Genomic DNA, 137,408 nt, shown 5'->3' with positions numbered 1-137,408 from the left:
AGGGGAGCCAGCTTGGGGAGGCAGCCCTTCCTCCTGCCGCACCCCCTCAGGGCCCCCTCCGCCAGGCAGGCGCCCCTGGGCAGGGTGGGAACTGCCCAGCGACCTCCAGCTGCCCTGGACGGGAGCTTGGGGGATGAGCCAGACTCAGCCATGGTGACACGCGGAGAACTGGGGCCACCCGGTCCCCCGTGACATAGTGGCTGCAGAGGGCCCCACCCGGTAAATTGGGAGGCTCCTGAGACTTAACAGGTGGCGAGTGCTTGTCCTCACACATAGCGAGGGCTCAGGAAAGCACCGTTCCCATCGAACGCCTGCTCCACCGAATGGACCGAGTGCCCCAAAGCAGGCGGCCGGGCTATTTACAAACATCTTGCCTCTGTTTTATCCAGCCTGGCAAATATTTTGGTGCCATGTTTTTTGTCTGGTCCGGTTTTATGTTTATTATTATTTTTTTAATTTTGTGAATGTTTATTTTCGAGAGACGGGGGGGGCGGGGAGGGGCGGAGAGAGAGGGAGACACAGAATCTGAAACACGCTCCAGGTTCTGAGCTGTCGGCACAGAGCTCGACGCGGGGCTCAAACCCACGGACTGCGAGATCATGACCGGAGCCGAACTCGGGTGCTTAACCGACGGGGCCCCCCAGTCGCCCCGTGGTCTGGTTTTGTGTTTAATAGTGCACATGAAGAGGAGGGGCAAAGCCGGTGCTGCCCGTCCCCCCCACGCTGTAGGTGGGGAGGCCAAGGTTCAGAGGGGGGACCCTCTTTCTCACGACGAGCCCTCCAGTGGCCTCCTTGGAGACAGAAGGCCGTGCCTCCCTCTCTGCCGTGTCTCTAAGTCCTCAGGCAGGAAGGCAGGTGGACACGGTGACCAGGAAGTGCGCTGGGCCCGCTCTGCCCTCTCTGCCCAGGGCTGGGCCTTGAGAAAGGGAGAAGGGGCAGCCACGTGCTGGCCCAGGCCCTACAACCAGCCTTGGCAGGTGCCCTGTGAGGCCACCTCGAGGGCGGGCGCCTTGCGAGGAGCTGAGCAGTGGCTCTATGCTTTGATTTTTTTTTTTTAATTTTTCAAGTTTATTCACTGTGAGAGAGGCAGAGCGAGCGGGGGAGGGGCAGAGAGGGAGGGGAAGAGAGAATCCCAAGCGGGCTCCGTGCTGTCGGCGTGGAGCCCGACGCGGGGCTCGAACGCCTGAAATGCGAGATCGTGACCTGAGCCGAAACCGAGAGTCGGACGCTTTTCCGACCGAGCGACGCAGGCGCCCCTGGTTTAATTTTAACAAGGGCTCTATTTAACTCTCCAGAGCGGGTTTCAGCACCCTACGGGACACCCGGCCTTTCCTCACCCTGACCTGCCCCCCCCGGTCCTCGAGGGTCCGGGGTCAGGGCTGAAGACCACCCTCCCCGCCGCCAACCCCATGCCCAGGGTCCCCAGCCTCCCAGCCTCCCCCCCCCACTGTGGGACAAAGTGGAGATCAGCCCAGACGACACGTTGGAGATCTCTTTGTGGTCCGAGAACCAAAGTCCTAAATGAGCCATCCCGCTGGGCCAGCAAAGAGCAAGGAGGTGTCAAACCTGAGAGGGGTCTCTCTCCCTCCTTGCACAAACCCTCCCCTGCAGTGAGGGCCCCCTCAGGGGCTCCCAGATACACGATTTGTGCCTCATGCTCTGCCCACATTGCGTCTTCTTCCAGGGATGTCCTTACTCCTCCTAATCCTTAATAGTTCTTCAAGATCTGGCCAGGGTCTCCCCTCCTCCAGGAGGCCTTCAGGGATTGCTCTCCCTTCTCCAAACACCTACCGTCATTTCAGTTGCTGCTATTCTTTTCCAATCCCGGTGGCCTCCTGCCTGAGCTGGAGAACGTGAGCCCTGGAGGCTGGGATTAGCCTCGATACAGTTTCAAGCATCTCACCGTGGCGGGAGTCATGAAACATTCCCCTTTCCCACTGATCTACCTGGCAAACTCCTACTCATTGCTCAGAGCCCAATGTTGAATGTCCCCAACCCTGGAAGACCCTTTCCTGACTCTTCTGGAGCAGAGCTGAACACATTCTTCTGGGCTTCCAGTGCGTTTGCCCATAATTAATTCACAGGAACGTACCGAGTGCCGACTGAATGGCAGACGCCTGGCCAGGCACCAGGAACACTGCACTGAACGAGACACAATCAGGCCTCACCTCGAGGGTCCTATATCCCACCTGGGGTGGCAAGCGCCACCCAGTTTCACAACGATTTCACGAAGTCACCAAGAGGCACCGAGCACTTGCTATGTTAAGGGGACTCGTTCAATCCTGCGAGAGTCAGTGCTGTCTCCTTGACTCCTCCCCACCCCTGTGCTCCTTGTGCTAGAAAGGGGGGGGGGCGTTAAGATCACACACATCCCCCCCCCCCCCCCCGGGGCGCCTGGGTGGCTCAGTCGGTTGGGCGTCCGACTTCAGCTCAGGTCACATTCTTGCAGTTCGTGAGTTTGAGCCCCGCGTCGGGCTCTGTGCTGACAGCTCGGAGCCTGGAGCCTGCTTTGGACTCTGTGTCTCCCTCTCCCTCTGTCCCTCCCCTGCTCACGCTCTGTCTCTCTCTCTCAAAAATAAATAAACGTTAAAAAAAAATTTTAAAAAATAAGATTATACCCTCCTGCCCCCGGTCTCTCTCTCCTGGTCCCCTTCCTGCCTTACTTCTCTCCTTGGCACCTGTTGTCCTTATCTCTCACTTACTCTCTCACTACGTCGCGATCTCCCCGAAGCAGAGAACCGCTGTCTATATGCCCACAGCCTAGAAGAGTGCCCGGTAAACAGGGGTGACCGAACAACAGGTGTTGAAAGAACCGCATCCCTCTAACACTCTGTCTTTTCCAGATGAGATCGCTGGTGCTCAGAGATGTCAAACAAGTCGCCTGAAGTCACACAGCTGGTGAGCAGCAGAGTCTGAATGCAAACCCAGACCCCCGGCTCCAAGGTGCACGCTTCCCGCTCTCTGCTGTGCTGTCCTATCCCTTCGTACCGCCAGCACACATCACCCGACCGCCTCCCCCACTCGACCACGTCCCCCCCGAGGGTGGGAGCCGCTGTCTCCGTGTTGAACCCACAGGACCGCACACAGTGCCTGACCCAGCAGAGCAGTTTCTACTAAATGTTTACTGAACGAGTAAATGACCGCACGAATGCCTAATTATATCTTATAAACGCTTGGTTGTTGATGGTTGAGAACACAACGCTCAGTTTCGAGCCCTTGGGAGTCTCAAAGTGGGGGCTGTCCTCTTTGGTGGGCCAAAGCGTGTCACAATCCCCCTGCGCGTTTTTTACAGCGCCCTCCGCCTCTTGGCTCACAGACCAGGGGCCGTGAGCGAGGGCGGGGAGCTCATCTGCCCACCTCCCGACCTTGGCACACGTGCGTGCCGGCCCGCCCGAGTCTGGGGGCCGCCCGTCCCCTCCCGGCCTCCCCGCCCCGGGCACTTACGCGGGGCTTCTCGGCCAGCCTGGTGTGTAGCGCCCGTCTCCAGATATTCTTGGCAGAACTGGCTTCGCGGACAAGCAGCAGGAAGGACAGAGCCCAGATGACCTTCCTCCCGCCGCTGCCCATCCCGCGGCCGGGAGAAGGCATTTCCTCCCACACGGGCAGAGAAGAGGGGCCCCTCTTGCCAGGAGGGGGGGGGGGCTGCAAGTGGGGGACAGAAGCGTGCACGGTCCGCCGGGCTCTCAGCTCCACTCGGCCGGGCCCCTCGGATCATGTGTCGGCGCCCAGCACATGCCCCCACCCCTACCCCCACCCCTGCCGGTGGCCGGCCCGCCCTATTTTTAGCTTTGCCCTATAACATCTGGCCGCAGAGTCGCCACATAGATGTCTGCAGCCCAGGCAGCTGAGACGGTGGAGGCAGGAGGAGGGGGGCACGGGCTCGCCAGAGACGTGGCCGGGACACATTGGGATAATGAGCATTTGCGTGCAGGCTCGGTCCCCTCCCGGAGGAGGTGTGCTGGCTCCCGGGGCGGGGGGAGGACCCTGGGCCGGTGGGGGTGGGGGTGGGGGTGGGGCGGCTCACAGCTGCCACCTCACCCAAGTTTTGAGCTGAGCCGATAGGCTCTGCCCATGGAAGCTTCTTCGGAACATGGTGCTGAGTGGGGACCGGCCGAGCCCGGCTGCGGAAACCTCGGCGTCCTCGCCTCGCGCGCGGCCGAGCGGACAGCTGCGTCGTGGGGTCCTTGGGGAGGGGTCGGCGAAGCTTTGCACGCGTCGTGAGTGTGCCTGCCGGGGCCGGCCCGCATGTGTTCGGGCCGCGCACGGAAAAGCGCCGGGCTCAGCGCTTCACCAACGTTCTGTCGCCGGCTGCGCACAAGCAGCCCCTCTGGTGACGCCCGTTTCGCAGGGGAGGAAACACAGGCGCAAGACCGCCCGCGGTCCGGCGGCCAGCGGCAGAGCTGGGGCTCGACCCCAGGCCCCTGTGACCCCACGACATACCACAGAAGGGCCCCCCAGCCCCAGACTTAGGGACGCACCCGGGTGGCGAACCAGCTCGGCCCGTGTCCGCGTGCTGCTGGGAAAGCCTGCGCCCCGCGTCCCAGTTCTTTCCCCTGTGACACTGACTTTGTCGTCTTGGCGACAGTGGCAGGAGGGGCTCAGAGACCCCCGAGGCGGACGCCAGCTCCAGAAGGTCAAGCCTCCGTGCCTCTCTTATTTGCCTGCACAGGGCCTGGCCTGCGTCGGTGCACGGAACAAATGTAGCCGTCACGACGACCCTGCGAGGAAGGGGGCCTCGTCTGCAGATAAGAGAGGCAAGACAAAAGTCAGGCGCATCTCCTAGCCCCCAGGACACGGCGTGGGGCTGGCACACAACAGGCACTCGATAAAGGCTCTTGAGCTGAGGAGTCACCCCCGCGGCAGCATTCGGATCCCAGGGACCCAGGGCCGAGCTGGGACCCATCGGGTAATTTCTTGCAAAGATTAACTTCTAAAAGGGACCCTCCGAAGTCCTGAGGACAGGAGGGGTGACGGCCCAGGGACACGTGAACTACAGGTCTTAATGCGGCAGGAGAAAGGCTCTGGGAAGAGAAGTAAACACGGAACAAATCTGCCTGGGAAACCAGCCGCTTTCCTTTGATCAGAATCGAGGCAGGAGCCCGGCCCGACAGCCAGGCCGGACGGCCCAGCGGGCGCCGGGGCGGGGGAGGCCAGCCGGGGCCCGGGGCCCAGCCGGGATCGCGGGGCCGGCAAAGCCGCCCGGGTCTCTGCCAAGCCTCAGAACTTGATGTTCCGAGCGGCAGAGGTCTTTCTGGTGTATCCGAGCTCCGGAGATCTGGATCGGATCCCAAGCTTTGTGGGCCGTCCGTCTGGGACTCACCAGCCCCTGACTGTGACTTCCTGCGGATCCGGGGGCGAGGTTTCCTCTGGGAAAGCCTTGGGGCTGGCATGGCCTTTCAGGTCCTCTGCGCCGAGCGAGGGGCCCGCTGGGCGCCTGCCAAGGCCTCTCTCCCTCTGCAAAGACAGGAAACGGTCTCCTTTAAAACTATAAAGGGCACAAGTGCTCAGGGCTCTCACTCTGAAGAGCAGAGGACAAGGTCGCAGTTACAGGGTCCAGGAAGAAATCGCCCTGCAGCCCTGATCGGACACCCCGACCTTGACCAGATCAAGCAAGTAAACGCTCCACGAAAGGGGTCAGGGTGACATCAGTCCACGCGTCACACGGACACGCAAGAGACTTAGAGGAGCCCTGGGAGGGCGCCCCGGGGAAGTGACCGCACACCTGAGCGCTGAAGGATGCGGAGGGACAGACAGACGGGCTTAGAGTGCGCTGCTGTGGGCCCGCGGGGATTGTGCCTTCCTGGGCCCGTGCTCTGTGCAAAAACAAGGATGACAAGGATCCTACCACAAGTGCCTTGATGAAAAGACAAATAGAACTCAAGCTGGAATGCTTTCTTTTTTCGGTTCTGGCTTGAAGAGAAACCGAGTCACTTTCCTGAACTCCTCAAAGTCTCGTGGGCCCTAGGCAGTGTGCCTGGAGATGGCCCCGGGGTCCCAAGAGCGCTGTGTGACCTGGGGCAAGCCTCTGCCCTCTCTGAGCCAGGAAGCTGGGAGGATTAAATGGATAGTGTGGGTGAGCCCACTGGGTGCACGGGAAGCGCCCTTTGTCATCATGTCCTCTGTACGAGCAGGGTGGCCCCAAGGGGAAAAGGCCCTCAGGTTGGCCGTCGGCCTCAGGAACCGCCCCGCCCAGCTCTGCTCCGGGCTGTGAATGAAAACAGATGTCCCCTGGGCTGTTTGTTCTTGGACAGCCTGACCCTGAACTCAGTTCACTCCACTGCCCTGTTACTGACCTCCACTCACTGTCCACCTCCCCCTTCCCCCTCAGCTGATGCCCTCCCATTTAGGGAGCTCTCAGCTTCTCTCTCCAGCAAGGCTCCTCGCCTCCTCCCCCTGCCCCCAGAGTGACCGGTGGCCCCAGGGCCAGACCTCCTAGGAACTGACCCCTTGGCCCTGGCCAGGGGACCTCCCTTACTTCCTTCCCATTCAGCGTTGCTGCAGGAGAAAGCGTCCCCTTTCCAGCAGGAGGAAGCCACAAAGCCCGGGCACGCTGGTCGAAAGGTCAGGTTTGAGGGCTAGGCCGGCTCTTTGCAGCCGTGATCCCCAGCCAAGGCGCTGGTCCTATCGGCCCCTCTCTAGCTACCGGGCCCGGCTCTCAGCTGACCTCTCTTGCTTCTCTTCCATGCGACGTGACCACTTGCTTTTCGTTTCTCCGTCAAAAGCAGATCTGGTTTTGGGGCGCCTGGGGGGCTCAGTCGGTGAAGCATCTGACCTCGGCTCAGGTCACGATCTCACGGTTCGTGGGTTCGAGCCCCGCGTCGGGCTCTGTGCTGACCGCTCGGAGCCTGGAGCCTGCTTCGGATTCTGTGTCTCCCTTTCTCTCTGCCCCTCCCCTGCTTGTGCCTTCTCTCCCTCTCCCTGTCCCTCCCCCCCTCACTCTCTTTCAAAAATAAATAAACATTAAAAAAAAAAAAAAAGCAAATCTGATTGTGAAACCCCTCCATATCCCGCCTCCTAGGCCAAAAACCTAGCCCTGGCCCTGTTAGGACAGGGACAAAAATGCGCAACCCACAGCCTCTGCCGGTCTGACCTAGACTCTCTCCACCTGGGTGTTAGCATCCCCTGCGGGAGGGGGTTTTAATAAGCCCACACCCAGGTCCAGCCTGGACCAAAGAAGTCAGAACCCGGATCAGTGAGATCGAACTGGGCGTTTCCAGAGGTCCCTGGCTGATTCCGATGAACAGCCAGGGCCAGGAGCCCTGACACACCGCAGGCCTCTCCCCGAAGGGCCCCCAGCGCCCCTCCACGCACCCTCCCTTCTCCTGATGCAGCAACCTGCCCTCCCCCACACATGCACACCACCCGCCTCTTTGCTCCAAGGCCTCTGTATACGCTTGTCCCTCTCCCCGACACCCTTCCCTGTTTTCTGTGCTGGGGAAACCGGTTCAAGCTTCCTCTCATCTCCACTCTCGGCAAAACACGGGGCTGCTTCCTCCCAGAAAAGTTCTCTGATCTCCAGGCCAGCTGGGTTCCCCCGAGAACGGGCTTTCTGGGCCTGCGTGCCTCTGCTGGATAGGACCCAGGCGACAGGACGGTGGAAATGACGTTTCTTGTGACAATGCCTGACTCTCCCAATACGCGGGAAGTGCTCTAAGGGCAGGGACTGTCTCGTCATTGGCTTGGGTGTTTCCGTTCTCACCTACTATGCGCGTAGCACATAGTAGGAGCTCAGCAGACATTCACCAAGTGGCTGCAGGGATGTGTCTGCTCCCCCGCCAGGGCCCCCGCCCAGACGACTTTGCTGGGACTTCCTAAGGTCAACCGGCCACCGCCTGTGCCAGACCCTGTCCTAGGAGCTGGGAACACAACTGCCCCTCCCCGCCAGCTGTGCATCCTCGACGTCTGGGGCTGGACCGCCCTCTGACGCGGGGCCTGCCCTGTGCACTGGGGGACGCTTAGCCTCTACCCACTAGACGTCAGCAACGTTCTCCCGCCACCCCCCACCAGGGGTGACGGCCAAAGATGTCTCCAGACGGTACCGAACGGCCCCTAGTCTGGGACAAAGTCCCTCCCGGTAGAGGTCATCGCCGGAGGTGACCACAGTAAAACAGAGCGGAGTCAGGATGCTGGTTTATGGGTGTTGCCGAACTGCCCGCATATGTTTCCCGTGCTTTTCCATAGGTTTAAGTCACATACACACACATTTAAAAGAAAAAAGAACGGGGCCCCTGGGCGGCTGGGGCGGCGGCTATGCGTCCAACTCGATCTCGGCTCAGGTCACGATCTCACGGTTTCGTGAGCTTGAGCCCCACATCGGGCTCTGCACCGACAATACGGAGTCTGCTTCGGAGTCTGTCTCCCTCTCTCTCTCAAAATAAATACACGTCAAAAAAAAATTATTAAAAAAAAACCAACGTCACCGTAATAAACTCTGGCAGGAAGCGTGAGCCAAGGTGAAGGGCTCTCCGGTCCACCTTGCGCTCCGCTCCCGCGGCGCCTGGGGACCGCTGCGCTCTGTCTCCCCCAGGCCCCCGCGCCTCGTGCACAAGCCGCCCCTCGCCCCTCGACGGGGTCACTGAGCTGACAGAGGGCACAGGCGGGGCTTCCTTACCACCGCCGCCCCTGGCCCTCCTCCGAGATCCGGTTCTGAACGAGTTCTGCTTGTCCAGACCTGCCTGCCATTCGAGCAGAGCCCGCGACGATGCTCACGGGGCCACGCGCCAGCCGTCGGCGGATTCAGGGTGAAGAGCACGCACACGCCTCTTGTAGTTTCTCGCGCTTCCTCGCAGCTTGAGGGACACCCGAACAGAGAGGTCTACGAAAGTAAAAGGGCAGAGTATTTCAAAGAAGTCTCGCCCCTGCAACAGGCAGACAAACGACCCCGTGTGACAAGCGGTCAACGGACTCGGGGAGACGTTCATTTCCCCGAGGAACGCACGCAAGGTGCCAACGGGGACGTGGAGAGATGCTCAATGCCATTGGCCATCAGAGGAAGGCAAAGCAAAGCCACGTGAGAGGTCCCCTCCCGCCCACCGGGACGGCTGGCTTTTCACGCGCGCACGCACCCAGACGTGCCCTCGCGCACACGCGCAGGAAGCTGGCAAGTCTTGGCGAGGACGGGGAAGAACGGAGCCCTGTCCGCGGACGGCGACAACAGCAAGGGAATGTCCTCTGGGCAAACGTTCGGTGGCGCCCCTGAGAGCTGAGCACAGAATTACTCGAGACCCAACAATTCCACGCCTAGGGAGCTACTCGACGTAACTGAGAACGGGGACTCAAACAAACACTTGTTTTTTAAATGATTTTTTTTTTAACGTTTACTTCTTTTTGAGACAGAGAGAGACAGAGCATGAACGGGGGAGGGGCAGAGAGAGAGGGAGACACAGAATCCGAAACAGGCTCCAGGCTCCGAGCTGTCAGCACAGAGCCCGACGCGGGGCTCGAACCCACGAACCGTGAGATCCCGACCTGAGCTGAAGTTGGACGCTGAATGGACTGAGCCACCCAGGTGTCCCCAAAATGGTTATTTTTTTTTTTTAACGTGAATTGGACTTCAATAAAAGTAAAGTGGAAACAAAACTACCCAGACGAGACAAAACAGAACTGAGTTCTCCACCCCCTGCCTGCGTCGTGGCAGAAAAGCCTGCCTGCCCGTCGCCTGCCTGCACCTGCTTCTTCCGGCTGGTCTGGTTACCGAACCTTCTGCTCAGCGACCACTCCCTCCCCGCCTCCTGCCTTTGTGGCAGGGTCGGGGCTCAAGGTCGACCTCATGGGACGGCGGGGGGGGGGGGGGCAGGGGTCAAGGTCAGACAATCCATAAAACCTGAGCCGGGCAAAGCCATCCGAGGTGCCATTTGCTCAGGATGCCATTAGAAAAGCGAAACAAAACCCCCGAACACAAAAGCTGTGACTTTTGTCACAGGTGAGCTGGAGACTCCGCGGTCCTTTTCCAGAGCGAACTCTTCACTTTCCAGGGAAGCAAACGGTCCCCCTGTCCCCGCACGGCAGCCTCATGTTGTGTCTCCCTGGGACACAGAGGCCCTGGGGACAGCGCGAGAGACGGGTGAGATGGGAGAGAGATCCCCTCGGTCAGGGAGGGGACGATCCAGACCAAGAACACCGGTACATGGTGCTAAATGCTATAAGGACTCAGAAGTCTGGGGTGCCGTGTCAGATGGGGAGCCCCCTCTAGAGAGGGTGGAAAGGAGCAGCATCCGAGGGGCGACCTCTAAACCCAGAGATGAGAAGGAACCCAACAAGTTAAGGGGGGGTGTGGTAGGAAGAATCTTCCAGGCAGTGGTCACCTGCCTCTGGCCCCAAGCCCGCTGTACTGTAAACCCACGGGGGCCCCGCGGGGTAGGAGGCAGCCCTTGCCGTATCCCGAGATCAGGGGAGGACTGGGGACGGGGTGGCTGGAGCAGGACTGCAAAGGAAAGCCGTCTAGTGATGAGGGTGCTGGATTCCCCCCAGGCCTGAGCCAACCACGCATCCACGCGCCCTCTTCCCGGCGATCGGTTCAGGAAGGGGTCAGCCATCCGGTCTGGACCAATGAGGTGCGATACTTCCGGGAAAGCGGTCCTCAAAGCGGAGGGCCACGGAGGAAAAGTGATGCTTCCTCTGTGCACTTGGGCTTTATCCGGTTAGGATGCAGTGCCAGGATCTTCAGCAGCCATTCTGTCACCATGAGAGGACAATCAGGAGAATGAGGCCAACGCTGAAATGGCAGCAGGGGGGAAACCCCTGAGTCCTTGGTGACTTTGTCGAACTGTTGAGTTCGGTCGATCCTGGAGCCATCCTAGCCGGGCTTCCCGTTACATGGCACAAACTCACCTTCCGAAAGCCCACCGGGAGAGACTAGGGACTTGACTGGGTCCCCTGCGACTGTACAGACACATTGTACAGCCCATGCAGAATTGTCACAACCCATGCAGAATCCCACGTGCCCCCTTCCTTCTTCCTTCTTCCTCCCCGGGGTCAACGAGTCAGGCCACTTGGCCAGGAGTGGTCAGTGGGGACAGCAGGACACCCCGAGGTTCTTGCCACCCTTTCCAGGCAGACACCGTGCAGAACGCTTTCGCTCGGCAAGAGTGCGGAGAAAGAACAGAAAGCAAGAATCCTTGACCCTTATTATGCAGTGCCTGGTGCAAATAAATCGATCACTTGGCCAAAACAAGCCGTCCCGCCATCTATCACAGTGTGACGGGCACATAAATTCAGAAAGTGACTTCTGCCTGGCTGGGCAGGCAAGGCCCCCGTCCCGACGGGCAGAGAGGGAAGGTGACAGCCTATCCCTCAGGCCCAGGGTCCTACCTCCTCTTGGAATCAGCTGCCCACTGCTTTCCTGACTTTTATTTACTTATCTTTCATGTTACAAGGCACAGATTTTGTATCAGGGGAAAATGGAAACAGCAAAGGGTATTTAAAACAGAGGGATTCAGGGGCGCCGGGCTGGCTCCCTCTGCTCCTCTCCCTGGCTCGTACTCTCTCTCTCTCTCTCTCTCCCTCTCTCTCTCTCAAATTAAAAAAAAAAAAAAAAAAAAAAAAGAGGGATTCATGCAGGACCTTTGTTACATAGTATACAAAACAACTCAGAGACTGACAATAACAAGGAGCCACTGCCCACAGCCCCAGTGTAGGGAGGCGGGTGGGGGGTGGTATTTCTCGGGCCCAGGATCTGGGGTCACCCCGAAGCAGCTGAACCACAGCAAGGCAGGCCGGTGGTAGTAGGGCCACAGATGAGATACAGCCAATGCTTAAGGCCTCATCCCCGGCACAGGGATGGGGAAAAATACCATGGCTTCTCCCTTCCTCTGCCCTCCAGCCTCCCATCAGGGCCTCCCGCTGTGTGAGCCCAGTGACATGGGAGCAGGGGACATGCTGTCCGCAGGAGTCAGTCCCCTGGAACGTCCCCCAGAGTGGGAGAGGAGGGCGGATCCGGGGGTAAACGGGCCCAGGATCAGCACAGGTAGTCACGTCAACCCCCCCCCCCCCCCCCCCAGCCACCCAGCCACACACACAGGTGACTTCTCCATTGTCTCCCATCTCCAACTTACTCTTTTCCTTCCTCTGACTAGATCAAAAGCTAATAGAACCCAAAGCGATGGCAGAAACCTTCCACTGATCTGTTTTTCTTCGATGTTTATTTTTGAGAGAGACAGAGCGTGAGCAGGGGAGGGACAGAGGGAGAGGGAGACACAGAATCTGAGCAGGCTCCAGGCTCCGAGCTGTCAGCAAAGAGCCCGACGCGGGGCTCGAACCCACGAACCGCGAGATCCTGACCTGAGCCGAAGTCGGACGCTTCACCGACTGAGCCACCCGGGCGCCCCTCCATTGATCTGTTCGACAGCTAGCTATTCACTGAGCATCTACTGGGTGCTGGGCCATTATTCTAGGCCCTGAGATCTGCGGAGCTTACGTTCTAATGGGGGGACTGGGAAGTGACATACTATAAACAAGAAGCAAACGAATGAACAAGATAGTCCCAGAGGGGTGGGCACTACGAAGAAAATAAACCAGTGATGCGCAGTGAGAACGAGTTGGCTAGGGTGGTGGGCAGGAAGACGTCCCTGAGCAGGTGACATCCTAGTCAAGGTGCGAGTGATGAAAATAAACCACCTGCGCAGAGAGAAGGTCGAGGCATATTCCAGGTAGGGGGCGCAGCAGGTGCAAAGGCCCTGAGGGGAGCACTAAGTTGGCCTGTTGCAAGCATCATAACGGCACTGACAACGTCAAAGGGTCTCAACTTAGCGGTGCTTAAACAAGAAACAGCTTCTTCGCTCGTCTCTCTTTTTTCGACCAAAACGGCAAGCCCTTCCCAAGTACATTAACAAATGCAAACCGAGAGGGGGTAGATTTGAGGGTTGTGGTGTCAGGGGGCACCCAGCTCCACTGACCGGGACACCAAGCGGGCAGGAAGCAGGACCCAAGCCAGGATGCACAGCGGACCCCACGTATACCCTTGGATTTCCCATCAAAAATGCTCGTGGTGACGTTTTCTGGACGGTAGAACAGGGGGAGAATGGAATCGTACCAATAGTTTCTAACTTGTCTACAGCGATCAGGCATCACTAAGAGAAAGGATGGCCGCGGGTTCACATCCCAGCTCTGTCACCTTGCGGAAATGTCCCCTGAGCTCTAGGCTCACCCCCCCCTTCCCCCAGCAAATGGTGCGTGACGGCACCTGCCCCGGGACTGCCGTGCAGAATAGAACAGAAAACCCTGGCAAGTACTCCGCACAGAACACGGCCCACAGCACTTCTGTGAGGTGCCAACTGTGGTGATCTCACCACAGAGAGTCTCAACAACCGACTTCCAGGGTGCTTGTGACTCGGGGGCGCAGACTGACTCACCGAGGACACCGGAAAAATCCAAGGCTGAGGAGTGATCTCAGGCCTGCAGATCGGCCAGAAGGAACAGACATCAGGCAGGAGGGACGGACAAGCGTGTCTGGGACAGAGAGACGCGTGTGTCGACATCAGAGGTACCAGCCGGCACCCCTGACCAGAGCTCGAAGCTTTGGCACGACGAGCGGCTGAACGGAGGGTGTCGACCCCACCCCCACCCCCACCAGGGCGGCGGGTGGGGCCCCCAGAGCCTCTGGGCTGACAGAGAACCGGCGAGAAGGCCCCACCCGACCTGTGGCTGTCCCCACCTCTGGTTCCTCCGCTGCAGAAATTGGGAAATCGGCATCCACTGGGTGGGGGGGTGGGGGGGGGGGGGAACGGCACGGGGGAGCAGATTTATAACAATAATTCTGGTCATAGAAATGACAATAATCAGGGGCGCCTGGGTGGCTCAGTCGGTTGAGCGTCCGACTTCAGCTCAGGTCACGATCTCGCAGTTTGGGGGTTCGAGCCCCGCGTCGGGCTCTGGGCTGACGGCTCGGGGCCCGGAGCCTGCTTCGGGTTCTGTGTCTCCCTCTCTCTGCCCTTCCCCAGCTCGTGTGCTGTCTCTCCAAATTAACGTTAAAAAAATTAAAATAAAAGTGTAGGCTATCCTGACACAAACGAGGAATTGTCCCATACATCACTCAATTTAAAAAATAATAATAACAATGATCACACTTAGGTAGCCTTTCTCTAAGCCAAGAACTTCACACGCTCACACACCTAATCCATGTACTAGCTCTGAGAGGTAAGCACGGCTATTATGCCCACCTCACTGGTGGGGAAACTGAGGCTTGCGCAAGGTCACCCATCGGCCTAATGACCATGCTGGCTGCATTATAATCAGAACTCTGTCACCTGAGGGTTCCGTCATTTGCTGCCCCAAGAGATGAGCCCCAAGTCACCCGATGGCCCAAGACCTAGACACTCCCCCTTCCCCCCCCCCCCCCCCCAACCAACATACCTCTAATCACCTGGACCCCGGATTCCCTGAAACAAGGATTCCACTTCAACACAACTGCCCAGCCCCAGTCCCCTGGGGCCAGCCCGGCCTAACTTTCCCTCCCAGGGCCTGGCTGAGGGGCCCACACCCTGCTCTGCTCCCCGACAACCGCAAAGGCCTCTGGACCATCCCTGAGCAGCTCAGGGGTGAAGTCCCCATGCGTGTCGTGTGTCTGGTGCCCACACAGCCCAGGCACACTCACGGTAACTGGCTTTCGCTGGTGCCCTTCCCTCCTCCCGCAACGCCCTTCCCTGCTCCTCACTAAATTCTACTCCCCATCGTCAGGGCCCAGACCCTCGCAGGGTGGGGGGAAGGACGTGGCGGCTCCTGGGAGGGCACGGAGGTGAGGCCCTCGGCCCCAGGGTGAACCACGAGCCACCGCAACTTTGCAATCACCTCCAATGTCACCCGCTCGCCGAACGAGGGCCGCGCAAGGGCAAAGCACCCCCTCACACCTGCTTTCTCAGTTCCCTCCTCCTACCCCTGCGTGAAATTTGGCAGTTTTTGTAACTCTTGGGGGACAATGTTAGTAATTAAGAAAGAGCCTCATATGTATTTTTAATGTTTATTTTTGAGAGAGAGAGAGAGAGAGAGAGAGAATGAGTGGGGGAGGGAGAGAGAGGGAGACACAGAGTCCGAAGCAGGCTCCAGGCTCCGAGCCGTCACCACAAAGCCTGACGCAGGCCTTGAGCTTGTGAACTGTGAAATCGTGACCTGAGCCGAAGTCCGACGCTCAACCAACCGAGGCACCCAGGTGCCCCAGCCTCAAGCGTATTTTTAAATAGTGCTGCTTCCAGGGGCGCTTGGGTGGCTCAGTCGGTTGAGCGTCCGACTTGGGCTCAGGTCACGATCTCACGGTTCGTGGGTTCGAACCCCGCATCAAGCTCTGTGCTGATGTAGTCATCAAGCAGCAACATCTGACTGACAGCCGTCTAGGAAAACTGGTCCACGATGGGGAGAGAGGGAGAACACAACTGAATTTGAAGAGGAAGAGAAGGAAAAAGAGGAGGAGGAGAGGAAGGAGGGAGGGAGATTCATCTGAGTCGGGGTTGCCAACAATCACCGAGAAAGGTAGCGAGGCGGCCCCGGCTAATACCCAGGGGGGACTGGAACCACCGTCAATTAGCAGCTGCTAGCAGGGGTCAAGGGCGGATGCGGGGCGGGCTCACGACACCCCCTGCTGGAAGCAGCCAGCCACTGCCGAAGAAAGAAGGTGGGCATTCACTCGGACGGAAGAGCAAGGCGCCTGCTTCCAAGCTAGAGGGCCTGGTTAACTAGTTTTCTCCCTCGCTGAAACGACATCTGTCGTAACTTGGCTGGAGCCGGCCGACCTTTTATCTGTTACCTCCACCTGATCTGCTACGCATAGTCACAACAGAGACGACGCAGGACAAGCTCAGGGATGCTCATCGCTGCCGAGCATATAATGCTAAAACGTGGGGGGGGGGGGGGGGGGGAAGGGGTAGCAGGAGGGACAAATGTCCTGGTGTGAGAGAACTGCCTAAGAGAATGAGATGTATGTAGGCACTGGCGCTCCAGGCCCCTATCAAAGTGGTGCAGAACTCTACTGACTCAGGCAAGCGTTCAGAACATATTGCCTTCTACAACGGAATGTATACGATATTTCAGCTTTTGCAAAAAAAAAAAAAAGTAGTGCATTTTTATGCACGTGTGCCTGGAAAAATGCGGAAGATGTCTCTGAACAAGCGACATCCTCAAGACGGAAGTGATGAAAAAAGAATCACCCCTGCAGAGAGAAGGTCTAAGGCAGGGGGTCACAGCAGGTGCAAAGGCCCTGAGGTGAACACCGGTCTGGCTTGCCGTCATTGATACATCCAAAGGGTCTCGATTCAGTGGTGCCCTCACACCTGGTTCCATCCTCCTCCAGCTCATCACCTGCCGCTCCCCCCACCTCCTTCCCAGCCTCACTGGCTTTGCTGTCCCACAAACAACCTCAGCCACTCCTAGACCAATCGCTTTCATGCGCTATTCCCTCCACCCAGAATGTTCCTCTTCCCCTGCCAAAAAAAGTTTTTCGTGTTTGTCCCCTTATCATATTTCTAGTTTTGAGAGAGGCAGCATGAGCACAAGCAGGGGAGGGGCAGAGAGAGAGGAAGAGAGAGGATCCCAAGCAGACTCCACGCTATCAGCACAGAGCCCGATGTGGGGCTCGATCCCACGAACCGTGAGATCATGACCTGAGCCAAAATCAAGAGCTGGACGCTTAACCGACCGAGCCACCCAGGTGCCCCTGTTCCCTTATCGTTTAGGGGCTCCTGGGGGGCTTGGGCGGTTAAGTGTCCCACTTTGGCTCAGATGATGATCTTGTGGTCCGTGAGTTCAAGCCCCGCGTCGGGCTCTGTGCTGACAGCTTGGAGCCTGGCACCTGCCTCAGATCCTGTGTCTCCCTCGCTCTCTGCCCCTCCCCCACTTGCACTCAGTCTCTTGCTCCCTCTAAATAAATAAATAACCATTAAAAAAAAATTAAGAGCATTTCAACATGTGTAAATAAATAAGTAAATAAATCTCGGTTCAAATGCCACCCCCCCCCTCAGAGAGAGAATTCCTGCTCACTCTTGCAAAAGCAGCCAGCCAGTCCCTTTCAGTGCCATACTTTAATTCTCCTGCCACACCTGTCACGGACCCAGTTCCCTATTTACTTTGTGTGTTGCCTGTCTCCTGCTCAAGAAGGCCAGCTCCATGAGAGAACACCTTGTCTATCTGGCACACTGAGAGCTGGAAAAGAACTCGGAACGCAGTAGGCATCCGTACATTTGTGGATAGAAGGATGGGTGGGTGGGTGGAAGGAAGGAAGGATAGAGGGATGGATGGGTGGGAAAGTGGTGGGTGGAAGGAAAGATGGTGGGATGAGGGGACAGGACGCTGGCTGGGTAAATGGGGGGGTGAGTACAAGGACAGAAGGAGGAAGGATGTGGGGCACCCGGGTGGCTCGATCGGTTAAGCCTCCGACCTCAGCTCAGGTCACGATCTCGCGGTTCGTGGGTGTGAGCCGCACATCGGGCTCTGGGCTGACAGCTCGGAGCCTGGAGCCCGCTTCGGATCCTGTGTCTCCCTCTCTCTCTCTGCCCCTCTCCCATTCGCTGTCTCAAAAATAAAATTAAAAACATGAAAAAAAATTTTTTTAATGTTTTTTTTAAAAAAAGGAGGAGGGAAGATGTCAAATCCCAAGAGGAGGCTACCGGACTGAGCTGATATTGTTGCTGCTAAACACTTCGCATCTGTGTTTGAAGGGCTGCTCTACTCTCTCTCTCTTCCTTCCTTCCTTTCTTGGGAGAAAGCGAGAGAGCGAGAGCGAGAGCGAGAGCGAGAGAGAGAGAGAAGGAGAGAGAGATTCTCAAGCAGATTCTGCGTGCCCAGTGCAGAGCCTGACGTGGGGCTCGATCCCAAAAACCGTGAGATCATGACCTGAGCCGAAATCAAGGGTCCCAGGCGCCCGACACCCTCCTGATAGGGACTTTGGCTGCCAAGTGACCGAGGCCAGCATCCCTAAACCTCCGAATCAGACTCCACAATCATCTTAACCCATCACCAAACACCCATATTTAATGACCTCCCCACCTGATGTGTGGCCCCCCCGGCTGGCGATTTAGCGGCTTCATCGCCGGCCCTGACAATCATGCCGTTCGGAGCGCTAACTTCTCCTCCCACCGGCCGCCGGGCCCCTCTGCGCTGTGGCCTTCGCCCAAAACACATGGCTTCTCTGCTTGTGACGCCGGGGAGCCATCTGCGGCTCCCAGAGCAGGTGCAAATTCCGGGCCACTCCGAGTCCTCCGCACCCTGGGCCTCGCCTCGCTCCCCAGCCTCATTCTTCAGTTGCGTTCAGGAAGATTCCTCTCTCATTGGAGAGCACAGCCCGCTGCCCCGGACCGCCAAGCCCCTGGACGCGCTGTCCTCTCGGGCCAGCCACCGTTAGGTCTTCTCTCCATCTTGGGAGTGGCCCTCCTTCCTGGTGCTCACGCGGCACGGCAGCCCCGCCGGGCTCTCAAAGACGCCCCCTTCCCTGCAGGAGCCGCTGTCACCTCCTGCCCACGGCTGTCCTTCCGTCCTGTCCACGTCCTCGCAGGACCCACCCCCGCCCCCAGCCCAGAGACCCAGGAGGAACGCACGCCAGCCTTTCCCTCGTGCCTCTTACCCCATCCACTGCCAGTGTCAGCTGCCCCCCCTCCCGCCTCCGCCCTCCCTGCCACCACCAGGTCCCCTCCCTCTGACGCGGATGAAGGAGGGGCCCCCACGCTCACCGCCCCATCCCCCTCCTGGCTCCGTCTGCTTGGCCCCACGGCAGCCAGACAGCCAGACCTCAGCAGAGCCTTAACCTGGTCCCAGCAGGCCGCCGCTGCCCTGAGAACAAAATCCCTAAACCTCTCCTTGGCTCACAAGGCCTCTCTGGTCTACCCCTTGCAGGTGACTCCACCCCCACCAAATTCTGCCTGTTGCTACATGGGCTTCCTTTTCATCGCTTCCTCTCAGCTCCCCCGGCTTTCGCAGAGGCTCAGGACATTCTTTCGGATCATCTTGGCCTGGAAAACCCTACTCGTCGTTGATATCACACCCTCCCCTTAACCCGAATAGTAGCGACGGGAGCTAACGTCCTAGAACTTCTATGTGCCAGTCACGGCGCTAAGTGCTTTACAGGCAGAGCCTGTTGGGTCATCAGAGCAACTCTAGGAAGGAGGGACGGTTGTTATCCCCGTTTTATAGGTGAGGAAGCTGAGGCAGAGAGCTCAAGGGACTGGCTCGAGCTCTGGGCAACTGAAATTGGGACCAAAACCCAACAGACACTCTGAGGGACAGCCAGAGTCCCTCCCTCGCTCTAGAGCCACCCCAGAGGCGGTCCTACCCCCTCCGGAAATCCCTAACTACCCCAGTCCAGGCTTATTGCCTCCTCGGCTGAGCCCTCCCCACCCCCCATCCCCCCATAGCTGGTACTCGTTCTGAGCAGAGCACCTAATGTCTGCATCATAAATCCCATATGGAAGATTCCTGCAAATGTGGCCAGCGACAATCCTTCCCAACCCTGTATGCTCCTGGCACCGAGAAGTGGTCCCTTGGGGCGCCTGGGTGGCTCAGTCGGTTAAGCATCCGACGTCAGCTCAGGTCACGATCTCACGGTTTGTGAGTTCGAGCCCCGAGTGGGGCTCCGTGCTGTCGGTGAAGAGCCTGCTTCGGATCCTCTGTCTCCCTCTCTCTGTACCTCCCCTGCCTGTGTTCTATCGCTGTCAAAAACAAATAGACTCTTTAAAAATTTTTTAAAAATTAAAAAAAAAAAAAGCGGCCCCTTGGGCTGGTTTGTGACTTCGTTAACCCAACAGCATATACAGTGAAAAGGAAAAAATCAGCCGCTCTCACCTCCTCTCTCAGAGCCCGGCTGCCAAGCTGTGAGGAGGGGCCCCGCGGAGAAGAGTCCCGGAGAACAGCCACCTTGGACGTTCCAGCCCCGGCCGAGCTCTGTGCCGAGCTCCCAGCTGCGGGACTGGACTCAGGTGGGACCCACAGAACCATCCAGCTGAACTCCAGCTGGCCCCCGAACCGTGAGAAAATCACAAATTGTTTTAAGCCCCTGGCTCAGGGCATCTTTCAGAGCCTCGGTTTTCCCAACTGCGGGGGACACGGGATACCGATTCCTACCTTCGGGGAGTGTTACAAGGACTAAGCACAAGTGCCTCGCAAATGGTCATTTGCTGGCTGCCGGTTTTTAACTCTGGATCAGCCAAGAGAACAAACCTTCCGCTGGACCCCGGCCCAGGCACTTAGGTCCCCAAACCGCCCAGACGCACAACTCTCTGTTCCCTTCCCCGACTCGTCCTTCTGTGTCCTGCCTGGTGCTGGGCTCCCCTGGCCAGGCCCGTGGGGGTGGCGACAGGCATGGGGACACAGTTCTTCCACTCACCCAGAGCAGCAGGCGGGGGCCGGTGAAGGGGTCCGGAGAAATGGCTCCATCCGGAGGCACATCTCTGTCCGGGGAAAGCCGCAGCTTAGATGCAGGAGACTGGCTGGCAAACGGATCTTCACCTCCCGTCTCCATTAAAGGATGGTTTGACCCGGACCTGCTCCCATGCGGGAGAAATGAGAAACAAGCGATATTCCCACTGGAAAACACCCTCGGATCATCCGGGCCAGGCGGGTGATTGACCGAAGAACACAGACAAGTGCGGGACGCAGAAGTGAGGGGCGTAGGGTAGTGTCTGCCCGTGGCCTGTGGTTATTTCAGCGCCTTGTTCATTTCATTTTAAATCTAACCTGCATACACGCGGCAGAGTGGGTAACTCGGACCATAGAATCGTGACTGCCCGGGGCTGGGAGAGTGGGGGCAGCCGGGGAGTGACTGTTAGCAGGCACCTGTTTACTTTCCGGGGTGATGAGAAGGTTCCAGAACTGGACGGGGTGATGCTTGCCCAGCTCTGCGAACACACGAAAACCCACTCAGTTTTACACACTTGAAGTGGGTGGATTTTAGAGCGTGAGAGCTACAGCTCAACGACACTGTTCAAACAACGGGAAGGATGTAGGAGAAAAAGGCCAGAGCTCGATGAATTTTCAGCAAGTGCCTCCTGTACCCCCCCTCACTCAGATGAGAGGCAGAACCCTGCCAGCGTCCCAATGCTCCAATTCATCTTCTGCCCCCCCCCCCCCCCGACCCACTCTTTAAAGGAAACCATGATTCTGACCTCGGACAGTATCCTAGTTTTGCCCGTTCCGGTCCATCCTAGGATGGAACCATTCAGCGCGTGTATTCCTTCACGTCCGGCTTCTTTCACCCATGTTGGTTTCTGGCTGGGGACCAGTCTTCACGGCTGCGGAGGATTCCACTCTGTGAACACACAGTGAGCAATTTATCCACGCTGGTGGGCATTCGGGCACCTCTGTGTTTGAGCGACTCCCAGGAGAGCGGCCGCGGACATCCTTCCGGGCCGCACTCGCCAAACCTCAACGTACTCATCTGTAAAATGGAACCATAGTAACACCTCTGGCGTTGGAAAGCACCCCGCACAGTGCCTGGCTCCTGAGTGCCCGCTGGACGGGAGTAACGATGGGTGTTGCCAGCGCTGGTCAGGCTTTCTCACCCTGCGTCTGTCCCCTTTCACCAAAACCCATTCACACTGGGAACCCCTGACTGCTAACGATGAATGCTGGTTAGCACTGACAGCTTCTGAGAAGAACTCACAGGGCTAAGTTTTAACATCAACCCGCAGAAAGTCAGTTCCCTTTATGCCCCTCCAAACCCCGAGAGACAGTTACTTGGACGGCTGTGTTGCGTTACAAAACAGTTACATTAATCATGCACTTCTACCTTGAAACTGCTCTTTGGCCCGTGTATTCGTCGTTTCAACGTGTCATATTCTCTAATTGTCCTGAGGTCGAGTCAGCAGTCACAGTTGAGAAGTTTGTAATTTATAGCAAACGCGGAAAAATGCAAGTCTTTAATTTTATTAAAGTCGAGTTTCCATCAAAAGCAAAAACCAAAACACCAAAAACCCACAAGAAAAAGAAAGAGAAAACAAAAGAATCCGCCCGCGAGCTTGCAAAGCCCAGAGTCGTGTCCATAGCGCCCTTCTGCAGAAGGTTAATGTTTGAAATGTCTTTCTAGTTACATTTCGAAATGGCTTCATGCGCCATTAACCGCTTTGTAGAGGCATGAATTTTCCCGGGGCACCGGTTTTGCCAAGGAGGGTGATGGCCCGAGAAGGGAAACGGAAGGCTGGAGGGTGCGATGTCCCATAAAACCCAGGTTTCAGGACCATGGAGAAGATTAAGCTCCCTCATTGTGCATTTCAAGTGGTCTCTGGGGACGCCTTTTAATCTGCAGGTGAAAGCTGCTGATTCCCAGGGTGATGACAAGCAATCGGGTTCCAAATGGTCTAGAAAAGAAACCCAGCCGGCCCGATGGCTTTTTTTTTTTTTTTAATTCCCTCTCATTCGAGGCATCTGATGTGGACTTAGCATAATTAAACTGGTGACAAGGGCCACAAGATAAAACAGCTATCTGAGGGAGGGATTTTTTTCCAGCTGGGCTAAAGGATCAATTAAATCCCCGGGCTGAGATATCAAATCATTAGCACCTCCCTAATCCAAAGGCTGCTCAACTCTGCCAGGAAGTGGGGAAAAGGGGCACAAAGACCCTAGGGTTGGTGCTGACCCGGGGAGCCAGTCTGGGAGTGCAAATAGGGCAGGAGGGTCCCTGGGGTCAAGGTCCTGAGGCGTCTGGCTCTCCCCTGGTGAACTCCAAGAGCCGGGCCCACCGAACAATCTTACAGAACCAAACGTGCACTGACGCCGGATGCTGTCCCCATTTCTCTGGAGTGGTAGAGTCTGCCTGACTGCACAAACCTGAGATGGCCTCAGACCCCAAATCGCACGCCCCTGCCCTCTGACAGGGTGATTGTTAAATGCCTGCAAAACCCTCAAAGTGGGACCCGTCCCTCTGGGTCGCTGTTTCCTCATCTGTAACATGAGAGCAAACAATCCACACACACACACACACACACACACACACACACACACACACACACACGCCCTGGGAAAGCTGTGGGAAGTACGTGAGGAACAGCAAAGCCCCTGGTCTAAGGCGGAGCTCATCAGACATCACCTCTCCCCCTTAACCCTTCATCTGAGTGGTGGCTGTGTTTTATTTCTTTAAACCCACAGCAGGGGTAGAGCTTGGAGGTTAAGGGAGACTGGCTCTGTGGACCATTCCTCCGAACCTTCCCAGCATGAACAATTTCTACGTCTGTCCGCTCAGGCCAGCATGTGGCCCACGCATCCCAGAATGGCCGTACGGGAGGTGCACGTATAGAAATCTTTCCACGTCAGTTAGCAAACAGCCCATCCTCCCTCCACCCCAAGTGCCCTCCCCCACCAGCCTCCATGACGCCTCCCCTCAGATTCCCCAGGGGAACTGAGGGGCTCACCCCAGGGAGCAGGAGCCTCTGGGACCCTACGGCCCCCTGGATCCACCCTGATTGGCCAGTGCCACGCTGCTGGGCTCACCAACACACTCAGCAGGGATGCGGGCATGACTATCCCCCGTTCATCGAGGGGAAGCAACGGGGGTGCCCAGAGGGGAGGAAACCAGCTCAAGGGCAATCTTCCAGGAAGTGACAGACCCAGGACCTGAACACAGGGGCTGCTTGACTCCTGGAGGCCAGACGGGAGCAGGCGCGGCATCTGAGGGACACGATGAACGCATCCCAAGCCTTGCTCGCGGTACACCCCACCCCTCACCTGGTCGGAATCCTGCCTCCGCCATTGACAAGCTATGTCACTGCAGGCAAGTAACCTAAGCCCTTCGGCTTTAGCGTCCTTCTTTGCAACAAAACCAAACGAAACCCAGAGCTTTCTCACCTACTGGCACTCAGAGCCACGTCATTCTTGCAGCACAGCACGGTGTCATTCTGTCCTATGCATTTGTAGATGGTCCGGAGCCTCAGTCCCCTAGATATCAATAGCACACGCCCCCACCTTTGATCAGGACCATCAAAACGGACTCCAGACGTCCCCTTGGTGGCAAAATCATCCCCAGTTGACAATCCCTACCTTATTAAGGTTATTCTCAGGGTAACAGCTTACAGAGAGAGCCTGATGTCCTTACCTTGTTCATCAGTGAGGACTGGATTTGCCTGCAAGTAACAATGTCTCGAACAGGCAGCCGCTTGGCTCTCTTTCACAGGAAAGGCCAAATGTTAGCAGTTCAAGGCTGCACCGGTGGCTCTGCTCCATTCCTTCATTCCTGACCTTTGACCTCGCCCACAGGGACCAAGGTGACAGCTGAAGGCAAGAGTATGGAGAGAGAGATGAGGGAGAATGGGAAAGGCAGAGGTCACAGGTCCGCCAGCCATCCCTTCAAATAGATCCCCAGGTGGGGCGCCTGGGTGGCTCAATCAGTTGAGCGTCTGACTTGGGCTCAGGGCGCAATCTCACAGCTCGTGGGTTAGAGTCGGCGTCGGGCTTTGCTCTGACAGAGCGGAGCCTGCTTCGGATCCTCTGTCTCCCTCGCTCTCTGCCCCTCCCCAGCTTGTGCTCTCTCCCTCTCCAAAAATAAACATAAAAAATAATAGTCAAAAAAAGATTCCCCAGGTGCTGCCCCGTTGACCCTCTACTGACATCCCATTGGCCAGAACTTGGTCACATGGCCACACCTAGCTGCAAGGGAGGCTGGGAAATGTAGTCTTTATTCTGCATGGGCACATGCCAGGCTGACATTATACTGCTGTGCAAGAGAAGAGAATTGGCTACATAGGTCGTGAAATCTCCTGGGCCTGCTGCAGTCAGGAAATGGATTAAAGCCAAAGGCTGTCAGCACCACCAGGCTAGGAGGGCGATAATCCTTGGAACATCTGGCCCATTACATTTAATAAACCATGAGGCAAGAAATGTTAGCACAGCACACAGGAAATGAACACACATGCTACTCCTCTTTCAAAAGAAATCCTGAAAAATGCTGCAGAGCCTGTACCCTTTATAACCTACTCACTCCCCCTACCCCCCACCTGCCTCCATGTTCCACGTGAACTTTCAGTGACAGGGAGGGAACATGGCACACTGGCCGGGAATCTGGGGGACTGATTTCCATTCTGCCTCCCAGGGGCAGCATGACTCAGATCAGTCTCCGTGCTATCCGGGCCTCAGTTTGCTGTCCTGTAAACAGGGCCAATATTGGCCATCAAAATCAGATATATTTGTGTGCATGCATCTTGTAAATTCCTTAGCGGCACCGTCCGATAGAACCTTCTGTGATGATGGAACGTTCTAGATCTGCACTGTCCAGTATGGCAGCCACCAGCTCCCCCCGTGTGGCTACTGGTCACAGCAGCATCACTCACAACAGCCAAATGGTGAAGCAGCCCGGATGTCCAGCGACAGACGAACGGATAAACGAAATGAGGTATATACACACCATGGGGTATTATTCAGCGTTAAAAAGGAACGGAACTCTGACACCTGCTGCAACATAGATAAACCTTGAGGACAGTATGCCAAATGAAATATGCCAGTCACAAAAAGACAAATACTGTATAATTCCACTCCTGTGAAGGACCTGAAATCATCAGATTCATAGAGACAGGAAGTAAAATGGTGGCGGCAAGGGCTGGGGTGGGGGAGGGGAAGGGGGAAGTTATCATTTAATGGGAACAGAGTTTCAGTTATGCAAGTGAAAAGTTCCCGAGCCGATGGTGACGGCGGCCCAACAGGTGAATATGCTTCATGCACTTAAAAATGGTTAAAAGGGTACATTTTAGGTGATGCCTATTTTTATTTATATGGTTGGTAATATTGATACATATATTTTTATATGATTTTTTTGACAAGGACCCCAAAGGACTCTGAAACTCATCGGCACGATGAGAAAATGGTAACAGAATGAGGTGGGAGACCCCGCCTGGATCCGGGTGGGGTGAAGGCTGAAGCACAAAGAGCAAAAATCCAGATGTCTGAGGAGGATTTAGGGGCACCAGGACCACAGGATGACATCATCAACCACGCTGAGCCCAGGAGCTAAAAACAGACGAACCATTTCTAGAACAGGGACCTTTTTCGTCTCTAGAACGGGGACCTTTATCGTCTCCTCCTTGGTGCTATTAAGGCTGCAACGTGGGTCTTAATGTTAAAATAAAACAACGTGAAAATAAAAGGTCACCCAGTCCTCAAGGTGATCTTGCCTGGACAATACGGCGGCCTGGAGATGTGGCTGCTTCAGGGGCCCCAAATATGGGCTGACTCTGAATCTGATGCTCGGTTTTGTTTGGGATGGCAGGCATTTCAATTCTCTTCTTCGCGTTTAAATATGCAAAATCTTACATCAAATCTGTACTTCCAGTTCCATTGAACAAATAAGAAAATCTGTCATTGTGGAGCCTGCTCTCCCACGTGGCACCGACAAGCTGCTGTGGAACAGTGGCAACCCTGGGTGGGGGGGTGGGGGGGAGTCACCTTCCTCAGTTGACAAGCCCGAGGAACTTCCTATGGTCTCCCCAAGAACAACAGATGCTAAGAATGTCTGATATAGACAGGAAATTGACAGATAATCTCCCTAAAGCCCATTATAGAGATCGGGAAATTGGAGCCCAAAGAAAATAAACAAGTGGGGTGGCGTTCAGAGTCATGGATGAGCCGCACTGAAAGGAGAAAATCAGGTCTCTGAGATCCCATTCCTTATTCCTAGCTGTTTTCATGGACTTAAAACACACGTGTGCGCACAGCCCAGTGCCCCCGGCAACAGTAGCAGCGGTGGGATGTTTACTGATCACTTGCTACAAACCCAGGAGGTGCCCATTAGGCTTCCCCTTACAACACTACTCTCAGCCCGAGGGGATGACTGGGGACGTGGAGGCTGAGTCTACAGGTGAAGCGTCCTGCCTGAAGCCACTCAGCTGAGGTTTCTGTGTGGGTCTGTCCAATTATCCAGTGCTTAACCACAGTTGCAAATTCTACCCCATTAAGCGACAGTTAGCATCTCACCCTCTAAAAATTACATCAACCCCAGGCGTTTCATAGCGTCGAGCTGGGAAGACAATTGGACTTGATGATTCTAAGCTCAAATGGAAATCTGGCTTCCCCACGCGCACAGGATCAGAACTGTGCTGTGGGAACCCATTCAATCGCCTCCTTATAGTGTCGTTACTATCAGTTAACTCCATAACGAACAGCCCACGCTCTACCCAAAGCAACATTAAGTCTTCCTTGTAAATCCTAATAGCTTAAGCGTCCCCATCGACACCGTGGGATTTATTTTCCTTTCTAAATACATTTGCGAATGGTTGTTTCCCAGCCACAAATCAATATATCGTAAATCGGGAAAGCCAGAGCCGCGGACACCCTCACTGAACGCTTTCTGCAGGAATGAACATTTTCTTCTATTGAACTGGCCCCAGAGGAAGAGTGGACCTAAAAGTCCTAGAGGCTCTGAACTGGACTTCAGTTTCCTCTTCTGGTCTTTTGAAGCTGTGTGACCCAGTGCCTGGCACTCAACCTCTCTGGGCCTGGGCATCCTTTTCTGGCAGATCGGAGGGCTACAGCCATGTCAGAGACCCGCCCAACCGAGTAAGACGGGCGCACATCGCCCAAGTTTGTAAATTATAATGCCTTATGCAGCTGCTACTTATCTTTCGTCCCGCAGGAAGAGCATGCTGCCGGTTTTTGACAATTTCGACTCCTGGTTTTTGCTCCAGGTTTATACTGTCTCCGGTTCCAGTGCTTTCCTTAAATAATTAATTTCGCTTCATACTTTAATCTTCAAAGCCCTCGACACCTGCCGTCGGAGTAAGGCGGCGCCACTTAACGCAATTACATTCCTGCTACGGCTAAATTAAAGGCCACCCTCACAGCTTGGAAAATGGCAACTGAAGGTTTCAGGATGATTACTGACCTTCTAGAAGGGAGCTGCATCCAAATGACAGAGATGACGGGCTGGGGTGGGGTTCAACACTTAAGGAAGTGCCACTCCCCTGGCCTTTAACCTCCTCAGCCTGGGCGCACCAGCAGGCTCGGGCCCAGCAGCACCTGCGCAGGCTGGGGGCGGGGCGGGGCGCAGGGCTGGGGGCGGGGCTGGAGGAGGAGCGTGGGAGGGGCGGGGCATTCCTCGGGAGCCCGTGCCAAGGGCTCACTCCGGAAGCTTCCATTACTCCTTTGCTACTTGCCTGCTTGGCCACCAGAGAGGGTCCTGTCTGAGGGCACTGTGCGACATCATGTGTCTTTCGGTTGGGTGGGATGGGGCCGCTGAGTGCTCCAGGAGCAAAGGAGGGCCTGGAGAGAATTACTCCGCCCTGTGACTCAGAGATGGACAGCCTGGTGTGCCAGAGAGAGCAGGGTCTCTGTAAGGTGGCCCTCCTGGTCTTCCCAGCCCCAAAGGCCCACCGGTATGCTTTTTGCTGTGCTTTGTGTGTTCTCCATGGTGATCATAAAAGTCTAGTTCCAGTGCGTTCCAGAAGGCCCCTGTGGGCAGGTGGTCTCACCACTGCCACTTTCAGCCCCAAGAAAAGGAGTCAGCAGGTCCTCTGCACCAGTCAGCTGGCCCTAGGCCTCAGCTTTATTTGCAAAAAAATAAAATAAAAATTCACCGTTTAAGGCACAAAAAAATATATTTGCACGTTGATTTTACTATATTATGTTTACGAGGATGGGGCGGTACAGCAGGATTTCAAAGGGCAGGGACTCAGGTGTCAGACCCACCATCACCCCTGTGCGGCCTTGGACGAGTTGCTTAACCTCTCTGAGCTTGTTTCCTCACCTGTAAGAAGATCACGAGGAGTCCCTAGCTCAAAGTTGTTGGGAGGGCTGAGGTCGCCACGCAAGGTGGGCAGCACGCCCTCCAGCCTTCACGACGAAGTGGGTCCAAGCAGGTCCGGAGATCCGCGTGACCAGATGTTCGTGGATTCCTTATTGCACGGAGAGCGTGCCTTGGACTTTTTTACGCAACATTTGGGAAAATATGTGAAAACAACACGTGCCCGTTGTAGAACATTTAGAAAATGCGGGAAATTACTCGGAAGAAAATAAATCTCGTTTCCTGTGATGCCCCCACCATCGCTCCAGTGACGGGCCATTCATAAGTGTCCTGATCATGAGCCGGGCAAGCCCTACGTGGAATGCAGGAAAATGAACAGAACGTGTCCTCTCCTGAGCACTCTGGTCCTGGCTTCTAAGCATAGTCCCTCGGAGATGGAGGTCAAGAACCTTCCCCCACTCCATTCATTTCCTCTGCTGACCCATCCATCTAGCGTCCACCGTATGCCCATTCCGTGCCAGCCCGTGCCGGGGGCATAACCGCCCTCCGCAATATTGCTGGGTTTACGTCCACGTCTCAGACCCGCACCGTGCGGCCAGGGTCTCCGTCTTCCGTCTTGCTGGATGAGGGGACCATCGCCCTACCTCTGTGCCACTCTCTGCCTGTCCAGACTTGCTCTAAATAAACGACTGGGCATCTTTCCTTCCCTCCTGTTTACTTAGCCATGAAGGGTGTTGTTGAACGCAAAAGCCAAAATTTCTGCTGACAGCAAGGCAAGTCACCGAAACGTGTCCTTTTAGGGTAACAAATGTTTCTGTGTTCCAGCAGAGAACAAAGCTTTTGCGCTTTTTAAAAAAAAATCAGGTCAATTACTATATTGCTTTTAGCTTCTCGATCTTGACGGATTGAGTACTTACCTCAGCATATTGAGGATCCTAGGACAGCTTTCCTGGTGACCTTCTCCCTCCCTTCTAAGGAAAATCACTGCCCTAGATTTTTTGAAATCTTCGTGAAAGCAAAATGTCTGGAGCGAACAGTCCTTAAAAAGATGCGAAAGCATATTATTATAAGATTTTTCCAGCGATAAAATGGGGTTTATGCGCCCGACAAAACACACAGACGCGTACACAAAATGCTGTTGTCAGGACATTAGAAACAATTAAGCCTCTATCCTCTTTTTACTTTTAAAGGGTTCTGTGTAATTCTAAGGTTTGTTTGCTTTTATTTTTTCATCCAATTGTACAACCTTTGATCAGCTAGCTCTTTATTTTATTTTTTTTAATGTTTACTTATTTTTGAGAGAGACGGGGACAGAATGCAAACGGGTTGGGGGCAGAGAGAGAGGGGGACACGAATCCAAAGCAGGCTCCGGGCTCCGAGCTGTCAGCACAGAGCCTGACGCGGGGCTCGAACTCACGAGCCGTGAGATCACGACCTGAGCAGAAGTCGGATGCTCAACCGACGGGGCCACCCAGGTGCCCCATCAGCGGTCTCTTTAAAAAGTTATTATTGTATATAATACCACCGGGAATAATCCGTAACCTTGGCTGCTCCCTTTAAGCTGGACACAATGCTAAGTGCCCTGCCTGCCTTGTCTTGTGTCTTCCTTACAATAATCCTCACTTTGAGGTAGGTGCCGCTGGCCCATTATTAACCCCATTTTACAGACGAGGAAACTGAGTTTCGGAGAGGCGAAGTAACTCTCCCACGGTTACAGAGTTAGGAATGGAAAGAGCTGATCCTCGAACCCAAGCGCCCTGACTCTAGAGCCGGCAGACTGAATCCCCGCACGGTCGTTGAACTTTGAATAAAAAAGAAAAAAAATCACATATGCAACAACAAAATGGAATTCATGCCTACGGCTTCCGTTCAGAGATAACCACTTAGCGCCTCCGTCTTCTTCCGTTAAAAAATGTCTCTCCTACCATCATAGAATGAACAGGTGTCGGAAGCCTACTGTGCTCATCCGTGAGGGCGCCGGTGCAGTGAGAGAGCGGGTCCGAGAGGCACTGGAGGCCCTCATGCCTTATAGGCACCCAGGAATGTGGGAGAAGAGGCTGAGAAAGACCCAGAAGTGGCGAGCGTCCCGCAGGGCGGCGGAACCACGACGCCTGGCTTTCTTTGCTAACAGGTGGAAGTCACGGTCACCTGTACCAGATGCACGTTTGCAAGTGAACACGTTCCCTTGAGAATCAGGCCCTGACGAATCGTAAAAGGAGTCGAACAAAGGCACTATTCCATAGAGAATGAAACGTAAGTAACTTCCTGCCGGCCTGCTCTCCAGGCTAGTGGGACGTTGAAAGGACACATGGGCATCCATTCGCCTTAGTTCCAAGGTCTTCCTCACCTTCCCACTGAGGATCCCGGCGGCAGAGCCCTCCCCACCTTGTCCACCTGCCAGATGGACCTGGACCTTGGCACCTTCCCCCGAACATCCTGCCCCTGACAGGTGTCTCTGCCCCCTCGCCCAGAGACGTGCTCTCCACCCCTCCCGGCTCCCCAGGGCCCCGAGCACCCCCCCGCCTCCCCTTCCTTCAATTAGGCCCCTCTAGCCCCCCAGGACCCCAGGACCCTCACGCTTCTTCTCAGAGACCCGATACAGATGGATGATTCTGGAAAAAAAGCATTCAAATTATGAGAAAAAAAAAAAAAACCCACAACTGCTATTAATATGGTTAACGTATCCATTTGTTCGTTGGCCAATTTCACGGCCAAAACATTTCATTGCACTTAAAAACGCTATGTCACTGTATGCCTATCTGGAGCAGGTTACAGAGCGCGCCCGGGAGGAGCCGTGCCCACCGTAAATTAAGTGAGCTCCTTGCAGCCAACGATTTCGAAAGCACAAGAATAAGTATGTTCCCACGTCTTTGCAAAGCAAAGCGTTCGGATGTACGGTGAGGGTGCGTTTAAGAGGCCGGAGGTCACGGGAGACGAGGCCGCCAAAGGCAGGACCTCCCAGCCACGGGCTAACTTCTGTCCCCCTCCAGTGACGGAGAGCAGAGAAGGGCCCGTCCCAGGGGGGAGGCATCCAGGAAGCAAGAAGGTTGGGGGCGGGGGAAGGACAGGCTGATCCAGCCAGCCAGCCAGCCTTGGTCTGGCACATCAACTTGTTCATGGGGCTGAGCAGGTGCCTGGGCGAACCGCACTTGACCCACTTACCCCGAACGTACCCGGAACGGCATCCTTTTCCTTTGAGGCCTGTGGCCATGTGTCCAGGGGAGCCATCAGCCCACAGGCTGTGCAAGCACTGATGTTTCCTGGGCTGGGGGGGATGGAAGGAGGGGGTTGCGGAGGAGGGGACCCTCTGAGACCCTTTTCACCCCTTACAGAAAGTGATTCATGACCTGACAAGGTGCCACGACCCCTCAGCCAGGCGGCTTTTCAGAATCCCTGAAGAGGGTGACTCCCCCTCCTGGGAGGGGTGCTGAGGACCCTTCCCGTGTATCCTTCCGGCCCAGCTCTTCTCTGGGCTCTGGACGCAAACCCCCAAACATCTGCAGCGGGGTGCCCCCAACGCAGCACGTTCAAGGCTGACCTCCCCTTTCCCCCCGACCCCTCCTCCTCCTCCTCCACTGCTACCCATTTCCATTCCTGCCTCCCCTTCTGCTGCACCATGCAGACCGGAAATCTTGGGGTCACTGTCCTCCTGCTCCTTTGCGCCCTGCACCCCACCCCCCACCCAAGCAGGCTCCGCACCGTCAGGCTGCGAGATCATGACCTGAGCCAAAACCAAGAGTTGGACGCTTAACCGACTGAGCCACCCAGGGCCCCCCCGCCCCCCCCCTATGAGCATATTCTTCCTGAGTTCTTTTTTTTTTAATGTGTATTTATCTTTGAGAGCGAGAGAGGGAGACAGAGAATCCGAAGCGGGCTCCAGGCTCCGAGTTCAGGATCGTAGCAACTTGAAGGTTACTCGTGGCAGCTTCACTTTCACCCGGGCTCATCTCGCGTATCTTCCTCAGCCTCGCACCCCTTCCTGCCCCGGCCTCTGAGCTCCAGAGGCAGGGACACATCCCCGGAAAGCCAGTCTCGGTGGGATGAGAAAGGACAGTGAGCTCTGGCCGAGCAGTTTGTGGCGGAAAGACGTGGAAGCTGAGGGCAGGTTCCTTAACTCCTTCAAACAGGAACGTGCTTAAGTCCGACCATCACCCCAGAGCACCTGCTAATCACAGAAGGAAAGTGTTCCCTTGTGACAGACATGTCTGCGGTGACCACCTTAACCCGGCCATACGTCCTGGCATCAGCCAGGGAGGACAGCCAAGCGTAAGGAGCTCCCAGTGAGCCCCCGATGAAGCGTTCTTACCAAAACTATGTGTAACCTGAGTGTGATCAATGCGTTAGACCCAACTTCCAGAAATAGAGGGGAGAGGGGGCCGCTTGGGAACAAGGGGATCAATCTGGAAGGAGGAACAGTCGACAAATCAGACAACCTGATCTGATCTCTTTCCAAAGCCTGTGTCATGGGGGTAGGGGTGGGAGGTGGGGGAGGAGGTTCTGGGTGGGGACAGAGGACTGTTGGAGATTAAAAAGTAACGGAACACGGGGCTCCTGGGTGGCTCGGTCAGTTGAGCGCCCACCTCGGCTTGGGTCGTGATCTCACGGTCAGTGAATTCAAGCCCTGCATCAGGCTGTGTGCTGACAGCTCAGAGCCTGGAGCCTGCTTTGGATTCCGCCTCCCTCTCTCTCTGCCCCTCCCCTGCTCACACTCTGTTCTGTCTCTCAAAAAAAATGAATAAATGTCAAAAAAAAAATTTTTTTTAATCTTTATAAAAAAAAGTAACAACGCAATCGGCAAATGTCATATGTGACCCTTCATTGGATCTTGGTCTTTGGAGAGCTACAATACTATAAAAAGGCATTCTGGAGACGTGGGTATCAGATGAATGGGGAATCAAATGATAGTAGGGAATCGTTCTTTATTTTTAATCACATTTGGTGTGATAATGGTTTTGTGATTACACAGAAAATTATCCTTGTGTTTCTGGATGTCTATGCTGAAGAATTCAGGAGGAAATATCATGGTGTCTAGTTTATTTTGAAATGCTTTGGAAAAAACTACATTCATATATAAAGTGTATATATATATATATATATATATTCAAATATATTCATGACAAAATGCTAGTAATTATGAGCCGAGGCTTGCAATTTTTCCACTTGTTTGAAAAATGTCCGGGGCACCTGGGTGGCTCAGTCGGTTAAGCAGCTGACTTCGGCTCAGGTCACAATTTCGCGGTCTGTGAGTTCGAGCCCCGCGTCGGGCTCTGTGCTGACAGCTCAGAGCCTGGAGCCTGTTTCAGATTCTGTGTCTCCCTCTCTCTGATCCTCCCCTGTTCATGCTTTGTCTCTCTCTGTCTCAAAAATAAATAAACGTTAAAAAAAAAAAAAAGAAAGAAAAAGAAAAATGTCCTAGCCGAAAGGTACAAGCCCCTTGGCGGGGGTGGGGGGCTGAGACCCCGGCACGCGTTCCGCTCTGTAATCCTGAAATCAGAATATAATAACGTTTCGTCTCCAGCGAGGCACCCGTCCCTCCAACAGAAAGGACTCAGCTGGGAGAGCTCAGCTGCCTGGCGTGTATGTCCCTTTGTGGTGACAGTCCACAACTTCTGTGCACCGGAAAGGGCAGAGGGAGGTGGAAGGCGGTAGGGCAGACCTTCACCGCTGACTTTTCCGGATCCTCAGGACCCTAGGATTCCAGGAGGGAGGGAGGGAGGGAGGGAGGGCAGGATCGTCCAGGTAAAGACACAGAACTGGGCGTAACTGCAGGCTTTAGAGGTGACTGACCAAAAACAGAGGTTCCGGGGCTGGAGCCCCTTCAAAGCTGTTCCCGGTGACAGCCAGCTCATAACAGGGCCCCCCGGGCCGGAACCCAGCCCCTCCGTATGTCTTCCTGGGGCCTTCGGCGGTGGTTGCTCCAAACAGCTTTTTCAATCTGAACACAACACACATGCTAAGCTGCACACGTCTCTTGCACAGATTCGACACAATGTGGAATCAGCGCCCCCCCCCCCCCCCGGCCGAGAGACACAGATCGAGCGACATGACCAGCCCTCGGGACCCACTACACGCCCCCAGAGGTAATTGTGCTGGCTTTGATTAGTTCTGCCCATTTTTATTTACTTTTTTTATTTGTAAAAAACGTTTATTGGGGCGCCTGGGTGGCTCGGTCGGTTAAGCGTCCGACTTCGGCTCAGGTCATGATCTCACGGTCCGTGAGTTTGAGCCCCGCGTCGGGCTCTGTGCTGACAGCTCAGAGCCTGGGGCCTGTTTCACATTCTGTGTCTCCCTCTCTCTCTGCCCCTCCCCTGTTCATGCTCTGTCTCTCTCTGTCTCAAAAATAAAAATAAACGTTAAAAAAAAAACGTTTATTTATTTTTGAGAGAGAGAGAGAGAGAGAGAGAGAGAGACAGGGTCCGAGCGAGGGAGGGGTAGAGAGACAGAGGGAGGCACAGAATCCGAAGCGGGCTCCAGGCTCCGAGCCGTCAGCATAGAGCCCGACGCGGGGCTCAAACTCACGAAACCGTGAGATCATGACCTGAGCTGAAATCAAGAGTCAGACACGGGGCGCCTGGGTGGCTCAGTTGGTTAAGCGTCCGACTTCGGCTCAGGTCACGATCTCGCGGTCCGTGAGTTCGAGCCCCGCGTCGGGCTCTGCGCTGACTGCTCAGAGCCTGGAGCCTGTTTCAGATTCTGTGTCTCTCTCTCTCTCTCTCTCTCTGACCCTCCCCCGTTCGTGCTCTGTCTCTCTCTGTCTCAAAAATAAATAAACGAAAAAAAAAAAAAATAAAAAAAAAAAAAAAAAGAGTCGGACGCCCCACCCGCGGAGCTGCCCAGGACCCCCCCGGTTTTAAATTTTCTACCGATGGAGTCATGCTGTGTCGGCTGTTTCTGTGGCCTTCACTCCACATAACGACCGAGGTTCTTCGAGTGGCTGCCAATGGTCCTGTGTGTGCGTTCCCGTCGCGGTCTGGTATTCTCTTGTGCGAACACGCGCTGGGCTTTCTCATGGATCCCGGGCCCGCTGAAACAGCGCTGTGACCAGCCTTCCCACCCGCCGTGCCCTTCGGTGAGCGAGCATTTATGCTGCCCTCGGGGTATCCCTAGGATTGGAATTGTTGGATCATCAGACAGGCACGGGCTTTGCTCCGTGGTGCTTCATACGTTTCCGAGTTAGTTGGCAACATTTAGAATTTGAGGGATTTAGCACCAAAGTCAGGATGCGGCTCTTCTTTCAAAAATGTAAAGATACTCAACGCTGGACCTACATTTCACCTTTGTGAGTCGGGCGGGGGGGGGGGGGGCGCCCACAGCGCCCAGCCGGCCTCCCTTGTGACATCCACCTGCTCCCGGAGCCACCTTGCCTTTGGGAGTCTTGGCCGCCAAAGATCTGCGCGTGCTCGTGTGAATGAGAGTCCATGATCGAAATCCGGAGCTGCCTCGATTTCCCCGATGAGGTTATGCTGAATGGCCCCAGTGGCCCAGAGATGGTGATCAGGTCACTCCAGCGGGGTCCATGGCCTTGGCTGCTAACCAGATCTCCCTGGTGGGGTGTGGCTGCGGCTGAAACAGGGTCCCCCAGCTGCTGTTCGCCCAGCACCTTCCATATGGGTCCTCCTGTGCCTTCCGGCTACTCCACCAGCCCCACAGCCACTGCCTTATTCACGTCCGTAATGCCTTGTCCCCGGGGCTGAAATATGATCTCTTCCAGGCTGGCTTCTCCTCCCCCCTGGTACCAAGATGCCTGTTAATTTAATTTAAGACACGTTTTTTTAAATCTTCTCCCCGATCACCCCCAGCAGGAAGGCGGGCCTGACGGCACGTTGTTTCTAGCCCCCCCTTAAGACCCGTTTTGGACTCCCGGCCTCCAGAACCGCAAGATAATACGTTTGTGTTGTTTTAGGCCACGGTGCTTGTCTGTTTGGTTACAGAGGCCCTGGGGGGACTCACTCATCCACGGTCACGGAGGCCCATCGCTTATGCCCAGCAGGCCACAGTCCTTCAGACGAGAGAGGACAGGCTACCGTAGGCAGTCCTGCATCCGAGACCTGCAGGCTGCTGGAGAGGCTGGGGCCAGGCTACCTTCCCTGGTTAGCAGGGGTTGAGTGGACACAACAGAGAGGAACAGAGGGGCAGGAAGGCAGTGGTGTTAAGTTAAAAGGTGACCGGAACTTTACCGAGCCACGTGCAAATGCCCTGAGGCAGGGGCTGCTGGGCCTGGGCACCAGGCTAAAGTCAAAGTCCTCTAGCCTGGGCAGAGTAGCAGTGCTGAGAGAACGAACACACTGGGGCTGTGGGAAGAGCACTGGAGTGTGAGTCCTAAGTGAGCCCGGCTCTGCCACTGACGGGCCCGCGAGAGCTCAGACAGTCCTCCCCTTGCCCCCTCTACGACTTATCAGGGGTTCGGACTAGATCGTTCCCTTTCTGCTTTTCCTTTAAAACTCCTTTCCAACGGCAGTTAAAATTTTATCGGAACTCTTGTCCTCAAACAAAAATCTCCTCTTGTGAGTTGGACAGAAGTTGTTGAGGTAATACTTGTAATCGCGGCAAGCACTTGAACGGACTTCCTTCATGCCAGGGACTCTTGTAAGCGCCCGATCAGTGAGAACTCACTCGTGCAGGGCTCACAACCAAGCAATAGGGAGGCGTTATCATTTTCATTTCACAGGTGAGGGAACCAAAGCCAGCGCAGAGAGGTTAAGAAACTTGCTCAAGGTCACCCAGCAGGGAAGCGTTAAATCCCTGATTTGAACCCAGCACTCCGGACACAAAGGGGACCAGAGGCGGGTGGAGGAAGCTTGGGGGGCAAGTGGCCGGAGGGTAGGGTGAGATCAATAATAGAGTCAGGGGACGTGGGGAGACAGAGAGAGAAGGGGGGAAAACCAGCACTAGCTGGAAAGATCCTTTCGGGGTCTGGTTTATGAGAGGTGTTGGGGCGGCCCTGGGGTCTGAGAACTGGGGAGTCAGGGGGAGAGGGGAGAGCGTGCCCATCCCTAACAGGGGCCCTGGGGTCTCCTCCAGTGGGCTGAGTGTGAAGATGGGCCCCTGGGGCCCTGGCGTGTTGGGAGTCCCACTTACATACTGACAGTGGAGCTGTCACATTGAGGCAGGGAGTCCCATCCCTGCGTCCTACCCTTTGCCACCCTCGTTCCAGGCCCCGTGATCGCGTCTACAGAACGCTCGGGTTTCACACAGTGCGATCTAAAAGCCACGACCCTAGACCACCTCTGTCCCTCTGGCTCCTCTGCTCCTGACGGGACTTACCCCCATTACCCCCACGGCCAAGGCCACGGAGAGCACGCTGAGGCCCGAGGCTGCTGCCACCCCCCACCGGGCAGCCATGAAAGGCCCGCGCTCAGACCCTCCCCCCTCCAGAACCCTTGATCAGACCTCAAAGTCTCTGCCACGTGCAGATTCCAACCAGCAAGGTGACCTTGAGCAAACCTCTTGCCCGCACCTCCGGGCCTTGTCTGCAAAACGGAACTGAGAGTAACTCCCCTTTGGAAGCCAAGAGCCTGGGGCTGAGAACCTCTTAAGAAAATTAAGAAGAGCCAGGGGACACTGAGCACCTACAGGAGAAGACGGCTGGGCAGTCCGAGCCATCACTGCTTTGACTGCCCTCATCTGACCAGGGAGAACACGGAGGCCCAGAGAGGTGAAGAGACCGACCGAGGACACACAGCGAGGGAGCGCAGAGCCGAGGCTAGGACGCCTGGCCTGGCCCTTGTTCCTCTTCCTCTTTACCCCCGGGGAGCCAAACCGCACTGGGAGCCTCTGCTGTGGGGTGTGACCTCTCTGAGCCCCCACACCCCCATACATCTTACAAACAAGGAACGCGAGGTTCGGAGGGGCTGAGTCCCCTGCCCGAGGCCAGCCAGCCATCCACATGGGAGCTGGGGACCCAGGTGCATGTGACTCCACACTAGCCCAGCACGCAGCCGGCTTCCACCCGGCGCTCAGACGCTGGGCTTCTCTGCCCCCACCTGTCCCCGGACCCGTGATTTACCAGTAGGTTCCTCCCGCAGCCTTAACCTGCGCGCCACCCCCTCATCAGCGCCCCCACCCCCACCCCCAGGAGCCTCCAGGCTGCGGGGGCAGGTAGCTGCAGATGTCCCGGCCCCAAGTTGCCCTCTGCTCCTTTCGGGTTCTGTCCCTCCTGGGAGGGGAGGGCAGGACAGCTCTCCTCGCCTCCCAGGCAGTTGGCAGAGCTGTGGTTGCTGCTGTGTCTTCCGGCAGCCTGGTGATGGAGAGATTATTTCTAAGCCATTCCCGTCCCCCCCCCCCCCCGCCCCCGTGCCTCTTGCAGGACCACACTGGCTGTCCCCGTGGGGCTCCGAGTGCAGAGCCTGCCGTTGAAGCAGGACAGCTGGCTGGCTCCCAGCAAGAACCCCTAGGACTCTCACCTCTCACCGGGGAAGGGGCTTCTGGGTCCTTCTAGAAACCCCAGCCCACTGCCCCAGGGCCGTTCTGCAGCTGCGGGAGAGAGAGGTGCAGAATGAATGTCCCTCTGCTTCCGGGAGGAGGCAAGGGAAGAGAGGTTGGAAACTAACTCTGCCAGAGACTGCCGTGCGTGGGATTTTTCTTTTCTGCTTCATCTCCACCACAAACCTGGCTCTTCCCTGGCCATCGGGACACGGGCTCCCCTTGCCAGGTAGAGAGAGAGCAGGAAAAGGGCTCCCAGAGACAGGAAGGTGAGTTCAACTTTGGGGGAAGAAGTTAGTGTTTGCTGCAGGGGTGGGGGTGGGGGGGTGGCTCGCAGGACGTGTGACATTCTGGGCCAAAGCGCTGCTGTTTTGAACGAATACCTTTCCCTGCCCGGGACAAGAGCTGTGTGTGCCGGCTGGGGCAGGGCGTGGGGGAGTGGATTGCAAAATTGGGTCTGTGCAGTGAATGCAGACAGGGCAGGATTTTGTTTTGGGGGGGGAGGGGGTTGTCTAGAAAGACCCCCCACCCCCCCAGGCTGGGAGACAGAGTCCTGGGTTGGACTTGGATTCGCTCTGTGACCTTGGATGAGTCACTTCGGCTCTCTGGGTCTGGGGTTTTGGACTGGGAAACGGAGAGCACTTGGGAAGGACTCCCCGGATTTCAAAATCGTTCTCTCTGCAGGCTGCTCGCCTTCCTCTGGCCATACGCCGTAAAGGAAGTAATGCATACAGAGTCACAGAACGCGGGGTGGTGAGCAAGTGTGAAACGCACAGGCTGTGATTCAACTCTTCGCTGCCTGCCCGAATCCAGCTGGCGCTGAAATCGAGAGCAACTTTTGTTTCCATTCAGCCGCCGAGTTTTTGTCTTGATTGGAGTGCGTTTTGGAACGTAAGGTTGTAGAAGCTCTGGAAACTGCTCTGGCTAGAAGCGGGAGGGTGGGGAACGGTGGCAGGGCGCTGAGGCCGGGAGAGGTGGCAGAGACGGTTTTTTAAATGCACGGGTTACATCTCAAGCCCTCATTCTAAGCCAAGCGCTTCGAATAGGTCTGAGATGGAGCGCGCATTAGACATCCCTTCGCTTTGCAGAGAACAGAGAGGGGGAGTACCGGCTCAAGGTCACACAGCAAGGGTGGCTCAAGGTCACACAGCAAGGGTGGCCGAGGCAAGCACCCCGGGGAACCCGGAGGGGGGCTGTCGTTGATGGCAAAAGTCCTCCAAAGGAAGAGGCAAACGAGGCCATTGTGGCGCGGCTCCTGAGAGTCAGACGCTGGGCTTAAGCACAGTCACATTCTGTGTTACTGAACCTTTCTGGGCCTCCGTTTGCTCATCTGTAAAATGGGGAATTGTTTACCTTGTGGAATTGTTGAGATGCGTTACTATAGATAGAGGAAGCGTGTCGATTGGTGCCTGGCACCTCAGAAGCGCCTAGAAGCGTTCTGAATAAACACTTCCTGGGCATCACTGCACGGAACCCTCCCCGTGCCCAGTGAGGTGGGGGTACTCAAACTACCCCAGCTGTCCAGACGAAGCAAAGGGCTCAGAGAGGCTGAGCAATCCGCCTGCTGTGGCAGTCCGTAAGGGACCAGAACCTGGCAGTGAACTTGAGACACCCTTACACTCTGAAGCTCTATTTTACCAGCTGTGCCTCCTAAGATTGGTACAAGTCTTGTGCCTGGCATGGGTGGAGGTAGATGGGAGAGGTGAAGCCACGTGCCCAAGACCACAGAGCCTGGAAGGGGCACAGCTCTGACCTGGGAAGGGATGTCATCATCTCCTTGGGTCACTGATAGTTCCCAGGCACAGAGGAGGTGCTCAGTAAGTCCCTGTTGGAGAATTTGAAAAATGGACCATGCAGATGCAGTGGTGAAGCTGCAGCCGGGCGGTCGAGGACCCCGCCCTGAGGTTGATTTCTCCCTCTTGTCTTACCTTCCCCCTTCCCCCCCCCCCCCCCCCCCGGTGCAGGACGTCTCCAGCAATGTCCATGCCCTTCAGGGCCAGGGGCCTGCCTCCTGGACACCGCCACCGGGGCTCCTGCAGCCCCCTGGGTCAGCCGCTGCCCGGCTCCATGCAGCCGCGCTCCCTTAAGGGGCTTTACTACCGCAGGGCCCGCAAGGTGGGCGCGCTGGACGCCTCCCCCGCGGCGGACCTGGAGAAGGAGATCCTGGTCAACGTCGGGGGCCGGCGGTACGTGCTCCCCTGGAGCACGCTGGACGAGTTTCCGCTGAGCCGCCTGAGCAAACTCAAGTTCTGCCGGAGCCACGAGGAGATCGCGCAGCTCTGCGACGACTACGACGAAGCCACCCGGGAGTTCTTCTTCGACCGCAGCCCCAGCGCTTTCGGCATGATCGTGAGCTTCCTGGCGGCCGGCAGGCTGGCCCTGCTGCGGGAGACGTGCGTGCCGTCCTTCCGGGAGGAGCTGGCCTACTGGGGGATCGAGGAGGCCCACCTGCGGCCGTGCTGCCTGCTGGAGCTGCTCCGGAAGCTGGAGCAGCTGCGCGAGCTCCGCCAGCAGGAGGCGCTGCACCTGCGGCGCGAGGCGCGGCGCCCCCCCGGGGACCCGTCGCGCTGGGGGGTCTTCATGAACTGGCTGCGGGAGACGGTGGAAAACCCGCGCTCGGGGCTCCCCGGCAAGGTCTTCGCCTGTCTGTCCATCCTCTTCGTGGCCACCACGGCGGTCAGCCTGTGCGTCAGCACCATGCCCGACGTGAGGGCCGAGGAGGACAAGGTGAGTGCTCCCCGCCCCCGGCCCCCCAGGCTCCAGGCCCGAGAGGCCTGGGGCCCGTGGACCGGGCTCCCTATCTTTTTAAAACAGCAGAGAAAGATTATTGTCCAGCGCGGGGGCTGTGTGCCCGGTTAGATCAATGCCATTGGGAACGTTTGGGGATGTTTTTGGTTTTGCTTTGTTTTGGAGGAAGAGGCGCATGAAGAGCCTAAGGCCGGCAAAAGTCACGAGGTGGCTCTGCCTCTTGGCGGCCTCTGTTGACAAAGCCACCCCTGGGCTTCGTGTGTGGGTCGGGCGCGCCCAGCTTGCCTCTCCCCGCTCCGCGACCGCAGGCACGTTGGTTCCCCTCTCTGAACCTCAGCTTCCCCCTCCCGTAAAGCGAGTCGCGTCGCTGTGAGGGTTCACACGCTCCGTGCGCGGGTCATGTGTTTACTGAGCGGCTACTCTGTGCCACGAGCTGTCCCTGGCCAAAAATCCCTGCCTTCTGGAACCAGTGTCCTCGGGGGCATCCGGGCTCCACATTCAGGTGGGGAAAGAGAGGCACGGGGCGTTTAGCTTTTCTTGGAGCAAAGGCCCTCAGTTTTCCTGCTTGTTACTTGGCCCCTGAGCCTCCCAGTCAGGCTCCCTGGATGGGGAACTCCGAGCCGAGTAAACTTCCAAGTGACTCTGCCCCCCTCCTTCCTTGCCAGGGGCCAGGTAGTCTGAGAAATGAGATACGAATTCGATATTTTGTTGGAAAGTTTACTGGAGAGCTTCAAACTGAGAACTGGATTGTTTTCCTAATTTAAAATGTTGTTCCTGTTCTGCTCTTACATTCCTCCATGGCTCCCCATTACCCTAGTTATGGAACTTGCATTATGGTAGACAGGGAACTGATAAATAGAACACACGTATAAGATAATGTACCCTGTGTATCCACAACCGTTGTCCGTGTACAAAACTTCTCTTAAAGATATAGCCCAGGGCAATCTGGTAGGATCAGAGAACTTTCCAGAAAGAAAGGACTTAGATGGAGAACCAGCCCCTGCCTCACACAGAGTAGGCTCTCAAATATTTGCTGAATAAAATGTATCTTGTGCAACCGATAAATGTTTTGCCCTAAAGCAAACCAACCAAAACGTTTTGACTTTCAAATAGCTTTTTTCTCCCCCGGGAGGGGGGGGGTTGGGGGGGGGGAGGAGGACTATAGCTCCAAACAGAGACATTGTTTTATTTGTTAGCACCAAATGATGTGATTTTAGAGCCTGCTTGTTCACAGAAATATTTACACGTAGACACTGCAGTACAAAATTAGGACAAAAAAAGTGGCCTCCGTCCCCCGTCCTCACAAGGGTACTCTTGATCCCAGCTGCTGAGAAAGGACCCCTAGATTTCCATAAACTTGTTCCTCAGGGATTTCCCGGAAGCCAGGATTTAGACCCCCCGCAGAGGGACGAGGTCTTTTCAAAGCCTAACGCTTTGAAAATGACCCAGGGTGTGAACCCAGGCTTGGTTGGTTGGGGACTCAGGAGATCAAATCAGAGGTCGCTGGGAGGCCCGCAGGACCAGCAGCCCCCTCCCACCGCCCATCTGGGCCCAGGAGCCAGGCTGCTGGTTCTGCTCTTGGGGCAAGAGGGCTTGCTGCCCTCATAAAAAGGGTGTTTTTTTGTTTCTTTTATTTTTTAAATGTTTGTTTATTTTTGAGAGAGAGAGGGAGACAGAATCTGAAGCAGGCTCCAGGTTCCGAGCTGTCAGCACAGAGCCCAACGCGGGGCTCGAACTCACAAGCCACGAGATCGTGACCTGAGCTGAAGTCAGAGGCTTAACTGACTGAGCCACCCAGGCGCCCCTGTTTCTGTGTTAAGATAGTAATTTGGAGCTCGAGGAGGCTGGGGAGGCTGTCTTTGTTTTTTCGAGGCCGAGTCCTTACATTTACATAAGGAGACAATGTTCTTTTCACCACTGCCTGGGTATTTTGTATTTACCCTCGGGGACGGGACGGTTAGCTGGCCAGCTGCTTCTGGGGGCCATGCTGTCCTGGGGGACAACATCTGCTCAGATGAATTGACACCACATGAGTGGATAGGAGTGCCAGGACTGGGACCCACAGACCTCCTCCATCAGGCTCGGTGCAGGGCTGGGAGGCGGGCGGTGAGGGGGGGGAGGGGTGCAGCTTTCCTTTTGCTTTATCTTCTACCTTCTTCCAGCAAAATCTCTTAGAGTCACCTTGGCAGTTGGGGAGAGGGGTCTGCACTGGAGGTCGCAAATTAAAACGGAAGCGGGAGTGGGAAGTGCGGGGGGGGGGGGGGGAGGCAGGGTAGACAAGAAGGGCTGAGCCGAGTCCCTAAAGCAGTGGGAATGGTGCTGGTGCCTGAGAAGCGCTTAGTGGGTGTTGGTCTGAGGAGACACTTGACAGGAGATCCCAGCAACCCACCTTCCATTCCTTCCACAAGCTACCGAGGGCCCACACGCTGCGTTCTTCTAGGTGCTGGAGGCAGGAACGCAAATTTACCTTCTTGGTGCGATTACGGTCTTGTGTGGGCCCCGCGTCTATGAAGCTCCAGCACTTTTCCACCGCTCCCTCCCCAGCCCCCCCCCCCCCCCCCCCCCCCCCCCCCCAGCCCCCACCCCTCCGCTTTCCGCCTCCACGGACTCCGCCCTCTCCACACATTTCCGTGCACGTGGAGTCACGCACATGTGGCCTTTTGGGACCGGCCTGTCACTCAGCGTGGTGTTCTCAGGGTCCGTCCGCGCAGCAGCTTGTGTCTCATGCTTCTCGTGGCCCAGTAATAGTCCGCGGTCTCCGCCACCATTTGCTGACACACCCCTCCAGCCTCCCCACGGGTCCGTGGAACCCACGCCGCAGCGGCCAGTCGTCCCCTGCCCCTCTCTTGAATCCTGCCTCTGCTCCGTAAACGGCACCTCGCTCTCAGCAGCTGCTCTGTGTTCAGTGACATTCGGTGGTTGCCCCGGGGGGTTCTTCTTACCCTAGCTTCTTGGGTTTGGGGTTCATTCCCCTCCCCGCCTAGCCTCCTCTCCCTGTATCCGGGGCGGCAAGAAGTATTCCCTGTTTCCGGGGCAGGACCCACTTTTCCTGACTCACTGAAGCTGATTCCTCCTGTTTCGTCACGCTCGCCTGTCTCCATGCCCCTGGCCCCCATCTGCCCCCCTGGGCCCCCGCTTCCGGAGCCCCTGTGTCCCAGGGCTGGGGAGCAAGGCGGCTGGGATGGGGGAGGAGAGAGAGGGTCAGGAAGGGGCATCACGGAGGAGAGAGAGGGCAGAGACCGAACTGGCTCCCAGGGGAAGCGCAGAGGCCGGGAAGAAGAATGAGTCAGCAGGGCGAGGAAACAGCCCTGGACCCAAGGCCAAGGCCAGGGCACAAGTGGAGGAATTCACAGGCAGAAGGGAGAAGGCCCGAGCTGCTGTGTGGATGCGGGCCAGCACCGAGCTACCAGGAGGCAGGAGGCGGCCAATTCGGGCCATATTTCCGAGGCCCCGGGGTGTGAGCAAAGCTCCGAGGTCAAGCCCTGGGCCCCAGGTCCCTCCCGGATGGAATTTCTGGAACTGGCCGTCCCTGCACCTGCAGCATCTGCGGGGGCAGCCTGTCTTTATGGGCCCCCAGGGACAGTGGCCTTGCCCTTGGGAGGCCCTGGCCGTCCTCTGACCCCAGAGCCCCTTACAGAAGCCCCGCTCCCAAGCTTGGGGAGAGGGTTTGCGGCAAAGTTGTGGGACCCCTCAGTGGCTCGCCCAGAGGACCCGACCAGCTCCGGCTCGAGCCTGGAGCTGGTCGGGTCCTGCTTCCTTTTTTATGAAGCCATTATAGTCCACATCCCAAGATGCACCCTTTTAAAGTGCACCCACCAGCGGCTGTGCAACGGTCACTGTCCCAGAGCATGTGGATCCTCCCGCAAAGAAACCCCGTCCCTGCTTCCGGCGGCTCCCCAAGTCTCCCCCTCCCTCCCAGCCCCTGGCGACCACGAATGTCCTTCTGTCTCCCTGCGTTTGCCTTCTCTGGACGTTTCACAGAAATGGAGCCCTGCGGCGCCTGGCCTTTTGGGTGCGGCTTCTCTCACGGCGCGTGAGGCCGTGAAGGTTCACCCAGGCTGTCAGCACTTCGTTCCTTTTCGGGGCTGAGTGATAGTCCGTCGTGCGGAGAGAGCACATTTTGTGGATCCGTCCGTCAGCCGATGGGCATTTATGCTGTTTCCACTCTGGGCTGCAGAATAACGCAGTTATTTTCCGGTGCTTGCATGCTGGGTATATACCGGTGCCTTCTGATATCTGCCCACGAGCAGGATTGCAGCTCGGGTAGCAAACGTGTGTTTAATTTTGGAGGGACCACCTCCCCGTTTTCCAAGCAGCTGCACCGGAACGCTAGAGCCTGTGACATCTTCACAGCCTCGGCAGCCCTTGCTGTGTCCTGTCTTTATAACCCTCGCCTCCCCACGGAGTGTGGACTGCCATCCGACTGTGGTTTTGATGTCTGACCCTGATCTGTGCTTCGCCTTTTCGCGGTGGAAAATGCCAGGCGTTTACAAAGCAAGTGGAATAAGGCTGAGCCCCCACGTACCCATGACTCCGTTTCCACGATGAATCAGTCTTCTCTCTCCCCTCCCTGCCCACCCCGATCGCTGATTCTCGCTGGCGTTCGTCTTGGTTTTAGTCTGCAGTCTTATAGGCCCAATGGACATACGCTGAGACGGGCCTTGGCTGTGCAAGGAACGGCCAGTGCACACCCGTGTGACCCACACCCCGCTTCCCCGAGCACAGCGTCCATCTCCCCAGGGAGCTGTCCCGTGTCCCTCCACAGCCGGTCCCCACCCCACCCAGGGGTGGCCGCTCTTTCGGAGATTCTGTCCACCACCTCGAATGTCACATAGACGGAAACGCTGAGGGCGTGTTCTTCTGCGTCAGGCTTTCGTGGCCCCACATCCTGAGCGTGAACGCCCGCGGCATGGCCTGGCTCACCCTCTGGTCTCCATTAGGCCTGATTCACCCTCTTCACCTCGTGGAGGAACCAAAACGAGAGACGAGGCCCTCCAGGGGGGTGACCAGCCGTCCTGGTTTGCGCGGGACTCGGCGGGGGGCGGCAGGGGGGGGGTCCGGTGACCTGGGACTTTCTGTGCTCAAATCAGCAAAGTTCTGGGCAAACCAGGATTCGTTGTTCACCCTACCTGCAAAATACAACCAGAAGCTTCCTCCGAGAGAGAGAAGAGGTAACTTTTTCATTTCCTTCCTATTTTTCTCCGAACGTGGCTGGCCTGGGAATTACTTGCTCAGCTCAGGCCCCATAAATCCCCGCCGCGAGGGGGGCATTTCTTGGAGGCCCAGTGTGGGGAGGGTGGTTTCAGGGTTTGGGCAGAGCAGGCGTGCAAGGCAGAGTTGAGGACAGCTTGCTGCAGTGCAGGGAGGTGGCCGCAGGGAGGTGGGGGGTGCGTGCCTTGAATAGCCAAACGCCAGCACGGAGGCGGAGGGAGGGCCCACAGAGGCTTCTCCACCTCTCTGGAGTCACTTTCTTGAGCTGTTGGGTCCCCGGTCTGGAAGGGTTATTCCCAGGCTACCAGAAGTCCCTGCGCCAAGGGCAAGACGCCCAGAAGGTCAGCGACAAAAGCAGCCTCGAGACAATCCGGCCCAGAGTCTGAAACACTTCCAGGTGCCCCTGGGTCCCCCGGAGGGCTTGCCAAGGTGCAGATTCCTGGGCCGCACCCCAGGGCTTGATTTTGTGACCAGAGCCCAAGAATCTGCATTTGCGACAAGCCCTCCTGAGGGATTCCAATGCAGGGTGTGCCGAATCGGCTTTGAGAAATACGGCTGCTGTTCGGAGCTCCTTCTTGAAAACTGAAGCGCAGAGAGGGGCAGTGACCGCTGCAAGGTCACACAGCGAGTCTGCAGCTCCTGGGGAGTCAGGGTCCAAAACTCGTGAGCACTCCCAGGATTGTGAAGCAAACCCCAGGCGGCGCAGGGGGGACAACGGGTTCGCAGCCGAAGTGGAGCCACAGACGCTCTGGGCTCCGTGCCCTCAGCAGCCCCCTCCCCGCCTCCCGCCTCCACCCCTTCAGTAGGACTAGACAGAAGTCCAGGGAGAAAGCTGCCCGGGCCCGGACAGGCAAGTCGAGATGGGGACAGAGCACCCGTTTCTCTTCCTCTAGCGGCCAGACATAAAAAGCATTTCATTTCCATTCAGTATTCCAGGCCCTAGAAATAATTTCTTTTTCCACTTGAGAGCTTTTTAATCCAAAGAAAACTACAGTTGTCAACATCATGCTTTTCACTCAGGCAACTGGCTGTGGTCACTCATTCGTTCCTTCATCCATCATTGCGATGTGTGTGTGTGTGTGTGTGTGTGTGTGTGTGTGAATACTTGAAGTCAGGTTCTCAACTCTGGCTCTTCATTAGAATCATCCATGGGACTTCTGGAAAGTTCTGCTCAGGCTCCAACCTAGATCAACTACATTAGAATTTCTAACGGTGCCTCGGTGGCTCAGTCGGCTGAGTGACTTCAGCTCAGGTCACGATCTCACGGTTCAAGGGTTCGAGCCACGTCGGGCTCTGTGCTGACGGCTCGGAGCCTGGAGCCTGCTTCGGATTCTGTGTCTCCCTCTCTCTCTGCTCCTCCCCAGCTCGTGCTCTCGCTCTCTCTCTCTCAAAAATGAAGAAACATTTTTTAAAAATTAGAAAAAAAGAATTTCTGGGGTCCTGCCCCAGACATCAGGATTTTCCAAGCCACCAGGTGAGACTTGCGAGTCTTGTTGAGGTGTAAAGTCCGATTCCTTGAGGGATGGGGTGGGGCCCGAGATTCTGGGTTTCTTCCCAGCTCTCCGGGGAGGCTGATGCTTTTCGTTCAAGGACCATACTTTGAGTGGCACAGGGGCTCGTGGAACTTTCTGTCAGGAGCCAGAGGTGGGGAGCACGAACCATGCGACAGCCCCCCCCCCCCAAGCCGGAATCTCCCGAGGGAGACAGACCCTGCGTGAATAGTTGCAGTCACACATCAGAGGGCTGTACAGGGGACCCGGGAGCCCTCTCTGCCCCGCCAGCCTCTGAGCTCCCAGCAGCGACATCTGCTTCTCGATCACGCCACCCACAGAGCCTAGGAGCCCGGCACAGGGGGGAGACCTCCATGCATTTTTGTTGGATGAGAGAATGAGGGGTGGCAGGCGGGGCAGTCACCGAACAGCGTCTAGTGGCTGAGAGCGCATCTCCTCTCTGCTTGTGGGCTCGAGCAAGTCATTTCGCTGCTCGGAACCACGTCCTGGGCACAAAATGAGGTCGCGCTGCCTGCTCACGGCATCCCCGTGTGGCCCACGTGACAGAACTAGGGTGGGGCACGGTACACAACAGGGGCTTCTGTCAGTGAAGGTGAAGGTTGGCCGCTGTCACAAAGAGGCCCCAAGCAAGAACGGCTCTGGGCAAATAGGTGTTCATTCCTCCGGCAAAGAGAGAGAGGGGTGAGAGGGCAGCGCTCGTCTAGCGACCCAGGATGGTTTCCACCTCCCTGCCCTCCCCCCCCCCCCCCCCCCCCCCCAGTGCTGCCACCCACCCCCTCATGCAGCGTTCTGTCGCCTCCCCAGGGTGAGTGTTCTCAGAAATGCTACTACATTTTCGTCGTGGAGACCGTGTGCGTGGCCTGGTTTTCCCTGGAGTTCTGCCTGCGGTTCGTCCAGGCCCGGGACAAGTGCCAGTTCTTCCAAGGGCCCCTGAACATCATCGACATCCTGGCCGTCTCCCCGTACTACGTGTCGCTGGCCGTGTCCGGCGAGTCCCAGGAGGACGGCAGCTGGCCCGGCGGGGGCTCGTACCTGGAGAAGGTGGGGTTGGCGCTCCGCGTGCTGCGGGCGCTGCGCGTCCTGTACGTGATGCGGCTGGCGCGCCACTCGCTGGGGCTGCAGACGCTGGGCCTCACCGTGCGCCGCTGCACCCGCGAGTTCGGCCTCCTCCTCCTCTTCCTCTGCGTGGCCGTCACGCTCTTCTCCCCCCTGGTCTACGTGGCGGAGAACGAGTCCGGGAGGGTGCTGGAGTTCACCAGCATCCCCGCCTCCTACTGGTGGGCCATCATCTCCATGACGACCGTGGGCTACGGGGACATGGTCCCGCGCAGCGTGCCGGGTCAGATGGTGGCCCTGAGCAGCATCCTGAGCGGGATCCTCATCATGGCCTTCCCCGCCACGTCCATCTTCCACACTTTCTCGCACTCCTACCTGGAGCTCAAGAGGGAGCAGGAGGAGGTCCAGGCGCGCATCCGCCGCCTGCAAAACGCCGCCACGGCCAGCGAGCGCGAACTTCTGAGTGACGTCGACGACCTGGGCCCGGAGGGCCCCGCCTCGCCCGCTAAATACCTGTAACTCCAGGCCCTGCAGGGAAAGGGCGGCCCCGCGACCCATCGCCCTCCGCTGACCGGGCGAGAGATCGCCACGGTGGAGACCAGCTGGTGGGACGTTTCTGGAGCGCCAGGAGCGCTCCCACAGCTGGGAGGGGCGCAAGGCCACCGGGCTTGGCCTGTCGTGACGCGGGACCCCTCTGGCCACCGCGAGTCCGGCCGACCTTATCGACGCTCCTTGCTTTCTCCTCTCTCCCCGCCCCTCGCCGAGCACATCCGCTCTTTGTTAGGTCAATCAGTCATCCCCCAGTCTCCTTCCTTCCCTGTAGTGCTCCACACCCCAGGCTGCGTTCCAGATGCCCGCAGAACCGAGCCTGCAGGACTCCGTTCCTCCCCTAAGACCCGCTTTGCGGGGGCCTCCCTACCACCAGGGACTGGAGGGTCCGGTCACTGCGAACCCTTCTGATCAGATCCCCCCACCACGGCGCATCCTATCGTGGGCTCCCGCAGGGCTCAGTATGTCCCCTTTACCCCAAGATGTTCCATTTTCCCAATGCCGCTGCCTCCCCCCCCCCCCCCCCCCCAACTCTGGAAGCTCTCAGCCAAGAAGGCAGAAGCGGCCTCTGCGTTAACCCCCCGGGCCAGCTGCGCTCTGGCTGGGACGTTCTCCAGGTGGCCAGTTCTTGGCCTTGACAGAGCCTCACTCTTGCAGGACCTGCACCGCCCCTTGAGAGAACCGTTCCTGCTGCTGGATCCCCCAGCGCTGCAGAAGCCGCCCCTTCCCACCCTCAGCCGGGCCACCACGGGGGGGCGGTATAGCTCCGGTGCGGAAGTGAGGGCACCCTTCCGATCTGCCCCTTGCCGCCTCCCCAGACCGGGCCCTAGCTGCCAAAGGGTACGTTCCTCAGCTTATATGTAAATGTGTTTGTCTATTTATCCGTTCGTTCATGAACTCACAGGCCCTTTGCGTCCCAGGGAGGAAGCGGATGTAGGACCCAGCGGCTCCAGATACGGGCAGGGGGTGCCGGGGGCCAGAGCCATGAATCCCGAGCGGTCAGCCCACGCGGAACATGCATGTCAAAGTGCACGGCTTTGCAAAAGGGCGCAACAATTTTATCAGCTCTTCAAAGGAACCCATGCCTCCCTGTAAAAGGATACGAAGTTGTTAAGTAAATCAACTCTCGTATTTTAAGATGGAGAGACGAAGGCTCAGAGAGGGAAAGCCACCTGCCCAAGGCCACACAGCCAGTTTACTTCCTTAGATCTGCCCCTCCGGAGTCCCAGCGAGACACTCTCTCTAGTGTATCAAGCTTCAGTTCTTAGGCTTTTCTGAAACAGTGCCCAAGCCCTCCCAGAAAACGTTCAAGGTTAAGCGTGTGGCAAGGATGTAACTTTGCCCCGCTACCCTGAGCAGAGTAAGCAAGGTGGTCTTGGGGGTATGTCGGGCACCAGCTGTCACCCTTCCTTTGTCCTATCACAGTGGACACGCAGCTGATTTCACTGGGCCTTCCTTTTCTCACCGATGCCGTGGAGAGGTGGGACCAGACGGTGATTAAAGTCCCTCCCGGCTTGGACAGTGTGGGATTCTGGGAAGCCGAGTTCATTGCAACAATGTATGCCACAGAGGGGCAGGTTGGAGACCAGAAGAGAGAGAACACAAAAAAAGCAAGCCCTGGGCCCTGACTATCCACAGAGCTGCTCCCTTAGCAACAATCAAGTAGTTCAAGTTTGAATCGAAATTCGCTGAGATGTCCAGCTACCCTCCCGGTTCCTACCCAGCCACCTGGGCTCCTCTTCTCCACCTCCCTCCCCCTCCTGCCTGGCTCTGGGCTGTACCTACCGGCTCCAAGCCTCTCACCGGGAGCACTGAGCATCACTTACTGTATAATTACTAGTCATCAGGCAACTGATGTTTTCACATTTTATTTGGGAAACATCAAACACAAAGAAGTTGCAAGAACAGGAAGTGTGTACCTCTGAACACCTCTTTTTTTTTTTTTTAGTTTTTCATGTTCATTTTTCAGAGAAAGAGAGCGCGAGTGGGGCAGAGAGAGAGGGAAACACAGAATCTGAAACAGGCTCCAGGCTCTGAGCTGTGTCAGCCCAGAGCCCGACGCGGGGCTCAAACCCATGAACTATGAGATCCTGACCTGAGCCGAAGTCGGATGCTCGACCGACGGAGCCACCCAGGCGCCCCTATTCCTCTTTTTCTTTTTTTTTTTTTTTAACACGTGGTACCATTTGCTTTATTATTTGGAATTTTTTTATTATATACAAATGGTAGGTTTTTCTGGACCATTTGAGAGTAAGTTGGCTACAGCATGGCCCTTCGCTTCTAGAACTTTAGAATATAGTCCCTGGAAAGCCTGTCGGGAAACCATCCGTCCGAGAGGGGACTGGGAGTCTCTGGAGGTGACAACCAACAGAGCGTGTGTATGTATGTGCATTTCACAATGCCAAGTGTCCGTGATTTCTTCGGGTTCTCAAAGGAATCCATGATTCCCCCCCCCGAAAATAGGAGAGGAAGCTCCGAGGTAAACCACTGCCTTCGTTTTAAGCTGGAGAGCCAGGGAGACCCGGAATACTTTGCGGGAGAAGGGGGCGATAGCTGTTCTAAGAGTAAGAATATTTTTTTTACAAAACCACAGTACGGTTATCAACATGAGCACGTTTACCTTCAATGCAATGGTTTAATCTAATCTACCGTCTGTTCCAATTTTGTCAGTTGACCTAATAATATCCTTTATAGCTTCTCCCCCGACCAGGATGGGTCCGGCATCGGCTGGATAAGGCGTTTATGCGTCCTATCTCTTTAGCCTCCCATAATCTGGACTGTTTCCACAGCCTTCTGTGGGATTTCTGACACGAAAATTTTGGATGAATATAGCCCTTCCTTTTTTAAAAAAAATTTTGTTTAACGTTTATTTACTTTTGAGAGAGAGACAGAGACAGGTGCGAGCGGGGGAGGGGCAGAGAGAGGAGACAGAGAATCTGAAGCAGCTCCAGGCTCTGAGCTGTCAGCACAGAGCCTGATGCGGGGCTCGAACTCACAGACCGCGAGATGCTGGCATCGGAGTGGAGAGGGAGAAAGGGAAGGAGAGCCGGGGAGCCCTGGCTGGGCCCAAAGACATTCAGAGGAAACCAAAAGGAACCCTGATCATGCAGGCCAGATAGAACGTGCCAGAAGGCCAGGCCTGCACAGGCCACCTGCGCGAGGACAGTGTGTCCCCCTTGCAGATGAACTAGTCCGTGAGGCTTGGAGCTGGACTTTTCTCTTCGCCTCTGGTCCCTTCCCTCCTTCCCCGACCCTGCCAGCTGGGAGCAGCGTGCCGCACAGATTCTCAGAACCTGCCCGTTTTAGGCGTGTGGACGAGAAGCCTCGGGAAGGGGATGTAATGTGGCAATTCACACAACCTGAGCTGAAAGAACTGGGATGGCCTCAGCTCTGTGCCTCACGACCCTCGGCCAGCACCTGCCCGACCCGGCATTTGACCTCTAACCAAGGGGCCCCTCCAGGAACGTGATGTCAGCTAAAAATGAAACAAAGGGCTGTCCCCCAGAGCCCTGTGGCTCCCTGGTCATCCGAGGGGCCCCGCCTGACACTGCACTCAGCCCAGCTCTGCCTCGGCAGTGGCCTGCACCAAACAACATGTGAAAAATGTGGCGAGACTTTGATAAGTCACCTTTGCTCTCGGGGACAAAACCAAGGGCGGCAGGGAACGGAACGAATTTGGGCGCCCCAAGCTACAATTAGCCAATCTTGCTGTTCCAAAGGCTTCCACTGTACTTGGCCAATGACCAGCTTAAAATAAGATCCCCTGGGGAGCTCGGCAGTTCCAAGCTTCAGGGGTCCCCTGCCCGCCCCCCGCAACTCCAAGAGAAACATTAAACGATATTAAAAAGTGATGTTGTGGCTTCTCTGCTGTATCGGGGCAGGTCTGGTCACGGGGCCGCTGGGTGAGGGGTGGTAGGGGTCAGGGGTCATCCACCCCTGGGCCACAGCCAAGACCGATTGGGAGGGACAATAGTTGGTTTCCGGGCAGTATTGCTTAACTGTCTGCGATGTGCAGGGTGTTGTTCTAGCCCGGCAGGTGCTGGTGTGGTCCTGAGTAGAGAGGAAGCCGGGACGCAGGAAGTCAGACCGCAGATAATTCCAGAAGGAAATGAACTGGACCAGACCAGCATGGCTCGTGGTAAGTCCTAGGAAGGAAGAGCACAGTTTGAGGACGCCAGTGACGTGGGGACATGCTGGGGCCCAACGTGGACAGGCTTCTGAGGAGGTCTCACTCGGTTCTCCCAGGTCTTTGGGTTCCCCCAGAAGCAAACCCTGAGTCAAGGATATACGTGCACGTGGTTTATCCGGGACCCTGGTAAATACTGGCTGGAGAGAGAGAAGCGAGTCAGGGAAGGGAAGGCAGTACACCCAGGGTGTGGGATCAGCCCCACGGGCTGCTAGAGCTCAAGCCCGTCCGCACTCCAGTTGTCTGGGAGATGGTGTACCCAGGAAAACGCCAAAGGTTTATTGTATGAAAGTAAATTTCCTGTCATCCGGATGTGTATTCCGGTGTCCCAACAGGTACAGCTTAAACACTTTTTAGGACAGACCCAGAAATACCAGTTAGGGATGTTTCGTTTCCAAATACAGGAAACCCTATTCAGACTTCATTAAATAAGCAGGCAAACAGACAAAAGGAGACAGACTGGCTCTTATAACTGAAAATCCAGATGGAGTCAGGTAGGGCTTGTTCCAGGTGTTTGGCCAATGTCATCAATATCAAACAAGCTCAGATTCTCTGCATCTTCCCTCTGCCTCCCTCGGTGTGTCAGCTTCACCCCCAGGCTCCCCTCATGGCTACAAGATGGCTGCCCAAGCTCCAAGCCTCATAGCCCTTGTTCCATCAAGCCCACGGAAGGCAGAAGCCTTTTGTTCCCCCAGAATCCCAAGTATGTGTTTTCATTGAGTCCTACTGGCTGAGTGGTTTACTGCCACAGCCCTGAAACAATTTCTGTGGCTACACGGATGGGTTTACTTGAGTTGGGGCTCGCCCTGGAGCCGAAGATAGGCTCAATCAATCCCGCCCAAACCACATGGCTGAGAATGGGGAGGGTGAGTCTTCCTGGAGGAAAATTGGGGCACCGTTCCAAAAGAGAAGGTGCTGGGCAGGGACCACATCATTCGGGACAATCACAGCGTCTATAGGGTGCCGGCTGCCCCCACCTTCTGCCCCATCACTTCACACACATTCCTGGATTCTCATGGTACCCTCTGAGGAAGGTATGATTATCCCCATTTTACAGACAAAGCAACTGAGGCTCAGGGAAGTTGGGTGAATAGCCCGAGTCACCTGGCCAACAGTGATGGATTCTGGATTTGAACCCAGTCTGGCTGGCTCCAGACTCTATGCTTTTTTTTTTTTTTTTTTAACGTTTATTTATTTTTTTGAGACAGAGACAGAGCATGAATGGGGGAGGGTCAGAGAGAGGGAGACACAGAATCCGAAACAGGCTCCAGGCTCCCAGCCATCAGCACAGAGCCCGACGCGGGACTCGAACTCACAAAGTTGATGCCCAACCGACCGAGCCAGCCAGGCTCCCCAAGACTCTCTGCTCTTAACCTCTACTTCCTACTGCCTTCCAGAAGCCCCTGTAATATATATGTATATTCCCAATGGGCTCTCTCTCACTATAGACATGGTGCTAAGATCTAATCCTCCCTGTAAGACAGTATTCCACAGGGAGGATATTCGGTCTTTGAAAGAAGCAGGCTTCCCGGTCCAGAGGGAAGTCCTGGCCCTTGGTTCTGCTCTGGGTCTCACACACTCACCAGCTCAGCTCGGTGGGTTTCAAAGTTTATTTATTTTGTAATCTCTGCACCCAACGTGGGGCTTGAACTCACGACTCCAAGATCAAGAGTTGCACCGTCCTCCGACTGAGCCAGCCAGGTGCCCCAAGGGTGTTAAATATCTGTCAAAAAGCCCCCGGTCTCTGAGAGTCTCCCCTGTGTGAGGCCCCCGGCCAAGACTTCATGCACCTTATTTCGTCCACGAAGCGACCTCTAACAAATGAGAACATTGAGACACGGAATGGTCCCACAGATGGTAAGGGCAGAGTTGACATTGACAGCTTTGCCGGTTCCAGGGCCTGTCCCTGTGTTACCCACCAACTGGAGGCTGTCCTTTTCCCTTCCTGCTGGGGCCGGAGGCGGAGACTGCCACAGGCTTGCCAACATCCAGTCCTCTTCCACATTTCCAGTTTCCCTGCAGGTAGCAGAGCCACGGCCAAGGTTCCGGTTGGTGGAATGTGGTGGAAAGGGTGTGCGCCATTGTGGCACGGGGCTACACGGTCCTCTATGCTTTCCCTCCTGCCCTCACCCCACGAGCCCTGCAGATTCAGAGCAATACTCCAGGCCCTAAGCCAGGCGTCAGTAAACTACATCTGCCTCTCCTGTTTTTGTAAATAAAGTTTTATTGAAACACACGGCCCTTTCATTGCCTACAGTGCTTTGGGGGCTATCACCACAGAGTCAAGTCGTTGCAATAGAGACCGTAGGCCCACAAGTGGAAATATTTACTTTCTGGGTCTTTATGGAAAGTTTGCTGGCCCTGCCCTAAGTGGTGTGGCCCCAAGATGGCCATCTAATCCCCTGTGTCAATTGCACCAGCGGGAGAAGAGTTTTTCCTGAGTAAGCCATGGAAATTGCGGGGTTGTATGTCACAGCGTTTGGTCCACCCTGCATCCCGTTTCCTGTAGCAGCTTGTAAAGGCGTCCTCAGGTCAGAGGTCCACACCAAACCCTGGCCGCTGGCTCTGGCAGGGGTAAGGAGCCTCTGTCCCCAGTCACGTTGGCCGGGACCGACATCCAGACGCGTTGTCTTCTCGACCAGCACCAACTCTAGGCAATGAAATGTTTTTCTTTCCTAATGGCCCCAAGACACTTGTTCAGTCCTGTACATACATCTCAGAGCCATCAGCCTCTGTGATGGCCCATTTTTTTTAAAGTTTATTTATTTTGGTAGAGATAGAGCAAGCGGGGGAGGTGCAAAGAGAGAGAGAGGGAGACAGAATTCCAAGCAGGCTCTGTGTCGTCAGCGAGGCTCGAACTCACCAACTGTGAGATCATGACCCGGGCCACAATTAAATGGAAAATTTCAGAATCTCGTCTGACATCATACTCGAGCACGAGGTTTCTATTCTCTCTCTGGAACCAACTCCTGTAAAGAGGACATCCTATAATTCATTCATTTCCATTCAATGCTGGTTTATCAGGCATCTTCTATGTGGGAGACCCCTGCCCGGGGACACCGGGAGAAACAAACAGGGGGCCCACTCCGGGAGCTGGGAGCAAGACATGTCTGACAACAGCCGAGAGCCAGGCACGCCACCCTACTACCTTCCCAGTTCAACCACGGAGATCCCCACAGACTATGGCATCAGTGGCTGACTCACTTGCGGGGGGGCTTTCTTTGAGTCGTGCCCAGCTAGATTACATCACCTCGCGATTTAAATACGGGGGCAAAACTTCACCCCCAGGGGATCAGGCCAAGAAGACATGAACAGACTCTTCATTTCCAAAGCAGCCTTCGTCATCGTCCTCGCTGTGCGAAATGAGGACTGTCTTGGGAGGAAGGGCTCGGACAGGCAGATTTATGCCACGCGGGAACAAGTGTTCCTTACTTAGCAGAACAGAACAGAGTTAATGTCACTTTGAATAACTTGTTTACCCAGTGATTATGTGATGGATGGAAATCAAAAGCCTCATTGCATGAAAGTGCAGCGTGGGGTGGCTACTGTCGGCACCGCCGGGGTACAAGAAGTAAATCAATTTAAATTATCTCCTGGGGACAACAACGTGTAATAAACGGGCTAATTAATAGGCTTGGGTGTTTTAAAAATCCTCTCGTCCCTGAAAACAGTAACCAAGAGAAATCATTATTTCAGAGTCGGCCCCTGAGAAGTTTTCTTTTAGAGAAATGATGCCTAACGGGTAAATTACCCAGCAGTTTCCTCGGGCGAATAAGATAACCGGAGCTTACCTGGCTTTGGGGCCTCCCCCCTGCTTCAAACTTCCCGGGGCACAAGCGCATTCCTGAGCACCAGGGGCCAAGGCAGCCCCCCCCCCCCCCCCCCCCCCCCCCCCCCCCTTCCTCCTTCCCTACCCCTCCCTTTCCCTCCTTTCCTCCTCCCCTTCCCTTCCCTCCCTGCTCCTCTCCTCCCCTCCCCTTCCCTCCCTGCTCCTCTCCTCCCCTCCCCCTCCCCCCAGCAGCTTCCTGGGTGTTCTGCAATCACACCAGCTGGACCACTTTCTTTCAACTGCACCTCCCACCTCGAGACCACCACCAGGCAGCCCTCCTGATTACTTGTCTAGATGCGGTGACCCAAGTACGCTGAGGTTAAGTGGCTGGCAGAGGCCACACACACCCGGGGGCAGAGGGATGGTCCGGAGGGAGGGGACACCATGCCAGGATTTCAACATCAGCACTGGCCTGGCCCCGTTGACCCAGCTTTCCAAGGCCCACCCGGGGGAGCAGTCTGTGGTCCTGAGCCTTAAAAGGGCTGTGGGTGCAGGGAGCCTCGGGCCGCAGGGTGTGTGGGGCCAGGGAAGGGGGGGGGGGGCGGCATGATTTCAGCCATCCCTGGCCCCAGGTCTCCAGACGTCCCAGTGGCCCGTGCACCTGTTCCGTGGACACTGTCCAGGCTGGCGGGGTGCCCAGGTGTCCAGACACATGCAGGTGCGAGGATGGTCTTCCCTCCCGAGGCCCTCAGGGCACCTGAGAGCCCCCCCTCCGCGGGCTCCCTGCAGCCCCCTGGAGGGAAAGCGAGGAAAAACGCCCACCAGGCCCTGCTAGGCCCGCAGGCCCATGCAATCCCTCCATTCACCCAGGCGGAACAGCTGGGGCAGCACCGAAGGAGCCCTGCTCTGCACGACCCCCTCCGTCAGCTCCCCAGGGCTGCCATAACAAGTACCCCACCCTCGGTGACTTAGACAGTTATTCCCTCCCGGCTCTGGAGGCCGGAAGTCGGAGGTCAAGATGCCGGCAGGGGCTGGTTCCTTCCGGAAACTCTGGGGACAAAACCAGCCCGCGCCTCCCTCCCGGTTCTGGTAGCGGCTGGCCATCCTCGGCGTTCCTTGGCTTGTGGTCCCAGCGCTGGCGTCTCATCGTCCGTGTCCACACGGCCTCCTCCCTCTGTGTGTCTGTGTCTCCTCTTAGAAGGACCCCAGTCATGGGATTTAGGGTCCCCAGTCCCGGCCTCCCCTGGAGCTGGCAGGCAGGACTGAGCCACAGCTGGCACCACAATAAACCGACTCTGTGTTTACAAAAACCACAGGCCCAATATGGAGTCGCTTAGCCTGAGTTCCCACACCGAGGTTTGGGGTTTAATTCATAATCTCACGGCAGTTTCACTCTCCCTAGAAAGGTAGCCTTAACTGGTCAGTCAGGAATTTTTCAACCAGAGCCAGTGAGTCGGCGACCTGGGTCCTCTCTACCCCCCAAAGAAAGAGGAGGTAATCCGAATGATAAGACACTTTGCTTCTGCCCCTAGAAAGTTCCATGCCTGGGATAATCCTTTTCTGTTTTTTTTGTTTGCTAATAACATTCTTGCTCTTCCCCTCCTTGTAGAAAAACTTTCCATCTTGTCCAACTCCTTGGAAGCCCTCTCTGCTTGCTAGGGGGCCCCGCCCCACTCATAAATCTGGAAGCGAGAGGGCTGCAGGTGACCCCCTCCTCCCCAAAAAAGCCCAGCAACAGCTAGAATCCCCCAGAAACTGCACTTTTATTTAAGTCCCGGTGTGCCGTAGTCCCCACCCCCCACCCTGTAGGCCCCTCCCTGTAACCCCAATTTCTCCCATGCATCCCCCCCAGCGCCCCGGGCACCTCCCCCCACCCTTCCCCAGAGACAGCAGGGTCGAGCTTGGCTCGGGGACCTCGTCCGCTTCAGCAGGTCGGTTTCAGTCTCTGAATTTGTCCACGAGTGGTTTTGAGGGCCAAGCCCCCAGGCCCTGCTGGTCCAGGAGGAGAGACAGCTGCCTGCGAGCATCCTGGTAGGGTCCGGCCTAGGACAGGACAGGAGAGTTGGGGGGCACGTGCCTGCTGGGGGTGCGGGACCGAGGGGCTACAGGGGTGGGCAAGGCGCTGACCTTGGCTGCCTCGTAGGTCTTCAAGGCCAGGAGGCAGGACTTCCCGAGAGCTCTGGCAGCCTGGCGGAAGGCCCGGAGAAAGGCTGCCTTGCAGAGGCGGGAGGGAGGCCCGAGGGAGGTCCTGGAGTTGGAGAGAGGAGGTGTGAAAATCCCAGATGGCAGAAAGACTATCAGGCCCGCGCCACGCCTCTCCTGCCACCTCCTTTCTCGCCCTGGTGATCTTGGGTTCGCGGGTGTCACAGGGTGGGTAATGGAAGCACCGGCCACGGTCCCAGAGCTAGGACTACAACCAAGCTGGGGACCAGATATACTCTCCCTCCCCGTGGGCAGGGAGACAGGGACCCCTCACCACCAGCCTGCCCATCGGCCTTTCTTACTCGGCCTTCACACGCCCGGTGGCCACATCCACAACCTCAACGTCGGTGTCCCCCAGGCTCCAGTTGAGGCTCAGGCCATGGCAGGCACTGGGGGTAGGATCCGAGGGGGCCACAGGGGGCCCTGCAAACAGGTGCAGCGTGGTACGGGCATAGGGCCCCAAGACCCCATCTAGGTTGGGCCGGGTGTGGATGGCCCTGCTCAGAGTTGGGGGGTCGTGGCAGGGGTCGGCTGTGGGGACAGAGGCACGGAACGAGGTCTGAGTCACACACACCCCATCCCGAGCCCACCTTCCACCCTCACCACAGCTCCCCCCCCGCCCCCTCTCCCACCAGGGGCCTCACCCAGGACCAGGCTGGTGGCGTAGAGGGGAGGCAGGAAGTGGGCGAGCAGGGCGCCACCCAGCCCTAGCACGACCCAGCGTGCCAGCTTGTCGCTGGTGGAGAGGCAGCCCACGTGGGTGTCGCGCAGGGCGGGCGCTACGTAGCTCACGGGCCTCAGCTCCCCGCAGATGTGGGCCTGCATGCGGGAGGACGGGCTGTGCAGGAGGCTGCCCTCAGCAGACGGTGGGAGGCTGCAGGGGGGCAGGGGGAGCGCAGGCACCGGACGCGAGAGTCAGGTTTGTCCTCCTAGCCCCCCCATCCTGCCCTCCCCGATGCAGGCAGACCGAGGGACACCCCCACCCCGGACCCCCAACATACTAGATGTCATGAGCAGCTCCCTTGGGGGTGTTGCTGATGTACAGGTGCAGGAAGATCCGGGGCTTGAGGGCAAAGGGGGGCCCGGGCCCAGGCTGGGGGGCCAGTACCGACCGTTCCTTGCCCTTGGGGCCACCCTGTGTCGCCAACAGGAGCTGCCGGAACAAGAACCTGGGAGAGGCAGGTGGCGAAGCAGCTAGGGCCCTGGGGCCCCGCGTCCTGCCCCGGGGCTGCCCCCGCGGGCCTGCCCTGCCCTCCCCTCACCTGCGCAGGGCCCGGCGGGCCACCACCAGCCCGTGGCCGTCGTGGAGCTGCCGGCCCGAGAACTGCAGCCGGCGGGCACAGCTGCTGCTGCCTGTACCCAGCGCCACCAGCTGGTAGACCTCCTTGGCGTGGCCCCTGGCGCCGGGGACCTCTGTAAGGCGAGGGGGCGAGACGTGCCAGCCAAGGCGGGGGGCCCAGGAGGGGGGTGGGGGCTGCAGGCTGCGGGGCGGGGCAAGCCCTACCTCTCTCCAGGATGACCGCAGCCACAGTGCCCTTACAGGCCCAGTATGGGGAGGTCTTGTCCACCAGACGGTCAAAGCCGGCGCTGACCACGGCCGCGCAGCGCTGCTCGTGGGTCAGGATGTTCTCTGCACGTGGGGGGGGGGGGGGGGGGGGGGGGCCCCGCAGGCTGTGCCCCTCTCCTCACCACGGGGGCCGGGTCAATGGGGGCCCACCTACCTACACTCAGAGGATCGAGTGGAAGCCTGCTGGGGGTCTCTGGGGACTCTGGAAGAGAGACAAGGGGGCAGGTTGCCATGGGTACCAGCGCCTGCCCTCCGGTTTTTTGTCCTTCTGGAAGCCAAGAAGTTCCATCGGTGGGAGTGTGATCGGATCATCTTCCAGAAACCCCAAATTCCTGGGCTGCCCCCCGCCGGCCGGCCGGCCCTGCACCCCCAGGGTGGGGGGCAGGCTTCAAAGGAATTAGGGCAGGGGTCAGCTCACATCCCGCTCCCCGGCTCCCCACAGGCCAGGTCCTGATGCCCAGATGGTCTCTGCGACACCCCAACCGTGCACACGCCCCCACTGGGGTCACCGGCCCCCCTCACCTGGGCTCCCCAGCTGACTCCGGATGTAGCGGAGGGCGGAGAGCGCCGCCTGCTGTCTGGCCTCTGGCTTGCTGCTGGCCTTGACCGAGGGGCAGAGCAGGCCATCCACCTCTGCGCACGCGGAGAAGGGGAGGCAGGGGTCTGAGGAAGGAGGGAGGAGGGTGAAGCTGCGAGCCCACGGTCCGTCCCCCAGGGGGCCCACCTGAGCCACCCCACCCCTACCCTCACTGCCACCTACTGGCCGTCGGGCAATTTTGCCACAAAAGAAAACCACGAAAAATAAAAGAGGGGGGCATTCACTACAAACGACATAATGACACGTGAAAAATGAGTAGCGATATTAAAAAGACTACCACAAAATACAACACGTTTGAATGCACTCCAAACGTGCAGTGTGGATCCACGGCAGTCCTGCACGAGGAACGGATTTCGTTCTGGGGACCGTGGCCAAGGGCTTGTGTTCAAAGCCCCGCGTTCACGCACGACATCAAATGGTTTTATTTGCTCGCCGATTCTGCTCCTCGGTCGGCAGCACGCTTTTTCTTTCTTGGCTAAAACGTCTTCCTTCTTTAAGAGAGGAATCCGTTTCCAAGTACCGGGCTGCCTGCGACTAGCCGAGGTCGGGACTCCTGTTGCGGGAGCCTTAGCGCAGAGATTCACTCCCTGTGGGAGGACATCCGGAATGCCCCCTGGCGGGTGCAGGAGGAGCCCTGGCATCGGAGAAGCTCCTGGGGCCGGATTGACCACAATGGGGCAAGTGAAGACACCTGGCGGACCACCCCCCCCCCCCCCACCCCCCCCTGCACTCAACCCCCCCCCCCCAGCTAACGGTGCCCATGGTGGGACAGAGCACAGGCCTCCCGGTGCACCCCTTGGTGCAGCCAAGGACAGGAGGTTACCACGTGCGCTCGTGCCCAGAATCATAACCTGAACCCGGTCCCGGGGAGACACATAAACCCAAATGGTAGGACTTTCCACGAAACCACCAGCCTTTAGTCTCCAAAAACATCAATTTTTCCTGGAGACAAAGACGGGCCGGGGAGTGGTTTCACATAAAAGGAGACTGAAGAGACGTGGCAGCTCCACGACAGGTCACGCCGCGTGCGAAAATGGTTATTACCGAGACAACCGGCAAAACGCGGGTGTGAGTGGTTGTTAGGTTACAACATTACATCAGTGTTCTCGTTCCCGAATTTGATCACTCGCCGTCGTTATGTAAACTAATGTCCTTGTTCTCAGGAAATACACTTAGGCATTCAAGGGGTAAACTAACTTTGGTCAGAAAAAAAAATAATGTATTTATAGATACATTAAGAGGGGGAGAGAGAGACATCCCCAAAACGAAGGTGAAAAGGCTAACTGGATCTCGGTGAAGAGCTTCTAGGAGCTCTTCCTTACTATTCCTTACAATGTTACCAAATAAAAGCTAGAACTAAAAAAAGCGCCCACCCACATAAACAAGGGGCAGGGGTATCCTAAGCAGAAGGGAGAGGCGATATAACCCAGTGGTTCACACAGTGCAAATCGGCTACAGCCTCTCTGGCCTCAGCCTTCCCGTCTGTAACGTGGGGACAAGACCATGCCTCTCTTAAGGAGTAGTCATGAACGCTCAATGAGTTCATGTGGCCGAAGCCCTTCCAACAGGGGCCTGGCTCATGGCCCAGGACCCAGGAAGGTGAGCTATGATCGTCTGTGCTGAACCCGTCTTCTTATTTTCTGCATTCTTGATGCTTCTGAATTTGGGGCTTTGATCCTGGAGACTGCCTCTCCTAGGACTGGCTAACTCCTAGAGAGGACAAACCACTTCCCTGCAAACGCACCTCTGACACAGAAACCAACCAATCCAGAGCTCATACCCCGGCCACCAACCCTAGATCACCCCACGGACAGGTACTGGGCAAGTAGGGATCCCCTCATAAGCCCAAAACTTACTCAGTGCCTTGCTTTGCACAATCCTAGGCTTACCCAGCGTACCTACCCTGTCTCAACCATTCCTTCCCAAGAAAACCCCAACAAAGGCCCTGCGTTTTTCTCCCCCCCCCCGCTTCTGCCTCCCAACCAGTTCTGGTCCTGTCCCCTGTGGCCCTATGTGGCGAGGTCTGTCTCCTTTTCCTACGGATCTGAACTTCTTCCTCTTTGACAGTCATTTCCACGCCTGCTGCCTTACCACCCATGATGAAAAGAAGACCCAAGTACGTTTTTAATACGGTACCTTTTGGGCTATTCACTTGGGGTTCTCTTCGGCAGTTGTACAAACGCACCCAACAGCTGGACAGATAACTCTCTTACCATCTCCTTAGAAACTGGGAATGCTCTGGCATAAGGGAACCTGGTTTTGGGACCTGGGGTCCTGCTCTGTGTGTCTGTGTCGGAGGTGGGGGGGGGGGGGGGGGATACACTGAGGAAGAGGAAAGGACAGGGTAAGGAATACAGCTCCATCCAGGGCTGCCATGATCACACTGGGCTTGAGAAGTCACTCTGGGAGCTACAATGTCGGCATGGCAACTATAATTGCATGGACTTGGCCCTCAGAAAAAAACAGTGCAGAAAGGCTGGGTGACCTGGGCCAAATCCCTTAACCTGTCGGAACTTTCAGAGGGCGACTTGCTGAGACCTCGCCAGTTGGATGTCTGGGGGGGGGCTCACAGCAGGTCTCCAGCAGGCGGGCTCCAGGCTCAGGCCCAGCTCACGGTCCCTCCTCCACCCAGGGAGCGCTGCGATCGCGGGCCTCGGGGCCTCACCTGCCGTCTGGTCCTCTCGGAAGACCAGGGAGACGCCCAGACTGGCTGCATACTGCGTGAGCAAGGCCACGGCCTGGCCCGGCGGCGGGTCCTTGAGCTGCAGGCCCAGCTGTCCGGCCGCCTTCTGGAGGTCCCCGGCGGGCCCTGCGGGCAGGACAGAGACCCTGGGGGACCTCCCCATCCGTGCCCCCAAGTCTTCCCGTGCCCGGGCTGCCCCCAGCTCCCTGACTCCGGTCCCCGCCCTGGGCCCACCGTCCAGTGCTGCCGAGGCCTGGGGCTGCCCGTCCCTGTCGTCGTCGTTCTCCGCACTGGGGGCGACCGCGGGCTCCCAGGGGTCTTGGCCCAGGCTGGCTGAGGGCTGCCAGGGGCTGGGCCTGGGGTTGATTTGCAACGACGCCGCCAGGCGAGGCTTCCTGCGGCCGCCGTCATCCGTGCCTGGGGCGGCGCTGGCTGTTGAAGCCATGGCTGAACGCGGGGACCCGAGGGGACAGCTGACCCAATCTCGCTCTGACTGCGCCCTTTTACGCGCGTTGGCGCGGCTTCACGTGAGGAGCACGGGGCTCGGCGGACTTTGCCTGGCAAGCCCCGCCCCCACCTCGCTGCTGGCCAATGAGAGCCTGCAGGGCTATGTCGGACAGCCTGCCCAGCCAATTGGAAGGCCAGCCTCCTGGATCTCAACGGCCAGGATGCGGGGCCCCGGTTGAGCGATCTCGCCCTTCCTGGGCGGGGGGACTTCAAGCAAGGAGTCGGGAGGGGAGGAAGGAGAGCGAGGTTCCCGTTACGTGTTCTGCCAACCCCGAGTGGTCCTGGAAGTGAAAACCAGGGAAGGGGCCTGGGGATGCGCATGCAAAGCCTCACCCTTGCTCCCGCCCCAAGATGCCCCCAACTACACTCATCACACCAGACCGCCCCCAACCAATAAGCTTGCGTGAGTCCTTAGGTGTTATCAATCAGAGCAGCTGCCCAGCATCTGAAGGATCTACTTTGGAAAACTTCACTGGAGGCCTTCCCCAAGCCTCTAGCCACAATTAACCATTTGGCAACCCCGGCTTTTTTTTTTTTTTTTCCCCCGAAGGAGTTTTAAGTTGACTTGTAAAACTACCACGGGACAGTAGATAAGGGACTAGGGATGAAGGAAAACTAGCAAAAACAAGATGAAGTTAGGGATGAGGACAATTTACACACGGTCTATGATGCAGTACGCAATTGTTTTAAGGGGCCACAAATTTAACGGAGTCTTACGGGAGCCAGCGAACAGGAAAATGTGACCACTTGGTTCACAGTCCGGAAGATCTGTCGCCGTTGCTGCTGCTGCTATTGATTGCCACCTTTGGGTCTGACGGTGCTAACCAGGGAGCGTGGATGCTGGGGCAAAGAAGGAACAGTTGATGGATCCAGGGACGTTTGACCTGGGAAGACGGGCAGGAAAGATTCACGCGCACTGGAGAAAAAGTTCTCAGACAGTTAGACTGAAATCAGACCCTTAGAAATTGATCTTTTAAAAATAATCGTTCTCAGGGATCCTGGGTGGCTCAGTCGGTTAAGCATTTGAATCTTGATTTCAACTCAGGTCATGATCCCAGGGTCCTGGGTTAGAGCCCATGTGGGGTTCCACACTGCGTGTGGATCCTGCTTGGGATTCTCTCTCTCCCTCCCTCTCTGCCCCTCCCCTGCTTGTACTCTGTCCCTCTCTCTCAAAATAAACATTTAAAAAATATTAAAAAAATAAAAATAATGGTTCTCAAAGTGTGGTGCCTGGATCAGCATCACCTGGGAATTCATTAGAAATGCAAGTTCTCGAATCACATCCCAGACCTACTGAACCAGAAACTCTGGGAGTGGGGCCCAACAAACTGGTTTGATAAGCCCTCCAGGGGATTCTGTTGCACGCTCAAGCTTGAGAGCTATTGGGTTAAGATAATGGTAAGATTTATGATTGCATGGTAGTTCTTACAGTGTGACCCCCCCCCCCCCCCACACACACACACTCACACACAAGGGCAATCAGCATCCACTGGAAATTTAGCAATGCAAATGATCGGGTTCCACCCCACCCAGTAACTGTTTTACACGGTCAAATGATGCCATGGAAGCTAGAACTTGAGAAGCAATGCTTAGAGCTATATTTGCTTGACCACTGGGAGAGTTTCATGCACTCTAGGGGTACCTGTATCGCTGGTTATAAAGCCTGCTTTATACATCAGATGTGAGGACAATTCTTTGGATTTCTACTCACTGATACAGCGCTTGGTTCATAGTAAGTGCTCCGTACTCAGGAAGTGTTTGTTGAATGAATTAATTTAATACTGAACAGCAAGCCTGCAGAGATGGGATTCGAATCCGCATCAAACCGGCCTTCATTACACGGACCCGAGGGGACGGTATATACTTCTACTGTCCGAGGTGCCGCCTCCATGACCATTCTCCCTCCACCCGGGAGGTGGCGCTCCGCGGCGGCCGCGCAGGCCAGGCTGGGAGGCGGGACTTCCTGCCTTCAAGGGAGCACTTCCGGCCCGGTCCGGAAGACCGTTAATAGCCGTGGTGGTGCGGTTCCATCTCGGGCGCTGGAGTCGGGGGGTAGTTTGCGGGCTCCCTCGTGGCGCGCGGGTTAGGCAGGTGCCCCGCGGAGGTCCAGGTCGCCGACGAGCACAGCGGAGCCCGGGCCACGTAAGTGCGCGCGCCGCCCGGACGGCGGGGCGAGGGGAGTCTCCGGGCTGCGAGCGGAGCTCCGGCTTGGTCTGTGCGCGAGTCCGCGGGCTCCACGCCGTGTGGCTTTGGGGACAAGTTCCCCAGCCGCCGCACAGGGGGCTGTCAGCTCCTGCCTCGGGGTGCGGTGAGGATCCCACAAATGCAACGCGTGGCAGCAGCCGTCCGGCACACAGCGGTTCCCGCGGGGCCTCTGCCGGTCGGAGGTGAGGGCGGGAAATGAGGCTGCCTCGTCCGGGGGGGCTTTTCCGAGCCCGTGGGCTCCACCAGCGCCCTCTGCCTGCCTGGGTTTGTTTGAGGCTGTTTGGATCCTTTCTCGTCGTTCATTTCTGGATTTGTTCTTTCAATTTATGTGCACGAATCGCTACTGTGGAGCGTATACCGAGGCCCTGGGAAGAAGTGAAGTCCCTTCCCCATGGGGGCTGTTGGAGCAGTTTTGAATCAAATAGCTGCATCTGTAAATATCTAATCATACATCGCAGTGCGTGCTCTGGAGAAAGTGCAGGGTGTGGGGGGTGGAGAACCTGCGCAGGATTTTGTAGGTGGGTGGGAAAGATGCTGATGTTGATTCTCAGCGGAGAGATGGGTGTGCAGTGAAAGGCAGTACGGCGGCGAAGAAATCCCTAAGGAGGTCACTGTGCTTGGAGCCCAGGCACAAGAGATGAGCTAGACGCGAGCTGGAGATGTGTTTGGAGACGTGCCCACGCTGGTTTATCAGGGATGCAGCCCCCTCTGGGAGGCATGGGTACTCCCTAACTGCCTTCAGGACAGAAGGTCCCGGGGAAGCCAGTGTTTTGCACAAGGGTTCACTGAGCCCTTCTTTGATTCCCGCCACTGCCCTCACCTGTTCTGTTGTGGGAACGAGGAGGACGGCAGCAGCCAGCCCCGGGAACCCTGCCCTGGGAGAGCTCACAGTCTGGCAAGACTACCTAGAGTGAGGCTGATGTGCCATGAGAAACACATATTCATTCATTCGAGAAGCGTTTATCGGCGCTTCTGCGTGACAGGTGTTTTGCATGAGATGCAGGGGTGTAGGGGGATTACAGAATAAACCTGTAAAACGCAGTGGCAGTTCCAGTTCCAAGGGACAGTTTGTATCTGGCAGAGCCCTTTGACGTAAATCTATTTTTTATAACTTTTATTCTTTAGACATAAATTTACTATTATTTAATTTTTTAATGGTTTTTTTTTTATTATTCATTTTTGAGAGACAGAGGAGTGCTAGCGGGGAAGGGGCAGAGAGAGAGGGAGGCACAGAATCTGAAGCAGGCTCCAGGCTCCGAGCTGTCAGTACCAAGCCCGATGCGGGGCTCAAACTCACTAACCACGAGATCAGGACCTGATCCGCAGTCGGACGCCCAACTGACTGAGCCACGCAGGCACCCCAAGGCATAAACTTATTATTAATCAACACACAGTTGCATTTTCTGCAAGGTACTGTACCTGACAGTGGGAAGACAGATGAAGAAGACTCCTTGGCTTTGGGTGAACTTGAGTTGGTCTTGGGAGCGTAGCCTGGGATGTAGGGTGTGTAGCCTGCAAATGTGTGGTTGTGACACGTGACAGCTATGGTACAAGCTGACCCCTGGCCAACTGTCTGACTTCATCCCCTCCCGTGCTCCTCGTTTATTCTGTGGCCTCCCTAGTTGTTTCTCACACTTTCCTGCCCCAGGACTTTTGCACATGTTGTTCATTCGGCCAGGAGCCCTCATCCCAATTGTCTGCGTGGTTCTGTTCCTCATCATGTTCAGGCTGTGGCAAATGCCACCATCTGAGTGAGGCTTTCTCGGGCTGCCATCACCTCCCTCATGGTTGGTTGGTTGGTTGTAATATAGCCCTTACTAACATCTGGCGGGAGGCTACATGTTGATTTTTCTTCATTATCCACCTCCTGAAATAAAGTAACAGTCTTTTCGGGAGACTCTTTACTCTCCCGGGAACCCCGCAGGGTGCTGTCAGATTCAAGTCTCTGAGAAAGCTCTCGACGCGTGGTTCTTGTTTTGCAGGATGGACTTCCCCGGCTCGCTCCCACCCACGTTGTTTAGGACCGGCCCCCTTGGTGTGAGTAACACCCCTGACCTGTCTTTCATGTGCAGCTGGAGAGACGCGCTCACCCTGCCTGAGCCCCTGGCCCAGAACTCCCAGGTGAGGATAGCGGGGAGAGCCCCGGCAGCAGCCCCTCCACTGCCCCCCTCCTTTTCCAGCATTCACACCCACCGTCAGGATGCAGGGTGGCTTTGCATTAGTGCAAATCTGCCAAGACACAAATCTGCCACGCAGAACCTCGCCTTGGGGTTACGGAGGACGCCCTACTCTCCCCAGAGGGTTTCCTGAGCAGGAGCTGTCGCCTCGCTCGTCCCCCCCGCCCCGCTCAGTTTTTCCCACATTTGCCCGGCAGATACTCACTGATGAGCCCCTCCAGGGCGCCGGGTACCTTTTTAGGCCCTGAGAATCCAGCGTGAGTAAGTCACATACACCCCCTGCCTCTGGGACTAAGGGTTCGGCTGAGTGAGAACAGACCAGTGGGGAAAGGATAAAATCAATACCGAGTGTGATAAGGGCTCTGAACCAGCACAGTGGGGATGAAGGGGGGCGGGGCAGGGGTGCGTGGGAAGGGATGAGGCGGAAGGGAAGGAGAGGCCTCTGGGACAGGAAGGACAAGGCTCTTTGCCTGGAAGCCCGAGCCATCTGGCTCCCACTCGGAGACAGGCTGCCTAAGGATTATGCCAGGCGGGCGGGCCTGTGGGCTCCCCAGGTAAGTAACCGCGTGGTGTCCCGAGCAGAAGCGAGAGTCAGGCGGCACTCGGGTCACCGGTAGTGGCACGGGGGCTCCTTCTTTGAGAGCCAGCGCGGCTGTGGGTCAGAAGCGCAGATTGGCCCCAGGCTCCCTGTGTCTCCATTTCTTCACCAGTAAAGCGACGGGGACCGTTGTACCAGTGAGTTAATAAATGACACATGGCAGCGCCTGGGACCGTGCTCACGGTGTTGTCGGGCTTGTGTTTCCTCAGAATGGGGTGTCGTGCACGGCCGCAGCCCAGCTCTGGGAGCCAGAGACCCCCGGGCCCCTTCCCTTGCTGCCTCCTGGTCCCGGTAAGGATCTTGGTCCTTGGGGCTCCCTCCCAAGCTGCTCCCATGTCACTTCTGTCCCCCACCCCCCACCCAAAGGCCTTCCCTCCGGTCATCTGGGACACCTGGCTCCACTTCTGGGCCCTTTCTGGTTCCCGAGACGAACCCCTTCCCCAGCCTCACTGTTCCCTCAGATCCCTGGGACCCTGGGGTGACCGCCCGGGACCTGCTTTTCCGGGGAGGTATCCCGTTCCGAAGAAAGCCCCGGGCCGTGCTGGATGTGACAGAACAGGTGGGTAGGCGCACGGTGGCCAGTGTCGTGTGCCAGGGCTGTGCTTAGTGACCTGGCCTCCTCTCCTGCAGCTCAGCCGCTTCCTGTGGGACCACGGGGACATAGCCTTTGCGCCCCTGGGGAAGCTGATGCTGGAGAATTTCAAACTAGAGGGAGCACGGGTGAGTAACCCCGGTCCCACCAGGAGAGAGGCTTACCCGCTTCTTGGGGTAACGTCGGCTGTGCGAGCTTGACAAGGCCTTTCCACACAGAGCCATTCTAAGAAGAAGACAGTGGTCAGTGTGAAGAGTCTGCTCCAGGACCTCGGTGGACACCAGCCCTGGGGGCAAGTGGCTAGTGAGAAAGGCCGGGCTCAGTAGGCCTAGCTGGCGGGGGGGGGGGGGTTGGGTGGAAGGAGCCAGGGCACGGACGTAGGTTTCTGTCACGGTCGTTTCCCCTGCCCCGTGCAGTCATGAGCCATAGTCCACACACAACTGGAAGTGGAAGAGAGAATTCGGTTCACGGACCGCAGGCATGGCTGCATCTGGGTGCTCAAGTAACGTTAATAAGGCTCTGTCTCTTTTTTTTCTCATCCACTTGGCTTTGCTTGGCTTATCCTAGACGAACTGTTTCTAAGTGGCAGTGAGAGAGCTTTTGATTTCGAGGAAGAAACCCGGTGTCTTTCCTGGGGCACCAGCAGAAGTTCTGGGAAGGGGGTGGTTGGCCTGGTCTGTGCGTCGCTTCTCTATGAGGCAATCACTGTAGCCAGAGGTGACATGTGACCACCCTTGCAGCGTGCGGGGCGGGGCGGGGGGGGGCGGCGGGAATAGGGTCGTTTCCCAAAGGAAGAGATTCTGGGTCGATGGAAACTGCACCTACTGGCCTGGCCTCCCTTGGGATGGAACCTAGTCTTCCTCTCTGTCACTGCCACTGCCGCAGCCTCACCTCCTGCCCTTCTTTTGTCCCCAGGTGTCCCTGGGCTTCCCTCAGCTTCCGACAGCGCCGGTTCTCCATCCTCGGGGGCCCCGTCCTGGGCACGTCTGTGGCCGGCCTGCTGGGAGAGCTGCTGCATGAGGAGCTGGCCACGCGGTGGGAGCGGCTCCTCCTGGACGACGCGTTTACCGGGGGCGCGTTGGCCTGGGTGCCCGGAAGGACGCCCCAGGTGGGACAGTTGGTCTACCCTGCGGGAGGCGCCCTGGATAAGCTGCGTATCCTTTCCCGCCGGGCCAGAGGGCGTGGAGGCGGCTCCCCGTGGGGCGAGAGATGCCCCCGGCCTGGTCTCAGGGCAGGATGTCGGGGGCTCACGGTGACCAGAGCTCACACACTTGTCCTTAGCGAGAGGCCCAGATTTCCAAGAGGTCAGCGTGGCCCCAGGTGGTGACCCCCAGGCCCTCGGCGACCCTGGCCACATCCAGCTCCGAGGGCCTGTCCGGCAGGTGGTGACCCACACCGTGCAAGGGGAAGGTGAGTCCCTGGGACACCCCCTTCCTCCGTCCTTTCCCCCTCACTGACCGGCCTGCTGCCTGACTCTGACCCCGACCGTCTCCACCCCTCAGCCCTGCTGGCTGTCCGGTCTGACTACCACTGTGCCCTGTGGAAGGTCAGTAAGCAGGGGCGCCCCGCCCCCCTCCGGGTGCTGCAGATCGGGAAGGGGGCCACAGGGATCAGCCTCAGGTGAGGGGCTCAGATGGGCTGCTCTGCGAGGGGGTGGGCGTGGGAAAGGGGAGGTCAGCTGACCCCAGTTGTGCCCCGCAGCCCTCACCTGCCTGGGGAGCTGGCTGTCTGCAGCCGTTCGGGAGCCGTCTGTCTGTGGACCCCCCAGGATGGGTATGCCCCCTTCCTGTGACAGTCCTCTACCCCGGCGCGTCCTGGACCCCGGGCCGTGTCACCCCGGTACCCACCCCCCCATCAGCCCCCGTCTCCCCGCCCACGGCTGGCCCGTCTCCCCAAGGCTGCAGCAAATTTACAAGGACCCCGAGACCCTTGTGTTCCGGGACCCCTCTCCCTGGCGCTGGGCAGACTTCACGGCCCATCCCCGGGTGCTGACCGTGGGTGACCGCACTGGAGTGAAAATTATCGACACTCAGGTGAGGGGAGGGGACCGGCACCGGCACAGCAGAGGGACAGAGCGGATACATGGGGGAGGGCAGGGCCGGGGAGGGGGCTTCCCCAGAGGGCCACTGGTGGGGGGGACTGTCAGGTGTCTTGCCGTGGCCCCCGGCTGCACGGGGGAGCTGACCTGGGTTCTTCCCCCAGGGCCCACCCGGGTGTGGTCTGCTGCTCTTTCGTGGCGGGGCAGAAGCAGCGTGCCAGAAAGGGGAGCGCGTCCTGCTGACCCGGTACCTGGGGGGGTGCGGCCCCGAGCCCCTGTGCCCCACGTTCCATCTCATCCTGACCCAGGTGAGCGGTCCCTTCCCTCCTCCCCCTTACGCCATCCCAGAGACGATGGTCAAAACAGGAATCACAGAGACGACACCCCGGAGACTCTTCCGATGAGTTGATGAGCCCCTGAAATGTGCTGACCGGTGGGTGGGACCTCACCGCGGGGAGGACACATCTGAGCAGAGCTTTAAGGCAGCCCCAGGGATGGCCCAGCTGAGGGAAGAAAGGCGCGGGGTGTCACAGGGCGTCTGAGATTCCCCCGAGGGCCCGCCCCCCGCATCCCCCAGGAGTCTTGGGGTGTTAGTAGGTGTGTGTCGAGCGTAGGTTCCAGGCTCGGGCGGGTTCGGGGAGGGCCCAGTGGGTTCCTATGTGACAAGACTCCTCTGCGCCTCTCCTGAGAGCCTGTCCCTGTGTGGCGCTTGGGGTGACTGACGCACCCGGGAAATGCCTCCCCTATGACACTAGCCGGGGGTGGGGGGAGAGGCGGGCAGGGCAGCCACAGCGCTGGGTCAGCTCTGGGGCCTCGGCTCATCTTGAGAGCCGGGATACACGGGGGACACAGAGCTACCCGTCTCATCAAACACTTCTCTCGCGCCTCAGTCGCGTGCCCCCTTCGGTCATGGGCGGTCACCCGTGGCCCCCTGGGTCTGGTCGCATCCCCTCTGTCGCAGTGCCCCTTGGTCGCAACCTCCCCCACATTCACCCCCATCGGATGCCCCTGCAGTCTGGTCTGGTCCTGTCCCCTTGGTCCCCCCCCCCCCCCCCCCGCCCCCGATCACATACTCAGTCACAGCCCTGGGTCTCTTTGTTTTCTTGTCGCCCCCAGTTCTCGCTCTACCTGGTGGATGAGCGCCTCCCCTTGGTGCCCCTGCTGAAGTGGAATCACGACCTCCCCTCCGCCCCCCTGTTTGCCCAGCTGCTGCCCCCGCCCCAGCCCGGGCACGCACAGCCGCTGCTGCTGGGGGGCCAGGGCGGGCACCTGCGGCTGCTGCAGCTCGCAGGTGAGGGGCCGGGCGGGGCCGTGGGCAGGGGCGCAGGATCATGGGCGGCCCCTCAGCTCCCCGTCCTTCCTCCAGGAACGGGGGCCTCCGCGCCCCGGCTGGCGGGCCCCCCCCCAGTCTCTCCCCTCCAGCAGCGACTCCCTCTCCGCGTTCCCCCTGCTGGAGCCCAAGAGTCAGTGGCGGCTGCAGGAGCGTCTGAGAGCGCCAACCCTAGGTGCGCTGGGGCAGGGGAACGAGTGGGGGGGGGGGACTGCACCCCCCCCCCCCCCCCCGGCCCTGGCGTCACCGTCACTCCCATCTCCAGGTCTGGCTGCCGCCCTCCTGCCCTCTGCCTCCGCGCCGGTCCTGGTCCTCTTCCAGCTTTCCGCGGCTGGGGATCTCTTCCACCAGCGCCTCGGCCTCCAGGCGGACCCCGGGCCCGCCTCCGGCGCCCCCGTGGCTTCCTGGACTCCCCAGGCCACCGCCCGCTGCGGCCGGTGGCTGAAGGCCCTGCTGGAGGTACCCCTGCCTCCCCCCGTGTGGGCAGCACCCACCTTCTCCCACCGCCGTGTGCTAGGCTGCGTGGAACCGCGGCAGACGGAACAGAAGGTGCCGGAGGGTCTCCGCGCGGCCATGGCCGAAGGGCGACTCCTGCTGCGGAGGGACCTGGGCGCCGTCCCCTCTGCGGAGCCACCCCCTGCCCCCGAGCCAGGCCCCGAGGACGAGCTCAGTGCGCGTTTGGAGGCAGCCTGGGACGGCCGGGCGGCCGCCTGGTGGGAGAGCCAGCAGGGCGGGAGCTCGGGGCCCGGGAACCGGCGCAAGCGGCCCAAGCGCCGGACTCAGCTGTCCAGCACCTTCTCCTCGCTCAGTGGCCGCCTGGACCTCTCGGACGCCACCAGCCCCCGCCGCAGCCCAGACCGGACATCCCCTGAGGCCGGGCCTCAACCACCGGTGACCCCGCCCTCCCAGGAGCTGACCCAGGAGCCGTGGGCTCGGGGTGTCCCCTCGGAGAGGCAGCAGACGCTCCGGGACTACATGGCCAGGCTACCGCTCCGCGGGGACCCCCCAGGAGGCATCTCCTCACCCCTGTCCCAGGCCTCCAGCGTCCGGGCCACCCCCTCCGGGCAGCAGCCCCTCCAGGGTGGCTCAGCGGAGCGGCCACTCCGAAGGCACACACTGGGAGGTGCTGCCGTGCCCTCTTCCCAGACCTCCAGCGGCCGGGCCACCCCCTCCCGGCAGCAGGCGCCTGTCCCCTCGGGCTCTCAGCCGAGGAGGAGGAAGCCCCGCATGGGCTTCTGAGGCCCCGGGAAGCTGCTCCCCCACCCCGAGAGCCCTTCTTCTCCGACAGCTGCCCCTTCCAGGCTGGAGCCCAGGAAGTGGAGAGAACAGTCTCCAGGGGGCAGACCTTTCTGCTTCCTGGAGGTCATGGGACTGCAGGAAATACCCCAGAAATGATCGGGAGCCAAGTCAGAGCCACGGGGACAGCAAAATAGTCGTTTCTCCCCGTTTATGCTTTTGCTCGAAGATCCTTCCCGACCGCACGTTGCAAAGGCCCCGGTGGTCTCGTCGACCCGTGCAAAGGCCTGAAGGTCCGTGTTGTCGGGATTCGTTCCCTGCAGGGGACGGTGTTGTGCTTAAAAGCAGGGGCCCCGTCGACATTGGGGTCACGGTGCGGGTGCCTCACCGTGCTCAGGGAGGCTGCTGGTGCTGGTTAGTTGGTGTTTGTTGAGCAGTTTCGACCAGGATCTAATGTTCTCTAGGGGGAGACACTCGGTCCCGCGTTTAGGGATTGAATAAACTCGGCCGCTGAGCCCGAGCCCGGCAGCGTCCCTTTGCGTGGCTTTTGACGTGTAATGTGTGAATTGACGTCCTCCGAAGCATGTGGCTCAGTGAAAGATCCTGCTGTCCTGGGGGGAAAAGGGGCCCCCAGAACGTCACCCAGATTTCTTATCACACGTGAGGAGAAGACTGGTCCTTTTCTCGGGGCACCTGAGGGAAAGAGGCGCACACGACTCGCACAGATGTTAAATAACGCCCTGACTCGGTGGGTCCTGGCGTGTCTGTAATGCTCGTGGGAGATGTGCGTGGTTACACAGTTCACACCGTGGAGGATGGGGGGGCGGAGGGGGGCGACACGTGCTTTGAGTGGGACTGCAGCGCCGTCCACACTTGGGGGGGGGGGTGCCAGCATGGGGGGAGCTGGGCACCCGGCGCCCTCAGCAAGGGCTGCTCTTTGGAAGCAAGGGGAGCCCGGCCAAGGGGGGCTGCGCCCACGGGGGGGCCTGGTCACAGGCTCACCGTCCCCGTCAGTCTAGGGGCGGAAGGTTCACCTTGGGGTTCAGTCCGAGCCAAATTCAGTGTCCTCGCGGCCTCCCGCCTCGGGCTCTGCGAGCTCCGTCTCCAGCCGTGGCCCGTTCTTGGCGATGTTTCCTAGTCGGGAGAGAGGGTAACTGTGTTCTCTGGAGACGTGGTCAACCCCCACGTCTTCCTGCACGTGGGCCTTGAGGCAACCACGTGAGCTGGTGTCGGGAAGGGAGCCTGGCAGGGGCGCCTGGGGCCCTCAGTCGGTTAAGCAACCGGCTCCTGGTTTTGGCTCAGGTCGTGATCGCACGTTTTGTGAGTTCAGGTCCCGGACCAGGCTCGGCACTGACAGTGCGGAGCCTGCTTGGGGTTCTCCCTCCCTCTCTCTGCCCCTCCCCTGCTCTTGTGCGTGTGTGCGCGCGCGCTCTCTCTGTCTCTCTTTCCGTCTCGAAATGAATGAGTGAACTTAAGGAGAAAAGGAAGAAATCTGGTTACCAGCTAGTGTTGGGTGAGAGCAGGAATCGTCTGGGCTCGACAGAGAGCCGGCGACAGTTCCTGAACTACTTAGACCCACCCCATTTGCCTGTTACCCGCTTCCCCAAACGTGCGTTTCCCCGGCCACGTGTGTGGGCCCCCGGCGCCAGGCCAGGCTGATGTGTTGGTCTGTGACTTCACGTGCCCCCCCCAGCCGGCCGCCCCCTGCCTGCCGAACCTCCCTTCCCTGCCGGCACTACGCCACTCGTCCGCGCGGAGGACGCCACTCTCCGGCCAGGGGTCGCCCTCATCTTGTCCCGCGCTCCCCACCCCCCCTCGGAAGCCTGGGTCTGGAGAGGCCGAGGATCGGGCGGGGGGCGGGGGCGGGGAACGACAGACACAGTCTCCCCAGGCCCCCGGAGACGCCCGCTTGCCCGCCCAGGAGCGTGTCAGCTCTGCGGCCGTCCCCCAGGCCAGCGAGTAGCAACATCAGAGCCATACACGGACACGATCTACAGTGGTCTCCGTGGTCTGTTGTGATCGGCCCTCTCCAGCCCGCCGGCCGCCCTCCCTGGGTCTGGGGCAAGTGGGTCGTGTCCCCACCATCCGAGCCTCGTAGGGTGGCGTTACCTGGGGGAGAGGCTGAGAGTAGGCCGCTGTCCCCGTCCTCACTGGAAGGGGGCGGTGCGGTGTCCCTTGGGCAGGTTGGGGGCGTCGGTGGTTGGCCTGACGGTCCCTCGTCGTGGAGCTCTTGAATCAGTGGGTGTGGGGACTTAGCGTCCCTAAGACTTGGGGTTTCGAAGACCCTCTTTGCTGTTGCCGCTTTCAGTATGCCTGTAAAGGGCGTCTCAGCCTTCCTCGAGGTGTCCTTGGGGATTGCGAATATGTTTGAAAGGGTATCTGGGATGTTTTCCAGCTCTGGGAGTGAGGAGTAGTCCAGCTCAGGGTCACTGTCGTCACTCGAGCTCGAGATGGCTGTCACCTTTGGAGCGCACACCTGTTGAGAGAGAAAAGACGTGTGAACGTTTCTGCTTTCACGGTGGTCACGGTCAAATGCCCGGCGCTGATTCTGCTCTCTCACTGGTCATAAAATACTGTCGTCACGCACAAGAAAGGCGTGCGGGAGCCCAGCACCGTGCCCTCGGGCAGTCGGGCATCAGGACGGATGCCCTCGGCCAGCCGTCCGGAGCCCCCGGGGCGGAGCCGAGCTCCCCGGCAGGGCCGCGGTCCTCTGCACCTTCTGTCGCTCTGCGGCCATGCTCGCCTCGCCCGCCCTGTGCCTGCCACGCCAGCCCTCCCGGGGCTCCAGATGGGCTCCGCTCTGAGCCTCGGCCTCGGGCTGCCATACGCTCCACCCGATGTGGCCCCCTGGGGACGAGGCCCCCACGGGGACTGTGGTCTCGTGTGTGTTTCCTTCCTCCGTGATGAGCTCCTGGACGGAGATGGTGTCTCACGCTTTCCTCTCTCTCGGGCCCCGGTGATGCCGGAGGGAGGCGGCTCCGGTCCACCCGGGGGAACCCATCCTGCCCTGGACGCTCGCCTTCCCCGTCGGAGTGTCGCTGTAGGACAGAGGTCCCGAAAGCGAGCGTACGGTACCCGAGAAGGACAGAGACGCGTGGTCAGGTAATTATGTACGAGAAGCAGGTACTGGACGTCGTGACACGATGTGCCCTCGGGAGGACCTCACAGAAGTGGGCGACGGTGGCAGCCGCCCTTCCTTTGGTGAGGGACGGCCGAGGGCGTGGTGCCGTGGCACAGGAGCGCCTGACTCGCGCCAAGGGGCCGTGCCCCGTAAGTGACAAGACTGGGGTGACGGGACACGAGGTTCGTGCGGGAAGGCGGGGCTGATGACCTCGTCCTGGCCGTCCAGAGGCTCGCCGGCGTCCGCGTCCTCGTCCTCCAAGTCGGGCAGGTCCTAGAAGAGCAGAGAGTCCCCGTCACCAGGCGATGCGCACGCAGGGGCGGCAGGGGCGTGCGCGCGGCCCGTGGCCGGGAGAACTGAGGAAGGACCCGACGGGCCACCGTGCACGCTCTCACACACGCGTCGGGAACCCAGACCGCAGCGATGACAGTGACCGAGGTCTGCGGGAATGGCTACCTCTCGCCCCGCTTCTCTGTGGCTTTAGAGACACGGCCCCTTCGTCTGGGGAAAGTGACGGGGCCCGAACCCAGCGCACCACGAGTGTACCGGTTCCTCACTCCCTTCCTCTGTACAGTGGGGATGATGATGGCACCTGCCACCTCGCAGAGTTTTGGAAGGTTCAGTCAATACGCACGCCTTTGAGACCAGTGCCAGGCAGAGTTAGAACCAGAAGTATTAGCCATCTTCCCGTATACAGCGGGTTCTCCAATTAATCCTGTTTTGTTCCTTAGCATCCATAGGCTCGGAAAACTAGAGACCCACTCTGGACGTGGACCGCGCCGCTTAACTCTTACTGACTCGCGTGCAGTTGTGAGGTTTGCCAGGAAGGAGGCAGGGGCAGGCGTAGCTGTGCGCATGGGTTTAAGCTAAAGGGGCCCGCTCGTGCCCAGAGAGGCTGTCTGGTGGGCATGGAAATAAAGGGGTGAGAAATGCCGCCCCACCCCTTGGCCCGCCCCCCACCCCCCAAACACACTTCCTAGGGATTGTGACAAAATGTGTGAATTCCCACGCTTCCCGTTCCTGCGGGCCAGAGCATTTACGACCGGTCCCCAAACGGAACGTCTGGGAGAAGGGGTGTTCTCAAGGCCAAACGGGCCCTCGGTCAGGAAGCCGGAGCGGCCACGGGCCAGGACGATGGCATTCGCCGCTGGCTGGACAGCCGTCCTCGGAGGAGTAGAGGCTCCCGTGATAAATGTCACGTTCTCCACAATTCTGCATGAGGCTAGCGGGACGGGATTGTTTTGCAGTGTACCTCCCGGGGAAACCTCTGGGCCAGCCCGGCTCAATCTCGACCGTGCCCGTGTATGAACCCCCGGGGAGGTCATGTTAGAAGGCGGGTCTGGTCACGAGGTCCGGAGTGAATCCTAGCCAGCTTGGGAATGTCAGGCCTGTTGGCCGCAGAGCGCGCTTTGGGGCGTGAGGGTTTTGAAGGTTTGGATGTGATCTAATAGCAACGGTCAAGAGGACACTTCTCTCCAGATGCAGCTCTCTACGTACATCGATGAAGAGCTTCTCCTTTGCCTCCGATTTGGTGGTTCCCAAGTCTTCCTCTCCATCAAGTCCCGTGCCTAACGCACCCTCGGTGGCCGCAGTCTGGGGGGGCGAGTCTAAGAACAAGCACAGAGTTATTAACCTTGGGGCTGGTTGCACGCGCGGTGGTCGGGCTGACAAGCCCAAAAAGAGGGGGAGGCCAGCCCCTGGGACGGAAGCCGCGAGAACCCCCAGACGAGGACGGGCCCTGTCTAAAGCAGAGGGGAGAGGAAAAAGCTGCCCTCTTGCTGGAACTCGACAGGGACTCCGGCAAGATAACCGTACCAGCCGGTGAGCAGCGCAGAATACGCAGGCGCCTGGGAGGAGGCCCTGTTGGGGCCAGAGATTTATCAAGGAGATAAAGGCCGACTGGGGAGATGCGGGGGAGGCAAGCTCGAGAGTCCAGGGTCCTGGCCCTGCCCAGGAGGTGCTGAGCCCACCACCCACTGGGACCGCCTGTCCCCGGTCACGGCACGAGTGTCAGGGGTGCCTGCTAATAACGTGGGGTTGCTGGGGACCGTGGAGTGGGGATGGGTTCCTCTTCCTCCTCGAGGCTCCTACTCTCCCAGGTCCCCCAGGCCCTATCTGTGGTCCCCCAGGCCCTATCCGTGGTCCCCCAGGCCCTATCCATGGCCTCCAGGCCCTATCCGTGGCCCCCTAGGCCCCATCCCTGGTCCCCCAGGTCCTATCCGTGGCCCCCAGGCCCTGTCCGTGGCCCCCTAGGCCCTATCCGTGGCCCCCAGGCCCTATCCGTGGTCCCCCAGGCCCTATCCCTGGTCCCCCAGGCCCTATCCCGTGGCCCCCAGGCCCTATCCGTGGCTCCCCAGGCCCTATCCGTGGCTCCCCAGGCCCTATCCGTGGCCCCCAGGCCCTATCCGTGGCTCCCCAGGCCCTGTCCGTGGCCCCCAGGCCCTGTCCGTGGTCCCATCCTCTGCTTGCTCTTGAGTCTCATGGCTGCAGGTAGTCGACATCAGCAGCTCAACTTTTCTTGTCACACTTAGGTCCAGTTTGGCTCAGAGCCACGTTGGACACCGATTTAGCATGAAACGAGGAGGCAGGCAGAGGGTTTCTGTGGTGGCCTCTGTGGACGGCCCCGGGCTGGCCCTCTGGGCCTTCACTCACTAGGCCCGGCGGTCACGGTCTGCACGTGGCCATCCCGGTGGCTCCTCGGAGGAGAGCCGCAAGCTCCTCCGTTCTTGTAATTACTGCCGTGGTCTGCCCCCCCACCCGGCCGGCCCTTCCTCCCACACCCCTTGTCCTGTTCATGGCACTGTGGTCGTAGTCAAGGCAGGGCCAGGGTCCTTTTGCTTCCTAAGAAACGATCTGCTTGGGCATCGTCCCGGGAAAAGGTGGGGCCGGGAAGAGACGAACAATTATTGGGCGCATCGCTTCCGCACCGTGGCAGACAGACCGTTTTCATTTCACGGGGACTGAGACAGGCTCAGAGAGGTTTTGGGGTTTGCTGACGGAAGGGTCGGACGTACGTAGCTTTGATCACAGAGTGTCTGCAGAAACAGCACCGCTTTCCTGCACGCGGTGTGTCTCAGGGAAACACGGGTCATTCTCAGACCGTTTTCGTGACCGCCGGGACTCGGCGGACTCCTCCAGGGAGAGTGTAATTCGAGGCAGAAGGTGCCGTATTTCCACGGTGGCGGTGATGGCGGGTGCTGTGCCCTCCGCTCTCCTAGCGGCTCCCTCTGCCCCGAGATGCAGACTTCCGGTGGGGCTGGGGCAGTGACTCAGGCGACCATGCCCGGATCTCAGAATCTGCACGGGAAATTCAGCAGGGCTGGTCACGTGGTTATCTCTTGGTTCCCTCCGTCCTTCGGTTACGAGGCAAGACTGTCTAACGTAGGAAAGGTGAACGGAAGAGCAGTTTTCTGAGCATAAGGTTTTTCCATTTAGATTTGCCTTTCCCGGGGCTGAGTCGTTTGACTCAAAATGGAAGGAGGATCTCCGTGCTCTGCCAGCCCAGCTCCCCTCTCAGGATGCGCGGGGGGCACAGAAAGCAAAGGCCGCGGCCCTCAGCGGCCCGGAGGGTCAGCTTCCCCGTGTGGTCACGCCTGTGTTGTGCCTTTTAAATAACAAGGCCTGTCATATGTCCACCTGTGGGAATCCTGGGGAAAAACCCTTCTGGTAGGCCTTCTCTTCGAGGGAACAAAGATGACCAGGCCCTGGGGTTGACGGCCGCTGTCCGGCAGAGCCAGGTCGTGGGCATACAAAGCAGCCCGGGTGTTTCCCAAGGAAGAAGTTATTCAGAACAAGTCCTGCTTCTTAGAGAAGCATTCCAGCCTCGTGGCAAAGTCTGAAGAGCGTGACCGGCGTCTGAAGAGGGGCGAGCTGAGCACCAGAGAACGTTTTCTTTCCCTGACCGAGGCCCTTCAGATGTAACTCATCCCTGGGCAATTCTTGGGTCTCAGGCACAGCAGGAGCGGCGGCGTGTCAAAGGCGAGGCTGCGAGACGGGTTTTTCCGACGTTACTGAAGATGAGGGCGTGGCTCTAAATCCCCGTGGATGGTGGGGCGGTATGGGGGGGGGGGGGGGGGAGCAGGGTGGGCCTCAGCTGGGTGAGTCGTCGAGGCTGGTCTGCTCTGTTCAAATCCTTTAGCCGGAAAAGGATTCACCCCTGCCTGGCACTCGGGGGTGTGGCCCTGCCCCTCTGGCTGTATCCTCGATGGTCTGGGGACAGGGTTACTCCTTGGTCTCTCCCAGACCATGGGGACCTTCCTTCTGGGATCCCTGTGTTCTGGTCAGACCAGTTCAACTCCCCGGCCAGACCCCCAAGGCTGCTCAGGGGAACAAAATGTTCCCCGTCTCTCAAGGCCCTATAGACGGGGCATTTTCCAGGTCTGGCTCCCTTCACCAATGCCACAGCTATAGGGCAGCGTCGTGGGTGAGTCCCGGGTTTATCTGCTAGTTAAGCAGGACCCAAGGAACGCGGCCGGAACCTGCCAGGCGGCCTGCTGTGCCCAGATCTGCGTGATTATTTTTTTTAATTTTTAAATTTTTAAAAAAATTTTAAGAGAGGGAAATTTAAGAATTTCAAATTTAAAAATTTAAGAGAGAGAGAGAGAGAGCGAGCACAAGCGGGGTAGGGGCAGAGAGAGAGGGAGACACAGAATCCGAACCAGGCTCCAGGCTCCGAGCTGTCGGCACAGAGCTGGACGCGGGCCTCGAACTCGTGAACAGCGCGATCATGACATGAGTCGACACTGGACGCCTAACCGACTGAGCCACCCAGGTGCCCCAAATGATTATCTTTTAGATATAACGGATTCAGTAAAATACACCTTTCGTGTTTCCCCCGTGTCTTTTGACCTTGTTTACCAGAAAATGCAGTTATGGCCCCATTATGTTCCCATGGGCAGCGCTGCTCTAGAAAATGAGACATGGATACTTCATCCTAGAGACACAGAATCGGAGGAGGTGGAAAGTAGCCCGGCCCCCACAGGCGCGTGGCTCAGAGGCCGTGGTCCCCGGGGACGCATGGGTCCCCGAGGGCGCACGCGTGTGGCTCTCCGCTCCTTACCTCCGCAGGCAGCTCCGGGGGCGGCCGGCTTCAGGGTCTCCTCCAGGGGTGCCCCCCCTGGCCCCTGGCCTTCAGTGGCTCCGGTGCCGTCCACGGGCAGCTCCCCCACGAGACCCGACTTTTCCGGGAATAGCTCATCCTTGGCCTTGAAGCTTTCCGTGACAAACAGCTCCATTTTCTGCCGCCGCCCTCCCTCCTCACCAGGCTCTTCCTTCCCTTCCTCGGTGGCATCCACGTTGTCCTTCTCGTCTGGCACCGGCTCCTTCCCTGAGCAAGAGAAGTCCGCAGGTGAACAGGAGACCTCCTGGGGGGGACGAGATGGTCTAGACGTCTCTCGGGGACACGCAGCGAACTGTGAACGGGGCGTGAGCTCAGGGGACTGTCGGGGACACGGCAATGGTGTCCAAGAAAGCGAATCAGCGGAGCTAAGGGTCCCCAGAGGGGCCACTCGGTCTAGTGGAACGGGACACGGCCTTGAAGAAAACAGCTCAGGAGGCTCTGAGGAGACGCGCGCGGGAGCATTCGGGTTTCCGGACTGTGGGGTGCTCTACGTCCAGATGGCTCAGCACAACAGGACTCTCTCTGCGTGTGCGTGTGCGTGTGCGTGTGTGTGAACGTCGAACACCATCCAGTCTAAACGGACACAGCTGTTTGTTTCCCTATTCTTTAAGCTTTCCTGAAAATTTGAGAACTACCCAAATAAAAAGTTTGGAAAAGGACAAAATACTATAGGAGAATGTCTACCTCGTGGAACATGTATTATGCCAATTTCCCACGAGAGGCAGAAGGCAATAGAATCATGCCGTTGTTCTATAGGAGCACACACGGGTTCCACGCATGGGGAAGAGCCACGAGGTCCTTCTACGAAATACTGGGTGGTTCTTCCCGCACTTGTTATTAGCGCTGCTTTTCTGTTTTCTTTTTTTTTTTTTTTCAGCTTATTTATTTTGAGGGAGAGAGAGAGAGAGAGAGAGAGAGAGAGAGAGTGTGTACGCAAGTTGGGGAGGGGCAGAGAGGGAGAGAGCATCCCAAGCAGGCTCTGCACTGGCAGACAGAGCTTGACCCGGGCTTCCATCCCACCAACTGTGAGATCGTGACCTGGGCCGAGATCCAGAGGCAGATGCTCAACCGACCGAGCCACCCACGGGCCCCACTTTTCTGTTTTCCACGTGTGGTTGTAATTGGGTGAAACACAGCAAATGTCATTTAAAACCCCCCGTGGGGACTCCAGCCCCTCTACTGGGTACAGGATGAGGAAGGGGGTTTTTATTTATTAAGGTGCCTTGATGACCGTCCCTAGGATCCTGCAGGCTGGTGTCGGGCTTGGGCCAGCACAGACCCAGGACCAAATCCTGGCGGGGGCATCAGGTGTGGGCGGGCAACTCTGAGTCCCGGATTCGGGCCAGTACATTAGGGAGGCAGCGAGGGGGTCGTTTACACCCAACCCGGGAGTGGACAGAATCTCGAAATCGGGTGAGAGAGGTCAAGGCGAGGAGACAGATTCTGAGATCCTAGAATAGGCCACAGGGTCTTTGGGGCCAAGAACCTTTCCCAGGCCTGCTCTGGTCCTGACAGGCCAGGAGTAGTAGCTTTCGAGTAGCTTTGGAGGGCTGAACAAGTTTCATGCAGGCACCCAGACTGTCAGCTCTGGTCCGAGCGAACCAGAGGGAACACGATCTGTGCCACAGAGAAAACGTGTTTCATTCCCGGCTCCCAGAACTGCGTTGTCAAGGTGGGACATGAAAAGGAATACGGTACGGATTGTGCTCCCTCCCACCGGGAGGGACCGCGAAAACATCGTGCCCGGTGACAGAAGCCAGAGGCAAAAGGTCGCATCTTGCAGAGAGTTCCACATATATGAAGCATCCAGAAACATGGGCGGTTGTCGGGGGCTGGGGGAGGACGGAGAGGGGAGTCCCGGCTCACGGGTACAGGCTTTGGTTCCGGGGTGATGACGATGTTTTGAAACTAGACGCAGATGCGGGTTGCACAACGCTGTGATTGTGCTAAATTCCACCTCAAAATGATTCATTTTACGTTATGTGAATTTCATCTCCATTAAAAAAAACCAAAAACCAAAAAGGTCAAGGGCCTCCGTGTTTTTCCACGGTGATTTGCACAGAAGGCCTGTCTCCCGCCCGGGGCTGCACCTCCCTGCCTGGACCTTTTGCCACGCCCCCTCCCCCCAGGAGCCACCAAGCTCATGACCCTAGCATCGCTTCCATGACAGCTGTCTGCTGCCTAGCCCACCACCTCCTGTCCCCTGCCACATCCAGGCTGGTCTTCAAGGCCCTTTTGCCAGGATGTCACCCAACCTAGCTAACCTTGTAGGGTTTCCTAATTTACAACTTAAGTCTAAACAGAGGTGCCCGGCACCCCTCTTCACCTCGCCAGGGCCGCTGCAGGCTGCGCGGAGGGGCGGAACCGGGCGCCGTCCCTGCTGGGATCTGTGACCATGTCTGCGTGCTCACCGTGTAAGCACACGTGCCCGTGCCTGGCGTTGGTGTGCAGACACCTATCGACGCCCCCTCCCCACAGATGGGCAGAGGACGATCTGTGTGCAGTGAAATAGAGCAATAGAGTAGTAATAGACAACCTTAGTATCCGTCTGACTGAGGTACGGGATAAAGGCACTGACTAAGCCCGGCGTACAGATGCTGGCTGATGTTACTGCTGTCAGCGGCCCTACATGTGGGGCGCGTGAAATCCATACAACTCCACGTTGCTTTGATATGAATTCCGTGTTCATTTGTGGTAGACGGAGTAATGGCCCCACAAAGGCGTCCACATCCTAATCCTAGAACGTGTGAGTATGTGACCTCGTGTGGTAAAAGGGACTCTGCCGAGGAGATCAAGGACAATGGGGCGATGATCCTAGATGATCCAGGTGGGCTCGATATCACCACATGGATCCCTAAGAGAGGGGGGGCAGGGGAGTCAGAGCTGGAGAGAGAGTTGAAGGTCTTGCAGAGGGAGATGGAGGAGGGGCCACAGGCCAAGGGACGTGGGCACCTCTAGAAGCCGGAAAAGATGAAAGAACAGACTCTCCCTGGGAGCCTCCAGAAAGAACGCAGCCCTGCCCACATCTTGATTTTAGTCCCATGAGACTGTGTCAGACTTCTGACGTACAAAACTGTGATCATAAGTGTGTGGTTTTAAGCCCCTACATTTATGGTTATTTGTTATGGCTGTCATAGAAAACCAATGCATCATTTATTTTGGAAAACTAGGCTATTTTAACACAACTGTGCTTTCACCACCGGGAAGAGCTGGGGGCAGGTGGGTGAGGCCACATGCACATGGACCAGAGAGGTGTGAATGAATGGTCAAAAATAAATCAATCCCGGGGGCGCCTGGGGGGCTCAGTCAATTAAGCATTTGGCTCTTGATTTCGGCTCACGTCACCATCTCACAGTTGATGAGTTCAAGCCCTACAATGGGCTCTGCACTGACAGCATGGAGCCTGCTTGGGATTCTCTCTCTCCCTCTCTCTGCCCCTCACCCTTCTCACACACACTCTCTCTCTCAATAAATAAACATTAAAAAAAAAATCACAGAGTTGAAAGACCAAGTTCGCCAGCCCAGATCTCTCTCTCTCCCTCTCTCAATAAATAAACATTAAAAAAACAAAACAAAACAACCCAGAGTTGAAAGACCAAGTTCGCCAGCCCAGATCTCTTGCTCTCCCTCTCTCAATAAATAAACATTAAAAAAAAAAACCCAGAGTTAAAAGACCAAGTTTACCAGCCCAGATCTCTCTCTCTCTCTGTCTCTCTCAATAAACATTAAAAAAAAATCCCAGAGTTGAAAGACCAAGTTCGCCAGCCCAGATCTCGCTCTTTCTCTCAATAAATAAACATTAAAAAAAAAATCCCAGAGTTGAAAGACCAAGTTCACCAGCCCAGATTTCTAGTCTAAACAGAGCCCCGAGCGTACCTTCCTCCTGGCTGGCTTTCTGCAGTTTTCTCTCCTCTGCCCGCCGCTTAATCATCGCTAGGGCTTCGATGCTGTCTGTGATCTTCTTCCTCTCTCTGCTCTCCCACTGCTCTCTCTCTTCTTTCTCAGCTGCGAGCCCGCCCCTGGCCCAGGCCTCGGCACAAGCTCTGTCAATGAGGACAAATAAAAACACCAGAAACTGGGAAGGTCTGAATTTTCGCAGGTTAAAAGTCAATTCAAAACATACACTGTCCGACCAAACTTGCTCATTTCCCTCAAATCAAACTGAAGGCACATGGGACATGTGGCCACAAGGATTCCAGATAACACGTGCACACCTATGCCTTTGATGGTTTGCAAAACCCTCCCGATGTGATGCCAAAAGAAGCAGCAACAAAAGAAAAACAGAGAACTCGGGCTCCATCGATATTAGAAGTGTTTGTAACACAAAGAATACCATAAACGAAGTAAAAAGACAACCCACAGAATGTGGGAAAGTATTTGCAAAGTATAGGCCTGCTGAAGGATGTGTAAATAGAATACATAAAGAACTTCTACAACTCGACACAAAGACCACATAATTTAAAAATAGAAAAAGTTTTTTTTTTTTTTTAATGAAATCAGAAGCCACAGATGGGGAGAAAATATTTACAAGAAAGATAACTGGGAGATGGCTTCTGTCTCGAACAAACAACTATGACAACTCAAAAAAAAAAAAAAACCACACACACAAAAATAAAACAGGCAAATGACCTAGACACGTCACCGAAGAAGATAGGCAGATGGCAAAAAAGCTCAGCATCCTATGACATTAGGGAATTGCAAATTACATCGATGAGATCCCACATCACACCGACTGGAAGGACTGAAACTCCCAAACACTGACACCAGATGCTGGCGAGGACACCAAGCAGGGAGTCGCTCGTCGTGGTGCTGCTGCTCTGGAAGGGAGCCAGGCAACCTCAAGGCTAAACGTAATCTTCCCAGGGATGCCTGGGGGCGGGGGCTCAGTCTGTTAAGCACCTGACTTCAGCTCAGGTCATGATCTCACAGTTTGTGGGTTCGAGCCCCGCGTCGGGCTCTGTGCTGACGGCTCGGAGCCTGGAGCCTGCTTCGGATTCTGTGTCTCCCTCTCTCTCTCTGCCTCTCCCCTTCTTGCGCTCTGTCTCTGTCTCTCAAAAATGAATAAATGTTAAAAAAAATTAAAAAAAAAAATAAACGTACTCTTCCCGTACAAGCCAGGGTGATGCTCCTAAGTATCCCCTCAACTGAGATAAAAAGAGATGTCCACACAAACACCCACACACGAACATTGGTAGCAGCACCCTTCACGATAGCCCCAAAGTGGGAACAACCCAAAAGTCCATCAACGGATGGATAAATACAATGGGGCATTTCCAAATGGAATATTATTTTGTGACGTTGTTTTGGAACGGATTACTGATACATACTGCTGTGTGGACGAGCCTTGAAACGATTTTGCTCAGCCGATCACGAAAGCCCACACGTGGTGTGATGCCATTTATATGAAACATCCAGAAAAGAAAGAACCCACAGAGATAGAGAATGAGGGATATCAGCTAATGAGTAAGGGTTACTTTCCTGGGGCGACAAAAATATTCTAGAATGGGTGTGGGGGTGGGCGCACAACCCTGAATACACTAGAAAACACTGACTTGTACACCTTGAATGGGTGAATTGTTCTAGGGGCTGGGGATACGGCAGCAGGTGACCCAAGAGGTGACGATACTCGCTCTGTTAGAACTGCCCTTTTATGGGGAAAGACAGACCCTAAAGAAGGAAACAAGTATGCCAGAGGCTGATGTGTCCACAGAAAAGAAATCCGGTTAAAGAGACCCCAGGTGGAAAAGGTGCTTCCGAGATGAGGGGTGGGGTCGGGAGGGCTTAACGAGGTGACGCATGAGTAGACACCTGCAACACCAGTGAAGTGCTTCCGGGGCACGGAGAACAGCCGGTGGCTCGCTCCATCAGCCAGGGGTGGGCGCGGTTAGAACTAAGACGCAGGGGACTCGGGGCCCTGAGCCAGAGCGTGGGGTCTCACCGCCAGGGGTCCGGCTCCCACCCCTGTTCACCCTTCCCTGCGGGGTCAGCCCCGCCCCGGGTGGGGCTCCCGCTCTCTCCTCTGAGCCCAGCTCTGCTCAAACCCCACGTGGAACAAGGACGCTGCGGTCACATTGTCCCCACCTTCCAGGTAAGGAATGTGAGGCCGGGGACGTTAGCGAGCCCCTCCGAGCGGACAGAACTCAGACTGCCCAGAAGCAGGCGGTTTTGTTTTCTCATCTGGTTGGAGAGGAGGCTCTCACTTCTATTGGAAATATTTGTCTGTTGGATTTAAGTTTGCGAGTTCAAGAACATATTACCGGCAGCCCGTACTACTGGGGGCTTACTCTGAGAGTCAAAAGGGACTTAAATTAAAAACACAGATGAAAGTAGTGAGTCCTGGGAGTCCTGGGTTCAATATTCTTAATATAAGGAAGAGCTCTTAGCAACCAGGAAGGAAAGGGCCTCCAAAAGGAGCGCGGGAGAAAGCGATGGGCGGAGACGATGCCCCTGCCTGACGCCCGACCCCATCAGTTACCCCCAAATAAAATGAGATATAGTCTTCGCTCTCCGGTTAACCCGGCAAAGATTTCTTTCACGCGGCTATGTCTGCTGAAGTTATGAACTTTACAAACTTGCTAAAAAACAATTAGAAAATACTCACAAGCGCCTTTGAAAAGGCTCAAACCACAGTCCTTAATCCAATAACACCACTCCCAGAATTCCACCTTATGGAAATCAGCAGGAGCGAGGCCGGAGACTTACATGCAAGGATACTCATCAGGGGATTACGAAAAAGCCAATCTATGAATAAGCGCTCGAAAACAGGGAATTTCTTATTATAAACAGTTATGCAGCCATCAAACTTGTTTCCTAAGAATGTGTAACGATGTGCGGAAATGCTCCCAAGTCCGAAATTTGTACGAGTTTACTGTTGAGTGTGCACAACAATTCTGTATTAAAATGTGAGCCACAGGCTCCCCCCCTCCTTACCTGTCCTTTGGGAAAACTGGTCTGTCATCCAGATAGGTGAGATGTTTTAGTCGTACGGTGACTGTCCTTCGATAGTTAGCGATGTGCTTGATAACGGGGTTTCCCATCAAATTCAGTACACGCTGTAAGCATGAACCAAAGCCGTTACAAAAACAGGGGTGTGACTGAAACGTTTCACGCGTGCGGTGCTCTGAGAGAACAAAACACAGCGCGTGTGCCCACGCCATCTCCTCGCGACTTTATCAGGGAAGCCGGAGGCGTCTCCTCACTTTTCTGTCCCCAGGGCTGATGATTATAGAGCAGCGCTTTCCTGCGCTTGAACTCCAGATCTGGAATCTCACCGTCCTTCCAGAACAGCCTCGGAAGGCACATCCGGAGGCCTCTCCGTGTCGGCAAGGGCCTTGTTTTGCTCAGCCAAGCCCTTTTGCTGACGTTAACCTTGGTCTAATTGATCGTCTTCCCTCTTCCCTGGCCAGCACCCATTTGAAGAAAGCATACACCGCAGCCAGGCGGACAGGAAGCACTGACTTAGGGAAAGGATGGAAAGTGCTGGATGTCGTTGGACCAGCGTGGCCCCCCCTCCCCCTTCTTTACACACTGTCTCCTCCTTCCCGGCCTGCGAAACTCAGAGAACTAACTGAGCGGCCAAGGTGATATCCGGGAGCGCCATTTAAAACTAGTTTGCCTGGGGGCACCTGGGTGGCTCAGTCGGTTAAGCGGCCGACTCCAGCTCAGGTCATGATCTCACAGTCCGTGAGTTTGAGCCCCGCGTCGGGCTCTGTGCTGACTGCTCAGAGCCTGGAGCCTGTTTCAGATTCTGTGTCTCCCTCTCTCTGACCCTCCCCTGTTCATGCTCTGTCTCTCCCTATCTCAAAAATAAATAAAAAACGTTAAAAAAAAAACAAACTAGTTTGCCTGAAGGTGTGAGTTTTCTGATCTAAAGTGGTTTGTGTTATTGGTGAAAATAAATAGACCATACGCTAGTTAACGTAGCATTCCCCAAACATCATTCTCATACCGCCTTCTCCATTCTCATGGTGTCTTCAGGGGCCAGCGCCGCAGGGCTGGGGTGGGGTGAGGGGGGGGCAATACACCCAGGGGCAGGCACTAAGGGGCTGCATCGCGTGGGGAGGATTTGAAAGTGATCACAATGTCACTGTAAAGCAGACTGCTTTTGTCACGGGTTGAGCTGTGTCCCCCCCGCCCCCAAATTCACGCGTTCAATTTCTAACCCCAGCATCCTCAGAATGTGGCCGAATTTGGAGATAGGGCCTTTAAAGAGGTGATTCAGATTACATGAGGTCATTGGGGTGGGCCCTTGTCCGGTCTGACAGGTGTCGGGGATTGGGGGATAAGAGGGGATTCGGACACACACGGAGGGAAGGACCTTGTGACGACGCAGTGAGCCGTCTGTCTACAGGCCACAGAGAGAGGCCTCAGGAGAAACCAGCCCCAAAGACACCTTGATCCTGGACCTTCTACCCCCCAGAATCAGGAGAAAATGCATTTCTGTCACTTAAGCTGCCCAGTGTGTGGTACTTTGTTACGGCAGTTAAGCAACGAGAAAAAACAAAAAGTATTATACGACAGCTTCATATTATCGCCGTGTGCTGGCAGTTCTAAACTAGCCCTTCTTGACCAGCTGCTCAGATTGTTCCTGAACTGTGATTTGCTTACCATGCTTTAAAGCGACCCAGGTTTGCCTTGCACATCCATGCCCTAAGCGGTGAACAGTGAACTCAGGGGTTTTGGGTGTCCCTTGTAACGCTCTCCTTGTAAATTTCCTTGTCATACTTTCCTTTCCTCGGTACACGTGACAGCAAGGGTTAAATCGTATCGGACACTGTACACATGAACCCAAGTTCATGATGCCACCAGGAAAGAAAAGCCGTTCATTGTCACCATTAGTGGTCGCTGGGTTCTTGACCCCCTTCCCCGAAAATCGATGAATAAAAAGAACGAACCAGACCTTCATCCCGGCCTTTTCTGTGCGAACTACGCATGGGGGAGCCATTAGACGAGGGGGTTCCCGGTTGCAGAAGTACGCCAGCTAACGTGGCAGGGACATGTGGTCTGGACAATGGCCACCGCGTGGCTCCTGAAGGAATGGCTCATCGAGGCGGTGTCGCGTTCGCCGGTGGCTGCTACACAGCCGGGGGGTGGGGGTGGGGGGCCTCAACCGGCTGCAGCAGGCTGACGACACGGGGGGGGGGGCCACCAGGCTGTCTTCAAGTTCCACGCAAGAGAGACAACCAGACATGACAGGCCCCGCGCCGTGCCGCAGCCTGGAGCTGCACTGGACCGCGCCTCCGGCCCCATCGGCATTTCACAAGAAACACGGGTCCAGCAGAACATGCTAAACGACACCACGGGGGTGCAATCAACCAAATCCGGAACGTGGCAAAGTCCTGCAAGGGGAGCTGGCTTCTCTGGCGGAGGAGTGAGAGGGGCCAGTGGGGGGTAACTGTGAGCAGTCAAGAAAGGAAGTTCTCATCTGCCAGCGGCCCTGAAACGTTTGCGGGTGAAATGACCCGGAGGCTGGGCATTCGAGCTACTCCAGCTCCAAACACCAAGAGGACAGACTGGGAGAAGGAAGAGCCCAGAGGAAAGGAGGGAAGAGAGATTCGGTATCTAAAGAACGCAAGTTTTGGGGCGCCTGGGTGGCGCAGTCGGTTGGGCGTCCGACTTCAGCCAGGTCACGATCTCGCGGTCTGTGAGTTGGAGCCCCGCGTCGGGCTCTGGGCTGACGGCTCGGAGCCTGGAGCCTGTTTCCGGTTCTGTGTCTCCCTCTCTCTCTGCCCCTCCCCCGTTCATGCTCTGTCTCGCTCTGTCCCAAAAATAAATAAAAAAACGTTAAAGAACGCAAGTTTTGAGCGTGTGCACGTTTTACCAAGTCAGGCATGCTCTCCAGGACGCTCAGGATTTCGGGATCACTCAGCTTATTGTGGGAAAGGTCGAGGACGCAAAGTTTCAAACACTCCTTTAGATGCTGAATGTCTTCCACGGTCTCTAAGTGATTGTGGGCCATCTGGAGCATGTTCAGGACCGGCAGGCAGGCTGGAAGGTGAGGTGGGCAGAAGTAAGCAACAGGGGTATACAAATCCTCCAGAACCTCCCCCAGGGGAAAGGGGTGGGCGCAGGGGCACAGAGAAAGACCCCTGGGGGCGGGGGTGGGGGCATCTTACAGAGGTTTTCAATGGTCTTGATGAAATTGTTGCTCAGGTTGAGGGCATCCAGTTTCTGCAGAGGCTCTAAGTTCTCGATTTTATGAAGCAAGTTCACTTGCAGGAAGAGACATCGCAATTCGGTTTGGGCCTCCAGATTCTCGATTCTCTGTATCCCGTTGCACTCCAGCCAGAGGCAACGCAGCCCCGTGTACTCTTCGAGGTTCTCGATGCGATCGAAACCTGGTGAGAAGGAAGGGGGCGTCCGAGGAGCTCGGGGTCACCCTTGTGTATGCCTCCCTGCCAAGCATCCACACCTCCTTCCGCCGGGAACACCACGGCCACCTTCCTTGAGGGGCATTCCTCTCCTGGGGCTGCCCCATGGCTTCCTGGGGGGCCAAACAGAGTCTTAGCAGTTCACTGGGGGCCAGTCACACTTAGCCAAATGGGGCCAACTTTGATAGCTGGGGGGTTTTGCTGGGTCCGCTGGAGAGAGGTGGTCTTTTCGCTGGGACGGCCAGTCCGGGTAAGGTGGGGCCGAGCCCTGTAGCAACCACCTTCCCTTCACGGCCGGGAGTGAGTGGAGGCGATGGGGGGCCTTCCCGAAATGAGCCAGAAGCAGGTCCAAGCAGGGGAAGACAGCCAAGGGAAGCCGTACCATGAGCGTGGGGACCCGGCTAAGCCTGAAAGGAGTGCTAACTGTGGGTTTTGTTTCCTTCCATTTTTCAGTTTTATGAGCCAAATTTAAGGTTAGAAAACATTTTCTTTACTTTAGTAACTCATTATCAATTTGTAGTTCATCGTTCCTCTGCTCTTACGCAAAGCCTTTGAAAGGTTATTTTTTTGCCCAAAAAAGTTTAAAAAAAATTTTTTTAATGTTTATTTATTTTAAGAGAGATAGAGAGAGACTGACTGCAAGCGAGGGAGGGGCAGAGAGAGAGGGAGACACAGAATCCGACGCAGGCTCCAGGCTCCGAGCTGTCAGCACAGAGCCCGACGCGGGGCTCGAACTCACGAACCGTAAGATCGTGACCTGAGCCGAAATCGGATGCTCAACCGACCGAGCCACCCAGGCGCCCCCCTGAAGAAGTTTTGATTAAAAAATTGTAGTATTGCTGATTAGCCAGAACGACCCAGCAAAGCTGTTCCTAGGTTCCCGGCCCTCAGAAACGGTACCAGACATTGAATTTGTTTTCATCGCTAGGTTTGGGGACAATTTGGTCCATGGCAGCAGCAGAGAATCCAGGGACTCCTCCCTCCTAGCTCTTGTACCTTCTGACTCTCTCCACTAAGTCCAACCTGTTGGGTCCTCTTCTTCCAACCTCTTAAAGATCGGTCCCCTCGGGATCCGCCCTGCGACATCATCCCATTCCCTGCGATTCCTATGTTGGGTGCAGAATTTTGGAGGGGGCAACGTGGAGGTGAGGAGGCCAGTTAGGAGGCCCTGTGTTTCTTTAAGAGCCCTTGGGGGCCTTCCTGGCCTGGTCTGAAAAACGTAAAGTCCTTTAGAAAATATAAATCAAAGATCGCAACACGCTTCCCTGGTATCGGTACGGGCAGTGGCCCCCTTTATAAACTCCAGTCAGGGAAGACTTTTCGGAGAAATACTGCTTCTCCGTAAATCTCCACTCAACTCTGAAATTTCTACCTTGATATACTTTGAGAACTCCAGAGGATCCCAGCAAGACACTTTTGATAACTTCGGCCTGATGCGACACTTCTGGGCCAGGTCCTTACCTCAAAACTTTTTTTTTAAATGTTTGTTTATTTTTGAGAGAGAGACAGAGAGCAAGCAGGGGAGGGGCAGAGAGAGAGGGGGACACACAATCCAAAGCAGGGTCCAGGCCCTGAGCTGTGAGCCCAGAGCCTGCTGAGGGGCTCAAAACCATGAACCGTGAGATCATGACCCGAGCCCAAGTCAGGCACTTAACCGACGGAGCCCCCCCAGGCGCCCCCAGGTCCTTACCTTTAAAGTGTAAATACAGCGTGTCGTTCAATGCTGGGGTAATGTAAAGTTGGTGTTGCTTGCAGAGTTTCTGTATAAAACGTTTAGTCATTCTGTTCCATGAGAAACATGAAAAGGAAATTCGTTGCAATTTGTCAGCAATTTGAAATTTCAATTTGCAATACAGTCAGAACTTCTTCCCCAAATTCCAAAATATCCTACATGCCCGATAACTAATTTTTTTTTTTCTTCCTGGACTCTTTTAAGTTCTTTTTCAGTACACCTTTTTCAGGGCCTCGTCCCGTATCATCACTTTCAGCAATCTTGAAAATTGCCGTGTAGGTTCTTTTTTTTTATTTTATTTATTTATTAAAAAAATTTCTTTTTTAACGTTTATTTATTTTTGAGACAGAGAGAGACAGAGCATGAACGGGGGAGGGTCAGAGAGAGGGAGACACAGAATCTGAAACAGGCTCCAGGCTCCGAGCCGTCAGCCCAGAGCCCGACGCGGGGCTCGAACTCACGGACCGCGAGATCCTGACCTGAGCCGAAGTTGGCCGCTCAACCGACTGAGCCACCCAGGCGCCCTGCCGTGTAGGTTCTAATAAAAATACTTTCGACGGTGTCATCAAGAACGGCCAGAATTTCTTTCTCCAGGTCTGGCATTAAAGTTTAACACATTGTGGTTAGTTGTGCCACAGAGGCAGCGCCGTCCTGACTCCCCTACCAATTCTCAGACACCGGGGCCGGCTCTTTAACCTCCCCGAGCCTCAGTTTCCTTATTGATACAAAGGGGCGGTCACACGATCTTCCTTCCTCAGTAAATGTGCGCTGGAACTGGCAGCAGCATGCCCACATACCTGGGGCCGTGGTCTCCCTTGTCATCTGTCTGGTGTCCTAAGTGACCGTCTGCCCCGCTATCGCCACTCTGTTTCTGCTCGCTTGGGTAGCGTACGTCAGAAGGACCCACACGTGTTTCCTTAGGATCATTAATTGCTGTAAAAAAAAAAAAAAAGAGAGAGAGAGACTGGTTCCATAGAGGTCAAGAAGGGTAGAAAAAAAATTTGCCCAATTTCAGCTTGATTAGTATCTGTGTTTAGTATGGAACGTGGGTGACAGTTTGTAAAGCATCGGTAAGGACCGCGGGAAGTTTGCTTCCGGGCACGTCCTCTATAAAAGCTCTTGTACAGGTGTGCAAGGACATGTGTGCAAAGATATTCATTTCTGCGTTACTTTTAACAGCCAAAGAGTGTCAACAGCGCAAACATCCATCCATAGCGACTGGTTATATAAAACAATGGATCAGTAGTCTGCCTTGGAAAAGAAGCCACTGGAGCTACATCAATCAACATGGACAATTCTTGGGGCGCCTGGGTGACTCAGTCGGTTAAGCATCCGACTTCGGCTCAGGTCATGATCTTGCAGTTTGTGGGTTCGAGCCCTGGGTGGGGGTCTGTGCTGACAGCTCAAAACCTGGAGCCCGCTTCGCATTCTGTGTCTCCCTCTCTCTCTCTCAAAAATAGACACACATTAAAAAGATACGGGTAATTCTCAGAAACGTGTATGAAATGAAAAAGCAAGTTTCGTCATAAGCCCAGGATAACATTCATACAAGTTTAAAACATACAAACCAATGCTCTGCACTGTTTAAGGATATATTACAGAGACAGAGGTGATTGAATTCATACAAAATTCTGGAGAAGGGGAGCAGAGAATGAACTGAGGGCAGGAGGCCAAAAGGAACATCACCTTTATCTGAAATGCCTTATTTCTTAAGTTTAAAAAAGACTTCAAGCAGAAATGATAAAGTATTGATCATTTTCAATTCTTAGGGACGGTGCCTGGGCGCTTGTTATGATGTTCTCTCTTCTTTTGTAAAAGTTCTCGAAAGAAAAACCACAGGAAAAGAAACAAAAACGGTGAAAATATCGTTGGTAAGAAGAGAATGAGCACATTTAAAGGCACTTAATTTTTTTTTTTTTTTAGCGGTCAATCAAAATTGGCCAGTTCAAATGCACTTAACCTTTAAGAGCCACTGGTGACTGCACTCTGTGTTCCTGTGGTCTATCGAACCACCGTAAACACTCCGTGTGTGGGGCTGTGTCTTACAGTCTTCTATTTCCCACTGCACACAATGCCCAGCCAAGAGAGGCACCAGATAAGTGTTTGTGGAATAAAGAGGAGGTGCTCCATATACGTAATGATTGATTGGTTGCATGAATGACAAGAGCTAGCGTTGATTAATGGCCCACAGTAACCCAGCAACCTAATTATGATTATCCCTGCTCACAGATGAGGAGACTGCCCCCAAAGAGAGGTTTAAACCCTGGGCTGGCAGCCATAAAGCTGGTTAGTTGCAGAGCCGCAACCCATACCCAGCGTGAGCAGCTCCAAAGCCTATCTCTTTCCAGACGGCTACAAGGCTTCCCTACAGCTCTTTCATACAGGGCTTGCCTGGACAGGTCAGTGCTCAAGACACGTTTGTTGACTGCGTCCAAAAAATGAAATGCAAATCAAGTAGTTTGTCTCGTCGTTAAAAGATTTCCCTTAGGAAATGGAGCGGCGAAATGGGAGCAGAGGGTGAAGGCTGTCTTCTAAACCCATTCTGGGAAACTCTGTGGAGGCAGTCACCCACTGACCCCAGAATCACCAGCTCCTCACTCACTCTCTACCACGGACCAGGCACTGGACTGGACATTGAATTCGATCAGGAAATCCTGCCCCAACACAGCCTGCGGTCTAGAAGGGGAGAGCCTTCGTCTTACACGGTGGTAGCAACAAAGAGATACGTTGAAAACACGGAACAGGTGGGCGATGGGGGAAGGGGGTGTTGGGCAAGGGCTAGCGCTCCGGAGTCGGACTATGAAGCACGAATCTGTTCTGTCATTGACCGAATGAGGGTGATCCATTTGGAGCCAGTTTCAAAACCTCTTTAAGTCCGTTTCCTCATCTCTATGAACTGGGGGGAGGAGGGCCTACCGCAGAGGGCAGGGTGTAAGGCTCAAACGAGGTGAACGCTGGGCACGCATCCTTTAAAAAGTGTGTGCCGCTCCTGTTATTATTACTGTTGTTCCCGCTGGCTGGGAAGGTCAGGTGTGGTGCTGGGGGCAGCCCCTCGCCCCCCCTCGGCTCCCTGGGGCGGCAGTCGGCACCTTCCCTGAGGCCCCCCAGGTCTGCGTCCCCGTGGTCGCTCGCCGACTCCTCCACGCCCGGCTCCTGCGCGCAGCCCTGCTCCGCCGGCCCGTCCACCACGGGCTCCGAGGTCTCGGGGTGCATGCTCATTCCGGAAGCACCGAAAGCCCCGTTCCGTGGGGTCGCTACTGCCCCCGGCCCCGCCAGGGAGGCCCCGCTTTCCTCCTCAGCCTACCACTCGCGCCCGAATCGTTGGCGGCCCGACGCTTGCCCGGTTTCCACGGCAACCGCCGCGCACGCGCAGTAAGGTGGGCCGGCACGTAGGGACGCCGGGGGCGGGCCCCGCAAAGGCTCCGCCCCCGGCGCGGGCGCGTGTCACGTGGGGCGCGGCCCGCGGCAGCTGCGGCGGCGTTGAGCGGGGCGGCGGTGGCGGTGGCGGTGGTGACGGGGGCGGCGGCCTCGCGGGTCTGGCGGGACCGACTCGGAGACTGCGCCGCCTCTGCAGGTACCGCGTCGCCATCCCCCCCCCCCCAGCCCCCCGCGCCCGGCCCCGGGTCCCGAGCCCGCTTCGTCCCCCTCGGCCCGTCCCTCCCTGTGAGCCCCGCCACGCCCCCCGGGACCGGTGCCCCTCGGCGCCATCAGCGTCGCGGACCCTCGGACCCCTTCGTCTCTCCGTTCCCTACGACCCCCGCCTCGGCACCCTCCCTTCCAGACTCATTCCTTCAGCCCCGCGGCTCCCCTTCCCCACTCCCATCCCGGCGTTGCACCCCGGGGGACCCCCGTTCTGGGCCCGCCCCCTCCCCAGGGACCCCGAAGGTCTCGCGCCCCACCCACCGCAGCTCGGCCCCTCTGCCCCCAGACCCCAGCCCGGGGCTCCCCGCGAGGCTCCGAGAGTCACCCCTTTGTGCGCGCTCCTTTATTCTCATGTCTGAAGGACTTGGAGTGGGATTTGTTGTCGTCTTTGTTCTGAATTAGGAGTAATTGAGATTAAGGGAGCGCCTGAAGAAAGGCCACCACCGCTTCCCCAAGCGCGGTGGTTTGCTCGGGTGTGCTGGGCGCCGCCAGGTGCAGGAGCGGAAGGGTCCTGGTCCCTGGTTCACAGGAGCGTGCAGCCCAGCCACCCCAAGACCTGCAGCCCCCGCGGTGATGCCAGCCAGATTCCCGCCTGCGGGGGGTGGGGGGGGTGGGGGGGTGTCTCCCAGTGGGGCGGCCAGCCAGGGCTCTGGATTTTGTTAGACCTTGATTCGAATTCCCGTGAGGTCCTGCGTATGTCACTTTAACCTCTCTCAGCCTCAGTTTCCCCATCTGTAAACTGGGGGGGGGGGTGATGATAACTCTGCCTCCTAACGTTGGTGAGGAAACAGTGAGGTGTCAGGGCTAAAGTCCTTAGGGGACACTTCTGCTTTGAGCCAGCTCTTGGTTCTAATTCCCCGGCCACTACAGATAGCCCGTAGCTAACGTTGCACATCGAGTTATAGCTGCTAATAGCAAACATTTAGTGAGCACTTAAGTTCAGGCACTGTTCTAAGTGCTTTGTAAGTATGAGCCCCTTTAATTCTTGTGATCTCAGGCAGAAACTATTATGTCGGTGTTTACAGGTGATGTAAGGAAAGCCCAGAGGTGAAGTAATTTCACCTTCACCCAAGACACAGCTCTTAGGATCCGACTCCAGGCAGTCTATTTTCAGCGTCTGTGGTTTTAGTCACTACAGGAATATTCCAGTAGCGTGGTGTTCAACAAATCGGCATTTTTTTTAGTGCATATTAAAAATTGACATAAAATTCATATTACAGAAAATTCACCATTTAAGGTTTTAGCCATTTCAAAATGTCTTTGTAGCGGCATATTCACTCTCTCCAGCCATCACCACTTTTTAATTCCAGAACATTCCCATCATCCCAGAAAAAAAAAAAAATCCTACCCCGTTAGCAGTCACTCCCCATTCCCACTGCCCCTGTGCCCTGGCAGCCCTAACCATCTACTTTCTGTCTCTGATTTGCCTTATCTGGACAGTTCCTGTGGATTGATTCGTATGATTTGTAGCCTTTTGTGTCTGGCTTCTTGTACCGAGCAGAGTGTTTTCAGGGTTTGAGTAGCAGGGCGCATCGTACTTCGTTCTTTTTATTGCGAATACCCCACCATGTGGATTGGCCACATTTTGTTGATCCATTCATCTGTTGATGGTTGTTTCCACGTTGTAGCTATTGTGAATAGCGCTGCTGGGAATACGGCTGTACAGGCTTCTGTGTGAGTGTAAGTTGTCTGAGGTGTATGCCTAGGAGTGGGTGCCACTGTTGTTTTAATTCCTGTTGCACAAATGGAGACGCAAAACCCAGGACCGTTGGATCTTGGACGAGGACTCCCATGTTCTGCTCTTTCCACTGAGCTCCCCGTGAATTCAGGTTAGCCGTAGCCTCCAAGTTGGCAAAGGAAGTAAGGAAATTCCAAAAAGTCATGCTACGCCAATAATAACTTGGTCAAAGTGCTGACCCAGAGGTTGAGAAGCTTCTTACGTTTTTTTTTTTTTTCTCCTCAAGAGTGAAATCCGAGCTGTGAACACAAAGCAGTATTTGATCTATTTGTTACAGAGATACTGTATATGCAGCATCATGCTAGGTGCTGAGGAGGAATTTTAAAGATGGGTGTGATCCCAGCCTCACACCATCACCGAGCTGCAGGAGAATTAAAGACGTAAATCTGAAAAGCAAAGTGGCATAGAACGCTTGTGAAAATAATACAGGGAGATTTGTTTATGTCTTGGGGCCGAGAGGGGTTTCTGAACTGGAGGATAACACAGCACAAAGCATACAGGAGAAAGATTGATAAATTTGACTACATTGAAATCAAGACATTCAGTTCGTCAAAAGCACCGTAAAGAGACAAAACATACGGAGAAGCGGTGTCTAGAATATAGAGTGAAAAGGAAGACAACACGGTAGAAGTAAGGGCAAAAGCCAGGAACAGGCGCTTCACAGATGAAGAGCCCCAAACAGCACAGAAGCATCAAAGGATGCAGTCAAGCTTATTAGTAACCAGGAAACGTAAATTAAAACCATAGCTCCCGTTTCACAGCCACCCTGTGGGCGGGAGCCGAAGGTGCCAGCCACTGGGGAGGGGCGCTCCCTGACGGGCGTGGGGATTGGCCAGATAGACCAAGCCGCTTGGGCAGTGCCTGGTTGAACATGTGCGCGGGTGCCCTGTGGCCCCAGCAGCCTGACTCGGGCACACCCCTTCGAGGGACTCTTGGGCACGTGCTCGGGGGATGCGCGCGAGAATGCTGCCGGCAGCTCTCTTCGTAATTGTCAAGCCAAAAGCCCAACCCAAATGCACATCAGCGGTAGAATGGGTGTACGGGCCGTGGCGTGTCTGTGCTGTGTGTTTGTGTGTAGTGTGCAGCAGCGAAAAGTCTGACCTACAGCTCCCGGGGTACGTGTGAGTCTCGAGAACAACGTTGAGTGAAAGCAGAAAGTCACCAAAGAATATACACGCTGTGATTCCTTCATATAAAGTTCAAAACCAGACAAAACTGAACACTTTCTTTCAGAATCCCTGCTGGGGTAAAAGTACAACTATTTTATTTTATTTTTTTTAAAAGGGAAAGGGAATGGTGATGTCAGAATTCAGGAGAGTGGTTTCCCCCAGGGTGGCAGAAGGGGATATGATCAGGGAAGAAGTGGGGGCTTCTAAGACTGGTTTTATTTGTGAAGGAGGGTGACCGCGTGGCTGTCTTGTTATTCTCTGAACTATGCACAATGGGTTTTAAAATGTGTGTATTTTTCAGTTTTTCAAGCTATAGAAAGATTAGTTTTTCAGACACATCTGCCCTCCGGAGGTCTGTGCTCTAGTTGGGGAACCAAGGGATGAAGGAAACGGTTAACGCAGGGTGGTGTGGTAAGGGCTACGTGGGCAAGACAGGAACTCGGGGCCTGGGCGGGGGGTGGGGGGTGGCTTGGTACAGTGGCCTGGGAAGGGGAAGGAAGTGGCACGGGGCTCCCCTTCATCCCAGGCCTGGCGTGTCCTCGGTGTTGTCCGTGAGTGCTGGCGTGGAACTGGGGACTTGAGCTGGTCTTGGGAGGACGGACCGGATTTGAGTGCAGAGAGCAAGACAGATGCAGACTCTATGAGAGAAGTAACATTCCTATGAAACGCTGTTAATGAAAATAAAGTCCACAGCCCTGGAGCTTTACAGAAAAGCTGGGCAGTGCCGGCTGTTGACGGGGACGGGGGGACTGCCTCGGGTCTACCCCTCTCAGGGGAAGATCGTAGGAATCTCGGAGGCTCTTTTCCTGATCCTGCATACACTAGAAGGTTGTGCTTTAAGGGATGTGCAGGATTTGCAACTTGTCTCTTTACTGTCCTAGAAACTAGACTTGATGGTCTGTCTATCTTTCCTTCCATCTGTCCATCCGTCTTAATTTCCTATTGCTGCTGTGACAGATTACCGCAAACAGTGGTTTAAAACAGTGCAGATTCATTCATGCTTCTGGAGGTCAGAGGTCTGAAATCCGTCTCACTGGGCTGACGTGAGGGTGTGTCAGCAGGGCTCTGTCACTCCTGGAGGCTCTGGGGAGAATCTGTTTCCTGCCTTTGGCAGGTGCTTGAGGTGCCGCATTCTCGAGGTAACCCCTCTCCCCGTCGTCAAAGCCAGCGGCCTAGTGTCTTTAAATCCCGCTCGCTGTCTCCTTGACCTCCGCTTCTCGATCGCGTCTCCTCCGACTCTGACCTCCTGCCTCCCTCCTGTAAGGACACGCGTGAGCACAGTGGGCCCGCCCGGATCATCCGGGATCATCTCGCCTCGAGGTCCTTAACTTCATTCCATCCTCCAAGTCCTCTTTGCCACGTAAGGTGATGTATTCATGAGGCTTGAGGATCAGGATATAGACGTCTCCGAGGGTCGTTATTCAGCCTGCCACGCTGCCTTTGTTTGGTGGCTAGTTAGCCGTCTTTCCCCGTCATGCTTGCTTCATTGTCCTGGGAAACGTGGCCAGCCCGCCTGATGCTCCCCCGGGCCTCATTCGTTTAGGTGACGTGGTGGTGGCGGTGTTGCAGCCAAGACTTCTCTCTCCGAACTCTTCCTTCCCGGAGGTTTTTGTGGGAGGTTTGCCTGCCCTCTTCGCTCCTAAGTCGCAGCAGCTAAACTCTGGGTCAGGAGGATGTTACTGGCCACAGCAGTGCTTTGAAGAGGTGACTTTGCTCCGTGCAGGTTTTTTTTCTTTTTAAAGCAGGCTCCATGCCCAGAGTGGAGCCCAATGTGGGGCTTAAACTCACAACCCTAAAATCGAAACCTGAGCTGAGATCAAGAGTTAGATGCTTAACCGAGTGAACCACCCAGCCACCCTACTCTTTGCAGTTTTGACCATAATTTTCCCATGATACTTTTATGTTTGCAATATTCCCTTTAGAGATTTTTTTTTTTTAACATGGTTTGTTTTAGGACTTTTTTGGGAAGCAGTTTTAGGTTTAGAGTAAATGTGAGAGAAAGGTACAGGAATTGCCATATACTCCCTGCTCCCACCCACACAGAGACTGCCCCGTTGTTTTTTGTTTTGTGTGTGTTTGTGTGTGTGTGTGTGTGTATTTACTTTTGAGAGAGAGATAGAGCATGAGGGGCAGAGAGGGGAGGGACGGAGACACAGGATCCGAAGCAGGCTCCAGGCTCTGAGCTGTCAGCACAGAGCCCGATGCGGGGGCTCGAACTCATGAACCACAAGATCATGACCTGAGCCAAAGTCGGATGCTTAACCGACTGAGCCCCCCAGGCTCCCCTTGAGACTGCCCCATTGTTAACATCACTCACCAGAATGGTACCTTTTTTTTTTTTTTTTAATGTTTATTTATTTATTTTTGAGAGAGACAGAGCACAAACAGGAGAAGGGCAGAGAGAGAGAGGGAGAGAGAATCCCAAGCAGGAACCGCACTGTCAGCGCAGAGCCTGATGCGGGGCTGGAACTCATGAATCGTGAGATCATGCCCCGAGCTGAAATTGAGACTCGGATGTTTAACTGACTGAGCCTCCCAGGTGCCAGCACCCTTTTTTTTTTTTTTTTTTAAATCAAGGCTGAACCTACACTGAACATCATAATCGCCCAAAGTTCATAGATTACCTAAGAGACTTTTTATGTGTTTGATGAATTAGTCCTGGGACTGTTGCCTTGCAGAAGTAGAAAATGCCTAACAGGTGATAGGGAACTGCTCCCTTCCCGTTTGGGGGACAGTTCTGACTTTTCCTCACCTGTTTTTCTCCCATTTTGTTCACTGATGATTCAGTTTTCTGTAGAGGCCAGAAAACAAAGCTCTGTAACATTTTTTACAAGCAGACTGTGTAGAGCTGATCATTTGACCGTTTTCGTGTTGCTTTCCAAATGGGTTTTTCCAAGTTTCAGGCCAATACCTACCTGCGGGAAAAGTAACTAGTCAAACCCTCAAAGCAAGTTAAATGCAGCTCAATATCATGCGTATCTTGGTAGGCTTCTAGACTTAAATGCGTAATAAGCTCCTTTAAACCTGGGTTTCCATGAGGTTTCCTGGAAGCTAATGGCTTTGGGGGAAGTCTTAATTTCTTCCTTCATTAGAAAGACATTATTTTCCATCATGTACTACTTACCGAAGGGTGGGGGAGGAGGTGGAGAAGAGGGTGTCAGGAACGTCTGATCTGCTGTTATTTTCCATTTATTGTCCATCTGGGTGTGAGCGAATGTGTAGAAACATGTGATGTGTCTGAGAAGCAGCGGGAGTCGGTCATAAAGCCACGAGCTCGTAATTCAGCCTTGCCTGTCCCCGTCTGGAAGGACCAGGGCTCAGGGCCCCACACCTCCTGCCTGCATCACCACAGCCGCCCCCCTCTGCTGCCAGCCGCCTTTCACAACAAAACCGATCAGTCCCCCACTTTGCCGTAAGGAGCTTAGTAAGTCCACACGCTTCTGTTTGGCACGAGGGCCTTTCACAGTCCAGCCTTCCCTCCCCAGCCCCCTTTCCATCCCTTGGTGGACATCCCGTGCTGTAGGCCTGGAGAACTTGTCACCATTTCCTGGCAGCCTGGACCTCTTGCAGTGCCGTGCCCTTGCCTCCTTCTCTCCGGCCAGGAGGGCCTTCTACCCTCTTCAGCGGGGCCCTCGCCACACTGCACCGGATCGCTCTGTTTTATCTTTCGGTGAATCCCTTGTACGCAGGGGCGGCAGGGGCTTAACTGTGAAGGCTCGTCAGTGTTTGACGCTTAGGTGATCATTGCTGTTCGAGTAGTTTGGTTTTCTGATAGACTTGCCTACAGACCAGTGACTACGCGTGTTTAGACTTTTGGGAGGTATTGTTTATTATTCACAAATAAATCGGTATTTGAATTTGTCGCTCTTCTGTGAGTTTGGTGGGTGTGAGTTAGCTCTGTCCACGTTGAGCTGGATCTGGAGAACGATGACATTGCACTTCTGTCCCTCAAGGCTGTAGACCAGGCCTAGAACGCGTCAGCCCTCTGATTCTCTGTGATTTAAAAAAAAATGTAGCAAAGACAGTGCACGTTTAACTGTGATGTGAAATTGCGTCACGGTAGCCGCCTGGTAGGACGGCCGAGGGGAGTCTGATGGTAGAGCCGGGAAGCCAGACTGTGCCGGGTCCAAGGCCCTGGAAGCTGCTGCTGCCACTTCGCCTCTGGAGTTGCTGCGTCTTTCTGCTGCCCCTGAGCAGGAGGTCCTTGGTGGGTTTTGCACACGGAGTGTCTCTGCAGAGGGTTGGGGAAGTTTGCGTGGTGGTCCCCTCCCGCACGGAGGCACAAGAAAGCGTGGAGGCTGAGAGGTGAGCTGGAGACCGGGTAGTGCGGCTTAATGTAGCAGCCGGCTGCTGAGCTCCTGCTGTGGGCCACAGCTGTGGAAGGTGCTGGAAGAACAGAGAGGAATAAGGTTTGCTCTCAGCCCTGGAGGAATTCAGCCTGCAGGGGGGTCTTCAAAAACAAAATGGTTTGGGACCATGTCCAGGGCGCAAGGAGGGGAAAGGTGTCGCAGAGGTCGCTTTGCTCTGCTCGCTCTTGAAGCACCTGCCCCCGCTCCCAGGCCAGAAGGGGCTGCTCCACATGCCGCAGGCCACTTCCTCCCGCCACCTCCGCCACGGCCACACGGGTGCCGCGTGCCTGGGCGCAGGTGGGCAGCCTGAGTCTCCAGGAACGTGGACTAGAGGGGCCGGGCCTGCACAGGTGGCCCGGAGGAAGGTGGATTGTGGGGAGGGGACAGTTGGGGGCCCCAGGAAGGCCAGGCGGAAACCACGGAGGCAGGATGGCCAGTCCCCTCACCCTCCCGGACCCGCCTGCTCCCTGGCTGTGTCCTGAGCTCCCGGCGTCTCTGCAGAGTGCCGTGTTTCCCGGCTCGCAGAGCTGGTTTATTTCCACTTTGCGAAATGTTCCTTAGGACACAAGGTCCGGGGGCGGCGGGGACGTCCCAGCAGGGCGTCTCCACGGACAGGTGAGTGTCTGCCGTCCTCCGGGGTGAGGAAATGCTTTGCTGCCTGCACCGGGACTCATGGCCGAGGAATTCACGTGTTTTCTTACTTTTTAAACACCTTGATCTTAGGTTTATATACAGTTTTCCCAGCTGAGCTGTGAGGGCAGAAGGAAGCCCTTTGTTTCACGTTAGTTTTTGTTCACAGGTCGGCCTTAAGGGGGCGGAGCGGAATATTCCTGAAGAGCCAGAGCTGGCAGCTGGGAGGTGAGAGGACACCAAGGTAGGTAATGGCCTCGGCAGAAAGTTGTGAGTCTCCTTTGTGGTCAGACACCTGTAGCTAGAGCTTTTCTTCACAAATGTTCAAATTCTTGGAGAAAATTGTGTCTGAGTTTGAGGCAGGAGGACGTCCCCTTTACCTGGCTTCCCATTAGTACGAGGCCATTCGATGAGTCACACTTGCCCTTCTCCTCTCTAGCTGGAACCTCCTACGTGCCCTCCGTGCAGTTAGTTCCCCCCAACTATTGCTTTGGTGATAACCCCCTAGATCTTGAACCATAAGATTTAAATTTTCACATTGTTTTAGTATCTTACATATACACCCACCTGTATTGGGAGGAGAGATGTAATATCCTAAGAATCTGGATTTTTTTGTTGTAGTTTTGTTATTCCTAATTTTATTGCATTTTGATGGAAAAGTAGTAGTATATACAAGTCTTACTTTTGCGTTTGTTTTCCTTGTGGGTTAGCATTTGGTTAGTTAGGAAAGAAGGCACTTGTACACTGTTAAAAAATTATGCCAGGAACTTCCACAGATGACGGTGTAACGTGGTATCTCGTCTGTACGTTCTAGGAAGAAATGACTGGTTGGGTCGCTTGGTTAGAATCGTGCACTCTTGAGCGGTCGCGGCCATCGTGAGCACCTTGGTAGCACATCAGGTCAGGGGCGTGTCCCGTCAGCCACCTGCCTCAGCCGGGACTGGGCTGTGTAGTGAGATGCTGAGCAGGGACCCTGGGAGCTGAGGTTAGTGATCTGGTGGCTGTGCACAGCTCACTGCTCGAGAGACCATCCGTGTGGTGGGGCATTTGGGAACCCCACTGCCCAATCTTTCTCTCCTATTTCTTTGTGACTTTGTTGGTTTGTAGTTCTGATTATACATTTGCATCTGTATCAGTTTATATGTATTCAACACGTACCTATCTATATTCAGCAGGCTTTCTGTTACTTTGTGTGCCTTTTATCACAGTATGCTGTCACTCCTATAATGTGTGCTGTTGCCGTGGCTAATTGGTTTTCTCCTGCGTAGCTCGTTTTCACTCTGCAGAACTTGATTGAGCTCAAATTACATTGCAGTGGAGTGGGAGGGAATTCACTCGTTCCTCCTTAAGCTTATGCCTATTTTTGATGCTTTTTTGGGGGGATTTTCTTAGTTTCAGGAATCTTTTTTTTTTTCCTATTTTAATGGGACTTCTAAAGAGGGCCCATTCCCAGAAATGTTCAGTATATTTTGGATTAAAGTCATTTGTCTTTTATGTAATAAATGCTATGTCCTTGTGTTTGTGTGTGTGAGTTCCTGTTAATTTAATTGCAGTCTCTTGTGATCTCTTTGATATCTTGTCCGATGCAGACAGCACACGGTTGGATCTGGCGTCAGCGGTCCCCAAGCCTGGTCTAGGACCAAGTTCATCAGCCTTGGTAGTGCCTGACTTTTGTCTGTCTCGGCAGGGTCATTTCTCATCACGGGCACACACAGACCAGTTCATATGGCATTTAGAATTGTTCTTTAGGGGCGCCTGGGTAGCTCTGTCGCCCTGACAGAGCTCAGAGCTCTGACTTCAGCTCAGGCCACGATCTCACGGTTCGTGAGTTTGAGCCCCACGTCTGGCTCTGTGCTGACAGCTCGGAGCCTGCAGCCTGCTTCGGATTCTGTGTCTCCCTCTCTCTCTGCCCCTTCCTCACTCATGCTCTGTCTCTCTCTCTCAAAAGGAAACATTAAAAAAATTAAAGAAAGAAAGAACGAAAGAATTGTTTTGTTAAATGGCCTTCTCTTTTCTTGGGTACAATTAATTAACTCCTTTGTGAATCCGTAGCATGTGTCATGGTACCTGGAACATAGTAAGGGCTTTGTAAATGCTTGCTGCGTGGGTACTTACAAGAGCGAGTTGTGTTGGACTCTTTGTTCGGCCGTAGGGAGCAGGGCAAAGGTATTGGTGCCCCGGTGACCTCAGTAAGACAGAGGCGTCCTGCTATGTTGTCACTTAAGAAAACCAGTTCTGGGGCGCCTGGGTGGCTCAGTTGGTTAAGCGTCCGACTTCGGCTCGCGTCGTGACCTCAAGCCCCGCGTCGGGCTCTGTGCTGACAGCTGTGCTTTGGATTCTGTGTTTCCCTTTCTCTCTCTGCCCCTCTCCCACTCGTGCTCTGTTCCTCTGTCTCTCAAAAATAAATGTTAAAAAAGAAATTTAAAAAACAAAAAAGAAAACCAGTTCCTCGGGTGTGGGGAGCACCTGTTTTATAAAAATTTATGTTTTGTATATTATTTATTCACAATATCATTTACGTGAACGCGTATTACAGCTTAGTTTTGTCTCACATGGATTGTAAGCTCTTTTTGGCCAAGGCAGTGTCTTAATACTGCCTCTGTTTCTTCTACTCTGTCTCGGCGTGGGTGGTGGGCCTCTGCACTGGCTCGATTTGAAGAAAGCAGGGAAGTAAACACACCTCTCAGCTGTTACATGAATTAAAAGTCTGTCTGTCACTGTGCTGGGCGAGGAGCTTTTTTAGGGCGCAGAGCATATTGTGTTTATCTCTGTATCCACAACATGTAGCACAGTGCCTGAATTTTTGTAGGAATTTGATAGCTCTTGGTAGTTATGTTGACTAATCTCTTAAGAAGAAAAGGACTTTATGAGCTGCAGATGTTAATGAGATTATAAATGGATTGGATCCATGGGTTACATGCGTTTGAGACATTACTGTTAGTTGAATGCATAATCGTCAAGCTCTGACGTCCTTAGACGTCTGTCTTCATTCAGACTCCGTGTGTTCCTTTAACTTAACTAATAAGCAAAGCACACCTCTCTCCCCCCCTCCCCCGCAGGCTGCCATGGCTGCCGTTGACAGCTTCTACCTCTTGTATCGGGAGATCGCCAGGTCCTGCAATTGCTACATGGAAGCTCTGGCCTTGGTTGGAGCCTGGTATACAGCCCGGAAAAGCATCACCGTCGTCTGTGACTTTTACAGCCTGATCAGACTGCATTTCATCCCACGCCTGGTGAGCAGAGCAGATCTGATCAAGCAGTACGGAAGATGGGCAGTCGTGAGTGGTAAGTTCTAATGGTAACAGTATAAGCTTTTCTGTTTGTGTTTTAAGTCGGATGTCTTGCTCGAGGAGTTACTGAATTCTGTGGGAAGTTTTCACGGGAACATAGTTCCGTTGTGATCACGTTCACATTTTCTTACTGCCCTCCTCTCGGAAGGATCGTCCTGTGACGTCTGCCTCTCCTTCTGCTCTCCTGTGCCCGGTCCTGCCCCAGCCCACCTTCCTACCTCTTGCTTTTCCTTTGGCTCTGTTCTGAAATTGTCCTTAGAAACCGTCACCACTTTCAGAAATGCTTCCCTTAAGTTAAATTTCATTTTCATTTATCAGTTTCCCAGGAAAGTACCTCCCAGCACTCTTTCAAGCCAGATATAAGCTTGAAAACCATTCTCTGCCGTGTTTCACAATCAGCTCGGTGGACGTGAAATCGCCCTTCTGGGGTTTATTTCCAGTGTGAACCCTTCTCTGCTTAACCCCGGAAATGGGGTATTTAAGGTTCCCTGTGAAGGTTGCACCCGAGACAATCGTGCTCACGTGCTGTGACTTGGGTCGCAGGTGCCACGGACGGGATCGGGAGAGCCTATGCAGAAGAGTTAGCGAGCCGTGGTCTCAATATCATCCTGATTAGTCGCAACCAAGACAAGTTGCAGATGCTGGCTAAAGACATCGCTGACACCTACAATGTGGAGACCGATATCATAGTGGCGGACTTCAGCAGCGGCCGGGAGATCTACGACCCGATTCGAGAAGCCTTGAAGGACAGAGACATCGGCATCTTGGTGAATAACGTGGGCGTGTTTTATCCCTACCCCCAGTATTTTACTCAGGTCTCCGAGGACAAACTCTGGGATATCATAAATGTAAACATTGCCGCGGCCAGTTTGATGGTCCACATAGTGTTACCAGGAATGGTGGAGAGAAAGAAGGGCGCTGTTGTCACCATCTCTTCTGGCTCCTGCTGCAAGCCTACTCCCCAGCTGGCTGCGTTTTCTGCTTCTAAGGTAATGTCTTCCCGATTGGAAAATGGCATCAGAAGGCAATAGGACCTTTATTACGTGGTTTGGTCCGGTTTGCTGAGCTCTTTGTCAGCAGCTCGCATTGACTGTATTTTTTCCTGAAATGGTAATCAGCAAGCCTTTTTTCTCTCCTGAATTTTCTTCCGCCTTCCCCCCAAATTAAGTCTTGACCCCTGCTCCGTTTTAACAGGCTTATTTAGACCACTTCAGCAGAGCACTGCAGTACGAGTATGCTTCTAAAGGAATCTTCGTACAGAGTCTAATCCCGTTCTACGTGGCTACCAACATGACCGCACCCGGCAGCTTTCTGCACAAGTGCCCGTGGTTGGTGCCTTCGCCAAAAGTATACGCACACCATGCTGTTTCTACCCTTGGCATTTCGAAAAGGACCACAGGATACTGGTCCCATTCTATCCAGGTAACAGTATGCGCTCGGCTCTTGTAATTAGGTTAATGCATCCTGAACCTTTCTAAATGATACATGGCAATCTGATTGAGGCCTACCGCGGAAACGTGAGAATTGCAAATTCTGATTCTTAAACCTGACACTCTTAGTGGTTCTGGTTAAGTCACTAAATTCCTTTTTGTGAAGTTATTATTTTATCAAGAACATCGAATAGTTTCATCTGTGTGATCCCTAAGAGATGAGATACGCTGCTTTCATATAGGTAGATGGTAGCAGTGTAAAAATACTAAGTATTTACATGGGGATTTCAAAGTAAAACAGATTCTAGTAATGATTCAGAGGGTGCCTCTAAATCAGCAGTGTAACCCACGAACACGAAACCAAGGTCGGTCTGTATCTCACATAACCATCGAGCCAGCTAATGCCCCAGCGTATTCTGGAACTCATTTGTTCAAGAAGCATAGACTCTACTGTTGAGTTTCCTGTTTAGGTGTGACAGAGGTGTGGGTCTTTGGTAGTTGAAGGAGTAACTTGGATATTTGAAAATTTGGTTCCAAGTATTCGGTAGAGAGCTCGTGATTTGTTAGAGCAGACTCGTGGCGGAATTGGTAGGTGCGCCCTAGTTTAGAATGGTTGCTCTTTGATATGTAGTTTCTTGGTTGCCAAGCAAGTATTTTTGAGACTGTTTGTGCGTAAAGATCGTTAAATTTGTCATCACCAACTTCTTAGATAAGTAAATCAACAATTTTTACTTTTATCAAAAGATTTGGTGAAAAGTTTCTTGAATAAAAAGGAGTTTTACTTACGTGGTTGTTTCCAGGCCCTTCATTCCTGGAGAAAAGCAGAGAAAGGCAAAACAGTAGTTTTCGAGGCCAGCGAACGTTGAAGTTATGTGACAAATGAAGACCTATCAAGGACGGGATGGGGCTTAGCCGTGGCAGATGTTTTGACTGCATTTATAAAACACCCACATTTTAATGATAATTAGTTCACGTTGATGAACTCTTCTTGAGAATGTATATTTTTCCGCCCAGAAAATCTGTTAATTCCTAGAATAGCTTTTTGTACAGAGCTGTTAAAACTTTACATGTTTGTCTGTTTTCGTTTCTATTTTACTCAAATTATTTTCAGCATTATCATTTTTTTCTTCTTTTAAAAATTCTTTTATTTTTTTTGAGAGAAAGGGAGAGCACGAGCGAGTGTGCACACGTGAGCAGGGAGGGGCAGGGGTAGAGGGAATCTTGAGCAGACTCCATGCTCAGTGCGAAGCCCGACGTGGGGCTCAGTCTCATGACAGAGAGATCATGACCTGAGCCAAAATCAAGAGTTGGACACTTATCCAGCTAAGCCACCCAGGTGCCCCGCTTTTTTTGTTTTCAATTTTACAACAAAGATTTGATCGTTAATCACTGTTTTGTCCATAGTCGGATTCTCGGATAGCTTTAGATGCTGTGATTTTTCTTTCTGATCGTCATCTCTTCCGAATACGGTTTTCTCGGGTCGCAAAGATCAAATTTTGTTAAGATTTCCTTCCTCTGTCAATTTTTAGTGCCTGAGGAATTGACTGGGTGAGGTTTGATGTGCCCCACGTACCAACCGTATGAAACGTTACCTGCGCTGTTTGTCTCGGTTAGTTTTCCACATTTCGAATGGAGCAAGAGTAGATACACCGTGTTGGGTTTAGAATCTTGGAAATCCTTGATGAAGTCGATGAAGGCAGTTTCGGGATCTTTCTGAGAGCCGTGGGTTGCCGTGAGCGGCGGGGAGGGACACGGAAAACGCACGCTCCACAGATGCGGCGGCAGGTGGATTGGGCCCGAGGAGGGAGGTGTATTTGTCAGTCCGTTTATGGCAGCAGAGACGTGGCTGTTCGTGAGTGCTGGGGGGAAGGGCTGTGTGGAGAAGAGTGGCCTACAGATGGGAGAGAAGGCGTGGTGCTGGAAGCGAGGGCAGGACCGAGAGCGCAGTGGAGGGGAGGTGACGTGGGCCTGGGGACAGTGAGGAAGGCGAGGAGGCCGTGGAGGCGAGGAGGGGCTGCTGTCTGGTGGCTCCTGTGAGGCAGGGGGCTTGGAGAGTGAGGAGGTATGGAGGGGGGTGTGGGGGGTGGGGAGGGTGCCGCATGCGGGTGAGTGACCCTTGTGGGACCCGCTCCCGGGACAGCCTCTGGAGTAATTTCACCACCCTTTACTGAGAATGCAGTGTATTCAGCGATGGCTGCCAAGTGTATAAAAAAGGCTCTTTCTGATGCGCTTGCACAGAGGTCGGCGGGGGGGGGGGGGGGGGGGGGGGAGGTGTCCTCACTCCTTCCCCGGGCCCCAGCCCTCGCGGGTGTCCGCAGAACACCGTCCGACACAGGAGCCGCGTTCGCTCGCGGCCGCACCTTTTCTGCGTTCTTGCCGTCCATGGAGTTGAACGATTGCCTCTTCCCTGCGTTACACTGGTTGTCTTAATGATTGGCGAGCAAAAAAATAGAAAAAAACGATTTGGACTTAAAACAGCTAGAAAGGAGTCCGATGCCTTTCCTTTAATCGCTAACTAGTGTTCAGCGTCGATTCGGGAGCACTTCTCATCGCAGACGCGGCACCAGGCGGTATTGTCCGCTTCGGAGCACAGAGCGAGGCCGACGGAAAAGCTGATAGCTTTCTGTCTGTGGGTCTTGCCGTGAAGGCCAGAGACACTCTGGTATGTGTTAGGCTGGAAAAGCCATTAAGTCCACAAGTTGACCAGGAAGGGTCTTGCTTAGGGGCCCGGGGGCTGTGCTCCTGGTGGTCCACTGACCGAGCCACGGGGACCGGCAGGCGGGGTGGGGCATCTGGGCTCTCTCTGCTCGGAATTTCTCCCCACGGTGGGCGTATTTGTTCACGCGTGCCGTGTGTCTGTGGCTATTGGAAAAAGCAGACGTGGCGTTTAGAGGAGAGGGGAGCTGGGGGACGGTGAGGAGGCCCTGGAATTGCGTCTCGAGATGTGGTGAGGGGCCAGGGGAGGCAGGCCGGCAGCCATGTCAGAGGTCACGGCCCCCCTTGCCCAGCCCAAGTTCCCGTGCCGGTTGCCGGCCGGGAAGGGGACTGCGCACCACACGGCTTCGGTGCTGCTGTGTTTCTTCCTTTGGGATAACTCTGGTGCGAGGGTCCAGCCCAGGTTCTTTGGGCTCTTTTCCATCTCGGCTCTTCCCAGTTCTTACCCAGGCCCCACCCGCGCCGGTCTCTGAGGAACACGGCATCGGCATTTTCGTTGCTGATGCAGATTTGCAACCAGCCGAACACGCCCGTTTGCTATTGAGTTTCTCCTCTGGCTCCGGGTCCCCACGTCTTACTGAACAGCAGTCCCTGCGGGGACTACACTGCGTCCGGATCGGTTACTGTTGGCTTTTGTCTCAGGAGAAAAGCAGCTCCTTTCCTTGACCTAGACAGTGGGTCAGGGTCTGAACATGCACAGAGCCTTCCAGAGCCCGAGACCCAACCCCCCCCCCCCTCCCCCCCCCCCCCCCCCCCCAGACACACTCACACTCACTCCCCCTGTAAACAAGTAGGTGGGTCGCCCCTTTAGTTTCTAATCTGCCAGTACACAGGGGATGAAGTTCTTTCCTCTTCTAGTAGCTCTTTCCACGCTGCTACCCAGGGTGCTAGGACCCCACTCGGATAAGTTGGAAATGGTGTGCCGGTGACGTCTCCACGTGCAGCACGTCAGGACAGTGGCACAGTGCACCCCGATGCTGGTCCCCTTGCGGTAGACAGTGGTCAGGGGTGGAAATTAAAAACGAAGATTCTTAGGTGTTCATCCCTCCTTCACTGGATACATACTGCAAAAACGCATCGTAGTCCACCCTTGCCAGAGGGGGCCTGAAGCCAGAGATGGTGCCGAGCCCTGTAGAGACCATGTCTTTTCCTGTATGTCCGTACTTACGATAAAATTTAATTGGTAAATTAGGCACAGTAAGAGATTCACAACAATAGTGATGAAATAGAACAGTTATAACAACACTGTAATAAAAGTTATGTGACCCTGGTGTCTCTCTCTGTCTCTCAAAATACCTTACTGTCCTGCACTCGCCCTTCTCGTGATGACGTACAAACGCGATCTCTCCGAAAATACCTTGCTGTTCGGTTCGCAGCCTTCTTGTTGTTGTTGTTGTGTGCCTCTGTGATGAGAGGGAGTGAGGTGAGTGACGTAGCATTAGGCTGCTGTTAACTGGGTGAAAAGTCAGGAGATCGTCTGCTTCTGGACCACACTTGACCTTGACCTTGACCGTGGATAACTGAAACCATGGAAAGCAAACCCGGGACGGCAGGGGCACTGCTGTACTTGGAAGAGGGGCTCCAGTTTTGGCTCCTGTCCCAGGCTCCTGTGTGTTTGAGTGCGTCCCTACTCCCGGCATCCTCTTGGACTTCCTGGAGCCGACTTCCTGGATCTCCTTGGATTTAGAACAAAACTTTGCTTTAGAGCAGCAGCTCCTGGGAAGAGGATCCAGGTATTTTCCCCACAAAATCCTGCTTTGCACAGAGGTCCAGAGAGACCTTAGTTGCGTCCCCAGAAAGTTTCCCGTGGCTCCTGGCCGGATACTGGGCTCCTGTCTGTGAGGCGGTGGGCTGGTGCTTCTCTGGAACCTGCAGTGGACATCCGTGGCTCCACGACTGTCATCCCACAGGTCATGATACTGGACCCCCCTCCTGTTCATTGTGGCCTCCCCACGGTTGTACGGTACCCTGGGTCTGGGGTGACCTCTGTTATTTTCGTTCTGTTCAAGGCTAGAATTTTAGCACTTGCCAGCCGTCTGCTCCTCTCTCTGTCTTCCTTTGCCTTTTCTTTTCCCTTCTTCAGAGGCCAAGTGTCCTGTGCTCTACCAGCCGAGCCAGCCAGGCCTCCCATTCATCTCCTTCCCTACCGTACTAGTAGAACTTCCGCTCAGCGCAGTCCTGGACGAACTTGTCAGCGTAGCGCGGGGTTTTTGTCCATCTTGGCACGGGTGGCGTTCGGCGTTGGATAATCCCTTGTTGTGGGGCTGGCCTGGGCATCCCTGGCCTCTACCCACTGGATGCCAGTAGCACCGGCACCCCAGTTGTGACAACCAGGAATGTTTCTGGACATCGCGTTATATCCCCTTGGGTGGCAAAATGGCGGGGGTGGGAGTCCCCGGGACAGGGCGGCATCGGTAGGATTCTCCCCCGGAGTGCCCAGGCCGTCGTCCTTACGGCTCAGGTCTGTCCCACGGTCCCGGTGTTTTTGACTCAGTTCTCTTGTTGAATTTCGCCCCATCCTGCCCCTCGAACCTTTTCCCACACGGTACTAGTCACCGATGCATTTATCCGTTTCAACTGCCTTTCGTTCCTGGAGTGGTCTTGTCCTTCTCAACCGAATGACCACCCTATTCATCTCATGTTAAGTAAAGATGGACTCATACTCCTTCCTGCATGTACGTCTGTCCAGCCTCATTGGCGGGGGTCGGGGGGTTGGTGGGTGGTGAGCGTACTTACATTCCCATGGAGTCTAGCACAGGTTCGTATACAAAACTAGGCGTTTGGTACAAGAGCACCTAAGGGCTTTTTCTTTTTTTCGTATTTGATTGGTGGTATTTGTTGCATTGAGTCATATACTGACATTGAAGTGTCTGTGCTTTGCATTCTAACCTTATAACCTTTTTGTCTTTTATTTTTAGTTCCTTTTTGCACAGTATATGCCTGAATGGCTCTGGGTGTGGGGAGCAAATGTTCTCAATCGCTCTTTGCGTAAGGAGGCCTTATCCAGCAAAGCATGAAGCCGCGTGAAGGTTGGGAACTTTTGCCAGCTCGCGGGAGCCTGCAGTATTCTGACGTTTGGAAGAACACATTTACCTTCTGTGTTTTCTTTTATTACTGAGTATTTAGCATACTGTTGACTCATCGTCTGCAAAGCATACGTAATACTTTCAGAGAATGCTGCGGAGAAACCTCAAGGGCCACATCACACGGATGGTACAGAAGTAAACAACGACTGAGGCACGAGAACTGGTTGGGGGAACCTAAATTTTGATGCTTTTTTTTTTTTCCTCTAAGCTGTCCAAAAGCCATGCGATTTATGTTGTTCTATGAGCTGCAGCAATCTCGATAGTGAAATATAATATGACTTGTCAGGTCTCGTCGTTTTGAGTGTTTTTTTTTTTTTTTTTTTTTAAGGGAAATTATCTATTTCAGTAGATGAATTATAGTATTGATTTTCAAATGTTCATCAGGAAAGACTATCGAAAGGTGTGATTTTGTAAGATTGCTGGTGTAATTAGCAGTAGGACCCTGTATCATATTGTATAGCTCTGTTTGTGTGTGAAAACGCTCCACTTCAGGCGGCATTTCACTAGAGGCCATGTGCGTATGTGTGTTGTGTACATCCAGACAACTTGATTTATGGTTAAGTTACTTTGGAAAATACGTCTTGTTAAGATGGCCTCACGTGGAACCTTACGGGGTATTATAATTCTAGATTACTTCTCTTCATACTAAATAAGCCCACCCAATTTTGTGCTATAGGTTTGCCGTGTATAATATCATACATTCTGTTGTTGCTTTTTTTTTTTAATCTACTGTGAAATTAATTCATTACTAGATTTGGACCTATAACGGTTGACCCTCTGTCATCTCTTGATTTGTAATTGCTGTGGATAAGTAGTGATTTCTCAGCCTCTGCCCCATTTTATAATGGAAGTTTAGCCCTTTAGAGCTTATATCTGGTTTTCATATCCTTTTCTATGTAATATTCTCTTACAGTGGCATCATTGGAGTAAACGTCAAGTACTTATGGCATTGTCGTTAAAACGTGGTCAAATTATGTGTGTGATAATGATGTATGTATTAGAAGCTTGTTCTTGGTTCGTGTAATGAGTTTACACGTTACAGTGAACGCTCTCACTGATGTGAAGATCGTTAGGCACAACCCCCCACGATAGGAGTTGGCGCTGAAACCTACCGTGAAATAAATGTTTTTGGCTCGGATCTTACAAAGCCAGACGTTTCTGAGGGCCGCTCTCTAGTGCTTTGGCAACCGTAGATCGCCACGTGGACGTGACGGTACGTGCCAGTTAAGAATTGGGGGTCTGTGATTGGGACGCTGATGCAGAAACTAGTAAATGGGTTGAAATCAGGACTTGTACGGAATTGTTTTCTCCTGAGATGGTACTCCATTATGAGTCAGGCGAGAGCACGCTTCGATGTCTTACCCACGATTTCGCCAGTGCTGTTGCCTCAGTATTTCCAGATCTGACACGGACTCAGAAGATCAGTGATTGAGTTCAGAAGCTCTTCCACTGATAGACCAGGCCTTCGTTACACAAGAGGAAGACCTTCACACGTGAAAACTTAGTAGCGGGATCACGCGGCACTGAGCACGTTGAGGGAGTTAGTGTGGATGCCTTCGTCACAGTTGGCATTTTCCCTCCCCAGCAGTTAACACACGGTCATTAAGACTAGAACAGAGTTTGCTTTCATGCCACATTGACCTGAAGTTTCCATTGACATGTAGTAAGAAGCAGCAGCTTGATGTAAAAACACCCCGTTTATATCTAAGCTGTTATGTGGTGAGGTATCGAGTCGCCGTTATGTGATGAGAACAAGTAAATCATGTCCGTGATGTTGTAAAATTCTCTACTTGGCAGGACGTTTGTAAGAAAGCTGCTGCAAAGCTTGTGAAAGATCAGAATGAAGAATGTTCCTTAGGTTTCTTCTTCGATAAAATACGTTTTCCCAGAGCTCATTTGAGAATCAGAATTGGGCCCACTGCGGATGGGATTTCTTAGGAAGAATGTGGGAACTTAAGAACCTTTGAAATAATCTGTGAACTGAAAATTTAACAATAAAAACTGTTGCTTCGCCTTCCATTGGAAGAGGTTTTGCTCTGAGTAACTGTATTTGGAATGAAAGATTTTTTTCCCCCATAGGAACAATTCCCTTAAAATTACCGAAAAATAATTGAATCTGTGAACACCTGTGGTAGTAATTCATTAAAAGCTGCTAATTCAGCAAGAAAATGGTCCATAACCACGTGTCTGTTAAGTCTTTCAAAACGAGTAAGTTGATGTTTTGCTCTCATTCTCCTGATAGGTTGAGTAGATGGAGCTAAGTTTTGATCATTGACTTTGGCGACATGGAGATCCCTACTGGTTTTGCCCCGAGCCATTTTGTCTGGATGAAAGATAGATTCTAGTGGGTTCAAGAAGGAGCGGAAACTGGGTGGTTCAGTCGGTTGAGCGGCCGACTTCGGCTCAGGTCACGATCTCACGGTCCGTGAGTTCGAGCCCCGCGTCGGGCTCTGTGCTGACAGCTCGGAACCTGGAGCCTGTTTCGGATTCTGTGTCTCCCTCTCTCTGACCCTCCCCTGTTCATTCTCTGTCTCTCTCTGTCTCGAAAATAAATAAACGTTAAAAAAATTAAAAAAAAATAAATGAACTTCTAAAAAAAAAAAAAAGGAGCAGAAAGAAAAGGAGACAGCAAGGAGAGACAGTTCTGTTTTGTTTGTTTTTTTAAATGTTTTTAATCTTTATTTATTTTTGAGAGAGACAGAGTGCAAGCGGGGGAGGAACAGACAGAGAGGGAGACACAGAATCCGAAGTGGGCTCCAGGCTCTGAGCTGTCAGCACAGAGCTGGATGGGGGGGGGGGGGTGTCGAATTCATGAACCGTGAGATCATGACCTGAGCCAAAGTCGGACACCCAACCAACTGAGCCACCCAGGCGCCCCAGGAGAGACAGTTCTTTTGAGGAGTCTTGTTCTGTTTTAATCTCAGTTACTTAAAATCTTGTCACATTTGGGAACCAGAGGGTTAGGTGGTATCCTCAATCTTGATATCGTGGGCCCTCCTAAACCAAGTCCAGTCTGTCTGTGTCTCTGTCTCAGGACTGGCTTGGCTGTTACTCTTTAAAATAGCATTTAGTCTGAATAAAGATTTACCTTCCAATGGAATTTGCAAATTCTTTATCCTACACGTAAAACATGAAGTTATTTTAGAACCTGGAGTGGTGGGAAATGGCTAGACAAGGAGCCTAGGGCTCTCATCCTTTCTTAGTAGATTTCTAAAACACCTGTCTTGAGCCCTGGCCCCCTTCAGTTTGTAGGGTTCTCAGAAGCGGGCAGCATTGTCCTCTTGCCTGCTTTGGGGCTTGACCATCACATGACAAGGATGTTTTCAGTTCACTAGCCTACCCCTAGTTGGGTCGTGTGTTCAGTGGCACAGTGACTTAAAGGCCTGTTAAAAAAGAACGTTGGCTGAGACAAATTCACCCCACCGAAGAGCACTGAAGTTTTTTGTTTCAAGTTTATTTAATTCGAGAGTGTGCAGATGCATGGGTGGGGGGAGGGGCAGAGAGGGAGAGAGAATCCCAAGCAGGCCCCACGCTTGGTGCTGAGCCTGATGCCGGGCTGGATCTCCTGGTCATGAGGTCATGACCTGATCCAAAATCAAGAACCAGGCACACCCACATTTAAGTTTAAGATCAAGTGCCACCATTACATGGTGGCAGCATGGGAGTGCTTCACTTTGAGGATTTATGAATGCAAGAGTCGAGAATTCTCTGTAAGTTGCTAACATCGATGCAATCTCAGAATGGGGAGAAGAACTTCATCAGGTGTGGGCGGGTCTAGCGACAGTCATCATTGTTTATTGAACATGGGTGTGTCCAGCCCTGTGTGTTTCCTTTAACCTTCATCCTGGAAGGTAGGTGTAAATACCTCTCTGGGGCAAGGAAGGTGGGGTACAAAGGGCTGAGGTACAACTTGCCCAAGATCCCAAGGCTAGTTGGTGATGGTGTATTAATCTAGTGTATTAAATCAGCTGGGTTAAATAATGATAAAGGGACTATGAAGTGCTGTGCTTTCTTGTCACGTTGGTGCCATTCAGCATTATCATGGTGCTCGTGATCCTAGTATCTAAACCACGCGGGCATCTCCGGGGAGGCCAACGTTTCCGAGTTTAGCGCACTGATCCTGTTTCTTCCAACAAGGAAAACCACTGGGCGTCAAGTGGTCCCCGCGAAGTGGGGCGAGGAGCGGAGTCCGGAGCGGGCAGGCGGGGTTGGGACAGGGATTTCGCACGTCAGGGGGTTGATCCCCGAGCCACCGGCGGGCCGCCTCCCCGGGCCCGTCGCGTCGGGCAAACCGAAGGAGGCTTGCAGAGTGCGTGCCTGGGGGTGGCGCCCGAGCCTGGCTCCGGCTCCGGCCCCCGTCAGTCCCCGCGAGGAGGGTGAAGGGGTAGGAGCTCGCAGGCGTTTGCGTCAAGTGCCAGCCGTTCCGCCAGGGTCATCCTCCCTGGTCCCTGGCTCCGAGGTGCCGCCTTCGGGCCCCAAGGCCCAAGGGCCCACAAGCAGCCACCCCGAGAGTCCGCTCCCCCGGCCACGGCCGGGTCCTCGCAGTCTGGCCACGCCCCCCACCTCCCGCCCCGTCCCGGGCCGCAAGTGTCGCGAGACCTGCGTCCGTCCTCCCGACCCGGGCCCGGCGGCCCCCGGCGGCCCCCGGCTTCCAGAGCGCGCACGCAGGCCCGTGCGGGGCACGCAGGGGACGCACAGCCGGTGGGGCTGGCGCTCCCAGGCGTCGCTCTCCCCGCCCCGGTCGCGCCGTCTCGCGAGAGTTGGGAGTAAACAGCCCCGAATGGAGACGCGAGGCGTGTTCGCTGCGGAGGCGCCGTTATCCCGGGCCCGCGGGACCCGAGCTTGAGGCGGTCGGAGGTAGGTTAGGAGGCGGCCAGCTGCCCGGAGCGACGCCCCCTCCCCGACTTGCGCGGCCTCCCGCGCGCCCGAGGCCTCGAGGGCGGGGGTCTGCGCCGGCGGCGGCCGGGGCCGGGGCCTCGCTGCGCGCCTGGACCCGCCGGGAGGGGCGCGGGGCGGGGGGCGCGGGCGGACGGACGGGGCGACGAGGGGCGCGGGCGTTTTCCCGCACCCGGGACAGCGCGTGCGTGCTCGGCGGGCTGCGGCTGGTGGCCCTGCTCGGTCCCCTCTGCGGGCTCAAGCGCGGTGCTGGCTTGCTCGCCACCCCCCCTCCCCCCAGTTTTCTTTCTGTGAAACAAACTTCGACGGCCTGAAACCGTGTGCCCGGCCTCCCTCGGCCTCCCAGCGCACCCACGGTCGTGGGTCGGCTCGCGCAGGGGGGGCCGCTGTCCCATTTTCGACGACCTCCCTTCTTTGCACTGTCCCAAGTCTGAACACCTCGCCGAACACCCCGATTTTCAGGACTGTAGGAAGCTCGTGGGCAAGGGGGGCCCGAGTGACTCTTGGGTTCTACTCTCAGGACCGGCCTGCCTCCCAGACCTGCGGGATCTTACAGTCTTGCCTTGCCCTGTCCTGTCGGTGCTACCTGAGACTGTTCTAGATGATCAATACCGTTTTTCTTAAGACGTTTACCCTTGTTTTAGTGAGAGCCTCTGGGAATCTCGGCCCGTTGTGTCTGTGCAAATTAGGTTAAATATTTACGTTTACTTTAGGTTCTGGACGACACTTCCGAGGGAGATAGAGTGGCATGAGATCGCAGCGCTGAACTCCTTAGGATTTATTTTCCTGTGGCCCTCTGGTCTTAACTTAGCTGTGCTAGTAAGCACCGCTCCCAACAGCGGGCTCTCAGTTTGCATTTGTATAAAAACGAGGAGCGGATTCTTCCCACCTTTTTTTATGAGCAGCACACATTTTATGTAAATGCCTTTATGTCAGAGTTTTTTAGAGGCAGAATCTACATACCATAGAATTTATCTATTTTAAGGGTACTTATTCAGTGTTTTCCCCAGTAAACAGAGTTGTGCAGTCATTACCACGGCCCACTTAAAACATTTTTTTTTAGTGTATGGGGTGCTTGGGTGGCCCAGTCGGTTGAGAGTCCGGCTTTGGCTCAGGTCATGATCCCACAGTTTGTGGGTTTGAGCCCCGCGTCGGCCTCTGTGCTGACAGCTCAGAGCCTGGAGCCTGTTTCGGATTCTGCGTCTCCCTCTCTCTCTCTGCTCCTCCCCCGGGTCCTGCTCTGTCTCTCTCTCGAAAATAAATAAACATTAAAAAAAAAAAAAAATTTTTTTTTTTTAATGTTTATTTTTGACACACACACACACACACATTCTCTCTCTCTCTCAGTGGGGGCGGGGCAGAGAGAGAGGGAGACGCAGAATCCAAAGCAGGCTCCAGGCTCTGAGTTGTCAGCACAGAGCCCCACATGAACCCACGAAGCACCATATCATGACCTGAGCCGAAGTCACATGCTTAACCGACTGAGCCACCCAGGTACCCTCACAGCCCACTTTTAGAACATTTCTGTCACCCCAGAAAGATCGCTGGTGCCCATTTGCAGCCACTGCCCATTTCTGACTCCAGCCCCAGGCAACCACTAATCTGCTCTCTGTCTCTCTAGTCTCGTCTCCTGAATATTTCCTACATCGAGGTGGGATTATATGTGGCTTTTGTGTCCGGGAGTGGCCTTGCTAGGACTCCTGCCCATGAGGTCTCTCCGCTGCCCTCCCCACGCGTCTCTTATAATCAAGAGTTGGTTGTGTCTGTGAAAAACGAGAAACTCTAATTTGGTGCTTGCAGAGCCTTTGAAGCACCCGGGGCCCCATGGGATCAAGCTGAAGCTCTTCTAAGAAGTTTTTAACTTTCCCTTCAAATTCACATGTTGTGTGATTCCAGAGTGATTCCATCGCTCTGCCCTGCCCACTGCCTCTTCTGTGCGGCAGCCACTGTAATTGTCACAAACAGAGTAGTGAAAGCTGGGAAGGGTGAAAGTTTGGGTATACTGCACCTGGTTTCCATTAGCGTCCTAAACGGTGATTTTAGCGGGAGGTTCACGACTGCCTCTTTGCGTGAGGAGAGAGTGGAGATATTACTTTATATTTTATTGGGAAAATTTGACAACTCCAATCCTTGGTGACTTGAAATATTAGGGATGGGAGGCTAGGGGCATCTGGGTGGCTCCGTCGGTGAAGCATCCGACTTGGGCTTAGGTCACGATCTCACGGTTCATGAATTGAGGCCCCGCGTTGGGCTCTGTGCTGACAGCTGGGAGCCTGGAGCCTGCTTCGGATTCTGTGTCTCCCTCTCTCCCTGCCCCTTACTGGCTCATGCTCTGTCTCTCTCTCCTTCAAAAATAAATAAACATTAAAAACAAAACAAAACAAAACAAGATGGGAAGCTAAAGATGGGAAGCTAGACTTTGCATTTGGTATTTGGGTGGGTGGCAGGGACTTTGGTCTCTTTCAGCATCTTGCCTAAGACAGGCCAGGAGGTGGTAAAAGGAGACAGGTCAAGTTTCCCTTCCCTGTGACCTAATGACGTGCTGCGGAGGTCTGTTAACTATCTTGAGGAGGTCTTTGCTTAAGGAAATGAGCTTCAAGTAACGTGAGAGTACTAAGTTCAGAGGTGCCTCATGCAGCTAAGCCAATAGTGAATGACCGAAGGGGAAAGAGAGTAAGGAGACGGGCACAGCACCTGTGAAGGAATAGGCAGTAAAGGGCAGTGTAGACCTGGGCCTCTTCACTCTGGTGCTGTTGACTCTTCGGGCTGAATTATTTGTTTTCTCCCCTTAACAAAGCATGCTAATGGACAGAATGTGCCAGAAGGAATGGTTCAGTCAGGCTGAAGAATACACCTTTATTTCAAGATAGTGTGGTTTGGCATTGCTTAAATGTTAGCCTATCAAACAATGGCAGCACAGCCAAGTACGCAATTAGTTACGAAAGTGGTACTTTTATAGCCAGGGTTTAATTGAACTGAATGCTACCCTTTCATGGCCTAAACACAGTTCAGTTTTCTCTAGAGTTATTTCAGTAAAGGCTCATTAAAAAGCTGGTGTATCTGCATAATCAGAGGACCATCGGGTGATACAAGTAGGTAGTTTTCCTCCCTCCTGAATTGCGTTCTTACTTGCAAAGAAATGATTTCAGATATGCTTTAGCTTATAACCACGATTGTAATCTTGGTGACATTCTTTTCTAATGCAAAGTAGAAGAACCTCAGAGCTGGTCAGACCAGTTGTTTGCCTGGGTAATGCATTTTGTCTATTTTGACTCGTTTTTCATGCAAATCTCCTTAAATGTTGTTCCTGGCATACGTTATTTGAACTGTTAATTTTCCACTTAGTATTTGATGTCAAATATTTTTTGATTACGCTTGTGTTACAGGCATATAATTCTGCAAAATCCATCACTATGCAGATACCATCTTTTAGGCCATACCTTTGTATGGGAAGTATTCATAGAAAGTAAATCCAGGAAGCCATGGGTCCAGTAACAGCCCTAACTAGGCCCAGTGAGTAGGTGATACTGCCCATGATAAGCCTGTTCAGAATGAATGAGTGAAAAGCTTGGCCTGAAGCTGGGATTTTTTTAACACGGTTTCTAGGAAATCTGTCCCTTTTAAGCTCTGCTGTCTGTATAAATAAAACTAAATCTTTGGGGTTCCTGGCTGGCTCACTTGATGGAGTGTGTGACTTGATCTCAGGGTCATGGGTTGGGCATAGAGATCATGTCCTTAAAAATAAATAAAATGTTTCAATTTATTAAAGAAAACCACAATCTTTAATTTATTTTGAATCTTTAGGCCACGGTCTTGCCAGAAAATTTGTTTTTCCATAAAACTGACTTTAGACGGTTTGATAGTTTAATGATGAAAGCGTAACACATACTCTTTGTAAAAATGTAAATAAATAGAATTGAGAAAGTAGCTCCCTGTAACGATATCGTTGAAGGGTAGAACGAACCACTGTTAACCGACTGGGTAGACACCTTTTCATATTCTTTTTTTCCTATGCATATAGATACATTATTTAAAAGTCAAGATTTGGATCACCCTGTCCATGAAGTGTTTCACTTAATATTTGCACGAACGTTTCCCCATATTCTTTGGGAAATCTTTCCAAGACCTATGGCCGCTCTAACAAATTTCTACAAACTTAGTGGTTTAAAACCACACATATTTCTTCTTTGACGGTTCTGGAGGTCAGCAGTCCAAAATCAGTCTCCCTGGGCTGACATCAGGGCGTCACCGGGGCTTCGTTCCTTCTGGAGGCTCTGGGCAAGATTGTTTCCTTCCTTTTTGGGTTTCCAGGGGCACCTGCATTCCTTGGCTCCTGGCCCCCGTGCCCTGATTACCTCAGCCTCCGCTTCCAATATCTCATCTGCTACTTGGTGGAGGAGTAGCCCCGTGGGCCTGCCTCCCTCTTGCGATTACATTGTAATCGCAGAGGATAATCCAGGGTAGTCTCCCCATCTCCAGAGCCTTAGTTTAATCACACCTGCAAGATCCCTGTGGCCGTATAAAGTAACATGTACAGGCTCTGGGGAGGAGGATGTAGGTATCTTTGGGGAACCATTATCCAGCCTTCCAGAGGAACATAATCTGAAATTGCTACACAGCGTTCCATAGGATTGGTTAGTTAATTAATTAGCTAGTCTGTTGCACCTTTAGATGGTCTTTAATTGTTCCCGGTTATAATCTTTGGGTATAAATCATTGTATGCTTTCAGATTCACACTTCTATGGAATGAATTTCTAGGGGAGATTTTAGAAAAGCCGGGTAACCTACCACTTACAGGTATGGCCTCATGCCCAACACACGAGTTCCCAGCCCAGCTTTCCCAGTCACAGCTGTGTGGCACCGGGCGGGGTGATGAGCCGTGGGTGGGGGTGGGGGTGGTCAGTAACAGGTTGTTAAGATGAAATGAGTTAATAATGCAGATTGCCTAGAGTAGCACCTGCCTCTTGATGAGTGCTTGGTGTGTGGTAGTGTTTGTTGTGTCACTGGGTTTGTTAGAGAAGGTTTTTGCTTCCATTTTTAAGACTTTTAATACATATTGGTAAATTACAGTTCTAAGAGGTTAACAGGAGTTTTTTTACATTCACCAGCGACACATGAGAGTCCTCATTTTATTGGGTTGAATTCTTGAACATGATCTGTTTTATACTGCGTGTCTCAATTTATGTTCTCAAAATGTTACTTGATTTTTACAGACACGCAAGACACATAGAGACAGACTATGTTTGTCTCTTTGTCTGTATTGGTTACCATAGTGGGAAAGGGTTGGAGGGGGCAGATGAAATAGGGAAAGGGGACTAAGTTATAACTCGTTGGGGGATGCAAAAGGTGCAGCCTGCCTTGGAATAACTTCATATGGTGACGGATGGTAGGTAGGCTTATGAGGATCATTTCGGATGTGGAAAAATATCAAGTCCCTGTGATGGACACCTGAAACTAACAGGATATTCCCCGTCAATTGTGCTTTGGTTTTCAAAACGTTACTTGGTTGTTATAATGTAAATTATGTAAACACTGGTACCAGTTTTAACAAATCTACCCTGAATCTTTTCAGGGCCTCTGTCAATTCATTAGAATGAGAAATAGTTTGAATTTCACTTTGATTAGCTCAGTCACATCTGTTGGGATGCGAGAACGTCATTCTGTATAGCAGTTGATGCATGTGAGTCTGTTTGACGTGGTATATAGTCTGATTATGCACACGGTGGGCAGCAGACTGTAATAAAAGAGACTAAAGTTCCTTCCCCCTTTTAAAAAGTTAATACTCCCGTCCTTCTTATTCATTCCTAGAAGCTGAGGCTAAATATGAAACTTTTTTTTCTTCTTTTTGCATACTTTGGAAACAGTTTCAACCTACTAGAAAGGTTCCAACAACAGCACAAAACTTTTTTTTTTTTTGGTTTGCGAACTATTTGAAAGTGAGTTGCAGACCTGATACCCATTATCCTTTGATACTTCATGGGGCATTTCCTGCAAGCAAAGTCCTTCTTACATAATCAGAGCACAGCCTTCAAAATCAGGAAATTAGTCTTGCTACACTCCTGCTATCTGCTTTCAGGCGGGCCCCGTTCGGGTTTGCCAGTTGTTCAGTAATGTCTCCACAGCAGAGGGACCCAGTGGAGAACCTCGAGTTCACTTACCGGTCATGTCTCTCGAGTCCCCTTCCATCCGCAGCCGCGTCTCCGCCATTCCTTGGCTTTCATCTCCTTGGTAATTTTGAAAATTCCAGGCCAGTTCATTTTGAAGAGTGTGCCTTGATTTGGATTCTGATGTTTCCTCCTGAACTGATTCGGGGTGTGCATCTTTGGCCGGAACCCCACAAGTGATGCCAGCCTCTTGCAGTATGTGGATGTGGTTCCATCTGTCCCACCCCTGGTTCACTTGGTGAAGCTGGTCTTCTGTGGAGTTACCCCTTTTCCCTTTGGAAATGAGGATTTTTGTCGGCAGGCGTTCTGGGACTATGTAAATGTCTCGTTCCTCCAACTTTCAATTTATTTATAAATGTCATCATGGACTTTTGTGTTTTATTTAGTGAGTTAGGATCTGTTATTTTCATTGTTTATTTTGATGCGCAGACTGTCCCATGCCGGCCTCTGTGTTCCTCACACTCCCATTATTCTTTGAGTGCTTTCTCACTTTCTGGCACGAGATGGGCTGGACTCACCTGCCCAGTCTGGAACTAGCTTGTCTCCAAGGAGCCTGGTCTCTTGTAGCACAGAATGGCCTTTAGAAAACCAGTTCTGGGCACTAGATGGGCTCCTCTTGTTGGGGTATCACTGCTTCCGTGTCCTTGCAGTAGGCAGAGCTACGAAATGTACATGCGCATGTTCGTATGTATATATGTACACACACGTACGTATTTGTTTCCACATCTGTCTGTATATCGAGAACCTTGAGTTCACCCCAGTACTTCCCTACTTCATTCTGATCCTGCGTGGATCTTGCAGGTTTTTTCCTTTTTCCTACCTGTGACTTCTCTGCAGTAAGAAAGCTGCTTCCTTCCCGTTATCTGTAAGTATTTATTTGAACAAATCAGTTTTCTCTTTCACTGCCATCACCCCTCTCAGGCTCCTACTCTCCTCCCCAGCTGCCTGTCTGCCACACACCTTTCTCGCCCTCTCAAGACTCCTTCAGCCCACACCAGGCCACCATGGCTCTCCCACCAGCACCTACCTTCTTGCCCTCAACTCAGTTATGCAAAAGGGGAAGGAGAAAAGCAAAGACAGAACTCTTGTTAGTTTCTTCTTGAGCACCTGGGTGGCTCAGTAAAGTGTCTGTTGCTTTTGGCTCAGGTCCTGAGCTTACGGTTCGTGGGTTTGAGCCCTGCTTTGGGATTCTCTCTCTCCCTCTCTGCCCTTCTCCTGCACACTCGTCAACTTAAAAACACAGGTTGCTTTTCGTGTGTGTATAGTCTGTGTCTGTATTTACATGCTCTGTGCTTACTGCTACTTACCTGCTTGCCGCTAGATGGTGAGCCTGTCTTGGGGAAAATGCTCACCAGGTTTGCGCTCTGTAGTGAGAGGCGGGGGGTGGAGGTGGGGGGGATCCATTGTAGACGCAGGTGAGTAGATGTTTTAGACGAGGAAGGTGCAGTCTGTGCCTTCGAAGGCCCAGTGGAGCAGTCATTGGGGACCGGTATCTTTAACACGAATAGGCAAGGGCCCAATGCCCCATGCCATTGTTCACCAGCCTCTGTACCCCCAGTGGCATTTTTGTTTTCCTCCAATGAAACTTATATTTTGAAGCCTTCTTATTCTAGGGTTGGGAAACCATAAACTTCAGTATCAGTGTCATAATTTTTATGGGCCATCGGTCTTTGAAAGGAGTGTTTTCTTAGCACCTAGCCATTAGAGGTGCCTGGGTGGCTCAGTCAGTTCAGTGTCTGACTCTTGGTTTCGGCTCAGGTCATGATCTCAATGGTTGGTGCGTTCGAGCCCTACCTTGGGCCCAGCGGTGTCAGTGTGGAGCCTGCTTGGGATTCTCTCTTCCCTCCCCTACTCACTCTCTTGACCTCTCTCAAAATAAATAAACAAAAAAACCTTCAAAGAATAAAGCAGGTCAGCCATATCCAAACAAAACTGGGAGGGGTCTCCTGCCATGATTTCCAACCCTACCATTATCTCCATGGGATTTTTCTGCTCGAGGGTGTCTTCCTTCCAGCCACCGGTGGGTTTGGAGGCTAGAGCAGGCTGCTGTTCACTACTGTGGCCCTTTTGTGGAAGGAATCAGTGACCTTTAAATTGTTAAGCCAGCAGTCTCTTCTCATTTGACTACCCTTCATCATGGAAATTCTTTTTCACAGATTTTGGGGGATTTTTGTTTTTATTTATTTTTAAATGTTTGTTTATTTGAGAGAGAGCGAACAGGTTAGGGGCAAAGAGAAGGGGTAGAGAGAACCTCGAGCAGACTCAATGCTGTCAGCACAGAGCCCAGTCCGGAGCTCGAACCCATGAACGCAAGTTCATGACCTGAGCTGAAATCAGGAGGCGGACGTTTAACCTGCCCCCCCCACCCCCACCCCCACCAGGCGCCCCTAGGGTGTTCGACCTCCCTCTTCCCTTCTGCCCTGAGCCATGCTTCCCCACTGCTGGTGCTCACCCTAATTTTCGCAAGTTCAGAGCTCCGTTCCCACTCGTGCCCCCGCCAGCTTTTCCTGCCCGTCCTCCATCTCGGTCAGGGGCAGACGCCGTCTGTGTTCGGGCGAAAGGTCTCTGTTCGTCCTTGGCTCCTTTCGTGTGCGCCCCCCACATCTGTTGTCAGCAGACCGCCTCACCACCTCCACGTCCGTAACCTGCTCCACGTCCTCGCCTCTCCTGCCCTGCCCGGAGCCTCTGGTCACATCCTGCCTTCCCTCCCTTCGGCCACGGCCACGAGGCCCTCCCTGTCTGCCTCCCCTTCGGTCACCTGTCCTGCCCCCTATCCTGACCCCCCCCCCCCCCCACTCTGGCCACTCTGGCCTCTGGGCTTTCCTCACACAAACCGGGCCTTCTGCACTTGGCTTCCCCACTGCCTGCAGGGCTCCGCCCCCCTGGCCCCCAGCTTCCTCAGAGCCCCCTTCCCAGCCTGGCGAGACTGGCGAGACTGGCGCGGCGCTCCCATCCCCACCGTCCTGTTCCCCTTCACCCTTTGTTCCTCTTCTCACAATAGAGGTAGATGTCACTGGCTAGATACCACATGTGTTACTCGTGTATCCCCCCCCCCCCCCCCGCGCGCGCACACACACACACACACACACACACACACACACGCGCCCGCGCGCTGGGTCAGCGCCCTGAGGTCGGGGTTTCGGTTGGGTTTTGTTTGCTGCCCTGGTCCTGCCGCCCGCTCGGAGCCCAGCCATCCGGCCGTGTGCGGTGTGGGAGTCGGACCGCTGAGCCGAGCCGCCCGGCAGCCCCGCGGGGCTCCGTTCTCCCTCCGCACGCCTTCCTCCCGGTGCCTGCTGCACGGCCTGCTCCGGGCCCCCCGCCCCCCGCCGGCCTTGCGTCTCCAGGTTGGTGTGGTGTCGCGGGGCCTCCCTCCCGTGCGGGGAACTTGCGGGTGCTCCCGGTCTGTGACGTAGTAGCTTGTTCCGGCTGCCCCGCTCCGCTCCCGTTTCCGTGACTTCCAGCCCTACCGGCCCCGGCTCTGCCGGAGCCCGCTGCCCTCCACCTCATCAGCAGAGGCCTCCCGTCGGACCCAGAACGACTCTCGGTGCGGTGTCGTGGCCCCGCGCGTGCACGCTCCTGCGGTGGCGGCCCGCGCTTTGCTTAGCCCTTGGCGTTCACCTCCGGCCTCCCTGCGGGGCCACACCGGACCCTTGGAGAGCACGATACGAAACTGTACGGTGTCATGAGCAAACGTAGGCAGAACAGCTTAGGGACACTGCGGTGTCCCATTTTCCAGAACCTACAAAGTTTAATTTTTCTGTTTGGGAGAGAGCCTATTACCTTAGGCGTTTTTAAAGTTTAAAACCCCTCTAACCTTTTCTTCCCATTTCTCTGTCTTTTAAAGTCAGTCGCCTGCCTCACTTGTACAAGAACATCAGCCATCTCTTCGATGTGGGCTAGATGGCATGAGGTCGCTGTCTGTACCTGTGGGTGAATTATTTTGGATCAGGTTTAATTAAAGTGGCTCTGACACAGTTAGGTCTAAGGTTTGCTCACTAGTATCACTTGCTAATATTTGTAATGTGTAGTCCAAATACGTCTTAGATTGTTTGGCTCGAGGCAGGAGACGTGAAGGGATTTCTTGTGTTTTTTTTTTTAAAAACTTGCCTTGATTGAATGAGAGACCCATTTAAATCTTTTCCACTATAAGTTCATTTAATATAACATGAGAACTCTTAGTACCAGCGATGAGCTCTGTCTTCTTTGACCAGTAATACTGTAATTAAGTGAGGTATGTGCTTCATGTAATTGTATTCTGTGATATCTCATCACTGCAAGTGTCAAGTGTTAGTAAAAATTGGGGCTCACTCCCAAGTGGATTGTGGCTTATTTGGTGTCCCCTGTTGCTTTCCTTTGGTCTTTCCGTTCTGGTCTTTGGTTTTAATTTCTTTGTTCTTGTGGTTGGCATTCACATTGCTGTTCTTCGTGTTGATATGGAAATAACTTCTAAAATTTCATTTCCATCTGACGAGCTCTGTTCAGCCATAGTCTCCAGGGCCAGAAAAGGCCTGCTTTTCAGGATCGTGTGTTGTGACAGCAGTGAAATCCTAAATATCAAACTTCCCAAACTTCTTTAGGTACTCTAGCTTTATGAGTATTTTCCTGTGTATAGATGCACATACAAATAGTTCCAGAAACCACAAAGTCCTTGTTGCTCTAAAACACCAGATTTCTGCCTGAGGAATGGATTTTAATAATTTGGTACCTCTCTTTAAAGGGGGCTGACTCCTGGTCCTAAGTGTGTGTGTGTGTGTGTGTGTGTGTGTGTGTGTGTGTGTGTGTTTAGAAACAGGTAGCAGTGTGAGGCCTGTCTTATTTCGTTGATTTGTGTTCCCCTTGCTGGATTATTTATGTTTCTGGTGGGATCAGTGAAAACTCAGTGGGCTTTTTCTGGGCATGCTATCACTGTGTGTGTGTGTGTGTGTGTGTGTGTGTGTGTGTGTGTGTTTTACTGCTCCATTTTTCGTTGTGAAGAATGATCATTTCTCCTGCCGTTCACGTATTGGGAAGGGATCTGTGCCTGCGTGAAATTTAACACTCCGATGACACTTTTCTCTGGCAGCACTTTCTCTCACAAGCTGTCCTCCCGTATCACTTCCCAGTAAAGAGGTGATCTGGTTTTATAACCTTAGATTTCTTCAAGGTGAGGCTTCATGTAAAATAAATTCGGTGACTGTGGAAACCCTTCTGTGTTCTCTTCATAGACTTGGCAGAAGAAAGGTGTCATTTAAGTAGCTTTGCAGCATAGTTTTTTAAAAGACAGTGGTAAGCGTTTGACTTGTATTTTGTTCTTAGAAGAAGAAATGTTCTTCTAAGAAGAAAATGTTCTTAGTAGAAGGTTAGGCTGTAGACCACGCTCCTGCCTGAAGAGTTGGAGAAATGTAGGGGGTTGGGGAGGAGCCTGGGGAGGACGGGCCGCGAGTGAGGAGGATGGTCTGCGGCAGGAGCGGGGTCCCTCCTCCCATCTGGCCGCCAGGGTGGGCAGTGTTCCTGGCCTTGCCCGCCACGCCCCTTCTTCTCCGTGTACTTTCTTATCTTTGACGCCGGCTTCAATCTCCTTTTCCCCGGGAAGAAGTGAGCAGTAGCTAAAGAAGGAAACGGTAAGGTGTCGCGCGCCCGTGCACGTCTGTCTCGCGTCCTCACTGGGCATCTTTGGGCCCTGGCCCCCGCCCGGCTCGCTGTGTTTTGCAGGCCGCCAGGGCGCCCCGAGTGACCGCCGCCCGCTCGACCGTGGTTCTGTGCTGCAGATGGCGTGTAGGACTCACTTGTCTGGGCCGCAGTGAGAGGCGCCTGAGGCCCAAGATGGAGAAGAAACGAAGAAAGAAATGAAAGCCTCTTTTCAGGCCAAACCACAAAAGGCCATGAAATTTAACTTTTATTTACGTCGGACAAGACTGTAAAACGGCCGATCAATGTTTCGGCTCTTCGCCGAGACAAAAATTGACTAATAATCCAGGAAGAAAAAAGTGCGATTTGAATATATGAGGTTTTATGACCATAGTCACTTATGACCATGAAGCTTGTCAACATCTGGCTGCTTCTGCTAGTGGTTTTGCTCTGTGGGAAGAGACATCTGGGTGACAGACTGGAGAAGAAGGCTGCTGAAAAGGCCCCGTGCCCTGGCTGTTCCCACCTGACTTTGAAGGTGGAATTCTCCTCAACGGTCGTGGAATATGGTAATGAGGTTTTAAATGTTCGCCCTCCCCCCCCCCCGTTTTTTTTAAACTTAATTTCAAACATTGGCTTTTGTCGAAAAAGACCTTTCCTTCTTTTCCATGGTCATTTTAAATGAGGTGAGCTCACAGTGCTTGGATGTTCGCGCTACTGAAATTTGCTTTCCCAACATAGGTAGTTTCTGCGAGGCAAGGAGATTGGCGTTCGGAATTAGTTCCCTAAAACCTGGTTCTTGGGAACAGATGCCAATTGTAGCTGCTGAGGGTGGGGAGTTGGGAGGTGCTGACTGCTTGTGTGGGGAGGCCAGATGTGAACAAACCAGTAGTCTGCTAGAATCCACTTGAAATTTTGTTACTGTTTTCAGTAAAATAAAACTGAACCTTTATCTCTGAATCCCTTTTTTGTATTCCAAAAACTTACACGCATCTCTTTGCCACATGTTTGAACTTGGGTTAATATTCGCTTTTTGAAAAATAGCACAGGTATCCCATTTTGTGTGATGTCAGGGGATTCGTACAGATCGTTTTAACTCCGGGCTCCGGAAGCTGCCATCCAGGGCATTTAAACCAGGCTTTCAGTCTTCCTCCTACCTTAGGTTTTGGGATCTGTAAAGTTTTCTTTTACCTGAGAAATCGTAGCCTAGCTACGATCTTCCATTATAATACATGGCCGTAAATTCTCATTTTTATTTGTGGTCCTTGATTGCAGAATATATTGTGGCTTTCAATGGATACTTCACAGCCAAAGCTAGAAATTCTTTTATTTCAAGCGCCCTGAAGAGCAGTGAAATAGACAACTGGAGAATCATTCCTCGAAACAACCCATCCAGTGACTACCCTAGTGATTTTGAGGTGATTCAGATAAAAGAAAAACAGAAAGCGGGGCTGCTAACCCTTGAAGATCATCCCAACATCAAACGGGTGACACCCCAGCGGAAAGTCTTTCGTTCGCTCAAGTACGCGGAGTGTGAGTATTGTGACCTCGTCTCTGTCGGTTTCTGCCTCACGTGGGTTCAGAGAGAGAACGTGCCTTTTCACAGGTGATGCGCCCCACCACCCTGCCCCTGACCTTCCCGTGCACCGCTCCACACTGGCAGAATAGCGGAGAAATGGTTCGATACCCGAGTCCCTTCATCTGGTTTCGTCAGTTGTGAATGTCTTCTTGCCAGGAATTTAAAAAACGAAAAACAGGCTTCCTGCTGTTCTGGCGGGAAGAAATCTGCCAGTTGTCAGTGGAGGACGATAGTGGTCCTTGCTGCTGCTGGAAGGGATTTTCACCCGGTGCCCCTCGGCGCCTGCAGACCTGAGGCCCTGCGTCCCTCCGTCCTGAAGTGGGAGACGGTGTCTTTGACTCTCCTCTTGGGTTGTGATGTGCTTCTGTCGGTGTGGGGTTTTTTTTGGTTGGTTGGTTTGAGAGGCAGGGATGGGCGTAGAGAGAGGGAGAGAGAATCCCACGCAGGATCCGCACCGTTAGCGGAGAGCCCGATACGGAGCTTGAACTCACAAACCGCAAGACTGTGACCTGAGCCGACATCGAGAGTCAGATGCTTAACCAGCTGAGCCACCCAGGCGCCCTTGTGTGTTTGTTTTTAAGGAATCTTGTAAAACATCCTTTCTCTGGGTTTCATTTTGTTTTTCTGAGCACCTCCTGACCTTGCCCAGGTTAGCTGGCCCTCCTTTGAGCCCTCAGCTCTGCGGGTGTGAGGACGGCAGCAGTTTGATGATTGTCCTTTCAGCTCGAGGGCTTACTCCTTCCCCTTTGTCGGTAACTTGGGCTTGTCAAGATAGAGTTTGTTCTTCAATACTGAATTGCTTATTTATTACATAGTGTTTTCCAAAGCTTACTTATTACCAAAGAAAAGTTTTTTTTCCCATTTGTCATAAACTAGGGTAACAAATCGTGAGTTCCGGTATCATTTACTGTCATTTCTTTCACGGGAAGGAAGGAAATAAAATTTTGCTTTTCTCCCTT

The 137,408-nt window shown here is 54.9% G+C and overlaps 7 protein-coding genes across 15 annotated transcripts in view; 4 read left to right on the top strand and 3 right to left on the bottom strand.

Moving 5' to 3' along the window:
* WFDC1 (WAP four-disulfide core domain 1) overlaps positions 1 to 3,730 on the bottom strand; it is a 22,662-nt gene extending 18,932 nt beyond the window's left edge. The window contains exon 1 of one of the 4 annotated variants that reach the window (XR_007455955.1): positions 3,445 to 3,683. Coding sequence is in view for 3 of the 4 variants with exons in the window: in XM_049622782.1 (XP_049478739.1) it covers positions 3,445 to 3,715 (271 nt within the window). In the remaining variant the exon portion in view is untranslated. Of the gene's footprint in view, positions 1 to 3,444 lie in introns of all 4 variants that reach the window. The other 3 variants (XM_049622782.1, XM_049622781.1, XM_049622780.1) reach the window with 3 other exon arrangements.
* A 37,287-nt stretch (positions 3,731 to 41,017) lies between these two features.
* Positions 41,018 to 53,928, top strand: KCNG4 (potassium voltage-gated channel modifier subfamily G member 4). Its single transcript, XM_049622966.1, has 2 exons — positions 41,018 to 41,776; positions 49,324 to 53,928. The coding sequence occupies exons 1-2, from the start codon at positions 41,027 to 41,029 to the stop codon at positions 50,092 to 50,094; spliced, it is 1,521 nt and encodes a 506-aa protein (XP_049478923.1). The 5' UTR covers positions 41,018 to 41,026; the 3' UTR covers positions 50,095 to 53,928.
* Positions 53,929 to 59,954: 6,026 nt separating this feature from the next.
* Positions 59,955 to 67,772, bottom strand: ADAD2 (adenosine deaminase domain containing 2). Of its 3 annotated transcripts, XM_049622475.1 has the most exons (13): positions 67,348 to 67,771; positions 66,354 to 66,520; positions 65,364 to 65,917; positions 65,112 to 65,255; positions 62,371 to 62,511; positions 62,003 to 62,050; positions 61,786 to 61,911; positions 61,544 to 61,694; positions 61,283 to 61,450; positions 60,926 to 61,155; positions 60,584 to 60,812; positions 60,207 to 60,327; positions 59,955 to 60,122 (listed from the first exon to the last, which is right to left on the bottom strand). In XM_049622475.1, the coding sequence occupies exons 3-13, from the start codon at positions 65,572 to 65,574 to the stop codon at positions 60,018 to 60,020; spliced, it is 1,674 nt and encodes a 557-aa protein (XP_049478432.1). In that variant the 5' UTR covers positions 65,575 to 65,917; positions 66,354 to 66,520; positions 67,348 to 67,771; the 3' UTR covers positions 59,955 to 60,017. The 3 variants fall into 3 exon arrangements, with proteins under 3 accessions (XP_049478432.1, XP_049478430.1, XP_049478431.1); XM_049622473.1 differs by having other exon boundaries at positions 65,112 to 65,917; positions 67,348 to 67,772; XM_049622474.1 differs by having other exon boundaries at positions 65,112 to 65,917; positions 66,354 to 66,476; positions 67,348 to 67,772.
* Positions 67,773 to 67,784: 12 nt separating this feature from the next.
* Positions 67,785 to 75,913, top strand: TAF1C (TATA-box binding protein associated factor, RNA polymerase I subunit C). Its single transcript, XM_049622477.1, is given in 15 exon segments — positions 67,785 to 69,962; positions 70,826 to 70,907; positions 71,078 to 71,175; positions 71,247 to 71,336; positions 71,427 to 71,500; positions 72,124 to 72,362; positions 72,502 to 72,618; positions 72,711 to 72,828; positions 72,910 to 72,981; positions 73,106 to 73,241; positions 73,411 to 73,554; positions 74,363 to 74,537; positions 74,613 to 74,644; positions 74,646 to 74,751; positions 74,842 to 75,913. Coding segments are annotated over 15 exon segments (2,595 nt in total). The 5' UTR covers positions 67,785 to 69,824; the 3' UTR covers positions 75,816 to 75,913.
* A 95-nt stretch (positions 75,914 to 76,008) lies between these two features.
* On the bottom strand, positions 76,009 to 99,506 carry DNAAF1 (dynein axonemal assembly factor 1). Of its 3 annotated transcripts, none has more exons than XM_049622470.1 (13): positions 99,244 to 99,505; positions 96,952 to 97,087; positions 96,113 to 96,204; positions 94,168 to 94,389; positions 93,873 to 94,039; positions 90,983 to 91,104; positions 87,929 to 88,095; positions 83,993 to 84,259; positions 80,431 to 80,540; positions 79,144 to 79,206; positions 77,922 to 78,288; positions 76,847 to 76,946; positions 76,009 to 76,505 (listed from the first exon to the last, which is right to left on the bottom strand). In XM_049622470.1, exons 1-12 carry the CDS (start codon positions 99,371 to 99,373, stop codon positions 76,855 to 76,857), a joined length of 1,935 nt encoding a protein of 644 aa, XP_049478427.1. In that variant the 5' UTR covers positions 99,374 to 99,505; the 3' UTR covers positions 76,009 to 76,505; positions 76,847 to 76,854. The 3 variants fall into 3 exon arrangements, with proteins under 3 accessions (XP_049478427.1, XP_049478428.1, XP_049478429.1); XM_049622471.1 differs by having other exon boundaries at positions 76,009 to 76,415; XM_049622472.1 differs by lacking the exon at positions 83,993 to 84,259 and having other exon boundaries at positions 99,244 to 99,506.
* A 98-nt stretch (positions 99,507 to 99,604) lies between these two features.
* On the top strand, positions 99,605 to 121,136 carry HSDL1 (hydroxysteroid dehydrogenase like 1). Its single transcript, XM_049622476.1, has 6 exons — positions 99,605 to 99,728; positions 107,852 to 107,926; positions 110,742 to 110,967; positions 111,516 to 111,961; positions 112,167 to 112,394; positions 118,036 to 121,136. Exons 3-6 carry the CDS (start codon positions 110,748 to 110,750, stop codon positions 118,132 to 118,134), a joined length of 993 nt encoding a protein of 330 aa, XP_049478433.1. The 5' UTR covers positions 99,605 to 99,728; positions 107,852 to 107,926; positions 110,742 to 110,747; the 3' UTR covers positions 118,135 to 121,136.
* A 1,697-nt stretch (positions 121,137 to 122,833) lies between these two features.
* The window catches only part of MBTPS1 (membrane bound transcription factor peptidase, site 1), a 52,231-nt gene continuing 37,656 nt past the window's right edge, over positions 122,834 to 137,408 (top strand). The window contains exons 1-3 of one of the 2 annotated variants that reach the window (XM_049622478.1): positions 122,834 to 123,060; positions 134,955 to 135,439; positions 136,146 to 136,403. In XM_049622478.1, the coding sequence (XP_049478435.1) occupies positions 135,271 to 135,439; positions 136,146 to 136,403 (427 nt within the window). In that variant the 5' untranslated portion in view covers positions 122,834 to 123,060; positions 134,955 to 135,270. Of the gene's footprint in view, positions 123,061 to 132,627; positions 135,440 to 136,145; positions 136,404 to 137,408 lie in introns of those variants that run through there. The other variant, XM_049622479.1, reaches the window with a different exon arrangement.

The sequence above is a fragment of the Panthera uncia genome, assembly GCF_023721935.1.
Source record: "Panthera uncia isolate 11264 chromosome E2 unlocalized genomic scaffold, Puncia_PCG_1.0 HiC_scaffold_20, whole genome shotgun sequence".
Taxonomy (NCBI): Eukaryota; Metazoa; Chordata; class Mammalia; order Carnivora; family Felidae; genus Panthera; species Panthera uncia.
The sequence above is the reverse complement of the archived record's forward strand: the minus strand, read 5'-3'. Positions and strand labels throughout refer to the sequence as shown.

Coding starts and splice junctions, on each gene's coding strand:
- HSDL1 (XM_049622476.1), top strand. CDS start 110,748: ATGGCTGCCGTTGACAGCTTCTACCTCTTGTATCGGGAGATCGCCAGG. Junction 110,968..111,515: donor AAGATGGGCAGTCGTGAGTG/GTAAGTTCTAAT, acceptor CTTGGGTCGCAG/GTGCCACGGACGGGATCGGG. Junction 112,395..118,035: donor ACTGGTCCCATTCTATCCAG/GTAACAGTATGC, acceptor TTTTATTTTTAG/TTCCTTTTTGCACAGTATAT.
- KCNG4 (XM_049622966.1), top strand. CDS start 41,027: ATGTCCATGCCCTTCAGGGCCAGGGGCCTGCCTCCTGGACACCGCCAC. Junction 41,777..49,323: donor TGAGGGCCGAGGAGGACAAG/GTGAGTGCTCCC, acceptor TCGCCTCCCCAG/GGTGAGTGTTCTCAGAAATG.
- ADAD2 (XM_049622473.1), bottom strand. CDS start 65,574: ATGGCTTCAACAGCCAGCGCCGCCCCAGGCACGGATGACGGCGGCCGC. Junction 62,051..62,370: donor GAGTCAGCTGGGGAGCCCAG/GTGAGGGGGGCC, acceptor TCTCTCTTCCAG/AGTCCCCAGAGACCCCCAGC. Junction 60,123..60,206: donor AGACCTACGAGGCAGCCAAG/GTCAGCGCCTTG, acceptor GTCCTGTCCTAG/GCCGGACCCTACCAGGATGC.
- DNAAF1 (XM_049622470.1), bottom strand. CDS start 99,373: ATGAGCATGCACCCCGAGACCTCGGAGCCCGTGGTGGACGGGCCGGCG. Junction 84,260..87,928: donor GAAAGCCAGCCAGGAGGAAG/GTACGCTCGGGG, acceptor TCTCTTGCTCAG/GGAAGGAGCCGGTGCCAGAC. Junction 79,207..80,430: donor AGGAGAAGCTCTTCATCGAT/GTACGTAGAGAG, acceptor CTGCTCTTCTAG/GACCTGCCCGACTTGGAGGA.